This window comes from Odocoileus virginianus, chromosome 24, assembly GCF_023699985.2.
Source record: "Odocoileus virginianus isolate 20LAN1187 ecotype Illinois chromosome 24, Ovbor_1.2, whole genome shotgun sequence".
NCBI classification, from domain to species: Eukaryota; Metazoa; Chordata; class Mammalia; order Artiodactyla; family Cervidae; genus Odocoileus; species Odocoileus virginianus.
In genome coordinates, this window is record NC_069697.1 from 23,861,012 (window position 1) to 23,999,589 (window position 138,578).

Consider the following 138,578-nt stretch of genomic DNA (forward strand, 5'->3'; position numbering starts at 1 on the left):
CATGAGAGATCCACACTAGAGGTGAGGATTGGTCTTAGACAAGATTACCACACCATCTACCAGGGAAAAATAAGTTTGTGTGCTCTAATTCTAGTTCATGAAAGAAGTCAATAGAATGGTAGGATTGAAGGTAACTTGGGAAGTGAGGGCCCAATGGTTTCTGAGAAGAGCTGCCCTCCCTCTGGCTTTTCATTCTAATCCTTCCCACCTGGCCTGCGGCATTGTCCCCAAATCAGCCCCACCTAGAAAGCAAACTACCACGGGGATGCTGACAAAGCCCTGCTCAAACTGGGCTATCCCTTGACACCCCCAGAGGAGGGCTTGGAGGTCTGGGGGCACAACCCATCAGACCTCCTGCTGCTCAGTCAGCTCAAAGACAGCAGGAGATCAGGAGGGAGACGGGGAGGTTGTTGGGGGTGGGGGGCGGCGGCTGGTGGTGGAACTCAATCAGAAAATTAACCCTGCAACAAAGCCCTGGAAACTGGGGGATGGGGGTGAAATGCCTGGGTCTGGACCTGAAAAGCAAGTCAGTTGGCTCAGGGCCCAGTCCAAGTGTTCAGGAGACACAAGCACTCCTGCCATACACGCACACTGTCTGCACCATCAGATGTTTTTGCTCAGAAATAGTTTATCACCCATTGCTTATTCTGACCTGACCCATGTAAATATAAACACTAAAACCCACATCTTCAGTGGCTGTGTCCTTTGATAGCCATTGGCCAGGACAAAGCAGCAGCAGCATCATATCCTGTTAAAAGAATGGAAAGGAAGGGGACTTAAATCCATCAACTGTTTCATATGAGAGCAGTGAGGCAAGGGTCCTGGTTTTCTGTGCTGATTCCCTTTTCCAGACTTGAAGTTATTCAACAAACTAAAGGTACCAAACACAACTTTCAAAAAGTCTCCACTTTTGCTGCCTTCCCCAGCCATGCCAGAGGTACTTTGATAAAGCTAGTGACTTCTGGAGCATTTCCAGGAAGAAAATTGAAAGAGATCGCTTCTAATCACTCCACCTGTGCTCAAGAGGATCAGAAGAGAATAAAAACGAAAAGGTGTGCAAGGTAAGTGTATAGGGAATAATCACAGAATTTGAATTCAGGGCTGGAGTTTGCATTCACACTCACTGTACAGCCTAATCAAAAGGGCATATCTGTAAAGTGTAGGGAGTTGGGTAGGATCACACAGGAGAACATGGGAGTAATGCAGAGGATGCCCACAAACTTCTAGTCCCAGTACAATTGAGATTGACCTCGAAATACAACTTTGTTAGAACTAGAGGACAAAAGCCGAGGACTCCTAAGAGCTGGGTAAGGGACAGAGGGAAGGGGCTAGAATATTCTCAGCATCACTTATTCCCTTCACATCATAGAGAGGGAGGACCCAGAAACTAAAGAGGGTGGTGGGGAGGGAGGAAAAAGACAGCAGGGAAGGGTGAGACCCTTTTTGGCTGATTGGCTAGTGAAGGCCATGTGACCCTGCTTTGCACATTTCTGATTGGTTGCTTGACCTCTTCTAGGGTTAAAGACCTAGAAACAAAATTAAAAGCTTTCCAGGTTAGCTGGGGCACCTGATGGACTGCCTATCCCCTACTCCAGAGAAACCTCAGATTCCCGTGTGGGGGAGGGGTGGGAGAACCAAAAATTTCAAGACCTGTTGTACTACTACTTCCATTTGTATTAGTCCTACAAAACAAAAGAAGAAGGAAAAAAAAAAACCGCTGTGGCAAATTATTTGAGAGGAAGGATGATCTATTAAGGGGTGATATTTACATGGAACTTTTGAGCCTAAGAAACAGGAAAAGAGGACGAGGAAGCTATAGAAACCCTGCAAGAGATGCTATGTAAGTCTGTAAAACAGAAACACCCTCACCCCACTACACAGAGCTGACAGAAGTAGGACTGAGATCTGGCCAGGAGTGGGGGAAGGTGGCCAGTCTTGCCTGGGTGTGGAACTTTGGCCCTGCTTATGAAGACCATTAGATTTGTTCCCTGGGGTACTAGGGAGGCCAGAGGGAGGGGAAGAGTCAAGTTATAGACCAAGGGAAACTCCCATCTCCCTGCTGCTTGGATGGAAAATTTCCAGAAACTCTCCAAATTGGACTAGTGGGAAGGAGGAGAAGGGAGGAGGGCCCATAAAGAACAGGAAAGTTAATTCTCCACTGGGCCACTGGAAAGAGTCCGTTGGAGTCCTACCACTTTCCCGGAACTTAAAGGTGTGGGAGGCTGGTGGGGCAGGTGGGTTGTGAGGGACTGAGGACCCAGAAGGAAGGCTTCTGGACTTCTCCACCAGGATGCCTGTGCTCCCCACACAGGCGACAGTCCCCTGGAGCAGGGGATGGGGCTCCAGCTCTGACGCCCAGTGCCCAGTGTCTTTGGGTCTCTGTCCTCCTTCACCCTGCCAGAGTCTCCCTTGGTTCTCTGCCTCTGCTTGATGGCCTGCTTCTGCCTCAGTCTGTTGGGCGGCAGGGGCTCAGTAACAGTATCCTCTTCCAGTCACCCAACCGCATCTCTCCACACCGCAAGGCACCCAGAGTCGGTAGCCCCCAAGGCAGTCAGTCCCTCTGGGCAGCTCACTCCCTCTCCCCATCCTCTCCCCTCCCCTTTCCCAGGACTTAGACGCTACACTCGAAAGGCTGCCTTTCGGCCCTGCTTCGGAATCCCTGGCCCCTTCAGAGAACCTGAGTTCCTAGGTTATCAGGTAGGGTACACACTCACAGGTGTGGAGGACACGTGCCTCCATGTCCGAAGACACCTCTAGGAAGGAACATTCCTAGAAACTTGAAGGGAGCCCAAGCCTGAGACTGGCCCCAGGGTGCCAAACTCTTATTGGGTCCTGAAGGCTCCATCCCCCAGAGGCCACTCTCTCCTCAGAGCTGGGGGACTTCCCTGGCCAGGCTTAGTAAAAATGTTGCCTCCACTCCCACACCCATTTATACTCAGCAGGAGCCTCCTGGCCTCCCGGGCCTAGTTTTACCTCAGGCCAGTGCTGGGGACACCAGGAAAGATCTCAACAGCTAGAGGGAGAGGGAGGCATGAAACCATACTGGCCCCAGACCAGCTAAGACCCCTAGACTGTGGAGACTGGGATAGCTGCCCATTTAGGCCTGGTGGTGAAGAAAGAAAGAATGTTTGGGGACCCTCTGGGCTCCATCCTCTACCTTTAAAATACTTCTGCCGGTTCAGGTCGCAGGCTCAGTAGTCTCAAACTCTCCTTCCCTGCCCCCCTCCCCAGCTGCCCGCCCTGCCTGGACTCTGGGCCACTGGCCAAGGCTGAACTGGCCCCTCCCCAGGACAAGGGCCCCAGAGGCCCTTTGCGCTTGCGCCTAGAGTTTACACAGTCCTACAAACACCAAACATCCCTGTGTCTGCCGCTGTCTTTTTCCCCAGTTGAGAAGGGAAAGGGGGTCAGGGAGACCTAGTGAAGCTCTAAAGAATCCAAGTCTCTCTTTACCCCAGTTAACTTGCATTTGGAGGAACTAAGGGGCTGGGAGTGGGGAGGGCTGGTCTGAGGAGACAAACTCCCCCATCCTTCTACCTCCCAGCGGCTTCTCCCCTTTCTCTCCCACCATGGCCTGGGGAGGCCTTCTTCCCCTCCCCTTAATGAGTGGGAACTGCCTCCTATCGGGAGCGGGGTGGGGGGGGGGGGCATTAAGTAAATGGGAGAAAGGGTCAGAGAGAGAGAAAATTAACTTACAGCGTTCGCCTGGGATTCATTTGCGAAGATGTAACCTCTCTCACCATCATCCCCAGCGCCGTAATCCCCTCTAACTGCCAGGCCCTCTGTCCTAGCATTAAACCTCACCAGCAGCTGCGTGGCTGGACAGTTAAGATTATATATGATGTAAATATATTGTGGGTTTGTCAGCTCTCCCTACACCATAAAACTTGGTTTAATGACATCACGTGGTCCCCCAAGAGCCACTCACGGGCTTGCCTTCAGGCCATTCACATAAATAACCTCCAAAAGTTTCAAACTCCTAAATTCACATAGAAGCCGTGCGTATTTCTCTAATGCTCAGTTACACTAAAAAGCCCTTTTGCTGCTCCTTTGCCCCACCCCCACACCCCCCTTCCAGGGTGGGGAGGGGGGGAGGGGTGGATCCTTAGTTATTTATTTATTTACTTACTTATTTCCATAAGGACCTGTCGCCTTCAAGGTCGTGTTGATGTTTTTCTTCCTCTTATTTTTTTTTTCCTCCTCTATCCTCTAATTGCTCAGAGTGGGCCGTGTACCCCTCTTCCCACTCCCCCGGGAAGGTAAGTCATGTTTCTTCCCCTTCTTTCTCCCTGCCAGAGGGGGTGGGTTCCAGGGTAGAGTGGAGAAGCAGGCTCCGTGGTCTCTGGTCAGACCCAGAAGCCCCTCCACTAACTCCCCCAGAGCAATGCCAAACCCTGGTACTTGAAGATTGTTCTAGGAGGCTGGCTGGTGGGGGAACCTCTCTAGACTCCAACGCAGAGGCCTCTGCTCACTGTGAAAGCTGGGGTCTGGGCCGCACCCACTCCCAGTGCAGGGGAGTAGATTTGTGGCCTCTGTCTAGGTTATGGTCGCTGATGCCGCTGAAGCAGAGGCTGGGGCCTGAGCGCAGGCCTGCAGACTGTGACAGAGGGCGGAAAACTGGCTGGCACGGCGCTGTCTACCCAAGTCCTCCAGCTCCTCCAGGGAAAGAGGCCCAGATCCTGCTCAGCGGGTCTGTCACACTGCCTCCACCCCTGGTTTTCCCCCTGGGGTGGTGCATCCCTCCCCCACCATGCCACCAACGGGGAGGAAACACACAGCCTCGCCCCTGGCAGTCAGAGAGGCTGGGGTGGGTGCTGGTGGGTGCCACGGCCTCTTTCTTAGTTAACTGTTACCCACTGGAGACGCCAGTGCTTCTCCATGCTTCACTGCTCGCCCAATAGTTTTACTCAGCATGGAGAAAAAATTAAAATAACTCCCTGAAGAAAATCACACATTTTATTTGAGAGGAAGGGGGCTTGAGAGAGATGAGTTGGTGCTAGGCTGGGCTGACTGCTGTGAGCTAGTGGAAGAGAGATGTTAGGGTGCCCTAACCTGGTCTGAATGCTCTGAGAAGACGAAGGGTGTAGCCAGGTGTGCAAGAAACTTGTGTAAGACACCCTATGTGTTAGGCATGGAGTGAGGCAAGGCTCTTGGATCTTTCAAAAAAAAAAAAAGACAAACTGGCAGCTTAGGCAGTAGGATGCAGAAAAGTCCGTCCTTATAATAAATCCAAGGAGCATCAGCATTAATAATCATAAATATTCCCCTTCCCCCTCCCCAGATCCTCTCTGCTCCCTCTCCCTCTTGGCTGCTGGAACAGCCTCTGAGCCCACCTCCCGAACTGGCCCCCGCCCCCCAGTGTGGGGGGTCTAGGCTTGGCTCCAGGAAATTACCCCGTCGTGGGAGGCAGGAGAGGAAATGCTGTAAAGTTTTATGGACCCTTCCCACATTTGTTTCTCCTGTAAAGTACTTCTTTCCTTCATCCCATCCCAGGAGCCTAGAGCAGAGCAGTTCTGGGCCTAGGCCAGCCTCAGGCACCACCTGAATTATCTACGTTTCCCCCCTTCTCTTTAGCTCCCCCTCCCCCTCCACACAAAATCTCTGAGACTGAGATAAATGATGGCGGGCCAACAGACGCGACTCAGGCACTGGTCTACGCAGCTCCTTTCCCAGCTAATTGTCTGCATAGCCCTAGGCTCTAGGAGGTGGGGAAGACAATCTGAACATTTCCGGCCAGGCAAGTACAAACTGCAGGTTGCCCCACCGCTTCCCCTCACCCACCCAAAGCTCACACACTTCCTCCTTCAGTGCCCCTCTACCAAGCAGTACCAACTCTTTCTGAGCATCGTTTGGGGGACCAAATAGGCCCCTAGACTGAGAGCTCAACCCTTCCTCTATGTCCAGTGAGGCCCCTCAGGGACCACCTAGCCTTGAGAGAGCTCTTCACAGGCTCAGGAGGGCCTGAGTCTGAGCGCCTCGGAGCCATGGATGCCTGGTCCCTGAAGACTAGCTCTGGCATGCAATGCGTGCAGCTGCCAGTCTAGAGGCCTCAGATTCACCCAGTCAAGGTGGGAGTGGGTACGGAGGCCTGAATGCTTGGGACAACCACAGCATAGGAAAAGGCAGTAGAGACAGTTTGGGTGCCCTCCCCTTCCCCAAGAGGTTCTTCTTGGAGCCAGGGTTAGGAAAGGAGCTCCGTTTCACCTGCCTCTACTCAATGCTCCTAGACTCTCCTAAAATTCTTTTGAAGGAGCCGCTTGAAGGCTGTGGGCCTCCCCCAACACCCCACAGCCCATTTAGACACTTTTCCCAATACATGCCCCCCAAACAGAGAGGAGCCGCTGTATCTTTCGTCCTGTTCTCTCTTTGTCTTTATTTGATATGACAAAATATAGTTTCAGGAAAGATGTGGAGTTAATAAATAGTTGGACAATAGCGATGGGCAGAAGGACACTGAAAGTCGTGGCAAGGACTACTGGGCAGCCAGAAGCCTCTAGGACCTTTATGGGGTCTAGTAGCAGGGAACCCCAATAGTTGAGCTAGCTAGCGGTCTGAGGCCGGGGGCCTGAGAGGGCATGCAGAGAGCGCAGGCTGGACAGGTTTCCGGGTTTTGGGGTTGGGGGGGGTGCAGGTTTAGAGAGCTTAGGGCAACCGAGGGGGCCCTAGGCAGACAGTCATCTCCCCCTCTCATATGCAGATCATTTAAAAAATGAGCATCGAGTTGAGTGGCTACAAAGAAGCACCCCGAGATGGTGCCGTGGTTTGCCAAGTACAACCATGCTCTCACCAAGCCGGCAGCCTGCCTGGCCCGCCTAAGCCGGAACAAAGGAGAGGGCGAGGCCGCAGGGTCCGGGCGTGGGGCCTGCCGCGGCGGCAGGGCCCACCTGAACCCCGGCGGCCTTCGCTGGGGCAGGAATTCTGAGATGCGGCCCAAGTCAGGTTCGCTCAGCACCAACTCCTGTGCCACAACCGTCTAGGGGTCCCCTGCGGAACTTGCCCCGGACCTCGGTGCTGAGCAGAACGGAAGGGAGTCCGGTCGGTGCGGGTAGCCCCGCGGGGAACCTGGGGTCGGTGGGGATGCGCAATGCCAAGGGAAAGAGCTTTTGCCTGGGGTGGGGAACCGGCGCTCCAGCCCCCGTTCTGGCCCCCAAGACATCTACAGAGGAAAAACCGACAGGGAAAGGCGCGGGACCGAAGCGGGCTCGGGGTGCTCTCGGCGGGCCTCCCCGGTGCCTCTAGAGAGCCTCTTTGCTTTTCATTTTGGAATCTTTCTTCCACTTCATCCTGCGGTTCTGGAACCAGATCTTGATCTGTCTCTCGTTGAGACACAAGTTGTTGGCGATCTCTATGCGCCTGCGGCGAGTGAGGTAGCGGTTAAAGTGGAATTCTTTTTCTAGTTCCAGAGTCTGGTAGCGCGTGTAACTGGTTCGGGACCGCTTGCCGTCCGTCTCTGGAATATAAACCCCCCCAAGCCAGGAAGGGGTGAATAGCGTGCAGCACCCCAGCGTCCCCATCCCAGCCCCAGGCCCCCACCCGCGGCCAGAGGGAGAAGACGCGAGCGGGGCCGGACAGGCCCGGCGGGCCGCAGGCGGGCCCGGCCCAGCCCAGCCTGGCCCCGGGAGAGGAGCCTCCGCCCAGGCAGGAAACTTTCCGCCGCAGCCTTCACTCAGCAGCCGGAGGGGCTGGGGGTGGGGGGGAGAGGGAGACCCAGGCTCGGACCGAACAATAAGCACCCTCGAGATCCGAGCACCGGGGACCCCCCTCCCGCCCCTCCCGAGTCGCTGGAATCCTCCGGAGCCTCAAGCGGCGGCCGAGCCGACTCCGCAGGGGAGGGAGGAGGGACCGCGGGGGGATCCCCGCTCTGGAGCCCCGCGCTCCTCACCCTTCAGATCCCTCTATTTTTTTAACTCCCTCCCTCTCCCCCAAAAATTGAATATTGCCTTTTATACACGTTTTGTTCCTATGATCCAATTATGTCGTCGTAAATTTGGGCGCACACAGCCTCTAAGCCTTTTAGTGGACAGTTTTACGAGCCATTGATGCCTGGATCGTAAAATTTATGGCCGCAGGTTTTTTTTCTTTATTTGCCCCGCATGGCCTATAAAACCCAGGCGGACCCGAGCGCGCAAAATGAAGTCCTAAAGTTTACCGTGGCTCATGTGCAGTTTGGTCATCCACGGGTAAATCTGTGGCGCGGCCGGTGGCTGGCTCAGTCCGGCAGGCTGCCCTGTCTGCGCCTGCTCCTCTTTGATCTCCCCACTGCTCTTAGCTCGCTCCTCCAGCGCTGGGCGAGCCGCCTTCTGACTGTACATCCCGGGGTTCAGAGGAGCCGCTTCATCTCTGCCCAGAGCGTGTCCCGGAGCGGCTGCGGCGCTGCAGGCGGGGCGGTCGGGGTGAGCCCGGGGGTTGGCAGCCATGTCTACCCCGTGGAGAGAGTTGGAAGGCGCAGGCGGTGGGAAAGTGATGCTTAAGTCCAATCCGCCGTAGCAGTACCTGGATGCCTGCACCTCTGAGGCCGATCCATAGTTCCCACAAGTTTGCATGTTATAGGCAGGGATATTGGGGCTCTGCTTATAGAATGAATTGGCTACGTAGGAGCTCATGGCGGGGAGGGCCCAAAAAAAATTTCTGCACCCTTTTTGATTAAGGGTGATTTGTGACTCTTTGAAGTTGAGGGGTTTTTTGTTCTCCAAAGTGCACAATTTATAGGTGGAGATATCTCTTTCTTTATCCTATGCGCTCTTCCCAAATAAGGGAGCCTTAAATAGAGTCACGTGACTCAAGCGGCCACTCATAAATTTGGCTTGATGACCTCCGGGAGGTTAGTGATGGAAGCCGGCGAAACGCATCTTGATATGTTGGCAAAGCCCAACCAAGGGGGAGAGGGAGTGAGAGAGAGAAAAAGAGAAGGGGGAGAAAAAAAAATGGTTCTTGGAATTGGGGGGTAGCCGGGACAACAAGCCCACAGCGACACCTGGTGCTTACTTGGAGGAATTGCATCCTGGCTCGCTGGCTGGCCTTCAGGCCTCTCTGGATTTTCTACCCTGTAGAGGAGAAGCTGGGTGTTCATGCAATAAACTCCTGAAATGGCCTTTTAAATTGTATTTAATTTTAACGGGAGATAAGGCTTCATCAGGATGCGCAGAGCGTTTTTTGGTAACAGATAGTCCCATCCTCCACAACCCCAGGGAGTTTCAATGTTCAAAAATGGCTGAGAAGGGGATTGAAGTAGGAGAGCCCCAACCCAGGTTGGAGGTGCCTTATCTCAGGTTCTCTAAATCAAGGGTCCAGGTGCCTTTCCTTTGAGGCCCCGGAGCCCTGATACCACTGAGGAGGTGCCTATCAGACTGAGAAAGTGAACCCAGCCTCTGAAGAGGTAGACAGGATGCCCATGAGGAGTGGTCCTGGGTGGACAGAGCTAGACAGAGGGCTCTTAGGATTAAGATTGTTGGGGACTTTGGGGTGAGCCTGGAGGTAAGGAAACAGGGGAAGATAGGTAGTCCTCCTCATCATGCCAGGGACTCCAGAGTGACATCAAGGCAATTTTCAGTTGTGTGTGTGGGTGGGTGAGTGGCTAGCTGCATAGGTAAAGAATCAGACACAATGAACTGGAGGACTGCTGTGCATCCCTGTGTATGACCCTCGTGTGGTACCCATGCCAAGTATTTTGGATGGAAAATATATGTTCATTGAGGGCATGGAGAAGCAAAATCCAAGCTTCCACAAATATTATACGAGCAGGGCAAAGGAAGAGGCCTGTTTTGTGCCCTTTGGGGAAAAGGCCTCTGAACTAGGCTTTCCAGGGACCTGGGTTCAGAAGGTCCAAGGGAAAGCAATTTCTGAGCTATCTGGAGGTCTCCCAGAGGACCTGGCTGGGGCAGGGGGGTGGGGGTGGGCAGGGCAGGCGCCTGGGCTACCTTCACAGCCTGACACCAGGGCCTCGGCAGCCATCGGCCCCTTTCCGAGCCCCCTCCCCTAGCCCCAAGTCTTATTCTTTCCTGCCTGCCTCTCCCCAGGAAATCTCCGCCCCTGCCAGGAGAAGCCCCCCTTCGGCCCCCCCGCTGGTGGAGGCGCTGGAGGGGGCGCTGGCGGGGATCTGGAAGGTCTGGAAAACTCTGGCGGATTTTTTTCCCTCCGGGAGACCCCCTCAATACCTCACCCCCAACATCCACTCAGGTTTCTCTGGCTGGGCTTTGGAAAGACGGCCTGAGCTGGGGAAAGGCTAGGGTCTGGCTGCGCTCCTCACTGGCCTAGTTTGAGGGGAGAAGAAACAGTAAGGAAAAGACTGGGGCTGGAGAAGTAAGAAGGAATTTGGTCCCGGCCACGTCAGGAGTCCCAGAGCAGGCGAGAGCTCAGTTTCCAGGCTTTCTTTTCCGAGATGTCCTTGAATCGCTCAGACCCTGCCGAAGGACTCAGATCCCGGCGGTCTTCTTTTTCCCCTCGGCTCTCCGCCTCCGCCACGTTTCGCAAGAATCCTGGCGCGGGCCGGGGGCTGCCTTGCTGGCTCCGGCGCCTCCCTCCCTACTCCGGGGAGTGGGCGGGGGCGACTGGGGCCTGGATGATGCGGCCTTTCTGGGCTTTGGGGGTCCGGGGTTCAGAAGCCGAGGACCCCAAACTACCAAAGGCAGGAAGAAAGGCCTGTGTGGGGCCGGAGACCAATGCGGCCAACCCGGGGTCCCACTCTACCCCCAACCAAACCCATGCGGCCTTTTTTTTTTTTTTTTTTTTTTTGCGGTTTGAGTGCGTTGCTCTGCGTGGGGAGCCCGGAGAGGCCTCCCAGCCCCCAGTGCGATCCCCGGGAGAACCGCAAGGCCGGGATCGGCGCTGGGCCGGGCCAGGCGCGTGCAGGGGGCCGGGGGCTCGCAGGCGGCGGGCAGACGCGGGAGCGCTCAGAGCCTGCTCCAACTTTCAGCCTGAGGCCGGCGGGCGAGCGAAGTAACAGAAATCCCGATATAAACTTTTAAAAATAATATCAGTTTTATTAAATATTCGAGAACGGATCCAGAGGTCGGATTTATACAGGAGGGTAACACGAGGGAATTTTTTTAATTTATTTTTTTTCTCCTACTGGCTAAACAAACGTCGTTCACTTTCTTTTTGTAATTTTCCCTCTTTTTTTTTTCCCCCTTTTAAAGATGGGATTGGAACACGGACGGTGCTAAACATAAATATAAATACAGAGACCACAAATACAGCTAAAAATATTCACACAGAAACGGTCACAGTTTGTAATATGCCATAATGACCCCCAGGATTCTTTAAATACAATTCGCCTGGGCTGGGCATTTGCTGGGGCAGAGGGGCCGGGCGGGGGCTGCGGGGAGGCCCTGGGGGCTGCTGTGGGGCCCCCGACGCGCCCTCCTCGGGCCTCCCGCCCTCCCCGGCTGCCAGGCCGGGCCCTGAGGCCCGGGAGCAGAGGCCCCCGGGGCCCGGGAGCCGGCTCTCTGCGCGGGGGCGGGGATGGGGGGGCGCCGAGAGGGTGGGAGGCCAAGTCCTCGTTTGGAGGGAGATCTGTGGAGTCTAATGCGAGGTTCAGGGACGAGCCCCAAGGCCTGGGCGGGGGAAGGGGCCTGCAGACGAGCCGAGAACGAGCTAGCGAGGGAGCGAAGAGGAGGAGGCGCCTGGTGAAAAGAGTTTGTGCGGTGAGGGAGGGGGGCGTCCAGAGTTGACTTTTCAGGTCCATATTTGACTCCCTAATTTTGTCTCAGGGAGTCCAAACACATCAATTGTGCCAGTGATAAATATAGAGTGTGTGATTAGGAGGGTATTGAGGGGAGCGAGGGAGCAGGAGAAAGGGGTGGCAGGGACAGTCCTGGTCACTCTTTCTGCTTCTCCTCTTCTGTCTCTTCCCGCTTTTCCTCTTTTCCGCCCAGGCTGTCGGCCGCGGCCCCTCCGCCGCCCCCTGAGAGCGTGGACGTGAGATTAGACTCTTTTTTCCACTTCATCCGGCGGTTCTGGAACCAGATTTTGATCTGTCGCTCGGTCAGGCAGAGCGCGTTGGCGATCTCGATGCGCCGGCGCCGCGTTAGGTAGCGGTTGAAGTGAAATTCCTTCTCCAGTTCCAGCGTCTGGTACCTCGAGTAGATCTGGCGACCGCGCCTCCGGTCCGCTCCATAGCCGACCCCTAGAGATCCGGGCACAAAATACGCTACAAACAATCAGCAAGGCATCCTCTGCAGATGATCTAGCCTAGCACAGCCCTGACCCTCCCAACTTGGCCAGCACTCACGGGCCCCCTCCGGCTCCAGCCTTCTCCCCTCTGCTATCCCCACCCCCACTGGGGGTACAGCCAGGATCCTAACCTCATTCAGTCCCCCCCCCCCCCGTTGGTAGGTGTGTCCCAAAGAAAGGTGTGTGGGGGGTGGGGGGACAGAACCAAGCAGGAAGCTGTAACCTAAAAGCTGATTTTTAAGAAAAATCTCAAAACACTGGGGATGAGGCCCCATTTCTCAAGGTCTGGGCTCCCCCATCTCCCCAAGCGCCCTAGCTCCTGGGAAACTTCTCCCCACTTCTCTGTCCCATTCTCTCCCCCTCCCTTCTCCTCAGTCTGACTCGACTTTGGGGGGCTCCCCCACCCCCTCCCCTCATCCCCTGCCCTGTTCCTGCCCCCTCAACTCGCCTTGGAGCCCTCCAATCCGTCAGGGGCCGAGGGGGCCAGGCCCCTGCAAGCAAGCAGGAGGCGAGCAGAGGGGGCAGAAGAGGGGGCCCTGTCTCGGCGTCGGCGAGGAGACGAGCGTGATTGTTTTTATGGGGCCATAAAAAACTCTCTCCGCCCGTTCTTCTAGGGAAGCCGGTCATAAAGCCAGTTCAGTTTATTTAATTTATATCTCGGAGCTGTAAAACTCACCACTGTGCGAATTCATTCGCTGCATCCAGGGGTAAATCTGGATACTGGCTTTCTGGTCCTGGGGCGCAGTCCTGCCCTGCTCAGAACTAAAATCCTGAGCGATTGAGGTCTGTGTGTTATGTCCTAAGGTGTTTTGTCTGCAGTTTGAGAGCATGTCTTTCTCCTGGTAAAAGGAATTAGATCCATAGTCATACGGCCCTCGGCTGGAACTGAACACGACATTCTCCTGTGGCGAATAAAAGGGAGTCGAGTAGATCCGGTTCTGAGCCACGGCCGCTCCATAGGTCGAGAAATGCCTCACTGGATCATAGGCGGTGGAATTGAGGGCGACGTTGGGGAGGACGTCCTGGCCCCCGGCGAGGTGGCAGGATAAGGAAGGGTTAGTGAAGTAGGAATTCATCCCTTTGCCTTTACCTGGTCGGGCTATGATTTCTTTAATATTTATTTCTGTCTCCAGTTTGTACTCGGAACTAGATGGTTATAGGGACGGCTCCAATCCAGGACAGACAAAATGACAAAGTCAGCTGACCCCCTCCTAGCCAATCGCAAGCCAGATGTCAAGAAGGGGGAAAAAAATCGCTTCTGCTTCTGTTGATTCCCTAGTTGAGACTAAGTGTGTGCTTTGAAAGTAAGACTTGGATTTCTTTTAAAAATATATATGTAAGGGAACTGATTTGAAGGTGAAGGAAGGGTGAATGTCCGCGAGCAGGGCCTTGGGGCCGAGAAAAGGAGAGTTGCACTCCCAGAAAATCTCTCAGCTCCAGCTAACTTTGCTGTACTGTGGCCACAGGAGAAATCTCTATTTTCAATCTGATTTCAGCTTTTATATCTGCCCTCTTCTAAAATTACACTTTGATTTCTCCATAGGAGGAACGCCTTCCCAGTTCAGGGGGTTCCCCAGAAATCTTACAGGAAATCCTGGTTTGATACTCCAAGGAGAGAGTTCCCATCTTTAAACCAGTCTATTTTTACCCAAATAATTTTTTTTAAAAATCAAAAATGGAAAGAAATTGCAAAAGACACGGTGCTTAGAGGAAGGAGAGTGTGTCTGAGAGTTGGCGGTGGCGGGGGGAGGGCATGTGGGGAGCCCCTAAATCTAAAGAGGGAAGGCTGAGACTTCAGGGTGCAGTGGCAGAGCTGAGGTGTGCAAAGGAGCCATGCATCTGCTTCCTCTTCCTCCTAGCCCCCCTCTACCACCTCCTCCTCCTCAGGAACCCCTTTTTGGGGAAACTCTTGCAGCATTTTTGCCTAAAAGGGAAAATTTATTTTAAAATATCATAGGAAAGGAAGAGAAAGAAGTAAGAGGTGGGAGAGAGAGAGAAAAAGGAAGAAGAAAGAACTCTGAGAGTCTTTCTAGACACATCAACTCCTGTTTATGTTGGTGAGAATTTATGATTTGGAGCCAGCCAGGGCCGTTGGGGTAATTCACATAGCATCCAGCCAAAGAGAGAAGGCTGGTGGGGCTCTGATGGACACAGAGACACAGAGCGTCTTGCAGCCTCAAGCCCCTGCCCAGGGCAGAAGCCCCTGCCCTCCTCGGACACTGTCCTGCCAAGGGAAGTGCCCCTGGACCTGAGCTCTGGGGCTTGGAGATTCCAGCCAAGGTTTCCTTGGGGCGCTCTCTCCCAAGGGCCAGCCACACCTGGTGGGGCCAGGCCTCTCAGCAGCTCCCTACCCCCATTTTCTTCCCACCTGGGGGCTGAGAAAAAGGAAGAGAAGGTTAGGAAAAGGCAGCTGAGTCCGAGGCTTCTGAGGAGCCGCAGTGGGCGAACGGAAACAGCGGAAGGTGTGCAGATGGGCTTTTTCCTCCTGATTAATCCAAACTTCTTTTGATATTGTAACATAGGCCGAAAATGCTCTGAGTTGACAAAGAGGGGGGTGGTGGGGCAAGCGAAGGGAGCAGAGGAAGCTCATATTTTCCCCTCACCATTTTGGGGAGGGGGAGAACTGGCTATAACAAGAACCCGGATGTCGCCGGATTTTATGATCTTTTCCTTCTGTGTAACAAAGCGGAGTAATCAATGGGTAGCAATAAAGCCATAAACGGGACTACACTGGGAAAAAAACTCGTTTATTCATCTTCTGTAACGTTAAGGTTTCCCTGGAGTGTCGCTAGGGGGGAAAAATAAAGTTTCGAACCCAAAAGCAGACAGTGTGTAGGAGCTGATGGAGACAACATGTTAGTTAATACATGAACCTTGTTACGGGATGGAAGCGTCTTCCTGCGAGACAATTTGTGTTGCCTTTTAAAAATACAGCCCCGTCCATCAGAGAGGAGAGAAACGTGTTGGTGTTTAGAAGGGCAGGGGGAAGGCCCCTATAATTATAAAGGCTCCCTCTCTTGGACCATACTTTCCTCTCCCCAAGGAAATGAAGGTGAAGTGTAGAGGAGGATTCTTAAATTAAGAAAGAAATTTTGAGATGAGTTGCCTCATTTTGGGGTGTCATGGCAGGTACACAAACAGACACCAGCAAGAGCTGCTTTTCGCTCTAGAATCCAGCTGTCCTTGAATTCATGGCATGCCTAGGCAGGGGTTTCCAACAGCTGGCTGGGGCTCCAGGCCCCCTGGAGGGCAAGAGGGAGAGGGAAAGAGAAGTGGGGAGGGGGTGGAAGGCCGAGGGGGATGAACTAAGGAACAAGTCAGTGCCCCCCTGGACACCAGTAGCCGCTCTCAAGAGTTCTCAGTCTCAATTCTGCCCTAAGGATAGCAGTGTAACACGTAGAACAGGCCGGAAGAGAGAGTAAATTCCCTCCCCGCCCCCCCTTCAGAGAGAGATTGCTAGAGGGATAAATCATGTCAGTGATATTTCCTTCAAGATATTAAATTGTTGCAATGTACAACAAATTGAATGATGGAAGATAGGATGTCTTAATGAGGTTTCGCTTTCAATGAGTGTTGATTTTCTATGTATTTTTAAATCTCTTTTATGGGTGGGTGGGTGGGTGGGGGAAGGAAGGACCTTGGAAGAAAGAAGAGGCTTCTGGGGAAGCATGTGCTGCAGCTCCCCAGCAAGGATGCCTGGGTTTGTTTCCTTGAGCCCCTTCTAGACCAAGTGTGGAGAGGAAAAGGGTGCCCAAGTTAGGGAGAGTCCCCTTTGGGGCCTAAAGGCAGTGGGCGCGGGGGTGGGCGCCCTGAGGAGCAGAATGTAAGTCTCAGCCCCGGAAAGTTAAGTGTTTTATTACGTCCCTAAACAGAGGGCAGAGACTGAAAGGTCTCGCCAATTTATAATGAACAGGAACCAGCTGCTGGGGGGGAAAGGCAGAAATGCTGGAAGAGGGGAGAAGGGGAAGCAGAAATACAAATAAATTCTGCCACTGCTTAAAGACTTTCAGCAAAATTAGTTTCTAACACACTTTTCCCCCATCACCTTTCGTTCCTCAGGAAAGAAGCCTTCTTCCTTCAGTTAGATCTTTAATTATGCAGCTGAAATTTGCTGGAAGGATTCGCTCTAAGGGGGGAGAGCAAGTCAGATGAGCCGAATCTTCCCTCCATTGGATTATATTTTCCTTTTCTCATTTCATGTTAATTTTATTTTTTTGGCAAAAGAACGACTGTCTATGGTGGGAAAGCTGGGACTTGGGTTTTTCTAAATATATTTATATTTTCCTGTTAAATTTGTCTGAAAACAATTATGGAAACTCATCAGCAGAAGCAAGAACAGATGTTTTATTAAAACTGCAGTTGAGCTCTTGTAAATATGCACAAGTCCTGGGAAGGAGGGGGGAGAACTAGTTCTTTGTTTCTATAAAACAAGCCTAGAGAAATCAGAGAACACCCCCTCATCAGGCCCGTAGGTCTCCGACTTGCTCTGCCCCTTCGGCCTCTGGAGGGGGGTTGGCGGCAAGAACGGATTTTCACTTTCGGAGCTGGAATCAGTGGATCAAAAACAGAATTCAAAAAATACAGAAAAGAAATAAAGGGGGAAAGTTGCCGCTCCCTGTCCCAGCAACCAAAACACATGCTTTTCATGAACACTAATTATAGGAGAGAACTCATTGTAGGCACCCTGAGCCTAAACGGGGGGCAGTCATTGGTCAGGAGTCCCCAAGGGTTGCATTCGAGGCTGGACACTGGAGGGTTTCCCAGGGCAAGTGTTAAGGCTCCTATTCCAGCCTTATCCTGCTCCAGACTGGGGGCTGGGGGCCTGTGTAGCTCTGAATTGGGGAGAGGGTGACTGGGACTGGCCTCTGGCCCTGGAGGGGTTCATGGGTGGGCCTCACCTTGCCTGCCTTTGCTTTCCACTGTGCTCTGGGAAATGTATTAATTTCTTGGGGAAGGGTATGTGAGGTGAGAGGCATGAGATCTGGAATTTTTTGGGGGGGCCGGTCTTCTCCAGAGGTCCTGCTTAATTTGTGTTCTGCCAGTCCTCTCTCTCTCCCCAGATCCCCCAACTCTGCCCCGCTGTCTGTGACTCACCCAGCCTCACACACAGATACATACACACTCCATTCCTGGCTGCCGGCGCCACCAACTGCAGCCCGGCGCCTCCGAGGGCTGCTCAGGGACGCGGGCACTGGAGCCGCAGGACTCAGCACTCGGCCTGAGCGCCTGGCTGCCTGGAAGCCCCTAGAGCTGCCCGGCCCACCCCCTGGATCCTTGACTTCCAGGGTGGGAGAGGAGCGGTTGCCCCACTGGCCCCTTTTGTGCCACTGGGCGAGGGCTGAAATCCCTCTTGCAGAGAAAGCTGAGTTTCAATAATTGTTCAGCTCACCTCACAATAGCACTGTTTGGTTAAGGCTTTGCTGTTCTAGAATGACTGCTCAGTTGGCCCGACTGGCTTATGATAGGATTTTTTTTATTTAAAAATTAAAAAAATAAATCCTACTCCAAACGCCTAGTGTTTTGTGTAAGAGATCCTTTGATCTCCACAGAATGCAGAGTAAAAGGCTTGCAAAGAGAGTTTCCTAGTCCGTCAGAGAACCTGAACGCAAGGAAATGGGTCTGCTTGGGGACACCCCAGCATAGCTGACCCAAGGAGCCCCCAACTTCTCAAAGATCCAGTGGGGAAACTGTCTGAGCTCATACCTCTCCATACACACGTTGCACTGCAAAAAAGCATGCTCTTTCTCCTTTCAAAGTTGAGGCATGGAGACACTTGGAGAAAAGTGAAATTTGACACACCCAGCCCGGAAATGGATCCCATTTGGGGGTGCTGATATTCTGGGGACAGGGCCCAGGCTGGCCAGCTGAATGGAGCTGGGGGGCAGCAGGGAGGCGGGACGGAAGAAAAGGCCAGATGGGGCATGTCAAGCTCCTGAGAACTGCCCCAAACACCTCAGAGGCCTGCGCTTTTGAGCTGAGAGGTTGAGAGGCTGCCCAAGCTGCTTTTGCTTTATTTGCAATTAAACAGAGAAGAAAGGTACCTGGAGGGGCTTGGCTAACTCACATCATATTTTCTCTTCTCCCTCTCTCTTTCCAGATTTCTGCCTGACCTTTCTTTGCCACCACTCCACTTAATGCTGCTACCATCAGCAGACACAAACTCCCACACCGGCATTTGTTTGGCTTCTTTGGCTGAAGGTTAAAAAGTACAGTAGGTCTTCAACATCTCTGTCCCACTGCACTCAGCCCTGAGCCCCTTTGGGCCCCCTCTGGAAGAAATCATTTCTGGCTTTGGGGGCCTGGCCCCCAAGCCTCCCACCTCTATCCCAAGCAGCTATCAACTGAGGAGGGGGCATACAGAGAGCCTTCAGACATAGTGTCTCATCCCCATTGGGAATGGGGAGGGAATTCAGACTCTGAGTGACATTTCAGGGAGGGAGAGCAAGTAGTCCTACTTGGCCCAGGAGGGAAAATTAAAATCCAGAACACTCAGAATATTTTTGGCCCCCAGAATGAGAACAAAGGATCCCCAATTTTCTGGCTTCTCTTATATCCCTCCATGCAGAGTACTGCTTGGATCCATTTTGGAAGTTTTGAGAATTGTAAAATTCAAGAACAAGAACGTGGCATTTATGACGTCACAGTGAGTTGTCATGAGGAAATTGTAAATGTCATAAAAGTTACTACATACAGCAGGAGTTTTGTGTGTGGGTTCCCTGCCTCTCCTCACTTCCTCTCCCCCCACCTGTCCCCTTCTTCCCCTGGTCTAAGTTCTCCCACTTGAAAATAAAATGTCATTATGTTCTGGAACAATAAGCCAACAAGAAACACTGTCCTCATTTCCCTATAAATAATTTTATCCTTTATTGTTTGCAGATCTGAAAGAACCATTTAATCTGCGCTGGTGAAAAGAGGGAGAGAGATGGGGAGGGGGGAATTAATTTCAGAAACGAGAATATTACTTACTTCGATGATACTCTTTCAGATTTGATAGCCAGGAGCAAAATTAGAGGCGAACAGCGGCCTCTCCGACTCTACACCTGGCGAGATTGGAGATTTATAGGATCTTTAGTGAAGGGGCAATTTAATTTTGTAGGATTTGCTTAAATTCACTGCTATTTTGGGGGGCTGAGAAGGGAGGGTGATAGGGAGAGCGACATGCTTTATCTAGCTTTATGAATCCGCCAACATTAGCCTGATTTAAAACCCAACAACCTGTGTCTCAGGGAAAACTCCTGCAGAAAGGAGTGGGGTGAGGGGGATTCGGCTTTCTCAATGAGTGTGGCCCCCTTAACTGAGCAGTTGCCAGGGGAAAGGAAAAAAAGCTGGAGGCCAGGGGAGGGCTGCTCTGTCTCTCCACCACCAGGACACCCGGAGGTTTATGGTGTCCCCATAATTCCCCCGACCCTATAAACAGCTGCCCTATTTCAGGACGATTTCTGCTTCCTCCCCTCGGAAAGGGAGAGTGAGGGAGGCGGGAATGGCGAGAGCGGGGTGCCGGAAAGGGGAGGGAGTTCAGGATAGCGCCGCACTTTGTTCTCCTGGGTGAGTTTGCTGTTTGGCGGGTTTCTGACGCAGGGTGGCAGCAGACAAAACAAGTAAACAACTCACAGACACAATAAACAGGGGCGGCTGCAGCGCCGTGGCAGAGGCCGTGGGCTGTGGTGAGGGGCACACTTTGGGGGTAATGTCACCCTGGCACTCAGGGCCGCCAAGGCCTAAAAGCTCAAGGCTGCCCTTGGTGCGAGAGAAGATGGGAAAGAGCTGCACGCCTCGCACCCGCAGCAAGTCTGGACAGGAGATTCTGGGGAGGAACCTGATCACCTAGGAGTGGAGTTAAACCCCCGCCAGCTCCTCTCCCATCCTTTCTTTCTTGGGGGTTTTAATGGACATTTATACCCCAGCCTCTGTCTTCCCTTGGGCCCAGAAGGGAGAAAGAAGGCTGGTTAATTCTCAGCCCTGGCCCACACTCAGTACTCTAGGCCATATGCGGTCAGACCAAGCTTCAGCTATCTCTCCGTCTTAGGTAGTAGAGGATTAATATAAAGTCCCGCCAGTAACCAGATCTAGGTTTCTGGCGAACTCTGAAATCCCCTAGTCCGCTCCACAGATGACACAGGCAAAGCTGAGACCCTGTGAGCAGCCAGAGCGAGCAGGAGTGGGGAGACAGGCATTCACCGCACCCCCATCCGCCTGGCTGGCTTTCTCCAGCGGCCTCTTCAGGCACCTTAGTCCGTCCACAGCCGCCCCAGATCACTGCCCAGAGGCCACCTTATTAACCACTCCAATCTTCTCTGCGGCCTCAGCAAGGCTTCAAACACCAGGGCCCAGTGACTGCTCAAAACTGCTCACAGGCATACCTCACCCACCAAAGTTCCCACCGAACTCACTTTCAGCACAACTGGGTTCGCCTGCTCAAACAATCCTGAGTTGGGGAAGTCTGCAGGGAGGAAGCAGAAGGAAGCCAATCTTTCCCCAGCCCAGCTGCTTGGACAGCGAAGGCAATAAGGTCTGAGAAAACCTTTGTGGCATCTCTCGGTTACTGATACCCGCATACTCCGATTCCAGCATGAACACATTTTCAGCAGAGCACGCACAGAGTGGACCCAGTGCCTCCTTGAGCCCAAGCCCATCTAGTGAGGGCTAACAAAATTTCGCACGCACATAAAATGGTGTTTGAGCGAATATAGGCATGGTAATACACAATTAACCACTGAGGAAACATGAGTCTGTATATATTCGTGCAGAAGTCTGCGCCCGTACATTTGAGCCTCTATCTAATAAACGTATAAAGCTACCAAGCCTGGTTTCGGAACACAACAGCCAACCCAACAAGGCCGCCTTCTCCAAACAAGGTCGCATTCTCCGTGGGGATCACAACTGTCAGACCAGGGAGAGAAAGGGTTTGCTCTGCCCATTTCTCCTTAGTTAGGAGCTGGCGCATAAAATACAGCCCGTGGCAGGACTGACAAAGCCCCGTAAGGGACAGGCCCAAGGTACCCAAAGAGTGGACTCAGTGGAGACTGTTGGGGGCCCTGGGCTCAAAGGAGTGTCACTAGACCCTGACCCATGGATTCAGGGCTTCTGCCCAGCCTTAGCTCTGGGTGTGCAGAGTCCTTGAGCCCGATTCTATTTTCAGCTGCTCTGGCTATTATTAGATAATCACAGCAGTGTCCTCCTGCTCTTAGGACCTTGTCCACAGGGAATTTGGCCTGCAAGGAGGCTGAGGGTTGCCACGGGTGGCCCCTTTTGTGCTTCTGTTTGAGTGCCATCGAGGGAGAGACAGAAAGAAAGGAAAATCGAAAGTAAGGAGGGAAGGAAGGGGCTGGCGTTTGGGGCTGGGTTTTCCCCCTGGCCAGACTAGAAAATGGAAAACTAGGGCCGGTCACTGCTGCTAGACTGTCTCTGCATCCCACTGGGTCCTGAGGAGAGTCTAGGGGTGAAATGAGTGGGGGCCTGCAGGACCCTAGCCAAGAAGGGACAAAAAATCAATGTATAAAAATAATACATAAGGACATTTCAGGATGGTGCTGCTAACCCGACAACCACCAACCATACCACTGTGAAATCTCACCAACCACTTTCGTTTGGTTAGATCCCTGTAGGCCGATGGTGATACCCCAGCCTAGCCCAGGCCCACCCCTCCAAAGGGAGGGGGGCCCCCTCTAGTATTCCAGGTGAATCCCCACTGGCCCGAGTGGCCTTCTCCGGAAACTGTTGTCCTGGGGTGGGGGGTGAACAAAGACTTGTCCCCCTCCCCCAGTCAGTGCGGCCATCTGCTGCGGCGGGGGCAGACAAAATACAGCGAAAGAGAAATAGAGGCCTCACCGATCGGCGGTTCTCAGAATACGCCAGGAGAAAAGCTCCCATTTTCAGGCCTCCGGGGCCCCTCCACTGGCCCACGGTACTCCCCTCGCCCTTTGCAGGTCGCACGGACTCGGGGTCTGAGCGGCCGGGCCTGGCTCCCCGGGGCGTCAGCCCCAGGGCCGCGCCGGGGCGGCGAGAGAGCGCGCGGCAGCCGGAGCGGGCGGCGGGCTGGGCCCATTTGGGGAGAGCCAAGCGCTTTTCTCGATCGTAAACAAGGAACGCGAAATTAGCCCCTCGGCAGACGCCTCTGCCGACACACACAAGTCCTATTGGTGGGGGGGGGGGGGGGGAAAGGGGGAGAGAAAATGCCATTTCTTCCCCCGGGAGAATACCTCCCAGGCCTTTATGTCGGCTGCGAAAGGGGAATTTTGGGGGGGAAGGAGAGGAAGGGAAGGGGATTGTGGGGGGAGGGGAGGGAAGATTCACAGTCAACTCGGGCCCAAGGGGTTTGATTTGAATGCAGTCGAACTATATTTTTAAAAATTTGATAAAACAGGTTATCTCCCCCCCAGCCCCCAGGCAACCAGTCTGGGTTTAAACAGGAAATCGAGGAGCGCTCCCCTCCCCCACTCGGGCTTGGCGCAGAAGCCCAGTCGCGCGTTTGGGAGAGGATGGGGGGTGCTCTTGGCTCGGGCTGAAGGGGACTCTGGCCCCCAGACTCTCGGATCTCTCCAGAAATATGCACCCTCCCCTCCCCCAGCTCTAGGGTGTGTCTGCCTTGGGTGTGTAAGCGAGTATGTGTGCGTTGCCCTTTATAAACAGAAGCTCACACATATAGGGGCCGCCTCGGACCCAGGCCAGGGAGCAGGGCGGGGTCATATATCAAGCTGCAACACATTCAGGGCCACGTACATTTGGAAGAAATTAAGCCACTGTGTTATGAAACCATATGTGTTGGGTTAAGACTATACAACACGCCATTAGCACCAATTATTAGGAAGATCCCCAGCGCCCAGGACCCTCCGGGCCGCCCAATTCTGAGTCCCGACCCCTTAAACCAGCCGTGCCCCAGCCGTGCCTTGAGACCTCACTACCTTTGCTCATTCAGGAGGCCCTGCCGGCGAGGCCTGGTCCCTGTCCCCACCCATTCTAGGGCCTCTCCAATTCCCACCTCCGCCCAAGACAGGGCAGATCACAGCCCAGAGCAGCCAGGCGACGCGGGTGAAGCAGTCCAGTTGGTATCCTGGATGGGGTAGCCGCGGGTGGGGGTGGAGAACGCCGGGCCGGGGGGAGGAGGAGGGAGAGAAGGCAGATTGGCCCCCACTCTCCAAGCACAAGATGGCTTTTGAGGACCGAGTCCCCACCCCCACCCATCCACCCGCAGTGCAGAGCACCTCCCATCTTTCCAACCGCTCGAGTGGGGGTGGAAGCAGGGGGTGGGCAGACGCTCTCCCCTCAGCTGACGCGCACCAGCCACCAGCCTCCCCCCTAATTGCCAATTAACAGGCCCCGCCGCCCGCCTAGCTGCGCTCTCTTCCTGCTCCGCGGCCGGGCCCTGGGCCCGCACTGCGCATGTGTGAGCCCTAGCGGTCGCGCTCTCCGGGAGGGAGGGGGCTGCGGAGCAGGGAGGGGGCGCTGGAAAGTTTGTTTGGGGGTTGGGGGGCTGACTCTGCTCGGAGGGCATTGGTTACAGCTTACAGGTTCTCTCTTCTGCCCTGGATTTTGAGCTCCCGAGCCCCCTCTGTCCCAGTCCCGTTAGCCAAGAGGCCGCAGATCTATAACAGGTAAGGACAAGGTCCGCGCACTAGACCCCGGCCTTGAGCCCCACGCAGTCCTCTGGCCCCCCCGACCCCCAACTTCAGCGTACAGTGACATGAGGACAACATACTTCCCCCCACTACCATATTCCAGTTTAACCCAATTTCTCCACCCCGCCCCCCCACTTTTCCTCCCCATAATTGCCACGCGCCCACCCTCTCGCCCCCTCTCCTCTCTAACCAAGACAAGCCGCTGCTGTCCTTATCTTGAAACCGCCACCCAGCTACGGACCATTAGTTACATATTTGAACCAATAAGGAAGCACTTACCGGGCGTTGCTGTCACTCTCCCTCTCCCTCTCTCTCTCTGCCTCTCTCTCCCACTCTCTCTTTCTCGTCTTTCCTCATTCTGTGCCGCTGCCGAGCCTGTCTCAGCTCCACGTATATATATATATGTGTGTGTATATATATATATATATACACACTTTACAGAAATTTCAAAATAAAAAAGAATAGTCCCAATAATTAAAAAAGCCAAATAAAATTAAGGAGAGATGCAAGAAGGGGGCAGGAGGGAGAGCTTAGGAGAGGGGAGGGGCCGAGGCATCTGCAGCGCCCTATCTCAACTCCTGCTCCCGCATTCCTCCTGCCCCTTGGGGGGCTAGAGGGTCGGGAAGGGAGAGAGGGGTGCCCTCTACTCCAGCCTCTCCACCCCCCCGCCCCCTCCCCAGGTGCTCCCAGCTTCCGGCAACTCCAGCTGGGAGGAAAAAAATTAAATGAGGGGAGAAAATAATTATTAATCAGATTAATAAAAAAAAATACTAGTAATGAAGGGAGCGCCCAGCGCAGGTTTCCCTGGCAATGGTTAGGCTCTTACAGGGAGGACTGTTCTGCGGAGCGCTCCGAACGGACAAACCACAATAAAAAGTTCACGTTCATGGATGGAATCCACATGACTTCTTGTGGCCAATCCAACTTGTGAGTCGATCGTAAACTTTTATTACTCAGCTGTAAATTTTCTGCAAACAACCGGGAATGCGATGCATTTGTGTAGCGTGTGCAAATGGGCGCCGCGGTCGCCATGTTTACCCAATTCTCTCGGAGAGGGAGCATCCCCCGACCCCCACCCCACCCCCACCCACCGCCCACTCCCCACGGGCCGGGTTGCTCCTGGCTAGCGCAGAAGGGCGAAGGGGGGACGTGACAGGAGACAAGGAAGGATTCTGGCGCTGAGTCGGCTACCTCCCTCTGCCATGCCGAATTTTACATATTTTCCTTAATAAATGGGGTATTAAGGTTGGCTCTGAGGGAACCAAAGCTTTGCAAAGATTTGTGTCATTGGGGCAGTGACTGCCGGCCCTGCGGCGTGAAGGGACTGAGAAGGGATGCTAAGCCTACCCCGGTCATTTTTTTCTAGGAAGAGAACAACATCCTTCCCACTGGGGCGTAGGGGAAGCCCCCCACTCCACCCCAGATGGAAACAGGAGGGGCAGGCCGCTGGAAGCCTCATAACCAAGACTGACCTGGCCGTGGTCTGAAGAGCGAGAGGGTTTAGACCTGCCCTGGGCAGGCCTGCGGAGGCAGCTTGCGGGGGTGGGGGGGGGGCGGGGGGGGGGACGAGAATGGAGAGCAGCGTGCAGAACTCCCAAAGTGCCCCTCACCCCTACGTTCTTTTCTCCGAGAAAGTGACATTCATTCCCCCCCTCCACCAAGGACCATCCTTACTGTCAGATCTCCTCAATTCCTAGGTTCAGATGGCAGCTTCCTCCTAATCTTTTTAGAATTAAATATAAAATTAAGGCCTATGATCGATCTTAGTTCCCAGTTCTTTTTCCTTTGGGTGCATGGTCCTAGGAAGCCTTTTTCTGTCTGGTCAGGTGGCCCAAACCCATCTGCCTTTTTCAGAAAAATCCCAGTGTCTGGGCAGCTAGGACACACCTTGCAGGCCCTGAAAAAAGAATCTATTCTTCCCTTAAATTCCACCTTCCATGCTAAACGCCAGAGCACGGGAGACTCCAGACCCCTGATTTTGGCAATGAATCCGATGTGAGGGAGCCCAGAATAAATTCCTCCGTAGAGACTATTTGCCAACCAGTCACCACCCAGCCACTCTCCCCAACCAGCTGGAGATTTGAAGGCCCAAAGCTCTTCTCTTGGTTCCCTAGTCGTGTTGGCATGGGGACTGCCACGGCTGGGTGCCCCACCCCAACCAACAGGGGGTCCCCTCATCCCCTCCCCAAACTTCCTCCACAGTAAGTGAAGCACTTCTCTCAGCCGGATGCAGGGACCTCGTTTCTTTTACAAACCCACCCATAAATTTTATAACAGGTAGTTAAAAATTACGACAAGGAAGCTCTGGCCCAGCTTTTCACAATGGGCCTCGGGGAGAATGGGACAGCTCTGCGGGCAGTTCACCGGAAATTTTACTTCTAGTCTGTGGCACAACCTGTCTTAGGGTTCGCTTGAACTGGCACGGGGTGACTTTCTCCAGCACACAGCTGCTGGGGCATCTTATTTGGGGAAGCTGAGGCTGGGGAGGCCAATCCACTCTCCCATCCTAGGGTCCCCCAAGGAGCCTTTTAGGGCACTTATTACCTCCCTCATCCTCCCCAATGCCCCAGATCCCCTACAGGCCGCAATTCCCTTGGCCTCTACAACGAAGTGGGGAGGGAGAGACAATGCCGAGTTTGTTTTTTTTTTTAATCCTGAGAAACGAATTTGCCCCCCAACTTAATAGCTGCATTATCCTGTCTCTACGGTTGAGATTAGAATAATAAATTCAAGGCGAAATGAGCGAGATGCTTCAACTCAGCATTTTGAAAGCCACTATTTTTCACAAATCACAAATAGCTTTCGGAAGCCACTTTGATTGGCTAATAAAAAAGTAAAGAATGGGAGAAAGTCCTAGCTGCTGCAGCCGAATGGTCCCCATTCCGGTAATGGGACGGCGGGAGTATTTGGGAGGACGCGTTTCTAAAGAGAGCGCATCCCCGCTCGCAATTAAGTTCTCCCATAAAACGGGTTTTGCCTCCTTTTCTCTCCAAACGAGAAAATAGAGGCGGTGGGCACCACGGGTGGGTGGGGGGGAGCGGGTGCTGTAAGAGAGGGCGGCTGGAGCTCTCTGGGTTTGGCCCACCCGTTGCTTCGCATCTCAAGCGATGCTGGGCGCCAGACGCACCCCGCCCTCCGACGCCGGTCTTGGGGCCACGGGCATTGCTGCGCACGGCCGGGGTTGAATGGGGCATTGGGTGTGGGGAAAATTCGGTGAGGTTCTTCGAAGCCATTTAGTGTAGGATCAACCGACTCGGCTACTGGGCCAGCGATTCTTTTAATTAATAGCAAGCATAATTACACATTTCAAAATGAAACGACCCTCGCCGGCCCTCGGAGTCTGGACGCCGGTGGGAAGGCCTGAGGTCGGAGCGAAATGCTCTCTATTCGGGCCTCCCCGGCGGGCAGCTGGTGTTTCCCCGCAGCAAACGGGGTTACCTGGCTGGCCCCACGACTGGCAGCTGGGACCCCAGGTTCCGAAAGATTTCCCCCAGAGCTGTTCAAAGCTGTTCCCGACTGCCCGCAGCCTGCGCTTCCAATGGGTAGCCTCGCTCGGGCCGCAGGAGTCCCCTATTAACGACGCCTGATCCAATCCTGTATTCAAGATCACTTTGCGTGGGAGCCAGGGACTCAGACGTGGGTGAAATTACACAAAACTAGAGTCGACCTGGGTGTAAGTCTGGGAAAATCATTGAACGGGAGAATAGAGACTGAGAGAGTGAAGGGAGTAAGAGAGAGAGAGGTCTGGCCTCAAAAACATTTCAGTCTTTGGGGGTCTGGGTTTTTAAGACCAGAAGATCCCTTCCCCTCCCCTCATCCCATCAGACGATGGCTGAATCAGACGGCTTGAATCTCTGGAATTTGGTATTATTTGACCAGAATCTTACTGGCATAAAGAGATTTCTCTGTCTAGGACTCTCCAGGGAGGACCGAAAGACCTCTTGCCCCCTGAGTCCCTTAGCCTTCAACCCTTTATTTTGGGGAGTGGGGAGTCCGTGAAGACTGTCCTTACCCGGCAGTGGCTGGAGTGAGGGACTGTCCACTCAGCGGGTCCACCCCCACCCAAGCCAATGACCTAAATTATAAGGGCAGGGCAGGCTGCCCAATTGCCAAGGTGAAGCTGAGAGGGCTTGAAACAGCCAGAACAGAGGCTGGAGTAAGTGCAAGCGGGCTGGGTGACAGTGATGGCTCTGTGCTTGCTGAATTTGAATTTCAGACTGTGGACTCAGGCTGCTTGCCTTATCAGTCCCTCCACCTTTCCCTTCTCTCCTCTACCCTAGGCTTAAGCTCCCTTATCCCCCACTCTCAGGCTTCTTCCACCCAAGTCCTCTAGACTGCCTTGAGCCTCACATCCTTCCCACCCTGTTTGCTGCTAGTGCTGGGTGCTGAGTACTAGGGTTGACCATGAGAGGCATATGAGATCAGAAGGAATCACATTGCCTCATCCTTAGCCCCAGCCCCTGGTTGAAAAAGGCCTAGTTGCTGGAGGGGCATGGGGGCGGGGGCCAGATTTTTTATCTGGGCTCAGCCCAGGGCCAGGAGGAAGAAGATGGATGAGTGGAGGAGAAGCTGCTTTCTTCCCATTGGGACCCTGGCATCTACCAACCCACTTTGTTTGGAGCCAGTGTTCTCCCAAGGGCATTCTGCTCTTCTTCCTTCTCCTCCTGCTCACCTCCCCACTTTCACCTGCCCTCCCAGCCCAGCCAGCCCTCTCAGGTCCTCCACTTCTCTCCATGTGAGTGCTCCCCAAACCCAAGTCAGATCAGTGGAGGAAACCTTTAGTAGAATATTGCAAAAGGGTAAGGAGGGGAGGGGTAGAAAACAGGGGTACGATGGGGAAAAATCGAGTCAGTCATTACAGCTTCAAATATTTTTTTCTCCATTTTTTTAATTATGACTCACGTATACAATACAAAGTACTTGGACCAGAAACAGAGCTGCTGCCGGGACACAAAATCTACATTCATAGCTGGACATAAAGACGAATGACCAAAAATTATTATAGATATATTTTTAACGTTGTTTTTCTTTCGAGCACATTGCATAAACAGAGAATTCAAGACAGTTAACTATACATTCAGTGCAATTTAGTTCTACTCTACTGGGGTTAGAAGCACAATAAAAGCGCACAGGACCGGCGGGCTAGGCAGTCTCAGTTGTTGGGTTTTTCTTAGTGAAATAAGCAGCAACAAACGACAACAAAACCGCATTACAAATACTCTCAAAGCAGGATTTCTTCCTATAGGTAGTGATAAAATACGTTGGAGGTTTCTTTCTTTTTTTTTATTTTAAATTTTTTCTCTTTTTTTCTCCTGTATTAGGATTTTTTTTAATTTCTCTTTTTTATTTTTTCAAGATTATTGCAGGTTCCCTTTAGGTAGTATGTTAAAGATTTACTATGATTATTATCAGTATTATTATTATTTTCATGATTATGGCGATTTCTGAGCGCTTATACCAGTGCAGCTCAGAGGAAGCTGGGCCCAACAACAGGAATTAGACAGCTGAAGGGGAGGAAGGCATGGGCCCGAGTGACCATGGGATGGCTAGGTAGGATCTGAGCGGCAACTGCAGGCGCCTTTCTACCCCGTGAAAGGGGAGGGGGGAGGGGGAGACCCCATCTCCCTCAGGTTTCCATCAGGTTCCTAGAGAAAGTTAAGGGGGGTCTAAGGGGTCCCCACCTCCCTTGGGGTCCCCAGGGAGGGAGAGGGGATATTCCTTGCTATCATTTTTTAAATGTCTTTGAACATCTTCCCTTTCTTTCCCTTCCTTCCTTCACTTTTTCTGTCCTTTGGGAAAAAAAAGTCGATCTAAGACACTAATCCTAGCATGAAAACAAAGCCACGAGTCTTCTTCCGCATTTTGAGGGGGCTCCCCTCTAAAATAAATACCAGAGAAGCAGGGAGGTGGCAGTGTGGCAAGAAGGGGCCGGGAGAAGGGGAAAGGGGGCCAGGTCTCAGACCTTAAAATCCAGGCAAGACTAGGAAGGGTGGGGGTAGGGAGAAGTGTGTGTGTTGGGGCAACGACTGAGACAGAGACTCGGAACTTTTCGCTGTGTCTCAGTCTCCCCCCTCCAGCCCCCAAACAAATAAAGATGGGGGGGAAGTCCAAAGGTAATAAAACCAGAGCTGCAAGTATCTGACAGGTAGTTAGAGTTGTGAGTGTCATTCTATTCTCTATAAAAGCAAATGACAGTCGTAAACTTCTCAATTTATCTGCTACCATAAAATGAAACTTCAAGGGAGTTGCTAAAGGAGGGGGGGGGAATGTCTCTCTTTTTTGCTCAGTCCTTGTTTTCTTCCTTTTCCTCCTCTTCTTTCTCCTCTTCCTCGTTTCCTTCCTCCTCCACCTTCTCCTCATCTCGGGCTCCGGGTAGTTTATCCTTGTTGTTCTCCTTTTTCCACTTCATCCTTCGGTTCTGGAACCAGATCTTCACTTGTCTCTCGGTCAGTCCCAGGGCATGAGAGACTTCAATCCGACGCTTTCGTGTCAAATAAGGATTAAAGAGAAACTCCTTTTCTAGTTCCAAGGTCTGATACCGGCTGTAAGTTTGCCTTCCGCTGCGCCGCCCCGGAGCTGGACAGAACAGAAGCCCAGTCTGGTTATGTTTGGGTAGGGGCTTGGCTTTCCCCTGTCACTCTTCCTCCCCTGAAATTCCCCCCTCTGGTTTCCCCAGTTCTCCTCCCTCTGGCGGAAAAGGCAGAGCAGGCAGGGGCAGGAAAGTTTGGGGGGTTTGTTTTGGTTTAGCTTCACCTTGGGAGGTAGGGTGGGGGTGGGGGCAGGGACTAGGATCTGTCTGGAAAGTGGGGGCTGGAAGAGGCCAAGGGAGTGCTGCAGAGTGCCCCCAGGCCTGCAGTTCCAGGAAACTGGCCCTTGCAGCTTTGTTTACAAGTGCAGAGGGGCATTGGGTGAGCAGGGCTGGGGACACAGTCTGTTTCCAAAAGGAAGGCAAAAGGGCTGGGGGTGAAGAAGTGGGGCTCTGCTCACTGCCCCTCTTCGGATCTCTGTGCCTCATGCCTTGCAAGGAGGAAAAATAATTGATCTCCTGGAATGTATCACTGCTTGGCCTGATTGCTAACTGGAGATCAGCAAATAAATCACGGGCCATCCTCGCTGGAACTTGTCGCTTTCTAGCTTCCCCTTTTACTTCGAAATTGGGCGATGAGGGGCCACCCTTGGAGGGGCTCATGACCTGAGCTGCCCTGAGGGTCTCAGGAAGACATCACAAGCCTTTAATGGGGGGTAGCTTGGCAAGGGTCTTCTGGACCTTAGAGCCCTCTAATGTACATGGCCTCCCTCCTTTTCAGGACTCTTTTTTCCCCCTCCTCTCTGACTCCCTCTCTTCTCTCCAACTGAAGGAAGTAGAGCAAAGTTGGGGTAGTGGCCCTAAGGCTAGTTCTCTGAGAGGAGGTGGTGGGTACCCCACAGAAGCAGATCACCTGTTTTTGGGGTCCTGCCACCCCCTAACCCAGCCAGGGGAGGGAAGCAGGGGTCTTCATCCCAAGACAGCCTGGCCACTGTCCTGGACTGGGGCTCTCTGCCTTATGGAGAAACTGGCTTGCTCCAAAGGCTGATAACCTCAGGGTCCCCCGCTCCTTCCCAGCCACCTCCCCAACTTTGACTAGAGATGGTGAGAGAAAGAGACAGGCAGAGAAAGGAGGAGAGAGAAAGATAGACAGACTGACAGAGGTGGAGAAAACGTTTTTGTAACCCTTTGCACCCAGATACCACCTTTCCCCCCACTTTTACCCCAATCTCCCAAATCTCCCAGACAAGCCCGGTGCCCCACCCCCAGCTGAGCCTCCCAACCTCCAGAAACCCACTCAGGCCCGGGGGTGGGGCCCGAGAGAGCCCCAAGCCAGGAGGGAAAGCGAGGGCAGACAAAAAGGAGGCGAGGGAGGGGGGAAGACCCCGGAGCGCGGGAGACCAAGGGGGAAAGAGAAAAGGCTTCTCACCGTGGGGTCTCATCCATGGAAACATGAGGCTGGGAGACGAGTTTTGATTTAAGTGGCCTTGTCCTTCGCTACTGTTAGTGTTGGCGGAGGATTTACAGTCGGGATATTGCACCACGCTCGCCTCTTGCTGAGCCCCATAAAGGGACTGTCTGGGGAGCGCCTCGTAGCCATAGAATTTGGAGGCGTCTCCGTGGCAGCTCAGCGAGCACGGGTTCTGCTGGTAGCCCGAGTTGGAGATGCCCGAGGTGCCGTGGTGGAAGAAGTCTTGGACGTGGTGCGAGGCGTGCTGGAAGCCGGGCGCCGAGCCGCCGGGCCCGTACACCAGCGCATGGCTCCGGCCCACGCTCTGCGGGAAGCGGCAGTCGTAATAGGCCGGCTCCAGGGACTCGCCGCCTTTGTACTTGGAGAACAGGGGGTTGACGAAGTAGGAGCTCATGCTGGGCACATGAAAACCCGCCGCCCCCTCCCCTCTGGCTCCCGACTCCCCCGCCCGGGACCCCCGAAACTGCCCTCCCCCCGGGAGCGATCCCCAGACCGGCCGGCTCCCCGGGGCGGCGGGCCGGGCTGGGCAGGTGGGGGGCGCCTGGGTGCCGGCGGCCGGCGGGGCGGCGCAGCTCCCGGGCTGGGCGCGGGCGGCGGCGGGCAAGCGGGCGGCGGCGGCGGCGGCGGCGGCGGCGGCTCTCTTCACTGTCGGTAGGTAGAGCTCGCGCTCCCGCACTTAGCTCTTTCCTTTAACAGCCCAGGCGAATTCCTCAGACTCCCGGCGGTGGCGGCGCTTACACGCGATTCGCGTTCATCAATCCACGACATGAAGACAGGCGAGAGGGAGAGAGAGAGAGGGAGAGAGAGAGGGAGAGAGAGAGAGAGAGAGAGAGAGAGAGAGAGAGAGAGAGAAGGAAGGGAGGGATGGCGGGCGGGGGGTAGAGGGGTTCAGGGCTGGGGGGACCTGGAAGAAGGGGAGGGGAGGAAGGGGGAGGGATGGGGGTGTGGTATGTGGGGGGTGGTGGTGAGCCAGCCCCAGCTAATGGCTAGGGCCAGCTTTTCCAAGGTGCGCATTCAGATTTGAAGGTGCCTCTCCTCCCTTCTCTTTTCCTTCCTCTCAGAGAGGTACCTGAGCCAGCAGGTCAACTCAGGTTACCTCAACAGGTATAAGACCCCCGAGGGGACTGAATGCCAACAAGAGAGCAGTCCCCTAACAACCAAAAATGGGCTCCCCAGGGGGTCCTTAAGTCTGGGGACTTTGAGGAGGAAAAGCACATCTTATCCCCAGACGCTTCAGCCATCAGAACCTTCTTGCCCCGATCCAGCTGCCCTGTCCCCCCCAGATTCTTAAGATCCCTTGTCAGCTGGCTGTGGGTAGTGGAGAGGGCCAGAGGGGAGGGCACTCCACATACCCAGTCAGGGCTGCACTGCCCCTTCAGACACCAGCTCATGCCTCAGGCAGGAAGCCCGGGCAATGGCCACGAGCTTGCTGGAGGCTCTGAGAGCAAAGCCGCTGGTAGGAACAGAAGGAGAGGGCAGCTGTGGTTCTCTGGCTTCTGGCTGGGCTGATTCAGGAGGTTGCTTCTTAGGAGACCCCTTGTATCTGGGTTGGAGGAGTCTAAAGCAGGCCTCTTACTTGTCCCCACATACCCTAACCCCATAGGAAATGCCAGTTTGGCCTGGAGGGGCCTCCTGGCTTCACCGCATCTCCCCCACCCCAACTTCCTCAGGCAAGCTGCCCAGGCCAGGATGTGGATGGGAACTGTCAACAGACACTCTTTAAATATTTATCCACACTTCTCTGGGGGGTTTCCCCCATCCCCAAGACTGGGTAAATTCAAGTTAATGCTAATGGATAAAAGACCCTTATCCCATCAGCACCCTTCTCTGGCCATAAACATGTACAGTTACATGGGCTGAACACAGAGAGAAAAGGGAGAAAGAGAGCTGTGGACACGTGTGCTCTGTGCAGGTGAATGAAGAAGAAGAATGATTTTTCTGGTCCTCCCCCTCCACAGTATGTGAGGGCAATGCGGGGCCATACTCAGGATCCACGCATACTGTATGTGCTCCCTTCCACCACGAACAACATCAAATGCACACCCACTCGACTATCAGAAAGCACCCCTGACACTTCACAGAGGCTGTGCACACTTGTGCACACCCAGGCATATATGAAAATAAGACCTGATAAACACACATGCATCTTTCGCTCTTTGCATCATAAAAAAAAAATTGCTACCTATTTTCCTTCCACATCCTGGGGTTTCAGGGTTGGATGAGGAAGGAGGCAGTTAGAAAATCAGATCTTTTTCTTCGCTATCCATCCGGAGCCCAGCTCTAGGGATGAAGGAAGAAATGAAAGCGCAGGGGAGGACGATGCAGAGAGAATGAGTCTCCTCGTTTTGTATCTAAATAATTGCTAGGGAAATAGTCACTCTCAGCCACATTCCCAAAGGAGAACCACTGGGGCCCCAGCAAGAAGAGGTCAGGATACCTTGAATTTGGAAGAATCCACCCCCATCTGAGTAAGGTGAGGACTGCTCCAACTGAGACACCACACCCATAGCTCTGACCCTGGAGCCGCACGAGGGGAGGGTCAGAGGGCCGTGCCAGGGCTGCAGGGCAGTGGGGGACATGACAAAGATTTCCTCCACTACCAGAGCACGCTGCAGCCTTGGTTCAGGCTCTGCCTTCTCTGAGCCTGCTCTGCGGGTACTAAGCTGACAGACTCTGGACTCCCAGCTTCTAGGTCACTAGGGACTGTCATAAATACTTTCCCCCTTTCCCTTCTGGAAAGCAGAGGCTGGACGGGCCGTATCCGCTCTGGGGCCTGAGCCTTATCTTTTAGGGGGTGGAGGGATATCTCAACGTTTTATGGTCCAGCGAAAACCCTGCCACAGAGCTATCCTTCCGGGCCTTTGTGTCTTGGAATGCAACTGTCCAGAGTGCGCAGATGCCTGCACCGCCTGCTTTGAGAGCCCACCAGTCCCCAAACCCCCGGCTGGACTTGATTTCCCCTTTCGAGGGTCCCTCGCCTTTTCTCTCTTTAGTTCATTTGATTGTTTTTTACATGTATCTGGTTGATTTCGCTCCTGGAGCCTGGAAATAAAGGAACTGCAAGCAGCCATCCTTGCTGGGGCGTCTCCGTCCCTCGCCCCGAGGCCTGCACCGCCCTCCTAGGTATCGTGGATTTATGTTCGTTTGTCCGGGTCATTCTGCCTTTTCGTGTTAATTACGCGCTGCCTGCTTCGTGCTTATCTCCTCCGCAAAGCGATTATTTTCAACGCCCGCCCTTCTGAGCCTCCCGAGTCTGTTGGCAGAGCGAGGGCCCATCTCCTGCCGCCACTCGCGATTTATTTACACCTCGCAGGTGAGAGGATTGATTTGCTCAGAGCCAGAGGGGCCGGGCTGGGCCGGGGCGGCCGGCCTTCTAGTCGCTGCTCCTCGGGGCCGGGCCTCAAATGTCAGTGCGGCCAGGCCGGCTGGGGGGGCACCGCCGCCGCCTCTAACATTGAGCAACAGCGCCACCTCGCGTCCACTTGCTCCAGTGCAGTTCGGCCGGGGAAAAGCCAGCAGCTAAGAGCAAGCAGGTCCCCAGGCTTGACCCAAAGGTGGGAGGTGGGAGGAAGGAGTTATCAAATGAAAGCGCCCGAGAGGGGTTCCCGGAAGGGATTCCCCCCACCCCCCCAAGGAGCAATGTTCTTTTGTTTTCTAAATCCTCGAAATAAACCTTGTCCAAGGTTTTATACAATTTTCTCTTTTTGTCACCCTCCCTTCCCGGATTGAGACACTGTGCAAAAGGAACTGCCGCGATTTCCCCCGCAACCAGGCGCATTTCTGGCCTCGGAACACCGCGCACACAGACGCACGCACCGAAGCTCCCGCAACCGCCTTCCCGTGGCGCGCACCCTAAAATCCTCGCTCCTCTTACCCTGCCGCCGGCTCCATACCGCCTATTCCGCCGCCGCCTGCAGGACGTTGGGGTGGGACTCTGACTTCTCTCGGGTCTTTGCCCCCTGGTTTGTGGCCCATCCCTCTCTCACGCGCGCTCTCTCTCCACCTCTCCCTCCCAGCCAGTGAGGTCCTGTTCTCCGTGGGCCATAGACAAAACATTCCTATAATCCGATTTCAAAGGAAAGAGTGTCCACCTTATTTAAACCATAAAACAATTAAGCCCAGACGTCTAGCCAGCTCCGCGCTGCTGTTTTGTTCGGCCCCATTCAGAATCCAGCGCAGGGAGACAAACAGCGCCATAAAAGTGGCATTTCGGGGCCTCGGAAATGTACCTACCCTCTGCCTTCCCAAGTGGAACAACTTTTAGGGTTTTGTGATTCTGACAAAGGAGAAGAGGAGAGGTGGGAGGGGAGGATTAGGGCAGGGGGGCGTTTGCAAGCCCCTCTTTCGTCCCCAGCTTTCGTTTCTTTCCCCAGATGTGTGTCGTGTTGTTGTGGTTTGAGTTCACAAATGACAATAAATAAAAATTGAATCCAATCCTGACCTGCAGGCTGGAGGCTGAGCTGGTACTGAACCGTGGGCTGGACCGCGTGGGGCTGCTCTGGATCCCACGCTCTGGTCAGGGCCCTCCTTCCTGCCCAGAGCCAGACCGGCTCGGGCGGGCCGCAGGAAGCAGGCCGCGCTGACGGACGGACGAGGGGAGGCGACAGGGCCTTGGAGCAGGGGCGGGGTGAAGGCCCGGAAACACCGCCGAGCTCGGGCCGGGAGAGAAGCTTGAGTCCCCGCAGTCAGGACCGAGGGAGATGGGTGGGTGCCTTGTCCTCCGCGCGGGGCGTAACTGAGGCCAGGGTCCCAGAGGAGGAGCGAGGTAGCCAGAAAACTACAGGCAAAGCACCTTTCAAAAGGACCAAGAAAACAATCGCTTCTGGAATTGGGAGGTCTCTTCTTAAGCGGGAAAGAGGCGGGGTGCTTCCGCGACTGGGAAAACCAAACCGCGACTTCTGATTGTCTCCCTCAAAATATTATCAAAAAGAAAACGTTCACCTCTTTCCCACCTTCCTCCAGCCCCTGAAACTGGACTATTTAATAGGAGGAGCGGGTAGGAGATTCAAATGATGGGAAGGGGCTGGTCCTTAAAAGTGCCTCACCAATCCTGTAAGGTGATGCCATGGGGGGAGCTTAGGAATTGGGGTCCCCAATTATTTTCTTTTACGGTGGTATTCCCCAAGTATTCATAGCAACACCCTGCACCCTAGCCAGAATGGGCAGCCTGAGATATTAAAGGGCTATATTTCAAGCAGTCTGAGTTTAATAGTTTCCAGATTGGGGGATTTCCGAGAAAGGGGGCGCTGGGCCGAAGCATACCCGGCAGCTTGAGTCTGCTTCTGATTAGCAGATGAAAACTGCTGGTTTTGGGGAAGGCGCTCCCTTGGGGTGCTAGGCAGTCGACCATCCCCACTGGGCTGTTGTTACACACACATATCCCCCAATCTTTGCCCCTGGGGTCCCATAGCCACCAGAGAACACCCCACTTCTGGCTAACCCCTGGCCAGCTTCCTTTGGCCCTAGCCTCGGGATCTCCTAGAAATACTGCAATTGCTCAGCATAACCACTGTCACCCCCAGATCAACATTCAAACTTCACCCCCAGATCAACATTCAAATTAAGCACCAGAGAGAGGTTGAATAGACTAGAGAGAACTAGGAGATGGAGAGAGGAACTGAGAATACACTGAGAAATAGAAACTAAATCTAATCTTGATTGCATTGGTTTTGCCATCTTTCTTCTCTCTCCCTCCTTTCCTTCCTTTTCTTTCTTCCCTCTCTACTCTCTCTCTTTGCTCTCTCTCTGCATCTTCTTTCACTCTCAATGCCCAATGCCTGTCCAGTTCCCTGAGGCCTGCAAGGGCCTTCCTCTTCATTCTTCACCGCACACCCTCTTTAGCAGCCTCCCCCCCACCAAGACACCCCTCAAAGCACCGATGCAGCCAGGCAAGAATCCAGCCCCGGCCTGCACCCAGCACGCAACCTTCATCTTTACCTATCTCTTCCCTCCGATCTCATGTACTCATAAATTATTACAATTAATTACAGCCAAGGAAAACCATTCATGCCGTACCCCCACCCCCAGGGACTCCATCGAGCTACCAGGAGACTCACAGGCAGCCAGCCAGGGCAGGCACAAGCTGCACCCGGGCCTCAGCAGCCTCCACCGCACCCCGGGAGCCTCTTAGCCCCATCACACCCTGCCTGGAGAGAAGTGGCAGGCACTTGCCCTTCTGAAGTAGAGGGAGCCCCTTGCCTGGCTCCCACCTCCCCTAAAGGATCTAAGCACTTGCCTCCTCCACTTCAGAAGCCTGGGAGCGACAAGGAGGAGAAATAATGAGAACTGGATGCAGTTGGGTTTCTGGTTTTTTAAGTGACTTCGATATATTAACACAGAGCTGTTCTACCATAACAAACAGAAGCACGTTACAGGACCGACTCTGAGGATGAGAGGAGACACTGCTATGTACATGCCAGAGGCGCCGGCCTGCGCTGCTGGACCCAGCCTGCGGCATGGTCCCCGGCCCTCGCCTTTTATCTCCTGGGCTGGGAAGCACACTTGTGTATGTTGTGTGTGTGCGTGTGTGTGTTTTTGTACAAAATCTGCACACAGAGCACCCCAGGCCTGGGGAACGATGGCCCGGACCAAATACAATACATGAAAAAAAAATAGAAATATAGCAATTCAAGTACTGGCTTCTCTGAAGAAAGGAGAAAAAAAATCACATTTGTGTGTGTCATTTATTTCAGTTGCGCTGGGAGAAGAGAACGCGGTTTCTCTCCCCGCCTCCTCCTCCTCCTCGCTGGGTAGAACTAACTCTAAAACACCAATTTCTCAACACTGAACCCTCCCAAATCGCAAGAGTTTTCCTTTTCCCCTTCCCTTTTTTTTTTTTTTCCTTTTTAAGCCGATCGGCTTTTCTCTATCTTGCTCTTTCCTTTTTCCTTTCAGTGCTGTCTCCCGCCTGGGCTGGGGCATTTTGTGGGTTTTTTTGTTTTGTTTTTTCCCTTGGCTGTGCGAGGCAGCAGGCTGGGGCAGGGTTTAGGATTGCTCCTTGTCGGTTTTCTCTTTATTCATCTTTTTCATCTTCATCCTCCGATTCTGAAACCAGATTTTGACCTGCCGCTCGGTGAGGTTGAGAACCCGGGCCACCTCGTACCGACGGTCCCTGGTTAAATACATATTGAAGAGAAACTCCTTCTCCAGTTCCAGCGTCTGGTACTTGGTGTAGGGGCAGCGCTTCTTCCTCGTGGAACGGGCGTGAATCCAGTTGGCCACGGGGTTGCCTGGAGGGCCAAACACAGGCAGGGGTCAGTGGAGCCCCTTTCCAGCCCAGGACCCCTGCCACCCCATCCCCAGGCTCAGCCAGGCTCCCCAAACCCAAGAATTGAACCTGAATTTGGACACGTTTTGCTTTAGGAATTCCCCCCTTACTGCTTTTGCGATCTCCCCCCTCCCTATCTTTCCCCTCCTTGGTTTCCAGCACCTAAAACTATAGGAAATCGAAGCTATCAAAGCCTCTACATTCTGGTCCTCCTCAGCTTCAAGAGTAGTAATTCGAGAATATCCTCATAAAAAGTCCAAATTCCCAACTGTTTCATAGGCCCATAAACGCTTCTCTCTCTTGTTTTTTATTTTTATAGCGAGGTCTCTCTCCTCCCCACTTCCCTCCTCCTCTGCCCCCTCCCACCCTCCCAGCCCACGACCAAGTCCTGAAATTTCAGCAGTTCTGTTTCCTGACCCTGAGAGTCCCCAAGCCTCTCACTACCCTCTCCAGCGCCCCATCTCCGCTCTCTCGGAATTCAACCCTGCTGAGGCGAATTCTCAGGGTGATGCTTGGATGGGAAAAGACTTTCTCCTCTCCCCAGGGAGCTGCTGCTCTTGGGGACAGGCTCCCCTATATCTTAGCTTCCCTCTTTGGCTTCCAGTGCCCCCTCCTCTTGCCAGCCCCAGGACAGGCTCTGCAGGAGCCAAGCCTCCAATTTCAGGTTTATGGGAGTAGCTGAGGGCAAGGAGGGAAGCCTTCAGAGGAGTATAATTAGGCCCTAGCCCCTGATGGGGCTGCAGGATTTCCTGCAGCCCCCTCCTAGGTCTCCCCCAGACATTTCCTCACACCCAGGGGCTGCACCCCCTCCTCCTGCTGTTTCCCCTTCTATCCTCTTTCTGGCCCTGCAGCTCTCACCTGTCCCCCCCCCCAAAAAAAAACTACCCTTGTCTTTCTCTGCAATACTCAGAAGGCTCCCCTTTCCCTGATTGGAGTGTGAGTGTGTGTGTGTGTGTGTGTGTGCGCGCGTGTGTGCAATTCTCTAATCTGGGGAGATGCTTCTCCCCACTCCTCATCCCTGACCCCCATTCCCACCCCTCTCTCCTGCAGACCCTCAGAAGAGGGCTCTCAAGTTTAAAGAGACTGGGGCCCTTCTTCTCTCCCTCAACTCTGGAAGTCTTGATCCCTCCAAGTTCCCAGGCTGGGAAAGCCCTCAGACCTCTCATCCAGGGTTCCTGGGGGAGAAGCCCATGGACCTTCTGTTTTACAAATCTCTAGTGGGGTGAGGACCCACACTGCCTGGGAGGTATGGGTGGCTTTTCTCCTTGGGGTTATTTCCTCTCTATCCCCAGTGTCCTCCTCATCTCTCCCCCATCTCATCCCAAACCATAAAATGAACCTCGCCCCCACCCTATCCCCTGGCCCTGTCTGCATTTCTTCGAAAGTAGTGACTGAGCCAAAAAGCCTGGGCTGGGGGTGTGGGGGCGGGGGTCTCATCAAAGCCAGCTCCTGAGAGAGGAGCCCCCCTCAGCCTTCTCCCAACCTTGCTCCCTGGGCCCCCTTCTCAGACCTTCCTGCCCCTGAAAGCTCCCCAAGGTAATTCGCTTTTATTGAGTCCTCGCCCTCACCCCTCTCCCGCGCTCCCTGCGCCGCTCCGAGGGGCTGTAATCCGCTCCCCCCGCCTGGCCTCCCCTCCCCTCCCGCGCGGGTTGTAAAGGAAAATTGCTCCCAACTTACTGGGGTCCAGGTCGGCCTTCTCCTCTTTGTGCTTGCTGCCGGCGAGGGCGTCCGCCTCGGGCGAGGGCAGGGTCTGCGGGGCGCGGTCGCGCAGCTCCCCGGGCGAGCCGTACATGTAGTCCGGGTAGCTGCGGCCGTCGCCCGGGCCGCAGTCGGCGCGGCGCCCGGGGTAGGCGTCCGGCTTGAGGGCGTAGTGACGGCCCCCGGCCGGGAAGCTGGGGAAGGAGACGGCGCCGGACAGCGGCTCGAGCCAAGTCCGCATGTAGCGCGTGTCGGCGCCGAGGTGGGGCTGGGGGCCGTACGGGTGGTAGACCACGGACGACTGCGAGGGCACAGGCGCCCACGACGTGCTGAACACTGCCGGCTTGGGCGCGAAGCTACAGGACGGAAAATCGCTACAGTCCGGCACCAAACCGCTGGGTCTGGCGGCGGCGGGGTGAGCCCCTGTGGCCGGAAACCTGGACGCTAGGAGGTCTTCATTGTCGTGAGAGATGAGCGAGTCCACGTAATAGTTACTGATGGGCCCCGTCGCCGACATCGTAACAGGGTTTTACATACATAAGATTATTGTATGAACTGTATATGTACTTTTTATCTGCTCACAGAACAATCAAGGCAGGTAATTATTTTTCCAGCCTTTTCCCCGCAGCTCATTGGCTCCCCGGCCCCCACGTGATCGTATTTACCCAAAAATACGGCGCGGATCAATGCGCAGGGGCTTTTTTTCCTGGCTTTTTTTTTTTCCCTTCTCCCACCCCCTTCTCTCTGCTGATCCCCGCGACCTGCGTTTTCCTGGGGGTCCGCAACTCTGGACCCAAGGACCCGCCGCCCCCTCAGGACAACTCGCATCTCAGCACAGAAGCCCCTGCCCGTGTCCACCCATAAGCAGATGGCCTCCGCCCCCACCCCCGGGAGGATTTCTTAATGGGGTGCCAGTGCCTGTCCCCGAAGCCAGGGTTCCCGGACCCTCGGGGCTGAGCTGGGCGCTGGAACCCCGCAGGGGCGGAGAGGCCCGAGGTAGGTGGAGGAACTATTTCTTGACGTAATCCGTCTCTGTCGGTCCCGACGCTCCCGCAGTCTCTGCGCGAGCCGAGATCAGCGATTGTCAGTTCGGAACGTGGCTTTTAAAAATGCGTTTTTAAATAGTGTGTATGTATGTATTTCTTTCTGGAGCAGCAGCAGCGAGGGAGGGAGAGTGGGAGGGGACTGGGGAAGCTGGGATGGAGGGAGGGAAGGAGGGAAAGGGGAGCGTCCTTCTGCCACTGGCCAACTCAGCCCCCCAAATCTGGGGTAGGAGAAGCTTGGGGAAGGTGGCCCAAGGGTGGGAGGGGTAGGACCTTGGGACCTGATACACCTCTGTCACCAGAAGTCCTCTCTTTCCTTTGGCACAGATAGGCAACCGTCTTTATTTTAAATTTATTGTCTGTATCTTTATCTTTCTTTGCTAGCCTGAAGAAGTAGAGGAGAGATCTACACAACTTCAGTGGGGTGTCCCCGTCCCGTCTTCCTGTTCGCCCTCTTTTGCCCCCAACTCCATCTCTGAGACATCCTATCCTCCCCCCCAAAAAAGAAGTCACCCCGGGGCTCTGTCTGCAGAGAGCCAGGGTGAGAGCGGGCAAGGCGAGAGAGCGACCTCGGTCGTGGGCAAGTAGCTTGTTTTTACGTCCTTCAATAAAATTTTTATGAGGATCATTTGATTGTTCATAAATGTGTCTTTCATTAAATAAAATTGTAGGCTGTTTTTGGAACGAAAAAAAGCTATGAAGGAATGGGAGAAAGCAATTTCTTTGGAGTCAGACAGGAATTCTGGAGGGGGCAGTGTGATGGTAAGGAAGATCACACAACTTGGATTCCTCCCCCCCTCAGTAAGTTGGTTGCTACCCTCCTCCTTGAATTTGGGGTTCATTGCCCAGCCCTCTGCTTGCCATCAGACTGTCCCATGGTGGCTTAGCAAAGGTGGGCAAAGGCAAGCAGGAAATTCTCAGTGTGGGTGCTAGAGAGGGGCAGGGAAGTTGGTGGGGGTGGGGGAGAAGAGCAGGTGATATCCCCAGAGACACAGGCGTCCTAGGCAGGGCAGAGTGAATTTGAAGGAGGGGTGCAATTTCAGGGTCAGCAGGGAATAGTCCAGTTTGCGCCAAGAGAAACAGGCAGGAGCTGAGGCTAAGACACAGGCTCTGAGGCAGCAGGGAAGGACAAGGTTTCTCAGACTAGAGATGCCTGCTCTTCTTTCCCATTCCTGTCCTCAGGAGGGGACCAAACACCAGGGATGGGAGGGGGGGGGGTGAAGGCTGCTTTTTTCCTGCATCTCTGTCAACCTGTCTCCTCTAGGGAGGAGAAGGGCTAGAGAGAGGTGTTCCAGAGACTGTAGTGTGTGTGTTTGGGAAGGGGGGGTGAGGAAAGTTGAGGGGGAAGGGTCTGTCTGCAGCCTGCAGCACCGACCCCAGCCTGCCAGGCCCCCACCCCAGTCCCTGCTCCTCCCCTTCTCGGGTTCTCTCCTTTTCGGTCTAGCGGGGCTGGGATTTCGACGCATGGGGGGGACGTGAGAAGTACCCGGCTGGGGAGAGGCGACCCGGGGCCTCAGCCCCTTCACCCTCAGCTCTGATTATCTTCTCCTCCCCCCGACTGGACTGGTTTTGGAAAAGCCAAATTACAGCAAGAAACAGAATATCTCTTTGGCCTTGATGGAGTTGGGTTAGCTGTCAATCAAAAATTCTCCCTCACTAGTTCAAGGAAAAGACTGGAGGTTACCGTCCTCCTGCCTAGGCTTCCTCCAAATCCCCAGCGCCATCAGCACCTCCCCCCAGCCCTGGCGGCGGGGGACCCTGCCTGGTTCTTGGGTGGCTGCTGGCAATGCCGAGCAGAGCCGCGGAGCGTTCAGAGGGCCCAGGGCCAGACTGTGACCAAGAGGACGTCAGGGGACAGAGCCTGAGAGAGACTGAGCCCGAGACAGCCTGAGACAGCAAGACTGAAGCACGGCGCCAGGTCCCCAGAGAGGAAGGGAGGAAGGAAGAAGGGAAGAAAAGAAGAAAACGGATTAGAATAAAAGAAAGGGAAGACAGACAGAAAAGAGGGGAGGCAGGATGAAAAGAGAGGGAAGAGAAGGCATGCAGAGAGAGTCGGAGGAAGGGCGGCGACAGGCAGGCAGGACGGGGCAGGGCGCGGGCTGGCCGAGCAGCCGTGGCATTGTGCAGCCCGCTGGCTGGCCGGGCCTTTGCCGCGGGACCGGCTCTGGGCGCAGCGGCCACTTCTGTCCGGACACAAAGGAGGAAGAGGCCTCCTCTCCTGCCCCTCCCGGGCGACCTGCTGGGGTGGGGACACCAGGCCTCCAGGATATAGAACCCTATCTCGGCCCAGGCAGCTACGCAAGCAGCTGGGAGCTGAGCCACGCTCTCATCAAGGAGCAAAGAAGACAGGACGAAGGAGGTTTCAAGCCCGCCGGCTCCTCCTTTTCGTCTTCGCCAGGGGACAGGGCCCATCTGCCCCTACCTCAGTCTTCCTAGAAGGAAGCTGCCCCCAAAGCCCCTCTCCTATGGGCTTCTACTATTTGGGAAAGCCCCCCAGACACAGTGGCTGTAAACAGATGCCCCTTTCTCTCCTACCCAGCTTGGCCACCGCCTTCTTTTCCACTCTTGAGCAGCCTGCCCACCCTGCCTGCCCACCCGGCAGAGGCAGCAGTAGTGGGGCAGCCAGGATCACCAGGCCCACGCTCTCTGCTGCCACCAAATTCCCTGTGAAACTGAGGGGGGTTGTCGCCTTCTTTTCAGAGCGTGAACTCAGGCCCTCCCCACTCAGGCATAGACACAACTCTGGATCTGCAAGCAGGCCTCACCCACAGCCCCCTCCCCACCAACACCCCATTTTGCCTGGGCCTTGCTAAGAGAGGCAGCCTGGGGGAGGGGGGCTGGAAGAGGCTGAGAATCCCTGAGTTCACCAGGCCACGAGGCCGAGGTCCCTCGGGTTCCTCAACTACATGTGGACGGTACCCCATCCTCTGCATTTGGAGGTGGGGTGGCAGGTCAGGGCTCTGAAGCAGACCTTAGGGCTCTCCCCAAATCCAGACCTGGAGGTGTCAGGGCACCAAGGATGTGGGAGCACCAAGAAGGAGGGGCTTGTCTTCCCACGGTTCAGTTATGCCTGCTGAATCTCCTGCCAGGTTCCCAGACTCCCTCTCACCCCCACCACTCCCTTCAATTTTCCTCATCACCGATGGGGAGCCCGAGGGACTGGAGGCCACTGGGAGTCCCTGTTGGGAGATGGGAGGACTCCAGCTTTAGCTAGCAGCTGTGCATTCACTGTGGTTCTTAGAGCTCTCTTCTGACCCCAAAAGACGGCACTGGGCAGAGGAGAGCCCCCTCAGGGGGAGGAGCACCCTGACTACATCACCTCAGACCTGGACAGCTGGGATCACAATCAAGCTAGCACCACCGTGGGCAGGACAGACAGACAGAAAGACAGGTTAGACTGATCCCCTCCCCTGGCCCTGCACCTCCTCCCTTTTAGTGATTTAAATCCCCTCCGGTTCAATCCACACCGTCAAGTTCGGATTATATTTAAAACAGGCTTTCCCCGGTCCCCCAGCGGGTCATTCCCGCAGCCGCAGGCAGGGCGCCCGCTCCCGGCTCGGCAGCACCCGCCTGCGCGGAGGAGGCCCTGCGTGCTCCATTTGCTTTCGTTTTCCTTCTCCCCCTGAAATGGGCTCAGTTCACCTCTCTGCTGCCCTCTCCTCCTCCCCGCCCCCTCCTTGGTTCCCCACTCCTTTCCCCCCTTTTCTCTCCTGATCCCTCTTTGTTGGGAAAAACACACCCACACACACAACTCCTCCTAGCTCAGGCCTGCGCTGGAAGCAGAAACTGAATTCTCCCGGCCCGCCGCGAGGAGACCAGCGTCCTGCCCCCACCCCAGGTGGGTATCCGGGATCCCTACACACCAGGAGTCCAGCCGCTAAGCCCAGCAGGAGTGAAACCCCCAGGGCCTGTGAACATGGCCCTCTCAACGCCACGGCCTGCATTCCCTCCGGCCCCCTGCCCTGCGCCCCGCAGCAAACGGGGCTATTTCCGCTCCCCCAACCCGATCTGGTTTCCCAGCCTGGGGAGTGGCTGGAGGAGGAGCGGCCCCAGAGCTAGGGGTGCTCTCCGCCTGGAGCCCCCCGTGGTCCTGGGTGCCTGGTTACCTGATCTTTGTGATGTACGTGTGATGTATGTCGCAAGGAAATTTGCAGTGACTTTGGAGCCCAGACTGAGGAAGCGGAGGTGGCGAAAGGAGAGACAATACGGTCCGAAGTACAATTAAGGAGCCAGAGCCGCTAGTCTCTTCCCCCGCCCTCCCTGCCAGACTAGGAGCTGTCTGGCCTCAAACCTCAGGGCAACCCGCGAACCTGGAGCCGGAAACTCAGACCAAGGCGGAGGGAACCAGAGGTTCTGGCGTCCAGAAAGCAGGAGGAAAGCGCCCTCCAACTTGGGGGCCCAGCCACCAGCCCCACTGAGTCGCCGAGAATCCAATGAATGAAAGTGCACATTCCGACGAATTTTTCCCGATTTTTTTTTTTTCAGCCTTTGGCTGGACAGCCTAGGGTTTAGGACGTCTCAGACGGACAGACAGACAGACAGGCAAACCGCATCTCCGGAGGCAGGCAGACTCACAACATGAGTGTGAGTCTGAAATCAAATACAGGTTCAACATTCCCCAGGCCTCTCTGCCAGGCCGGGCGGGCGCCGATCTCCCTACCTTCTCTCCCCTCCAGGGCGTCCGGCAGAGACCCGGAAGACTCGGTCCCTCTGGCTTGATCCAATCCCGCCTCGGGAAGCGCCTTCGTTACCTGCTCCTCGGCTCCCCACGGCCACAGATGCAGGGCAGCCGCCTCCGCCGGGGGAGGGAAGCCCCGGCCACCGCAGCCGCCGTTGCCCGCCCTCCTTCCCTCCCTCCCTCTTCCTCGCCCTCCCTCCCTCTCTCCCTCCCTCGCGCGCCGCCGCTCGCGGGGCCCTCCCGCGGGCAACCTGTTCTGGACCAAATCCAGGTATCTCCGAAAGAGACAAAAAAGAAAGGACCTCTGATGTAGAAAAGAAAGAAAGACCCTGAACTGCATTTATTTTTCACGCTCTGACCATTGGTCGGCCTCAGTTCAGGCGTCCTGGGCCCGGCCCTGCGGCTGCAGAGGTGTGCAGGCCTGCTGCCTCGCCCACGCCGGCCGCCGCGCCCCGCGCGCTGCGCGCTCCACACTCTGGGCCGCCGCCCCCCGGCAGCCCAAACACCAAGCAGACCTCAAGGTCCTTCCTACAGACTCAACATCCGGTTGCCCGCCTCGCCGCTGGCCTCTCCGCCTGGGAGCCCGCTCCGCTCCATCTGCGGCCAAAGTCCTCACACAATCCACCTTGTCCGTGCTCTCGGGGCCCGGCCGGACACCCTTCCGAGCCAAGGCGCCCGCTGACCACCCTCGGGCCGCGGCCCTGCCCGGGACTGCACACCTCCTCCCCTGCACGGGACCCACACAAAGCCCAGTGTCCCAACGCCCCCACCCGCAGCCCCCTCTCCCCGGCCCCGCTGCCCTTCACCTGTTCTCAAGAAGGGCCGCATCTCCGAGCCAGCCGAGGCAGGGCGGTGGGCCGGGCGGAGGGTGCCCGGGAGCCGAGGTCCCAGGGAGGCCACAGATGATCCGCCGCCTAAGCCGGAGCTCCCGCAGCCGGCGAGAGATCTCAGAGACCAAGGCTCTCCTTGGCGAGCTCTTGCCTTTTCCTCCTTCTCCCGCAAGTCTTAAACACTTACACGCGGAGAGTTCAGCTCTATAAATCCTGCTCCTCTTTCCCATATCATAATTAAAAAAAACCAGTAGGGGAGGTTTTAACTTTTATTGCGATTTCTGGAGTTGGGCTGCAGAGCATATATTAAGTTTACGCTTATGCGCTCTCGGCGGGGAGGGTCCTTTAAGAAATAAAAATCCATCTTAATATCCACAGACGAGAGAGATAATTTTTTCCCTCCTCTTCACGCTGTTTCTTTTGAAGACTCCCCTCCAGCGAAGCGAATAAATAATCACCATCGCCTTAGCCATGATCCACGGCCCCAGGGCCCCGCAGTGGACACTGGCCACCAGACTGGCCCTCACCTTGGCCCTGTGAGAATGCACCCCACTCCCCAGGATATTGGGGGGGGACACCCAGACCCATGGCTCTGTGGCCACCCCCCTATAAGCCCACCAGCTCTGAAATGGAAATTGGGGCTGAGAGACCCAAAGCGCAGAAGTCGTTCATTGGTAAATTTCGGCCCATCAGGGACTCTGTCTCAAAGCCAGGCACTCCTGAGCACCCCGCCCCTGCCTGGGACTCCCTTCACTCCAGCTGGCCCCGGGCTTCTGACAGCCTGCAAACTCAGAGACTGCCAAGGGCTCCCAAACTGGGGAAGACCTTGCCTGCCTCGCACCAGCTGGCCTTCCTCTCTGAAAACCTCCCCATTTCCCTGGGAGCCATAGGACGATTTGAGCACTTCCTTCCAAGGGAAGAGATTTTTTTTTTCCCCCTTACAAAGGGTTGAGGGGGCAGACAGAAAGACAGACTGACAGTTTCAGCTGGGGAGAAGGGAGGCTCTATTATTATTCTCTCCTCTAGTCTCCATGGGATCTCTTTGTATAAGAGAGAGAGAAAAATACATGAGTATGCACAAAAATATATACAGGGGATCTGGGAGAGCCTGGAGGAGGCAGAGAGATAGAAACAGAGACCCACACACATGCAAGGTTCCATATATCCCCCCAGCAGACAACTGCGTGAATAAACTTTATGGATATACTGTGTTACAGGGACATGACTTGTTTCCTTGTCTGAAAGTTTCTAATGTTTTAATAATCATAACAATTCCAAAGTAAGAGAACCAAGAACCTGTCGTTGCCTTTTGACTTTCTCTTTCCCAGTCTGAGAGCAGGGGTGTACCTCCCATTTTCCGTGACCCTCCCCATTTTTCTCTGCAGGCAGAGAAACCTCTTTGGAGAGCCCTCTCTAGCAACCAGGACCAGAACTGAGGAACCAGAGAAGGGCAAGGAGGGGAAGACGCTTTGTAAAGTTGCACATTGCTCACATGCCCCTTTACTCCATGTCCTCCCCTCCTCCCCCTGGCATCAGCCAACAACCTCTCCAACAATATGATAATGGTGGGCGCTGGCAGCCTCCGTTCACCCAGACCTTTCCACACAGTGCAAAGACAAGCAGCTGCCTGACAGGCACAGACACAACAGACCAAGGCCTACGGGCAACAGACAGCTAGAAAGAGACCAGAGCCAGATTCTTGCCCTGATGTTTCCCAGTAGGGTGTGTGTGGGGGGTTTCTACTTGGACTTGATGACTTTCTTCTAGCCTACTAACACCCTAAATATGCCCTTCTCCTGGGGATGGGGCTATCCAAGAGGAAGAGAAGGTGGCTGAGCTGGCGCTCAGAGTTCCCCAGCTCCTGGGACCCCCCACGCACCCCACTTTCCTAAGAAGAAGCTCCAGCCCCAGTCGACTGGAGGCAGATTTTTTTTTTTCCTTAGGGGTGGCAAGTGGGAAAAGCTAACCCTTCAAAGACTCCTTTCTATTTCTGTGGTCTTCTCTCTTCCAACCATCCTGCCCCACCCTGCTACCCAGCTGAGCTAGCCCGCCAGGCCACCTCTTACTCAAATTCCTGAATTTCCTTGGAATTGGTTAGACCTCCTTTGTCTGTCTCCATCAGCTGGGCCCAGGAAACAATAGCTGCAGGAAAAACTCCTCTCCCTCAAGCATGGGGATTGGGACAGGCTGAGGAGTGGACGGGATAAACTGGGGTTCTCCAGACTTGTCGTGTGGCCCCACTCACAGCTTGCCCTCCTCAGTCTGTACCCATTTTGCCCTGTCTAGGAGGGGGCCTGGGGAGCAGTCCCACTGGGGAGGGTAGGAGCGGGATAGGTGGGTTGGGGCCCTCGACGATAACCGACTGATGTAACTCAGGCAGTTTCTTGTTGCCGAGTTCAAAACTCAATCCCAACAACATGAAACTACCTAAGCCACAGATCAGCTGAGCAAGCAGGGCGGGAGATTCAGCTTTGCATCTATCGGGAGGAGAAGGGAAGGGGGTTGGGGAAGGAAGAAATTCAGCCCCGTCCCCCTTTCCGCCCCCACAACCTCCCTAAGGACTAGAGGGTAGACTTTGGGTGGCTGGGTGGGTAAGGGGTCTGACTGCCTCATCAGCTTCTGGACTAAGCAAATCGCTCAGGGACTCTGGTGAAATGGGACCTCAAGACGCCAAACCCCCGCCCCGCCCCCAGCACCGCAGTGGGGCGATCCCCCTGCCTCTGGCCCTGGCCCTGGGGGAAGCTGGAGTGTCCTTCCACTCTCGAGCTGGGTCCCCTGTCTTGCCCTCTGGCTCTCCTGTGCTCTCCCCCTAGGTTTCCTCTGATCCTCTCCGTCTCTCAGCTGAACTCTGGCTTCCCTTCATCCGTGTGTGGCCGAACCACTCCAAAGCCTCTTCCAATCAGGCCACTTGCCTGGCAAAGCCCCACAGCCAGAGCGAGTGGGGACCGAGAGCCTGGCTAAGGCTCACATCTAAACCAGCAGAAAGCAGGAAAACCTAAGCTTCAAGCTCCAACCCTCGCCAGCCCATCCTCCTTCTGCCTCCCCCCAGCAGACAACCAGACTGAGCTACATCAAGAACCCTGTGTCGAGTTCCAGGCGACCCAGAGTGACCGAGGAAAGAAAGAAGCCAAAAACCACCAATTTACCCCTTTAACCGCCGAACCCCAAGGCAATGGGTCAGGGAGGGGGAGCTTGTGGCCACTGCCCTCCGCTTCGAGCCGCCACAGGGCAAGCCTGGGCTCCCAGCAAGCAAAGATGTCCAGAACACCTTCCACCCTGCTCTGCCCAACGCGCACTGGGCACCTGGGGACGCCGGTAGTCCCCACTCCGCCGCCAAGAGAAGAACAAGAAACCGCTTCTCTTACCTTGTCGCTGCCTCCTCCTCCTGCCACTGCCCGCGCTTCTGCTGCTGCTGTCGAGAAGGGGGGGGCTCAGCTCCTCATCCCCCTCCGGCGGTTAAGTTTATTCCTCTCCTTGGATAGGTGGGGGGCTCCTGGGGTTCCCCCCAGCAGCGGTGGGGTGCGCCTGGCCCAGCACCCCAGGCAATGGGATCCGTCTGCTCCTCAAGATTGCAGTTTGCTTCTGCCTCTTTCCCTCCTCCAGTCACCTTTAAATGCATCTTTTACTGCAGCACCACATTATATTTGCAGATCATAAAATCCACCTCTCGCGCGCACCAAGACCGTCCTGACATTACTGTTTTATGACCTTGACTTATTGTGGTCACCTGGATAATATTTAAATCAACGTTATGGTCTCTCACTTACATTAAACCCGCCAAGAGACGTTCTAGAAAGGCTCTAGGAGATGAGTCGAACACAAAACACACACATCCACACACTCAGCCTCTTTGGGGGGAGGGTGTCGCTAAAAAAATAACAAAAAAACACTAAAAAACAAAAAAACCACCCATTTGAGGATTACGATTCTGGAAATTTATTAGGATTTTTTTTTTCTCCATTAAGGAAGCTACATGCAAAAGATACAACATACAGAATATCTTTAAATAACACAACTCCCAGACAGGGACAGGGTAATATTTGGGGGAGGGGCATTCTGTCTTTGCTTCTCTATGTTCTATTTTTAATTTAAAAATTGTTTTTTGTTCCTCTGAATGGAATTTCTGAGATGGCAGTGGATGGAGGATGTAGGGGTGCTGGGAGGATGGGAGACGAGCAGAAAGCAGTACAAATACGAGACTTCAAGCAGATTCTCAGAGCGACTGGGAGGTAAAGACACAGAGAGGGTTTGGCAGAGGCGCTGGACGCTACGACAAACACACAAACACTAGCTGAACTTTCCAAAACGTCTATTATTCTAAGGAGGAAATGCAGCAAGGAAGAAGCGATTCTGATTCTGTCTGTGCTCTGCGAGATTACAGACCTTCTCTGGTTGATTTTTTTCCCCTATGATCGGGTGGATTCGACCTTAACTTTGCCTGGAGAACAGGATGCTATGTGTGAGTGCGTGCATGAGTGAGGGGTTGACACACACACCAGCCACACTCCCACCCTCATCTATGTGGGCACACCACACCCCACACCCCAGCACCCCATTTCTCATGCTTTAGGTGGACGCATCTTCGGAGCACGCACCATAGGTCCCTTGGAAGGAGAGTCTGAGGTCTTTGCCTTTTTTGCAGGCGTGTTGCATTTATACTCAGGGAGGAAAAAAAAATATACCACCAGGCACAAAGGGAGGAGGGGCGGGGAAAGGAAGGTGGGGGGGAGAGAAAGGAGGGGGAGGGGAGGCCCCCCGAGCTCAGGTGAAATTAAAATTGGAGGTCAGTTCCCGGATCCGATTCTCTCGGTTCATTTTCTTGAGTTTCATTCTGCGATTTTGAAACCAGATTTTGACTTGTCTGTCTGTAAGGTTAATGGTCTTGCTAATCTCCAGGCGGCGCTCTCGCGTCAAATACATATTGAACAGAAATTCTTTCTCCAATTCCAGCGTCTGGTGTTTAGTATAGGGGCACCTCTTCTTCCTTCCGCTCTTTGCTGTCAGCCAATTTCCTGTGGTGTTTTCTGCCTTTATCTCCTCTGTTAAAAATAACATTATTTACATAAGTATCCCTCGAAGAGGCAAACCCTGGCAGCACTGCAGCCTTAGCCAGCTTGCTGTGGGGGCGGCTGAGGGAGCCAGGAGAGCTGCTCTCGCCCCACAGGCCTGGCTGGTGGGGTCCTCTTGGGTTCAGGGCTTTTAGAATTTCTCTGGGGTCTCAACTTACAGGGAAGAAAGACAGAAGGTACTTGCCTCCAACATGTCTATTAAATTTTAATCACCCCAGTCCACCTTGACTTAGCAGGTTCTGAGTACTCCGGCTCTCCCTCAGCTTGTTGACCCTGGTGGGCTCTCTAAGCCCCACCAGACCCTCCCTCCTCTCTGTTCCCTTCCAGCTCTGGGAAAAAAAACCCCAACCAGAAGGAAAGGTGTTTTCCAGGCCTCAGACTGGGTAACAGAGGCCACCCCGCTGCTGCCCCGAGCAATTCCCAGAGAGCTTTGGCCCCTTTCAACTCAGTGCAGGGAGGCTGCCCCAGTCTCCGCAGCCAGAGGCCAATGCAGCCGTCTCTGCACCCAGAGTCAGACCCCCGGCCCTGACTCCCACCCAAGTGCCACAGAGAGGCTCTGCCCCCACTGGATCTCCCATCGCCAGCTCTTCCTCTCCTGGCTGTTCTCCCCAGGAGTACCTGAGGCAGGGAGCTTGTGCAGGCAGCAGAGGTCAGGGGCAGCAGCTCTGGGGCATGCTGAGGGGTCCTCAGACAACTGCCCTGGCCAGAGACCTAAGGTCAAGGGAGAGAGATCCTGAAGAAATGCAGCCTCCTGGAAATCTCCTGCCTCGTCTATGCAGATATGCATGCGTGCATGTACATGCGCATTTCTGCAGAGGCACACATTCCTCCCCATATGCACACACACAGGGATATGCACATGTGTGTCTATTTATATAAGGAGATACTCTAAATATACTGTGTATTTCCCTTTCCCTCATGGATAGCTTCTCCCCCTGGCACACATTCTCCCTGAAATGAACCTCAAGCAGCAGAAGGGACCTTGGCTATCTTTTCCAGGGAGAAAACCCAGAGTCCAGAGATCCGAGAGGGACACCCAGCAAAGGACTCTACTGATGGCTCTGTGCTCTATCCCCCTCTATGCCTAATGAAACTGCTAGGTTCCTGGATCTTATCTTGATGGGGAGTGGGGTGGGGGCTCTAGGGGAACCAGGAGGCACTAGAAAAATGCAAACTTGAGGCTCTAGTTTAAAACACTTGAATGTCCTTAATTTTGCTCCCACCTCTGCACCTGCAGCCTCCTGCCAAATTGGTCAAAGGCTCTCCACATATAACTCTGTGCCATTGATTTTTTAATTTGGGGTTTAGGGGAAGGGGAGAAATTACAAGTGGGGAAGTCTGGCCCAAAGCCGGCTTGCCTCTGGCCTGGTGGAGGTACCAAAATGGGGGGATGGAGGCAAGAAGGGCACAGGCAGAAGGCAGAGAGGGATTAGTTGGGGCTGGAGGGTTTAGATGGTGTGGGGATGGCAGGAGAGAAAGGAGAATCTATCGGGCTTGGGGGCAAGTTGAGCTAGGAGGTGGGCTTGTTAACCTTGACTTTGCTTTTGGAAGGGCTAGGCTGCAGCTTTTCCTACCTTAACTCTGCACCCCAACCAAGCCCACAGTGTGGGGAGATGGTATAAAATTAAACTTCTGTGCTGCACACGTGCCAGCACCAAGGCTTGGTGGGTGTGTGTGCGTCTCTCCCCCTCACCTTCAGGAACACACCCGTGCCCATCTTCTGGCCAGGGTCTCCATGGGCTGATTTGCCAAGGCCCACCTTTGATTTGCAGAGGAGACCCAAGAGGGCGAGGCTCTGTCCTCACCCTACGAAAGAGTGCGTGTGCATGTATGAGAGGGCATGCGTGAGTGTGTGTGAGTATGACACAGGTCGTCGCCAGGCATGCGTGTGCACCGCATCCATATACAAAGCGCCACAAGACCCAGGCCACCCTCAGTCTGCTCAGTTCTCACTATTTCATCTGCCTCTGCATCCAAAGAGCCCTTCTTACACACAGCCTCCAGGAGCCAGTGCCGTGGGGAGCAGGTGATCCACCCCCACCTCGTCTGCCAGTTGGGCCCTTTCTGATGCTTTTTGCTCCAACTTTTCATGGAAAACCCCCTCAGCCTCCCTCCACTGCTCCCGTTTCCTTTACATTTTCTCCAGGTGTCAGAGAAAGGTCCTGAAGGCCCCCAGCTCCTTCAGCAGAAATGCATCTTGAACTCTGAGCTTGAACTCTGCCTAGGCTTTCCCTCGCCAACCAAAATCACAATGAAATCCAACTAATGCCACACTCCCTTGCAGGAGAAAACCGCTTACCATGCACACAGAAATTTCCCAACCACTCATTTGTAGGCTGCTTTTGGAAACCAATGGGAAAACTACATTTTTATACATGCAACTAGAAAAAAAGGCAAAGAAGAAAATTTTCAAAGGGAAGACAAAAAACTTAACATTCCAAATGCCCTGTTCCAACGCCATAGGCGGCCTAGGCGTCTGGGGGAGGGAGGGACACAGCGGGCAGCCCTTCACCTCCACCTCTTCCGGCCCCAGCTCTGCTGCCCGAGGCCCCCGGCCGAGCTAAAAACCGCAGGAGCCCAAACCACACGCAGGAATCAGACCCACAAACAACAACTCGCGCTTCGCAGGAAACATTTTCAACTGGGAAAACGCAGTAAAGCGAAATCCCCCTTCTCCCAAGCTTCCCTTAGTCCCTGGCCCAAGATCGCCATTTTAAGCTTTTTTGCAAGCTTCTGACCTGAGGGCGGGGGGACATCAGTCCCCCAGGACAACAACGTAGAGCAAGCAAACCAAAGGCAGCACACACCCAGGCGCGGCCACCCGCCCTGGGCAGCACTAGGCGCCCGCAGGCTGCCCGCGGTGTGCACCACCCCGGTCTCGGCGCCCAGCGCCGCTGCCGGCCTTGCACCTCCACTTCGCCGCTTACCTTCCCTAGCCAAGTGACGCGCCACCAGCCTGGCGCTCAGCAGACACGAGTCGCAAGCTGGGGTCGCATTCCCAAGACAGTCCAGGGCCTCCTCGGCCCAACCCTCTCCCTGCCCTCGCTCGGGGCCACGAAGACCCAGTGCCCGAGCGTCCCAGCCGGACCACGGCCCGGGCGGCCTTACCTTTTGCTTCGTTATCGGAGGTGTCTGGGCTGGAGTCGGCGGGTTTGGCCCGATCCTTTTCGCTCTCCAAGGGGCTGCCTTTTGGGCCTGCCAGGTTCTGCTCGGTCTTGATCTCACTGGGACTCGGGGTCTGGCTGTCGGACTTGGGGGTCTCAGGGAAACTCACTTTACCCCCGAGCTGGGGAGACTCCAGATGTTCGGCGCGCGGGTTGAGACTGGCCCGCTGCTCGAAAGGGGCTTCGAAGTCGTTGGCCCCGGCACAGTGGGGCGGCTTGTCCAGCGCGGAGTAGCTCGGGCTGGCGCGATAGAAGCTGGGCACGGGCACCTCGTGCTCCCCGAGGCAGGACTCCTGCAGAGGGTGGGAGTAGAGAGCTGCCTCGGGGCCACTTTTCGCCCGCTTCTCTGCGCTGTACATGCAGCAGACATTCTCCTCCTTGACACTAGGTGGGTAGGAGCAGGAGGACAGCGGCCTGCCAACAGGTTGTTCCAGGCGGTAGGCGGCTTTGGGGTCGCCCCAGGAGTCCAGCTGCGAGAGGTAGGACGGGTAGGTGTTGAGGGCGAGGTTGGGGCTGCTGCCCTCGTCCCTCTTGGAGAGCGAGGGCGCGAGCCCGCAGCCCCTCATCACCCCGCAGTTGAAGTCACTCCCAGATTGCATATACATGCCTGCGCTCCGGCTATAGCGCTCTCCTCCGCCCGGCGCAGCCAAGGGCTCCGCGTACGAGTTCGGAGTTACATTGCGAGGGCATGTCATTTTCAGAGAGAGGGGTTTTTAAGGAGCAATACTACAGCGGAGGAGCTGACATCTTTTTTTTTTCCCCATCCGGGAGGGGGGGCGGTTGAAGGGGCGGGAGGGAAAAGAAGCGGAGGGGGGGGAAATATCAGCTCCATAATTATCCGCGCATTCGGGCCTCACCATGTGACGGCTAGACCAATGGGATTTGAAAATGGCCTTGATGATTCAGACGGCCGTGACGTCAGCGGGGTCAAGTTGTCGGCAGGCGGAGTGCGGAGCGTGGAGTAACAGCGCCACCTAGCAGCCGCCTCGGGGTAGGGGCGCCGGAGCCCTTCCCCGCGAACAAAGGAAGGGCCCCCGGGGCGACGGGGGCAGGAGGAGGTAGAGGTGGGTGCGGGGGTTCTAGGGAGAATGGGGTTTGCTCACCCGGGAACCAGCCTGTAACTCCTGGGGAGAGGGGGGCGGGAGAAGGTGGGGGGAAATGCGGGAAAGAGTGAGGGAGCGAGGCAACTCGGGGCTCAAAACAGTCAAATTCAAATTAAAAGGTCAAGACACGATTCAGGTACTTCTTCCCCGCTCCTCACCGCCTCTTTTCCTCGTCTTGGCCCCCGCCCCCACTTCTTCCCTTGGGGTGGGAGTGGGGTGAGGTTTGGGGGAGGGCTCCTGTGGGCAGAAAAAGGGAGAGAAAAAGTTAAGGACTCCCGAACAGAACTAAAGTTTCTCCTCTCCTGCGTCCTCCTTCGTCGGGCTCCTTCCTTGGGGCTGGGAGTTCAGCTCGGGACCGCCTGTCACGGAAGTTGGTTGAGTCGCCAGTTCCCTGCGGGGATTGACGGGGAGTCTCCAGTGTCCGGGGCAGGCCAGGGAGGGGTCAAGACGGCTTTAGGGCTGCGTGGTCGAGGGAGGTTCCGAAGGGCTTTAGGGGTCGCGGGAGGCAGAAGCCGGCAACCCAAAGCGCCGGCTCCCCGACCAGGGAGTGCGGCCTGGGCCTGGCTGGGTGGGCGGCTCCGGGGCTATCAACTCTGAGGCTGGAAGGCTTTGGCCTTGGAGCCGGTTCGGCTGCTTTGCTTCGAGCCCCGGCGGCCCTCGCTTTCCAGTTGACCTTGCCCCCCATGAAAACAGGGAATATTCCCAGAGAGAGGGAACCCTCGGGGCCGCCTCGAGCGGCTAGGGGGGAGTCACGTATCAACCAGGAAACCGGGACAACAGAGGTGACGAAACCCGACCTAGAGAAGTGCCCTTTACGGAGCCAAGGAGCTGGGGGCATTTTTTAACAGAGCGGAATCAGACTATTTTTGTGGTGGTGATTTTATATTTTTTATTTTTTTGTAATAAGGGGAAGCGAGAAATATGAGACAAGGTATGTTTCAAATAGTTCTTTACGTTTCTTCATCGCCTTTCTCCCAAAGCGAACTAAACTCTCTACCCCTTCCTCAGGAAACGGAATCTGGAGAATATTTTGTCTTTCCGGTGGCCCCACATTTCCCCCGGTGCTGAGCCTCGGGTTTCCATTTTCCAAAGGACTGGAGCCGGGCCGGGAAAGGGACCTGAGCCCCGGGCGCCCTGGTGTGGAGTGAGGAGACTGGATCGCTTCTAGGGAGGCCCAAGCCGGCGGCTGCTAGAAGACGACTTCGGAAAGAAATCTGCCGATTTCTTGCATCCAGAGGGACAGAGAGAAGGCTCAGGGGTTCCTGAACCCCAGGAAAAACTGGAAGAAAATGTTTGTAATGTGTGACTTGCTGGCCCGGCCAGCCAAGGGAGATTTGAAATGCTTTCGTGTTTTCATTTGCTGGGGTCGCAGTGGGCTCGGCACAGGGGGTTGGCCCGGGCAAGGTTAGCCTGTTTAGGCCCCAGATGAGACTTGGCCGGCCGGGGCGGCAGTCAATCCAGGGAGCCATTTGTCCCACCGCCCACCCCGCGGGAAACGCGGAGACTTTATGGCCACTCTGTTTGTATTATCTGCATAAGTCTTTCCCCACCAGTTTGATCGAAACTGTTCGCTTTTACGAGGACCCAACGAAAATTCCCCGTCATATTTATCAGCCGAGGATAAAAATTTAGTATGGGAACTGATATTTCCTCATTTATGGGGCGATGAAATTAAAGACCAAAGCAATTGAGAATTATATGGCTTTGGGGGGTTCCCTCCCCCTCTTTCACATCTCCTTTATTTTCCTGCCTGGTGTGCCTGTCCCTGGAGTTTGATGTCCCAGTCCCTTGCCCTTGCTCCCCATTTTGGGGTCTGCTGGGCCCTGTCCCCCACACCAGGGGCCGCTTGACCACCTCAGCTTTTCCTGGTCTTTCTCTCAGTGTTGGAAGCTGGGGGCCGGGACATCGTTCCCTGAGCCTCTCTGCCCAGGCCAGGCTGGTATCCGCTGGGGTTGTGGAAGGTTTCCAAGAGCCTTGACGGGGAAGGGTCTGAGCCTAGCCTGGAAGGGGGCGAGGGAGGCGGCAGAATGCGGGAGACGAACTCCAGATAACCTCTCAAAAACATCAAGCTCCATGGCTTAACCTGGGGAACCAGCTGGAGGAAAGCAGACTCACTGGGCCTTGCGACCTGTCTCCCAGACCAACCTGACCCCGGTCCCAAACCCACTCCTTACCTCAGCCCAGGGTGGGGACAGAGTCGCTTTCAAATACCGCCCCCCCCCCAGGGAGAAGGAACTTCCCGCCTCCACTCCCACCTCCTCACAAGAACGAATAGTGTTTAAAGTTGAAATAATTAGAAGTATGATGAACACGGCCCATTAATGAAAAAACAAATCAAATTCATCAGCCTAAGTGGGACCCCCGGTGGGACAAATGTTTGCCTTTAATTACGCAGGATAAACGCAAACCCAGAGCTGTTAAACAAGTACCCGAAGCCGCAGACTTGAATAACTTCTTGGGTTTTTGCAGACTTGGGTTTCTGCCCCAATGGAGGCGAAAAGAAGGAAGATGCAAGGGTGAGAACGGGGAGAGGGGAGCGATTGTGTGGGTCCGGGTGTGGGTCCTAGCCCTGCCCCCTTGGGTTCCGTCTTTCCCGAGGCCACGAGCAAAGGCCGTTTCAGTCCTATTGTCCGGGCCTGGCGTTCAAAGGCACTCAGGCTGCCGCGGCCACCCCGCCTGCCACCGCTGCCAGGCGCCCATCAGCCCAGCCCCACGGGGCCTAGAGCCTCAGGCCTGCACCCCTAGGGAACTTGATTGGGGTCCAGAAGAAGTCTGTGTTGCTAAAATCACTGTTAAGCCATTTACCCAACTTTCCGGGAAAGTGCCGCGTCTATACTTGACTCGGACTGCCCTCTTCTTGCCTCAACTTGGAGATGCAAAAATTCAGGGGCTTCAGGTCACAGTGAGGGGGCTCAGGCTGCACCTATATTTTGACAACCCCCCACCCCGAGAGCCCTGGCCCCTTGCGCCCTTCTTCTGGTACCCAGACCCTGGAAAGGGCACCAGGGATGAGAGCTGGGCCTCCTGCCGCCAGTGGGACTGTGACCGAGGGAGAGGTGGAGGGTGCTCCTCACAGGTTCCAGGGTGGTCGGCGGGTTCCGGAGGACAGGCTGAGGGCTGGGGCGCTAGGGGTCCCCACATGGAAACAGAAGAAGGAAAAGGTAGTGCTCAACGGACAGAAAGGAACCTCGGCTGCTTTGCCGGCTCTAGCCTTCAAAATGCCCCCGAGGCACCCTGATTCCTCCAAGGAAAATTAGCGGAGTTTCCTCACCAGGTTAAGGAAGTCATCTAGGAAATTCCAAGGGTGAAGTGAAACAAAAATAAAATGTCTCTCCATTTAGGATCAAATAATAAAATAATTATACAGTGTGTGTGTGTTGAAATCTCTTCAAGCGAAATGAAAAGCAAAATCACACTAGTGGTGAAAACTGCAGAGTTTTTTTCCCTCTTGTTTTGGAGGCCCAAAAAGATCAATCTCTTTTCAAAACTTAAGGAAAGATTTGCTCTCTTCCTTAACACCGGGCTCTGACCCGGCTGAACTGGGAGCAGAGAAGTCTCAGGCAAAAGATAGAATGCTTAGAAACTCCCCAGACCCCCCACCCCACCCCGCAAACGGATTTTCAAATAGGTACAAGAGGCAAGTGGGAGACCGAGGACGCTTGGAGGGGCCTCTGATCCACTCCGATCTCCTCGCCACGCCGGCAGCCCAGCCATCAGAGACGCTCTCACATCTGGACATTGTACATGTTTGCACCCAGATGCTATGGAGGTTACCGCCTAGACACGTGTCTGACTAGGCGCTTAATTGTATGTACAGGGCCACAAATAGTCACTTTTACCAAAAAATGTACTCCCTGAGATTCCCGCATCCTGAAGTCTGATAGCCAGCACAACTGCTTTCTTGTCCCGCTGAAGCCAGTTAGTTATTTAACTTTGCCTCCTGAATTGAAACCAGACAGCAAACACATCCAAGAGAAGCTTTAGGAGGAGGACGGATGGGAGGATGTCTGGGGAGGGGGCAGACTTGCTCCCCACTTTATGGTGTGCTCCCAAGTTACCCAGTAGGTTGGGTTTCCAGCCCGAGTGAGGTCTGCGGTCGGCCCGGCTTACTCCAGAGAGAATCTCGCTCCTCCCTTACCGGCTAAATTCCTTTTTGAAGATCTTTGTTTTCCATCTTCCTCCCCATCCCTTCCTTTCTTTCCCCATCTTCTTCCTTTCTCGTTATTTGCTTCTTTCTCTTTTTCTCTGGGACCCATTTGTTTCCTTCTCTTTTTCGGATTCTTTCTCTTTTTAAATTAATTGTCTTCCTTATTTCTCTCTTCCTCCTTTATTATACAATTTATTCTTTACTCTTCTTTCCTCCTCAAAGCTTTCCTTTCCTTTGACTTTCTCCCCCAGCTCTTACTTTTCCCTGTTGCGCCAGGCGCCCCGAGAGGGGGCGAACACCAGGCTCTGTAGCATCCCTCCCCAGCCCCGCTGCTCAAGCTTGGAGTTGACCTTCCCCCGCCTCCAGCCTTAACTCGGCTCCTCACAAGGCGAAGTGTAGGGCTGTCAGCGGCTGGTAGCCAGGCCTCAGCAGTCGCCATTAGAAGGAAAAGCAGGGGCTGGGGCGCGTCCTGGCCGACTCCGATGGCTCCCTGAAGTGCCCAGCTCCAGGGCTTAGGTATCCTCAAGTCCATCACCCCAAAGGAGCCTCATCCGCCAGGCCTGTCTTTGGAGAAGTTGCTCCGTCTTTGTCGTGACTTCCAGAGCTGAACATTAAAATAGCCCTTGTTTCAGTCAACTTGAAGTCCCGAGGCTGGAGTTAGGGGAAATGAAGGAGTGGGGTTCCGTCAGTCCCAGGTGGGGGGCAGATCCAAGGAGTCACGAGCAGGCTTAGCAGCCCAAGGCCACGTCTCTACACAGGCACCTTTGTTCTGCACGCTCCTGGACTGCAGCCCACTGGCTTTCCTCTTCTCTCGGTCCTACAATCGCTGCAACCTCTGGGCAGGCAGTTCTTGTCGTTTTGAATTCTGTCTTTCATCAAACCCTTTGTGAACTTTGCAGGAGGCAGGGATGCGGGTGTATGTGTGCAGAGACTCTGCCAACTTGGAGGTCTGAGTCAAGGTTATGGGTCTCCACTTTGTGCAGTGGGTTGAGGGTGCGCAGGGTTTGTGTGTGTGTGTGTGTGTGTGTGTGTGTGTGAGAGAGAGAGAGAGAGAGAGAGAGAGAGAGAGAGAGGGAGAGAGAGAGATGCCTACAGAACAAGAGGATGTGATGGAAAAGATCTGGTTCAGTTGACATCATCCAAACTTTGGGGGTCTGTCAGTGTGTGTCTCAACAGCAGAGTGGCTGAGACTTTCCCAGCAGCCCCCAAAGCTAAGAGGGGTCTCAGGAATGAGTAACCCCTACCTTTAAGCCTTGTTTTGCCTTAGAGATGCAGCTCCAAACATCCCCCCCACACCCACACACACACTGGACTCCAGAACCTCTCTCTCCCCACCTTCCCAGAGATCCTGAGACTTCATTCCATGGCAAGACCAAAACTTTATTTTTTTTTTTTAAAGGGAGGAGGAATCTTGTAAAACTTTTATGCCAAACAAAGTTATAAAAACTTCCCGGGCGTTGCCTTTTCCAAAGGTTTATATGAATAATAAAGAGTGCAGTCGCGTGCACACAGTTCTGGCGGGCTCTGAGCTGGGAGCCTTCAGCAAACAGCATTATCCAGCCCTGGGGCACCAGGAAACCCCAGGGGCTGCCCCCTTGAGGGAATATTTGCTCAGAAAGGAATTGCCCTGTTGATTCCGGAGAGGGGCGGGGAGGGGGAAGGGGTGGTGCCCTTGACTCCCTTGAAGTTCAAAGTTCTTTTTTGCCCTGGTGAGCAAAAACCCCCTCTGCCTTCAACCCACTCGAGAAATCAGCCTCCGGTAGTTTCTCCTCCTCTGGCTGAGGAAGGGTTCCGGGTAACCTCAACTCTGTCCACCGTTCAGACACCTGGTCTGTAACCTCCTTGCTTGTCCAAAGCAGAGCTCCCCAGCCACCCCATCTGGGACACCTAGAACCTGTGGGTTTTCTCTCAAAGGTGCTTGGTGGGGCTTTGTGAACCTTCTTTCAAGTCTCCCTTGCATCACCATCCCCCAGCAACCCCAGGTCTGAGCGACAAAGAACCCAAATCCAAGACTGGCCCCAATACACTTTTCTTTTCAAGTCCCCCAGGTTCCCCCTGCACCCCCAAAGCCCATAGTGGGAGGGGGAGGGGCCCAGAGTGCTCTCTCAGCCCACACCACTTAATACCCTTGTAAACTCCCACGTGCGCTATAAACTTGGATTTTTACAACCAACATTCCTCCTTAGCTCCAGGAAACTTTGAACTCGGCCTCGGGTTTATTTACTGGGGTGGGGGGAGGGGATTGGGGGTGCTGGGAGCTGAGAAAAGCAGGAGGAGAAGAGGGGGGAAATGCAGGCAAGGGGGTAATGGAATGGGGGTCTGGGGTGTGTTGGGGGAGCTGAGCCTATCCACGGCGGGTTTGTTTACTATTTAGGGCGGAAGCGTTTTCTAACACAGGCCAGACTGGGTCGTTAAGGGCGAAATGAAACTGGGTTTAGAGGCACGGGGGGGCGCTTTATGGCGGCGTCTAGACGAGGCTCTTTTGTTCCCAGGCAGCGCCGCGGCTGGAGGGGATTACCCGAAGAGGTTGAGCCCAGAGTGCCCCTGACCGGCAAGGGGGGTTGGACATCCCAGGGGCCCGAAGGTGGGTTTGTTTGGGGGACAGAGACCTCTTTTTTCCCCTAATTTTTAGAGGGTCACTAAGGACTGGCAGGTTCCTGGGCTTGAATCCTAGAAGCTTTTGTTTTTCTTTCACTATGTCACTCTGTGCCTTTCTTCAGAAATCCTTCTAGAGCCAGGGACCTTTTCTGAGCTTCACAATACAGGGAAAGTGGTAGCTTTGGATTTTTAATATTTTTCTCCAAAATCAGGAGCCATTTGGAGATTAGTATTTTGCTTTATAAACAGGTTCCTTCTATAGCTTTACCGTTATCTCCTTCCTATTTTATTGGAAACACAGCCGGCAGGTCAATAGCCCTTGTTATCACTGGTGGACAAACACCATACCTAGAGAAATCTCTCATATTTCCGTGCACACGCGTGAACACGTGCAAACGCACACACACACACACACAGGCTCCTCAGCTGCATTGCTGCTGACATTCACTAAACACCGCGAGTGGTCACACAGCTTGGAGGACACAAGCTCTAGATGTGCATGGGGTCAATTTTACTCCATACTACAGGCAAAAACGTACACATAACATTCCTTTTCATGTGCACCCATAGGCATCCCAACTTAAATATTAGTGTGCAAGCACATGAAAGGATTGTGGGGCTGCATATAAACCGCAGTTTGCCAATTTCATCTCAAGACCTACATTTACAAATTAGAGATTCAGATACCTCTGTCATCAAAAATGACAGAACCTAGATGCAATAGTCAGTCCATAGTCGTGGTGCTTTTTCTTTCATTCAACAGAATTGTTATTGACAAAAAACATTTTCTTTGAATTACAGAACAGTTCCAAAGAGAAGGGAAAGATGAGAAAATTGCTTCCAAATCTCAGCTCCCAAAGAACGAATTTGGAACAGAGACCACCAGAGTGCCCTCACTGAACGCGCTGAAAGGACTAGGCTTATCTTTATACAGAAAAAACATGCAGCAAATATAGATGGGTGTGGCGACCGTCTCACAGGTTACCTCCTTCCCCAGAGCCCCACCCCAAGCCAACCCCTTACAAAACAAATCTCTGGGGCTTTCTGCTTTGGGAAACCAAGGTATAAACATCAGGGTGGCCAGCCCCAGCCTAGGGTCTTGTTGTGTCTGGAGGAACTGGCCATTTGTGCTTGAGGGGAAGGGGCCCAGCCCCACCTTCCCACCCTCAGAGACCGGCGCAGGGAGGAAAGGGGGGGCTGGTTCCCCCCCCTCCCTCCCTCAAAACTGTATATAAAAATTCCAATACAGTCTTCTCATGGTGCGGGGGGTGGGGGAGAGAAAAAGGAAAACCGAAAACCCTACCCTCGACCCTACACATTTAACTGCGACAGACGGAGACATCTGGCAGGAGGGCGGTGGAGCCAAGAAAATTCCTATAAATTTAAATTCGATGATGGTTACAATTAACTCCACAACAAACGTGTGCTTAAACGGAAAGCGTTGCTGGGCATTTGGACGAAGCTCGAGCAGCACGTGAGAAAGGACAGCTTTGAGACTCACTGTGGAAAGTCCTCAGCCTGAGAACTGGAGGAGGCTACCGCCACATTCCTGCCCCTACCCGTGGAAAGGAGGGTGCAGGCCCGCTAGCTCTGGCCTACTTCACCTTCACACGCTCTGCCCGCCTGCCTCCTCCTCTGCCTGGAGAGCATTGAGGGTTTTAAGAGAAGAGGGGCTAATAAAAGGGTCAAATAAAATCATAATATTGAGCAGAATGAAATATCTTTATTTGCCACCAAAAAAAAAAAAAAGTCACAGCAATCCCTCTGGGACAGGGAGCGAGCTGGATGGGGATTGCACATTTACACACACTCACGCACATGGAGATGGGTGATTCCAATCTCATTCCAGGCCAGTCCTCCCCACACTCCCTCAGGGTGGAAAGAAATGCTTGTGAAATTTATTTACAAAAAATTCAGGCCCCAGCATAGGGGAGGCGCCCAATCCCATCTCCCTAGTGCCTCTTCCACCCTAATCTTTTTTATTTGTTCCTTAACAAACAAAAAAAAAAGGAGGTAACAAATGCATAGACTATAGCTATAAATTCATGGAGTGGGGCGCGGCTAGGAAAAAGGTTAGGAAACCTCAATGCACCACTTAAGAAATTTCGAAAGAGGGCTCTACACCTTCAAGGGGAGAACGGCTAGGCTCGGGCGGGGCCTGGGTGTAGACGGAGGTAGGACACGAGTTTGCACACCTAACACCAGGTCAAAGGAACAAAAATTTCACAGCAAGGCGGGGTCACATTTAGCTGCCCCCTACCAATGGAGCCAGGTGGGGTAGGGACCGGGAGCCCGGGAAGTCTCCCCTCGCAGGCCCGGTGTCCTAGCAGATCTTGTCACTTGGGCAAGGGAAGGCTTTTAGTTCAAGGATTGTTCGGTTCAGGCGCCCACGACTCTCGCCCCTCCCCCACCCAATCCGAGCAGCAAGACATGGTCGCGAGGTGTGTTTTCTTTTAAATAAAGTCTTGGCCTCGGCGCCAACGGTGTCCACTCGCCGTGGGTCAGACACTTTCCTTCACCCCCCATTCCAGGCCCTGTCCCTGTCCCACATGGAGTCAGACCAAGGTGAAGAAGTTGTCCAGAAAGACGTGCGGGAAACGGCAGTGGGGGCCAGCCCTGGCCACAGTCCAGTTTTCCACCCGCGGAAAGTAGGCGAGTTAGAAAATAAAAAATAAAAATAAAATAAAATAATTTCCCCCTTTCCCCCCTCCCCTCAAAAGGGCCCAGTCTGCGGTTACAGCAGAGGATTTCCCGAGAAATACTGCAGCCGGTCTCTGCTTAGTTTTTTTTCTTTCATCCTTCTGTTCTGAAACCAAATTTTCACTTGTCGGTCCGTCAGGTTCAGCATCCGAGACAGCTGCAGCCGCTTCTCTTTGTTGATATACACGTTGAAGAAAAACTCTCGCTCCAGTTCCCGGATCTGGAATTTCGAATAAGGGCAGCGCTTCTTGCGGGTGCGGGGGGCGTCTGGAGGGGAGGGGAGGGGGCAAGTGCGAGGAGAGGGGGAGAGAGACACGTGAGACCGGGGCGACCCCAGCCCCCCGGAGCGCTCGGCGGGCCCCTCTGCCGGCCCCAAGGCCGGGCAGCCCTCCCGCCAGGCCGGCCGGCTCTCCTCCCGAGGGCGCGGCGCCGGGCCGAGCCGCGACCCCCTGCCTGGGCGGCAAGCGCGTCCCGCGTCCCGGGCCACCGCGGGGGCCCGTGCCCCCTCCCCTCCGGCGAGGGCCTTGGCTGTGGCGGGGTCTGCGGGAGATGCGCGCCAGCCGCGGCTAAGTGCGTCCCCAAGGCCCCCTGCCCGCTCAGCCGCGCTCCTCAGCCCTCCGGGTGGCTTTGAAAACCCACCCCGACGCCCCCACCCCCAGAAATGTGGGGGGACCGCGGAGAACAGGCGCAAAGAAGTGCGATCCGGCGAGAGTCACTGGGAGGCGGGGAGGAAGCAAGCGAGCAGGCACCAGAGACACCGGAGAGCCGCTTCCGGGGGCCCTGGCGCCCCGGGACGCCCGGCGGGCCGCGCCTTTCCCGCGGCCGGGCCAGGCCGGCGTAGAGGCCGCGGGCCGCAGGGAAACGCCAAGCCCCAGGCCTGGAGCAGAGGGGAGCCCTGAGCCCGCCTCGCCCCCACCCCTTGTCGCCGCTGACCCTCGGGTCGCTCCGGGCCCTGCTCAGGGACCCGCCAACACAGAGTTTGAACATTTCAAAAAATAGTTTTTTTAAAAGAAGCAGAGCGGCCCTGGCGGGACTTCCCGGGCTCCGGCTGTGCTCCATTGCCTCTCTCCTCCACCACTCCCCCTCTCGGAGTTTCTCCCTGTCTTTCCCCTGCCCTCCCCTTTCTCCCCCTCCACCCCTCCCCTCCCTCCCACCCCCAACCCCGGCCGCCGGGCTCCCCATCCTTCCTTAAATGCTCCTCTAAGTTCACGATCAAAGTTAATATTGCCCGCGATGGTGGCGCTTTTAAAAATTTCACAGACCGAAGGAGATAACGGAGAGGGGGGTTCACCCGGCTTTTCCAAAGAGCCCTTTTCCCTCCCTCCCCACCCCTTCTCCATCGTAAAAAGTCGAGTCGTTGGGAGAGAGGGCTTTGTAGGTTATAATAAAATCCTTTGAATGCTTATAAAACTCCACATAAAATTGGACTGACCCAAAACACGAGGCCGTCCCCGCTCCCCTCGCCTCCCCCCTACCCTCGCTCGCCCTCCCTCCCTAGCTCCCTCCCTCCTGCCCGCCTGTTTCCCGGCCGCTGCTACCTACTGGGGGCGGCTCCCTTGGCCGGCTCCTTGGCCGCCGAGTGGGCTGAACCGGACGAGCTGGGATTCGTGTTCTCCTCCTCGGCCTCGGCCTCGGCCCCCGCCTCAGCCCGGGACGCCAGTCCCGAGGCCGGGGGCGCCTCAGGCTCCCCTTTGGCCTCACCCTTGCCCGGGCAGGGGGGCTCGGCGGGCGGGTCGCCGCCGCCGCAGTAGGCGTTGTCGAAGAAGCGGTCAAAGGCTTGGGGCAGGACGCTGTTCTTGTTGACTGAGGAGTAGAAGCCGGCGGGGGCGGCGTGCGGGGCGCTGGGGTGGTGGTGGCCGCCGTAGGAGCCTTCGTTTTTCATGAGGATCTCGGTGACGGTGGAGGGAGGCAGGCACTCCCGGTGCATGAGCTCGTCGGCCGCCGCATAGCAGGAGGAGTAGCTGTTCCGGGGGTGCCACTTGCCGGAGGGCTCCAGGCCGTAGGAGACCTCTCGGACCGGGGGCACTTGGGCCGGGTAGGGATAGGAGATCTGACGAGAGGGGGCCTGGGGCAGGAAGGAGGAGACCGTGGAGAACTCGGGCACGTAGTAAGTGCAACTGGGCAGATAGAGGTTGGAGGCGCAGCTCCCTCGCTCGCCGAAATCGGCGCCCCTCTCCTTGCGCGACGGCGAGCAGAAGTTGCCCAGGTTGACCGAGTTAAACATCGTTCTCTTCTGCCGGCTCCAGATGGAGGTTTTGGACCAGGTCTAGCGAGGGGGGAAAATTTGGGAAGGCGAGATGACGCGTTATCCGTCTTAGTCTCTCTCCCCGAGCACGTGATCCAAAGTAGATATTGTCATATATCAGTTCGGAGCACTTCGCAGTCGTAGGAGGGGTTCTCTCTTAGGTAAGATGGGGACGTTCAGGCGATTGGTTTGCAAACACCGCAGAAACATTATGAAAATCAATTGCAGATTTGTATTCGTTTTGCTCTTGACACTCCCCTCCTCTCCATTCCACAGAGCCAGCAAAGGAGGAGAGAGAGAGGGTTGGGGTGGGGTGGGCGGTGGGATGGGCGGGGGCGGTGGCTAGGAGGGGGTAATTGTATTTTTTTCTAGCTGCTGCTCTTTTTTTTCCCCAGGATTGGGAGAAGGAGGAGGGTTCTGGTGTATGGGGGGTCTTGCCTTCTCCCTGTGATCAGCCCAAGACAGGGGTGGGGATGAGGACCTCTTTCTCCGCTGCCTGATTCCTCCGGAGACGTGAATCTTTCCCCCCAACTCTCAGGGACTCTTACCCCACCAACCCGAAGAGAGTCAGTGCCTGTTTACAAGAGTTTGAAGAAGTCGATTCTTTTCCTAGCCAGGGCTGGGTATCCAGACTCGCTTTCCCCTTTGGAGGGACTCCCTGGAAGAGTATCTGAAGTTTCCCAAAGGTGAGGCGGCCCAGCAACCAGCCAGTGTCCCAACTTTGTCTGGCTTGCTGTGCTGCCGGCGGCTAGGGACTCAGATTAGTCATAAACAGTGGTAAGCAGTCAGCCAGCCGCCCAGCCGGTGCCTGGCGAAGTCTGGGAAAAACCTTCTCTAATGTTGTGTTAAATATTTAGTATGAGAGAGTGGCCCTGGGTGAATATTTCATGCCTGCCTTTATTGTCAATCAATGTGCAGAAAGCTGCATCCACTGTGGCTTTTTAAATTTCAACCCCCAAGAAAAAGATTGCAGTGAGAGTCCTGCGTCTTCTCTGTTGGGGCCCCTTTGGGTTGGGTGCTCAGTCTCAGCTTCTGCGCAGTAAAGAAGCCCAGTGTTGGGTCTAGGTAGGATATGATGGGAGGTCTGGGTTTAGGGGTGATATCCTTGAATGATTCGGGTGGACAGTATAGACCTCTGGGACAGACCAGCAGGGCAGTGGATGGGAACTGAGGACCCTGGCCAGTTGCGCAGGGCCAAGGGCCACTCCCTAGTGGAAACCCCCAGCCCCACTCCCCCCTCCCCAGGGGTTGCAGCCAGACCTTGCTGGGTGCCTCTTTCCTGTTTCTCAGCCCTGCCCTGCCCTCCTGCACATCTGCCAGCCTCCTAGATGGCTGTGACCCAAGGGGTGGACTCAGTGGTTCTGCCCTCCCTTGCCTGCCTCCCTTCCCTCTGGGCACCACGGGACACATCTGGGTAGTTGAAATCGGTTTATTGACGGGTTCTGGACTGGGTACCAGAGCAACCGTGCATCCAAAGAGGAGCCAGCAGAGCATGATCCATTCCGTTCAGGTCTGAGGGTCGGAGGAGGGAGGAACTGAAGCCCCCAAGGACTTAGTCCATGCACTCTTAGGAAAAGCCAGAAATGGCCCAAACCCTCTTTTAACCCCTAACTCATGGTTAAACTTGGTTTCCACTTTAAAAAATAGTATTTGTATTTGATTTTTCTTGATGAACTTGACAAGGTACAGAGGCCCCAATACCAGACTAGGAAGATACAAAAAAAAAAAAAAAATTATACCCTGACTCCAAATACAACCCCCCCAAAGTCATTCTTTCCCAACCCTCCTGCCCCCTCAAATCTACTTTAGTGCAACACTTGGGTTGGGACAGCCTTGACCATGGGTCCCGTTCTTGGGGTGGCTCTGGTATACCCAAGGGTAGGCCTCTGGTTTCCCTTTACCCATTCTTGGCTGGGCACTGCTTCCCAAGCCCTCCTTTAGTTCTGGCCGGATCTTAACTAAGGGCAGAGAGGAGCTAGACTGGAGTTTTGCTAAAGAGTAAGCTGCAAGAAAAAAAAAAAATCTGTTGCTTTTCCTCTTTCCTCTACCCCTTTTTATAGGGTGAACTGGGGCCTGCGTTTTTAATTATAATGATGGGGAACTATGGGCTATGGCTTTTATGGGGTTCGTGCTCTCCTCATTAAACTCGAATTTATTGGAGGCAAAATGCTCCCCAAACAGTGATAGGAACTGGCAAGAAGGAGGTGAGAGGTACCCCTATTCCTTGCAGAGGTGTGGATGACGGCTCCGAGTCTCAGCCCCGGCTTTCCCCACTTCCCCCCAGGGCCATGCTTCCTCCCCCATCCTGGCCTCCAGGGTACTGTGGGGCCCAAGCCCCCAAGGCACCGCCAGAGCCGACAGTGGGGAGGGGGTGCACTTCCTGTGAGGAGACAGCTGTGGGCCTGAGCACTTGAATTTGACCACCAAAGTTTATTCCAGGGCCACCATAAAAGTGAGCCAGGCGGCTGCAAGGAGCTGCTGGCGGCTCGATTTCCTTGAAACAAAAAGAAAGGCAAGAAAGAATGTCAAAGGAGTAGATGTTCAGGAAACTGTGAGGTCTCCCAACAGAGGCTTCTGAACATTAATATTCGTCTCCCTAAAAGTAAGGCACTAAGTTCAAAAAAATGTTTTTTCTAGTTTTTGGTCTGACTTTTAATTTTTCAACAGCATAGAAAAAGTCCCAACAACAGGAGGTTGCTACGGGGGTCAAGAAGAGAAGGCCCTGGTGGCTGAAGTCAGGAAGATATTGGTGAGCAAAAGTGCCCAAGGCATGGCCTCCCTGCTCAGTCCTAAGTCCAGGCCACCCTGAAGCACAGGCTTAGCCACCTGCCCTGGCCTGCATCCCTGGGCATCAGTGCTTTCCCTGAAGTGAGACCCCAGATCACTTCCCAAGAGCCCTGGGCAGCCCCACTCCTCAGAGTGGAGGTGGCTGGCTTTCCCCTCATCTCATGGGTGCCTGTAGCCTCTCCTACTGGAGACCCAGGTTTCACCTGAAATCCTCCTCAGCGGGGCCATCCTGCCAGCCCCACTGAGGCTCTGGGTGGCCTCAGTCAGCACCGTCTGCCTGAATGGCAGCTAGCGGGCAGCTGCGGTCCGGGTAGCTGCCCCGGTACTCTGGCCAGGGCTGCAACAGATACTAGCACCCTTCCCTTCCACACGCAGACACCAGAAGTGGCTTCAGAAGGGGGCAGTATCTTCGGATCCCAGCTTAGCACCCCCCTACCCAGTACTGGGCCCCCTTGCAGCTTGTCCACCTCCTGCGGAGGCTCAGGAGAGAGTGGATTGTGGTGGGGGGAAGGGCCCCACCCCCACAGATCAAGAACTGGGAGGAAACCTCAGGTTAGAGCAAGGGGACCCTTAGGGCTCTCAAGTCTGTAAGATCAGTCTCTGTGGAGTCAATACAAAGATGAGCAATCAGCACAGGGACTCCCTCCGCGGGTCTGAGGCTGCCGGCAACGGTTGCATCCTTTTGGGCACATCTCTCTCCATTAGAGCAAAGCCACTGATTTTAATAATCCTTCTAGTGTGATTGCGGATTTTCAGGCCAGCGGTTTATCTTGCACCCCGGGACACCTTACACCTCCAGCCGGGGAACTAGAAAGGAAAGGGACTGCTAGTTCCCAATCCTCATCTCTTCTCAGCCCAAGCCCAAGGTCCTAACGCAGGTCACCTAAGAGGACGGGCTGCTCCGAGGTTCCTCTGGCCTCTGGAGAGGATGAGGGGAGGGAAAAGGGCAGCCCCTCAGCCCCCGCAGCCCCACCCTCTTTCCTCCGCGGAGGGATTGTCCTGGGAGGCTAGCAACGCGACCCCATTTCTCCCCATAAAAGTCCCATTTTACGAGCCAGTTTCACTGGCCCCTTCACCAAATGCTCTAAAATGAAGGAAATGTCTTAAAAACAGTCTGGAAACGGAGTCACAACCACTGGACCTTGGTCTCCAAATTCAGCTGCAGCAGCACACACACACAAAATGCCTTTTCTGAGCAGGATTGCCCTGCCGGGCCACCCCGCCACCAGGATCTCCGACCTCGCGGTGGAGCGGAGGCCGGGTTGGCCGGAGCCGCCATTCCCCGGTTTTAGCGCCTACTTAGGCTCGGACCCAGTCCGCGCAGATCAAAGTGAGCTCGCGGCATTTTTATGAGATCAACTTCAGTGGCTCTTTACTTGTAATCAGACGCCTGGGTCGAAAATGCAAAAGGGTACAACCCATCAATCCAAAAAGGAAAGGGAGAGAGAGAGAAGGCGTGGGGTGAAAAAATTCAGGTGACACATAGCAAGAAGATTTGGGTCACCCGCAAAATAGACCCTTTGCCTGCAGCAAGAATGGTTTGAGGGTCTGTCCCAGCCTCCAGGCCCTGCTATTTCTCCCTGATTTCAGGAGCCAGGAAGCCTGACTCATCTGTGTTCTGAAGCCTGATCCAAAAGCTTCCACACTGTGGACCTGCCATGTGTGGCTGTTTGCATTCCCTTGACCGAGCGGGGAAGTCGCCTTCTGCTCCAGCTTCAAAGTATCTTCCATTTTGCTGCTCCCCTTTCAGCAGTCTCCGGTCTCCGTGGTTCTCCAGTCACTACAGCCAGAAGTTGAGTTACAGGAAGATTCGCCAGAGATTTATCGCCTGGCCCCAAACTTGGAACGCCTTGTTGTCATAAACAGCCATCTATTGTCTAGACTTTTATCTCCGGGTATGGATCATGCATTATTGAGGCTCAGGAGACTCCGGCCTGACTATGTTGGGTGTCTGTGCAGCACCCCCCCCCCCAATAGGGGCTCCTGGTGGGAAGGTTTAGCAGGGGACGCAAATGTGCATCTGCCTTGGGATCTGGGCAGGTTCACCTGAGTGTCCCAGGGTGGGAGCTGGAAATATGGAAGGACTGCCTGTGCCTGGGAACATTCTGGTACATGTACTTGTGTGTTGGGTGAGAATTTGTCACGGTACGCTTTGTTTCTGGGGCATTTTAAGTGTTCCTGTCTGCGATTTTGCGGGTTTTATTAACCTGCATCCGCTTGGCCTGTTTATGTCTCTTCGAAGCAGATCATCTGGTGTTTTTCAATTTTGGGCCCATTGTGTGTGTGTGTGTGTGTGTGTGTGTGTGTGTGTGTGTGTGTTTAGCTTCTCTGAGAAAAAGGGTTTGGGTAATACCTTTCCAGTCCCTTTCATTCAGACTCCTGCACCCACCCTAAATCACATCTCAACCTCTGCCTTCTTTCCACAGCATCTGGCCCTGGTCCACTCACTGCCCTAGTCTCCCCAGTGGCTACCAATTTTCTGTTCCAGGCACAAAATGCATTTTTGCAGGATAAGGTCTGGCTATCTCTGTCTTTCCCACATTAGGGAAAAGTCCAAGCTCCTAATAAACTTCCTCCCTTCTTAGGGCTCCCTTTCCCAGGGCTGAGGGAAACCTCAGAAAAGGGCTTCCCCAGTCCATTCTGACCTTTAAAAGTACTCTCCACAGAATTCTAGAGAGTGCCAGAGAGGGCCTGCCGCTCCCTCCCTGGGGCTTCCTGGCTTCAAACGTCCTTACCCTGGCCACCCCCTCAGCCCCCAGAGCCCAGGCAGTAGGAGGTCTACCCAGATTAAGTGTCCATAAGAGAGACACTTATCACCTTAGAGCTCAGGGTCAGAGGCTGTTTTTGAAAGCCAGGCTCCTTTAACACCAGCAGAAATAATCAAATCCTCCCCCTTTGTTTTTCATTATCAGAACGCAGGGTGGGAGGGCTGCCGGCGCGAAGGCCTGGGAGCTCCCTGACCACCCTCACTGCTCCTGGCTGCTCCCACCTGGGCCCCAGGCCCCACTTCAGGTTCCGAGAACCCTTGGGTGCCCTCAACCAGGTAGGTCAAGTGGGAGGGGGCTGATTTTTCAGTTAAGAAGGGTGTAGGTGACAACCAGAAGGGGTTTGTGGGGCATCAGGTTTAACCAGAAGCCCGCCATCAGGGCCTCCCTCCCTTGCTATTAGAATTCCCATGTAATAAGCAATGATTAGGCCTAAAAAGGGCAAGGTGGGCGCAGAGCAGGCGAAAACAGGAAAAGTCCTAGAGAGAGGTGAGTCCTTCACGGACACCTCCACGCCATATTCTCTCCCCCCGCCCCGCCCCCCGCCCTAGTGTTGTACCCTGGAGGGACCCGGCCAAGGATTCCACTTCAGGCTCTTCTCTCTGGCCGCCTTTCTCCCCTGAGCCCGCCCGCTGCCCGCTGCCTGGGCCGCCGCGGCGGCTCCGGAACTCGCTTCCCCTCCGGCCCGCCGGCTGCGGCGCCGCCTCACTCCGCCTGTCTCTCCCTGACTCCTTCCATCCCTGCCTTCACACCCCGCCGTCCCCACCTCTCACACCAACAGACATCTAATGCCCTTGTCTCTCTGTACCCAAGGCCCAGGCTGAGCCGGCTCAGCGCTCGCGGATCGCCGCCGCGCCACCGGGTCCTTGCGCTTCGCTCCCCGTCCCCCGCTGCAGCCTCCTTCTTTGCTATTTGCTGGGTTCAACCGCTTCTCTCTCTCACTTTCCCGTTTCTCCCCCACCCCTTTCAGCCTCTGGATGTGAGAAATAAATAAATCCAAGTCCTCTGCTTCATCAGCCCTCCCCACTCTTGCTGCCTCACTTCCCCTCCTCCTTACCGAGTGTACCGCCTTGTTTTCGAAGGAAATCTGAACAGTCAGACATCTAAGCTGTAAATGAACTTTTTTTTCTTTGTGACGGCTAATTTTCTCTCCAGTTCTTAGGTCCCATTCCACTTCGCGGTAGAATGAAAGGGATTTAGAAGTCTGCAGTATTGGGAAGAGGGAGTGGAGAGACGGAGCCCAGAGTTACAGACGGTGGCGAGAGATACAGAAGAAGGAGAGATACCGAGAGAAAAAGAGGCACTGGGGTGGGGAGAGGGAGGGAGGGAGGGACGGAGGGAGGGGGAGGGGGCCCAGCTGGCGGGAGCGGAGCCAGAGAGAAAAGGAGAGAAAAGTTTCCCGGAGTCTTCATTAGTTGACTTCTGTGTCCACTGCTTCCCCCAGTCGGCCGAGCTCACCCCCAATAAAGGAAGGAGGGGGGTATTTTTTTTTTTTTTTAAGGCCCCTAAGACTCCAGTGTTTACAAGACCAGAAATGCCACGGCCACGTCCTGGCAGAAAGAAAGGCTGAAATGGAGGACCGACGCCTTCCTTATAAGGTACGATGCTAACTTGACCTTCACTTTGTCATGGCGCCCCCCGCCCACCCAGACCGCTGCAGGCAGCCAGGCAGAGCCCAGGCGACCCTGGCCTCTGCCTCCCTGCTTTCTTTCTCTGTCAAATGTCTCTTTTCTTTTCCCCTTCACTTCCTCCTTCCCCCTTCTCTCCCTTTCTTCCCCTTTTCCTACCCTTTCTTTTTTACTTTCTTCCTCCCCTCCCCCCCCCCCCCCCCCCCGTTCTTCTTCCTCCTCTTTTCCTTTCACTCGTTCTTTTGATTCTTGCCTTCTGGTTTCATGGCGTCCCTTGATTCTCTTGCTGGCCTCTCTAATGCAGTTTCTTTCTCTCTTCTTTCCTGATCTTTTGAATCTCAGGAACAGGAAATAATATTTTCAATATTCTCCCATCCCCACCCCAACTGACCTCCATGGTCCTCGCCTGGCTTCTGCCCCCATCCAGGTATCCCTGAGGAAGAGGGTCCAGGAAAGAAGGCAACTTTGGGATCACAGGGGCTTCATTCTGGGCCCAGTGCCCATTTGAGTATGGCAATCAACTTGGTTTTGGTAAGACTCTGTCTTCCTTTCACTGGCCTCACCTGCCAGGTCTCTGTGACCCTAGGGGTCTTTAACTAAGGATGAAGCTCTGGTTGGGGGGGGGTGGTATGGGGAGAGCAGAGACCACTGCTCTTGAGACTTAAGGAAAGGTTTAAGGAGTAAATTGCTGTTTGCCTTTCTCTGAGTTTTCAGCCTGTAAAATCCTAGCTATTTCACTTAAGGCATTTGGGGAGGGAATTTAGAGAAATAGGGATTTGGATATTCCCACATACATGAAGAAAGAAAAGAGATTATTCAGGCCTCTCTGCTTTGCCTCTTGTTGCCTCCCAAGCTCCAACAAAGCCTCCAACATTAACTCTAATCATATCTTGTGTGGCTATAAAATAAATGATATTATGGACACCCCTATAATTATCTATTATTCGCTTACTTGTGATAATTACAATACTGGATGAGGCAGATCTATGCAGACAAAGTAAAGCCAAGGAAATATGCTGAAAAATGAAAGTGAGACTCTGTCCATTCTTGAGTATGTTTCAGAATCTGTAAGCCTGCCAAGGACCTTAGTGGTTTAGGAGTAGCCATCTTGTAGGGGATGGGTTATATTGGGAGACCCTACCATCTCTTTTTCCCCTTACACCCCCCTCTCCTCCTCCTCTGCACAGACACCAGAGAGGATCAGACCATCAAAAGGAAATGCTTTCCCTCTCCCCCTACAATTATCCGGATAATTGCATGAATCCTTCCTTGAATACTGCTGGGTAGTCAGGTTGAGATTTCAGCAGGAAGTGCAAGGGAAGGGATTCCAAATGGGGGAAGCTAAGAGAGCCTGCTTTCTTACATTCCTAGACTTTATAGTTCTGTCTAGTGTTACATTGTTTCTTCAGGCAAAGATCTTTGTTTGCCTTCAGTCATATTTCTCCCTTCCCTCTCCCTTTCTCCCTCTCTCTCTCTCCACCCCCCCCCCCTTTGGTCCCTTTAAAGGAGATTCAGATCACTCTGCTCTTAGTAGGTAACTATAAAAGTAAAATTAATTCCGCCCTGCCTTCTAGTATCAATATCTCTCTGTTCAGTATCCACACTGGTGAGAATAAACAGAATTAAGTGCTGCAACCCAAACCAGGAATTATATCCAAGGGTTTTTTTTGGGGGGGAGGGGTATGTTTTATTGTTGTTTGTTTTTTGTTTTCCTTTGGGCTTATCTAGGGGTGTTTACTCTGCTGAGAGATAAGTAGGGGTATCTGTATTATTTTTACAAGCTCACTGGGGCCTGAGCCAGTATCAACTTGGTAGAAAAAGCAAGCTTGAAGCCAGAGAGCAAGCCAAAGGATGGAAGAAAGTGCCAGACGGAGATGAAAAAGGACCACGCAGAGAAATGCGGGGAAAGGAGAAAGCGGCAGATTCCTGAACAAACGTGGTGGAAGGCAAGACAGGCACTCATGGACAGAGGTTTATGTATCTTTATTTTTTTTTTAATTTTTAAAAATTTGAGTCTTGATTTTAAAAAGGGGAAACTCAAGAAGGGGGGAGGGGAGAGGGAGTTATTCAAGTCACAGCATTTCAACCCTAGAAGGGAAAATCACCGGATACACCAGATCCTCGGTGATCCTCGGTTTCGGATCACCTCTTTGATCCTCGGTCCTACATCGCTCTGGCTTCTACATTGTTCTGGCTCTGGACCTGCTGCTGCCCCACAGACCCTTGGGCTGGGCCCTCGAAATCCCCTCTCACGGCCACCAGGGCTTCCTTGCTCTTCTTATCATCTCCATCTTTATGACGAGGCTTGTTAACAAGACCAGCGAGCTGGCCGCGTACATCTATCTCTGCAGCTCATGCTCAACCAAGCAGCGGCGGGTGTGGGGACTGGTGAGGCACTAATTAATTGATTCCTTTGGACAGTAAAATACGGCCGCATCTACACAGAACCCATCGACTCATAAACAGTATCTCTGTCGGGTGTGAGTGTATTGTCTCTCAAAGAATTTTTCCACAGGCATGTGTCAGATAGTCCCGGATTTTTAGCTACTAAAGAAGGACCCAAGTGGACCTAATTTTTAGGGGGCCAAATCAGAGTTTGCTCAGCCCCCAAAATGCTTTAAGTTATTACTGCCTCTGGAAAAGCATTGGGAATGGGTTTTGTTGAGAAAAACTTGACTTATGGGATAAATTTTCCCAGTTGCTTGAGATTGAAGTTGGAAATGAGTCCAGGAGCTGGGCAGGCCAGTCTTCTTCCTGGTTGGCCTGGTGGAATGGAGCTGTGTTATGGAATTAGAGAGGAGCATAGAAGACAAGGTCCAGTCTTTACTTAATACTGCTTCCTAGACTTGAATTTTGAAAGTAAATTTTAAAAAATTTAAACAATCCTCACTCTTCAAGGAGCCCTTGTATGCTCAGCACACACTCAGAACCTGCCTGTTACATGCCTTTCCTGGCTACAGCACTGCCCTAACTGGCAACCCAGAGTAACTGGATATTTATAGTAGGTCCAGAAGAACAAATCCTAAGATAGAAGGGGTAAAGTAATTAGAAAATGCCAATTCCATGCAGGTATGATATGTGCAGTTAGACCCTGCTGCAAACAGGACTTAGGGCTCAAAATATAGACCCTGACCTCAGACAAGAGAGGCAACAGTTAAACAGAGACGGGAGACCACTGATACAAATAATCCATGTAAATATAGAGGGTGTTTTGAAAAGACAGAAATAATAGAAAGTACAGAAGGATAGAAAAGAGCTTCTGCTGATGGAGAATGTCATTGCTAATGCGTGGGCTTTCTTCTGATACTGTTTTTAAGATTGGCAGAGAAATGTGTACTATAAATATACAATACTATGTGAACCCAAAGTATGTACTTCAATGTATTTGGTGCACATACACCATATATGGAAATGTAATTCACAGAATATATTTTTCAGGTACTGAGTTGGTATGCATTTTGTGTATATATAATAACAAGATACATTTTCCACAAAGTTTTAAAATGTGGATATATTAATAATAAGATATAATACTATTAATATCTAATATAATTATTATTATCTGGATGCATTGTCCATGTGTTGATTTTATATGACTTTTAGAGTGTATATACCCATGTATTTAAATAGGTGCAGGATTGGACTGTCCCTGTGCAAGTGTACTGTTTATACATGTAAATGAATTTTTATATATGATGGATATACATGCTATATGTAATCTTTTTTTCAGGAGGGTGCTTTCCCATACAATAGATGCGTGCCTACGTTTGTATATTTTCTAAAGAAATATATTTTCCATTCCCAGAATGTACATGTAATATAGACCTCTGTGCATTTTAGACTGTTTCAATATGTCGGTTATGTGGGCAGTGTCCAGACATACATTTTGTGGAACGTCTTTTCCCTGCTCCGAATGTGGACTATCTTTCACAGGGAGCTTTTTTAGCAAGAACTACCAGTGAGTTCCATCCGCACAGACCGGTTCTTGAAGTTCCCCACTCCAGATCATGAAAATTGACAAACCAAAGGCTTGTCACAAAGCTACTCACGCTCAGAGAGGAGAAGTCACCCCCAGGCAACAGTCTGGGTCGCACTGGCTAAAGGGTCTCTGCGTGTGATCTCTTCTAAGCCTCCGGTGCCAGGCTCCTGCGGGCGGCACAGGCTTTATTTAGGAGCCTGAGGCAGAGCCGCCGGAGGTGAGGAGCCCGGCAAGAGGGCTGGCCGCCGCTGTGCGGACGCAGCGTGCCCAGCAGAGGGAGGCCATTTGGGAGAAAGGCCTGGTTCCCGCAGCCTGGCAAAGTCTGGGACTCAGGCTGCTCTTTGAAGTCACCCACAAACCCACGGAGCGTCTCCCCGGGCTGGGGCTCGGGGCTGATCAGCTGGGCGGGTCCAGGTCTTGGCGGTCTCCGCGGCTCCGGCCAGCAGGGGTCATCCCGTCATTCGCGGGGGCCGGCGGCCCTCGGGCGGCGACTGGCGCTGTTGGTTGGGCTGGCAGCTACGTGGGGCGGCGGGGCCGGGGCTGGGAGGCGCGCCGTGTTTCCTCTCCTTGGGATCCCGGGCGCCCCGGATCCGAGGTCGGGCCAGGCGCTCGGGGAACTGGACCGAGGTTCCAGAGCCCTGTCCGCCGGGCCGAGGCACGGAGCGCTCCGGATGCGGGGCGGGGAGCGAGCGGTCAGGCGCCCGTGTGGGCCACCAGCGGCCGGCGGGTCTTTGTCTTGGAGCCTGGAGTGGCGATCGCTAGCTCGGCGCCGGGCTGACGTGGTGCGGGGTGTTCGGTGGGGGCGGGCCGGGGACGCACGCTTCCCCGCGGAAAATCGGCAGCTCCTTCTAGACGGAGGCAGACACCATAGGGCGGCCGGTCGGGCCAAACACTTGGCTTATGCGCGGCGTTGGGGTCCTTGGCCGCAGCCAACCTCGCGCTTAATTACGCTGGAACCTTCGGCGCCTCCATGTCCCCACCGCGCAGAGAGGATTGGGGGCTCCGGTATGCGTTTCCCACACGGGTCGGGGGCCTACAATCCTCTCCTACTTTCCGGGTGATGGCGGGGAGGATGGGGGAAGCTCTGGCCGGTCCGGAACCCTAGGTCCCTGGGGTTTGCTTTGTTCAGATGGGGCCGGCGGTCCCTGCTTGGCTCTGGGTCTGAGCTATCGATCGCGCCGGGTTTCTGGCTGTATTAGCATCCGCAGAACCCGGGCTGCCGGGCCCATCTCCCGTCAGTTAGATAGTGGCTTAAAATACCCTACCTGCGTCTACGCAGCGCAGAGTGGGGTAGAACTGGGTGATAATCAGGGCCAAATACACAACTCATTTGAATGGTATAAGCACACATACACAACAGTGAAATTATTTTTTACCTGAATTATCCAGATAACTCTCCCCTTTTCTTGTCCCTCAAGACCCAATTACAGACACAGGATGCTTTGTCTTAAATCAGTGGAGTGAGTTGTAGTTTGAGGGCTTAAACCAGACAAACAAGTGCAAAATAGATGCAGTCTTTGCCCACATACAGAGCTCAACTGCACCCTGGGTTATTTAGGTTGGGGCTCCAAGCATGACCTTCTGTTTGTCCAGGAGAGCCAAGGACTTGTTATTTAGCCATTGGGAAGAGGTTATAGTGTTTTTTTCCTTCCCTGACAGCTTCCCCAGTTATTGAGTCTCAGCCTGCATAGACAACACCCAACAAGGAAACTTTTCTCTCCGATCTGCACTGTCTCTGGGAATAAATCAAAGGAATAATTTGAAGATCAGTTATTCCTGACCTTCCTTCTTTCCTGTTTAGCAAGAAATGCTTTCTCTGTTAACTTCCTGTATAGATATGACTTAAGAAGAGGGGATTTAGGACCCTCTCCCCCCACCTTCATTTAGACCTAAGGGCAGCAGTCCAGTCCCTCCCCCCACCCAGCTCAAGGCTTCCCGAAGCTACCCAGCCCCCAGCCTCCCCTGAACTCTGTGGGCCCTTTATATGAGTACCCCCAAAGTTTGGGATCTTCTTCCTGCCTGAACCCCTCAGATGCACACTCAGCAGGGGATTGGGGTGAGGGAGGATAGGATTTGGTCTCAATCTGGTAATTTTTCTAGTTGCAGGAGTAAGAAAAGGAGGAGAGAAAGAGAAAGAAAGATTTCAGGGTAGGAGGCCTGGCTCAGGAGGCTGAGCTGGGGGGGGGGGGGGGGGGGGGGCTCCTGCCATTCTGGAGCAGGCCCAGGAGGGTGGAGGAGGAGTGTGGAGAAGACTCGTGATTGGAGCCTGGCTGTGAGAAAGGGAAACTCGGGGACCAGAGGCTCATGGGTGGTGGAGGCAAAGGGAGGGTGTCCCATCCATAAGGAAGGAGTGAGGCAGAGGTGCCGAGGACTCGTGGGCCCAGCTGGGACTAGACTCTGGCCCAGACTGGAGCCCCCCTCTAGCATGACCTGGATGGGACTGCAGCTGACAGAGGTGGAGCCTCTATCACCAGCTTCAAGCAGTCTTTAGTACCCTGTCCAGTCATCTGACAGTGCACCAGATGTGCTCTCACAGTGAATGCACGGAGCTAGAACCATACAGCTCAAGTGTGGACCCACCAGCCCCTGCCCTATACCCCATGGCACTCGCACCATCCCATCTCCTACCCTGGCTTCACTTCTTGGAGTTCCTGCAGCTCAGACTTTGTTTCTTTGGTCCCACAGGTAGTGTCAGCCTCCTCCAGACTATCCACATGATTTGTACAACCCCGTGATCCTCAGATATCCCTCTCCTCCCCATTCATCTACCATCCCTCAATTTTCTTTCTGCTAATAATTGCTTGGGACTGGAGATGGCAGCTCATCAACAGATCTTGGTTGCTCATATATGCTTGTCCATGCAACCGCTCATCCTTTATTAATGTAGGTTTATTATTTTTATTATTCATCTGAGCTGGAGAAAATAAAGCGGGTGAACAGCTAGAAGGTTGGGGAGCCCATTCTTTCTGGGCAGAGGAGACCATGTGTAGAGAGCCAGTTTAAATTTTTTTCTCTCAAAAAATCACATCATCATACCATCATGTTTTAATTATTATTAATATGATGAAGCAACTCTGTACAAGGACAATATAAAGGGAAAACGTGCTAGAGACAGACATCCGCATAGGAGGGCACACTACAGAGAGCTGGGGAAGGAGGGAGAAAGGGCATCTATCCACAGGGTCACTCTACTAGCAACAGACACAGACCAGGACACAGAGTAACAGAGACGCTCACAGAAGTCAAGTTTAAAGCAACAGGAAGACAATATTGCATATCTTTGTTCCCCCACCCCTGTTGGAGTGTTCTGGTCTCTTCTCTATTAAGCTGTAAGAGTCAGGCTGGAGTGGTGGAGCTCAAACCCAGCACCCCAGAGCCCAAGAGGTCACAGGAGGGGCTGAATGAAGGAGTAGATGGGTGACCTGGCAAAGAGGGGAGTGCCTCACACCCAGGTCCAGCCCACAGGGGAGTGTGCAGACAGCTGGAAGCCTAGTGATTTCTGCAAACTTGTACACAGGTTAATGTTGGTGGGGAAGTATGTCAGGTGCCCAGTGGGGGGTGGAGGTATGTGATTGTACAGGCTACTCTGCAGGGCTGAATTTGGAGCTATGAGTCTGCCTGCTTGCAAATACAGTCAGGAGAATGGTGTAGGCCCAATGGTATACTGGGCCACTGTGCCTGTTTGTCCATGCCTCTGTACAATCTTGTGCAGGGCCTTGAAGCTGGTGGGAGAGTGGGGGGCCCTGTGGATTGCCTTTCCAGGATGTGGAAGGAGAGACTCTCCCCAGGTGGGAAGAACTCCAAGCAAGCAGGCCAGTTTCACACCGTCCAGGCTGGGTTTAACTCTCATCATTTCCCCCCACCCCACCCCGCTTCTCATTCTCTGCCTCCTGGCAAGGCTGGGTCAGCAGATGGGAGGTTGAGGGACTCTCACCAAGAGGAATAAAAATGAGTGCAAGAAGGCAGGCCGGCTCCCTCACTGCTTCTCTTTCCGAAGCCAGCCTGGCATCTACCTAGATGGGGGTGGGGCCGCGGCAGAAGGGGGCTATGAATAAAAGGCTCTTGGGGGTGAAGCCACTCTCTGGACTACAGTGGGTTTTGGGGATGTGCCCTTCCCTCTCCTCTGGTCCTCCTAACCCGCGGCTCCTCAGCCTGGGGGCGGAGGCACCGGATCCTCAGACAAAAGGCGGACGTTGGGGAGCTGGTGGAGTGAGGGGTGGGTAAAAAGAGAAAGGAGTTGGGTGGGGGGCTGCAGCGCCCACCTCCTTCATTGTCACCAGCTTGGGAAATCGGGGGGGGGGGCGGGGAGGGCCTCTGCAGCCAGTAGCCCCTTTTAGGGGCGGATTCTCCTCCCGCCTCGTAAATTATCCTGGTCCAGCCTCCGGCCGTGACCATGAACGCCAGCGGGAAGAGAGAATCTGCCGCGGCTGCCAGAACTCTCTCAGCCATTCAATGCTGCGCTTCGCAGCTCTTTTTACAGCCTCCCCTGTTTCCCAGAAAACCAGGTGGGGGTCCCTGGGGTGGCTACTGAACCTGAGACTGCGTCTGTTCAGCTCTCAATTCCCCTCTTGGGGCTTCTGGTCCGCAGCCGCCTGGATGGCAGCGAGAGTGGATGGCAGCACACCTGTGAGCCAATGGGCGCAGGAGCTCAGCGGGCTGAGGACCAGGAGGATGGCTGGCTCGCTCGGGTAGCCTAAAGGAGACCTACGGCTGATGATCACCCCGTCCACAGCCGGGCTGGGCAAAATGCTCATGCCTTCTCATGCCTTCACCTGCTCTGCGTCCAGGCCTGGAAGACCCAGACCCCACCGGACTTGGGCACTGCTGACCATTCTGTTCTCTCAAACCACACTTCCTCCTACATTCCCCCACTTCCTCCTGCCCTCCCAGAGCCACCCTGACCCCATCCCCAATCTCTGCTGATTACTCCACTCTCGCTCCCTCCTCTCGGCCAGTCCTAACCCAACAACTGCAAGCTCTGAGAGCATTGGTCCCACTTTCCCCACCCTGGCCTACTCCTGCAGGCAGACTGACCAAAGACCATGGAAGGAAAATGGTGGGAGGGGACACCTTAGTCACCTTTCCTCCAGATCTTCAGCCAGAGGCCCAAAGCCCCTGTCCCTGGGGTCAAACTAGCCCCTCCCCAGGGCCTCAGCCTTCCCTTCCCCTACCCCCTACCTGCAGCTGTGGGCTTCTTCTCTCCCTGGTTGGGTTCTTTCCTTGTCTCTGGGACTTGGCAGGGCCTGCTGGGGGTGTGTGGGAGGGAACCACGAACAAAACAGACAAGAGGACGTCCAGGGAGGACCTGCAAGAGACGCCTGGTGTTCTAAGCGGGGACTGTGTCCCAGGCAGCGCCCCCTCTTGCTGTCCGCCAGAGACAGGCTCAGTCTGGGGCTGGCACCCGTGTCTTGGCCCCCTAAAAGAAGGAGAGAGCTTGCTCCCTCAAGAGAAGTCTTTTCTTTTTCATTCTGCGGTTCTGAAACCAGATCTTGACCTGCTGGTCACTAAGATTCAAGCGGTCTGAGAGTTCCCTCCGGCGCTGCCGTGTGATGAACTCGTTCACGAGAAACTCGCCCTCCAGCTCCGCCAACTGCAACTTCGAATAAGGCTTGCGCTTCTTCCGAGAACGGCTGTGGATCGGGTACCAGGGCGCTCCTGGGTGGAGACGAACCAGCAGGGTTGACCAGAGGACCAAGAGATGACAAGCCCAGTACCCTCGGTCCTTCCCAAGCCCCTTTCACCTTGGCCTAACAACCCACGCCAGGCTCTTCCTCTCCTGTTTTGCAAAGACTCCCATCCCTAGCAAGTCCTCCGCCTTCATCAATCTCTTCTTCCCCTTTCACTCTTTTCTCCTGGCCTCCCCAACCCTACTTCTCAGCGCCGCATCCCAGAGCCTTCTAGATTCCTATCCTCTCACTTCTCCTCAAACCTCTTCTCCAGGATATCCTGGCCCCTTCCTCTCACATCCTCCAGGATGGGGTCCCTGATCAGTTAGAACAGACATGAGCTAGTGACAAGAGTAAACCATATCCACTGGCCTTTCTTTTAAAAAAAAAAAAAAATGTAGGGAATGGGGGGCCTGTGGGAAGGTGGAAAGAGAGGCCCTGGGCAAGCAGGGATCATGCTCTGGGTCCCCAGCCCCCAGGCCTGGAAAAGTCTGTCAGAATCCCCTGTCTCCGGAGCTTCCAGCCCCCTCCGGCTGCAAGCCAAGCAAAAAGGGAATCTCTGTAGTTCTTTTATGGGGATATTTACATGTTTAAAGGGCTCCCCTCCCCAACTTTTTTTTTTTTTTTAAAGAAGCGCTTTCTCACCACACAGTCTGTCACCCTAGGAGGCCCTAGCTCAGTCCTACACTGCACGCCCGAGTGAGACGTCCCGTCCGGAGTGGGCCGGGGTCCTTACCGCTGGCCGCGAGCCCGCCGCCGGGGTTTAAAGGCGATACCAAGCTTCCGGGGTCGCCCGCGCCGGCGCCCTTGTTGCCCTCGTTGAGCAGGGACGAACTGGAGTCGGATTCCAGCGACTGGCACGAGGGCGGGTCGTGCGGGGGTCCCGCGCCGCCGTCGCCACCGCCGCCGCCCGCCGCGTAGTCGTACTTGAAACCGAGCGCTGGCGGCCCCGACGGCTCCAGCGGCAGCAGCGCTGCCCCGGGCCCGACTCCTGGGCCGGGATCGCGCCCGCGCTCCTCTCGCTTCAGGCCCCCGCCGCCCTCGGCGCACGGCTCGCGGTAGTAACCCTTGCTGTCCTCCACGCGCGCCAGCTCGCACGTGCGGCCGAAAGGCGGGTTGAGAGACACCGGGCTGCCGAGGTAGGGCTGCGGGTAGCCATTGCACGGCTCCGCCGACGGCCAGGGCAGCGAGCACACGTTGTCGCGGCGCGGGTAGGACAGCGAAGGCAGCCCGGGCAGCTGCGCCCCGGACGCGCGGAAGTTGGGAAAGTAGAAGGTGTCTCCCGTGTGGATGTTCACCAGCGGCCCCACAAACCCGGGATTCAGGAGATTATGCTCGCCCATTTCCGCGGGGCCCGACCGACAGCTTCTACTTTATTGCTATCTGACATTAAACATAGTTAAACCTGCACCGGCCACCCATTGGCCGTCCGGCTCACGTGGGCGCCGCCGGCAGGGGGATGGGTGGGGACAGAGAATCCCCCCACCCTGCACCAACTCCAAGTTCCCCCTTCCCCAGTAGAGGGGGGTGAGAGTGAACGAACCGCGGGGGCAGATTTATTCGCTGGCTTCTGGTTTTTAAAAAGATCATATAAAACCTAACGCAGAGATCGAGGTAATCGCCCGACACGGGGCAAGAGGAAAAAAGCCACACCAAAAATACCTGCACATACACGCTTCTGAACCCTGCACAAGCCCCCCACCCCACCCAGATGTATTATCTTCTGGCCAGCAGCTGGCCAGAGTACAGCCTGTCCCTCTTTAATTAGTTCCTTTATTAACTAAAACCGTTGGAATTTACAATATATCCCCAATAAATTACTATTAGATATTGTGTCATATAAAGTTTACTGGCTGTTTAAGGAGACGGATGAGCCCTTTGGCTCGGGTTTATTTACAGTAGAGGCAGAGTGGGGGTAGACAGGTTTTCCTGCCGCCGTCGCTGCCAGCTTCTTTTCCTCGGCTCTTTCTCCTCAGGAATTTGGGGAGACACGTGGGGTCCTCTCCTCCAGGAGGCGCGCAGGGAGGAATACTAATGCCAGGTCTTCCTCACTCTCCACCTGGGAGCCACCCAGCCTCACATCTTCAGTCACTGTTAGAGGAAGAATGTCAGAAGAGAGACGGAAAAAGCAGAATAAGGACGCTCCCAGCTCAATGAGGACTTCCCCACCTGCTCTTGAAAAGCTGGGGGCTGAACTACTCTTCCCCATGACTTCTGTGGGTCAGAGGGGCTTCTGGAGGGGGTCCTCTTGGAGTCTTTGCAGCAAGAGACTCTGGGCTCCCAGCAGGGCTTGGCCAGCCGGAGAGGCCCCTGATTCCCACTGTGGAGGAAATACACCCCAGAACGAGCCCAGGCTACTTCTGGGATCACAGATAACAGTGCCCAGCCCAGAAGGTGTGCTGGGAGTGACTGAAGGAACGCCAGAGAATTATCTTCTTGGGATTTAAAATTATATGTATGGTGTTAACCCCAGCAGCTCTTTTTGCAGAAGGCTGAGAACCTAATGCAGACCATTGGCAAAATTAATGGACATCTGGAAGCCACAATCTAACTTCAACCAAGTCCACAGACACACAGTCAAGCAGATTAAAATGAAAAGGGAAACAAACCTTCCCTTTGAAAGTAGGTGTATTCTATTGGGGTCTAATAGAATATTCAGATTTCTGTGCTATTATTTGGGGTTCTTTTGAGCCAAAGCTCAAAGCACCTCTTTAAGTAATACCAGGTGGGATCAATAGTTCAGCAAAAGTCTAAACATGAGAATACACCAGATTTAGAGAAAACTAGAGAGATGACAGAATATGGGAGAAAGAAACCCACGTGGGTGAAAGTTAAATATCTGAGAATGAGTGGAAGCCACAAAAGCAGACCTAAGCAGAAGATTCTCATCTCCCTCTTTTTCTCTCTTCTGCAGGACACGGCAGAGAGAATGCAGATTCTTTGAATTCCAGAGCTTCTCGAGCGATTTCATATCCCAAACCATAGCTGCACACTCCAACAGAAATGTGTCCGCGCGGGCGTTTCCCTGCCCGGCACAGCTCTCAGCTCTTAGCTCAGTACCCTCCGCTCTCGCCCCGCTTCCTCATCCCCGCCCCGGCCAGCTAGACGGCCTGGCCAGGTCCCTCCTGCCCCCAGGAGCCCGTCCCACGCCGGGCCCACTTGCCAGAACCGAGGTCAGGCAGTGAGATGTCAGCCCCGCGCAGTCACCTCCAGTCGAACCGCGACAGTCAGGGAGGCGAGAAGCGAGCAGAATTGAACTGGCCTTTTTGTGCCTAGTTGATTAAGGGGCTGTGCTACTGCACAGAGGAGCATCCCTCAGCTGCGAATTCCACGTCACAGCATCTCCTTATCTTATTTGTACCCTCTTTTCAAGATGCATTAATAAGCGTTACTGAATATTTAATTAAATTTGTTTGGGGGTTATTTTGGGTCATAAAGAAAAACAGGGTGTGACTTTAATATTGTTGCTCTTTTCAATCAGAACATTGCGCCGGCGGCGAGGACTCCAGGCCTCCAGGCCTCGCGCTCGGCCGCTATTGTTGGTGTGGGGGACGCCGATCTGAGCTTTGCGGGATAATCACTAGTCCTTGTGGGGTGGAGGCTTCTCCCCATTCCCTTTTCCCTTCCCAGATAACTCCAGTCTCCTAGAAGGGGGGTGCAAGGAGAAAGGTCTTAGGCTCTCCCCATCCCTCCCTAACTCGAAAATCTCAAGCCCGGAGCTCTGCTCGCGGTGCTCCGGGCCAGGCAGCTGAGCACGCAGAGCAGCGGCCACAGGGCGGCAGATGAAACGCCGCGGAAATGAGGATGGAGTGAGGACTTCCTTCTTCCAGACAAGCGGTTTCTCCCAGTCCGATTTAGTCCCATTAAAAAAAAAAAAAGCCACCACTTCCCCCCAGGTTTCGGACCCTGGCACTTGCACACACACAAACCCCCTTCCTTCCGTGCAGCCGACCCTGTCTCCTCTAGGCAAGAGCTGCCGAGGACCATCAGCAAAATTCACATCCCCGGTTCCCTACTCCTCGAGGATCAGTAGGATTATTACAGGGTTGTAAGGACCCCGGCAAAGACCCAAGCAATCTAGGCGCCCAGCCTCCTCGTGGAAGCCTCGGTTCTGTGCGCCTTTAAGGCTCCCCGTTGCACACGCCGCTCAGACGCCCATTCCTTAACCCCGCTGGGATTAAAAGCCCTCAGAGACCGCTCCAAGCCTGGGTCCCCGGGGCCGGCGGGAGGCTCGGGTGCGAAGCTAAATCCAGCCTCGGGGAAAGCTGCTTGCCAGGAGCCGACCCGGACTTGGTGAGAATAATTCACAGGACAGCCCAAGGCGCTGGGCAACCGTTTCTAGCCGGGTTTAATCCGCCGGCCCTTGCCAGCCCACAAGAAAAGCTATAATGGCCAGAGCCAGGCTCCGGACGCGCGGAGCGATTTGTGCGCCCACTCTAGCACACATTCATAAAATCACAAGAAGAGGTGGGCTGCCTGTTGGCAGCTGGACCACAGGTTCCTGCTGCAGCTGGCCTGGCTCAACCATCCCCCCACCCTTCATTAACTCAGGGGTTAATTAAAACTGAAGACCAGGATGTGGTCCAAGGACTTCCTTGAAGACCCCCGGCAGCCCTGTGCTTCCTCGCATCCACCAGCGGGATGCCCAGCGGCTTCTCTCGACCTGGCTCTGTCTAAGCCTCTGTTCCTCCGGCATCTTCGCCGGCTCTGCGCGGTTCCTCGAGTCCCCGCCACCGCCGAACCGGGCGAAAGGAGTTATTACAAAATCTCTGACAGCTCTGGTGGCAGAGGCAGAACGGCTGCGGGTAGCTTAGGCCACCGCGGAGTGACTGTGAGCTGCCTGCCGTGGTCCGGCTCCCCTGCCGAGGTCGGGATTATTCCGTGCGGTGCTGCCTTCTCCCTAGTCAGTCGAGGCCAAGGCGGCCCAGTTCAAGGTCACTGCCTAGTTTGCACAAAGCGGTTCTGCCGCGTATGCAAATGAGGCAGGGCCTTGGCTCCCGAAGGGAGGTAAGCAGGAGCTGGGCTGGCCCAGAGAGGGGAAATGAGAAGCGGCGGGTGGGGAAAGTCTACACTCCAGCCCGACCCCTCAGCTCTCTTTAGGTCGTCCTTGTGGGGCATCTTGGGCTTGGGGCAAGATACTGTCGGGTTCAGACAAGACTGGTGGGTGGAGGTAAGGGGCTCAGACTCCTCTTTCTTCTGCTTCACTAGCTCAGCCAGCGTCAGAGCCCCCTGTCTCCCAGGTCCCCTTATACGACTCAAGGAGAAGACTGGAAGGTCCCTTCCCCTGTGCTGTCTTCCAGGGCTCTGCACCCTGGAGGAGCAGGGTGTGAGAGGAACCTTGGATGAGGGGGCCCATTCAGGCTTTCAGGCTCACACAAACGGCCCAAGGTCAGCAGCGCCCTTACCTCCTCCAAGTCTTCTGTGGCTCCCCAGGGCCCCCCTCCCACCACAAGATCCCAGCCTGATTGCCACCCAGGAAATGGGGAAGGGGTGGGGAGGGGTCCCGGGGGGAACATCTGGGAGACCATCTCTCCACTCCTTGCCTGAACCTTCTTCCCTCATTTTCACTGTCCTTTCAGCGATCGAATAGTTAACTAGTTTCGTGGCTCTGACATTTTCTCCCTCCACCAGCAGAGGATCTCCTCCGCCTAGTGAATTACTGAGTGTCAGGAAAGGTGTGTGGACCAAGTTTAAAAAAAAAAAAGCACCCTCTCAACACCACACCTGCAGCCGCCGGCGACGTAAGGGGAGCCCAGGGCCAGGGTCTCCGTGGACCCCGAAGCTCAGCATGGGGTGAGGACTACCTAGAGTGCCCTCTGTCACACAACCAGCTGCTCCCTCTGACCATGGCCTCTGGCCAGCCCTGTTCAGGGGAAGGGCAGAGATCTGCTTGGGGTCTGCTCTGCCCAGTTACCCAAATGCTTCCCAAACCAAGCCTCCAGTTCCAGGCGGGGGCGGAGATGGTGCTGGGCACAGGCGGATTGCGTGGGGGCAACCGGCCTGAGAGGCCAGTGGGGGTAGGAGGATGCGCTGCTAACCCCGAGGCTGGCTGGGTTGGAAGAACGGGAACGGGGGTCCACTTACCTTTGGAGACTGAAGAGGTTCAGAAGGGTGCGGGACAGGGGATCTCAGCCTCCAGGAAAGCTCTGGATACCCCTCCCCAAGGCGGCCCTCAAGCCCAGACGAGGTATCTGAGGAGGGCGGGGCGGAGGAGGCGGAGGCTTCGGCCAGCGGTAGGCGCGCGGGAGCCGAGTTGCAGAGCGTCTCTGGAGAGGCCGCCTTTTATGGGTGTTATTAGTGCCCCTGTCTAGACTGCAGACGACACCTCTGTGTGTAAACAGAGGCGGCGGGCTCTGGCGGGAAGGGGGATGGAGCGTCGAGGGGGCAAGCGGCCCTCTCCTCCTCTGGCCACAGGAAGATCAAGGCCTTTTCCACCCTCCCCCCTTCCCAGTGCTCCCTGCGATGTCAAGGTCAGAAAGACCTAGTCACGGTCAAGGCTAAAAGAAGAAGAGCCTGGTTGGTTGCGAAAAGGCTATGGCCCCCTCCTCCTCCTCCCAGAAGCCCCCGGCTCCCCAGGGCCCCTCCATCTTCCACTAGCGCAGGTCTGGATACACATCTGCCTGATCCAGGGCTTGGAGTTCTTTGAGGACCGGGCTTCTGACACCATCCAAGTCAGACTCAAGTAGATCTTAGTGTGGGGGGGGGGGTCTCTTCAAAACAGAACAGAGGGGGCTGCTACAGGGTTCCCAGCTTCAATCCTCGGAGAGATGGAGAGTGTCCCAGGGGCTGTCCCCACCTACACCCACACAGCCCTGCTGACCAGCCGCCTGTGGAAAAACACCTGGTCTGGAGACAGTCATGGAGGAGTCTCCCAAGGACTGCTGGCCTTGCATCCTCAGGTGGGTTCCTGGCTGCGAGACTGACTACTGGCCAAAAGGCCGGTTGTGCTGGCCCTAGATCTGAAGACTAAGATGTGGGTGGGGAAGGGGTTTTCTCCCCCAAATCAGGAAAAGTTCTAACTGAACCCTCCCTGGCAGCCTGGTAGAGTGGCCTCCAGAATGAACGAGAGTCCTGTGAGGCTCTGGCTCTCCCAGGTCCCCCAGCCCTGGCCACAGAGTCACAGGGAGCAGGTGATGCCACTGGGTTGTGAGAAAGATAGCAGGAACCTCAGCCCAGAGAAGAGGAAACTGCAATGCTCACAGTCCTTTGGACTTTTCTGTCCCCTTACACCTTCATACTTATTGCATTCTCACTCTCACACAGACACTGGGAGACTGGCCTTGGAAAGAAAAGCTTTTATAAATCTGAATGAAGAAAACACACACTCTACACCTTGAGATGAGTGCTGGCTGACAGCATTGCTACGCATGCACACAGAGAGGCAGTAAAAGCTGAGGAAATTCTGCACTAATCAGAGGCTGCATACACACACACACAAAGATGCACACAGGCACACACACAGGCATGTGCATGCGTGTGTGCGCACGCGCGCGCACACACACACACACACACACACACACACACATCCTTTCATAGGAAGATCTCACAGAGTTCCCCAGTGAGAATACCAACTCTTGGAGGAAGGACAGGTAAGGAACCAACACAATCAGGGAACAAATACTTTTTTTTCCCAACTCTGGGGAATGTGTCTCCCCAGAATACACACTCACACAATACCTGTCTCACACAGGAGTTTCCATTCTCAGACCTGCTTACTTTTATGGGAGAGGCATCCCCAAACTGCTCCAAGGCTTAGTTGATCCAGTGAATGGGTGGCATCTTAAACACCCTGGCATACTGGGGCTCATGGGGACTCAGAAGTACCACAGTGCCTGCCTGGGTCACTGGTGTCCCAGTGAGCCTGCACCAGCTTTCCCTCTCTTTTCCATCGCCCCCTTCTGGGGCCTTAGGGCAGGTCCCTCCGTGTGGGAAGCCTCGTTCAGTTGACTTCATGTGGGTTTGTGCGCAGAAGTGGAAGGCTGCCTCGGAGAACTTTAGAATTCTCTTTCCCTACTGAGCCTCCAAGTCTCCACTGTGTCTACAGCTGTGTCATGGGACTTCCCAGTGCACTCCCAGGTCAAGAGTGGTGTGAGTTCATTAAGGAAGCCCCGAGGTCTCTTGTCTACTCACTTCCTTTTTCTGATGAAACACACACATTTAGTGTTCAATTCTTTACATCTCAGGGAAGACTGAGGGGTTTTGGAGAGAGGTTAGAGTGGTGAGTGGGGAGAGAAAGGGGAGATGGAATTAAGAATGAACCTTATTCCTAGGAGATTCATCTATCTGCAACTCCTAATCTGTACTGCTCAGCCTGGGATTCTTTGGTTAGTTAATCCAGGTTTGAGATGGAGAGAACAGGATCGGCAGCCACATCAGTAGCAGAGGCTCCACAGAGGGTGAATTCTTAGTCTCTTAGTCTCTCAGATTCAGTGTGTGTGTTGTGTGTGCACATGTGTGTATCACAACCCCCAGCAAACATTTAAATAAAACTTGAAGACCTTCAGCCATCAGGCAAAGAGAAATTGGAGCACTCTGAATTCCAATCCAATGCCTCCAGTCTTTCTATATCTCAGGAGAGGAAAAATATCATATCATAAAAGTTGTTGCAGTAAAGATTTAATCTGAGATAACATTGTTTTAGGCTATATTGCTTTTTTAAAATCTCTTAACCTGACAACTTAATGATCTCATTAACTCAGCTGGATAGGAAGATAGGCGCAGATGGACAGGACAGTGAAAACAAATTAGTGGCAGAGTCTACACAGCTCCTGATTGCCTGGAAGACTGAGGTTCCCAAGAAAGCTGGAGAATAGAAGCAAGGTTGGCTTAGCAAACTTGGGGCCCACAGCGTCCTTGGGGCCTGACCTCTTGCGCAGATCACAGATCAGTGGGGAAGAAAAGAGAGCAGCTTGGGAATGCTGAGCTTGCAGCCGCCCCCCACCAGTGTTGGCTAAGGGGACCACTTCCTAGTTCCAGCTCTGAACTGTTGGGAAGGATTTGGGACACTGGGGCACTAGGGCCTCAAAAACCTAAGATTAGAGCCCAATTGCTGCCACCACCACTGAAGCATCCAGCTCCCAGATGGGATGGCTATTTTCTCAGCCCCGGGATCCAGGATCCAGATCTGAGCCCTGACTATTAACTGAAGTGAACTCACTCACCTGCTGCCAGGCCTTTTAAGTCACTGATCACATCCTTCTCTCTGGAACCTACTCATTTGTTTGGGGCATCAGGATGGTAAAGAGTTCTCTCCTGTCTAGACACTATCAACAATTTGAATGACTAACTTTAAAAACTTTAGTAAAGCAAAATATGAGTTTGGGATATACCTAGCCCGGTGTGATGTCAGTACTCTTGCCCTGGCCAACTCTGGCTGCATCAGGGCAACAGAGCCTCCCCCAAAGAGCCAGTGGATAGGAGTTTCAGAAGTAATCCAAGCAATAAAATTAAGGCAAAAAAAAAAAAGATTTTATTTTAAAAACGGGTTTGTGGGTTCTTTTTTCTTTTTGCATTCAGTACATTGTCGTTTAGACACCACAATACTATATACAGATACACAACATTTAAAAAAAAAAACCTATTTCTGATGAACATTTCAAAAGAACACTGTTTTGTAATTCGCCAGTGGGAAAGGAGAAGGTGAGCCCCCACACCTCCCCAGCACCGAGCTGGCCTTTGAGGAGGGAAATGTCAGTCCTGTCTACATTAGCTGGCTAATTGCGATTATTTTGGCCTCCTGGAAGAAAACGGCTTTCTTCTGGACAATGAGTAAAAGTGAAAGTGTGAGGCCTTCTGAGCTATTGCCTTGATGGAGAAGTGATTGGAGAGGGACTGGAGAGGGATTCTGCTGGGGGACCCACTCTCCATCCCCTTGGAAGAGAAGTTTGTCCTTTCCTTACAAAAAAAATTCTGCTCCTGTGCCTGGCCTAATCTCAGCCTCACCATAGAGAGACAGAGAGATAGAGAAGACATATTTAGCAGCGTGGCGGGAGTTTCTGTCTTCCCTGGATTTTCAGATGGGACCCAGAAGCAGAACAGAGGAGGCTATGGGGGCATCAGTGGCTCCAGAGAAACTCAGTTCCTTGCTTGAAGTGGGAGAGGGGATAGGTGGCTCCTCAGCCAATTCCAGCTTTTGTTGAAACAGACAGGAAAAAAGAAAACCTAAGCGCTGTCTGTACTCCAATCACGATGCCAGATCCCTAATGCTTATGATTAATATTAATGAGACTTTTAAAATATGCACAGAAATTCTTAACTGGGATATCCTGCCTGACTAAGGAGTGCCAAGGGGCTGGGAGCAGGAGGAGGGACTGAAAGGAAAGTAGGAGCTCCCCAGGTCCTGCACCCCGGTGGCACCCTCAGTGGGGTTGCCTGTCTACCTGCCGGGGCAAAGGATGAAGCAAGAAAGGGATCATTCAGGGTTCCCCAACTCGGCTTTGTCTGGAATGATCTTCCCTGCCACTCTGCTTTCTGGCAAGGGGAGAAGGGTGAAGGCCAGAGGGAGTGGAGGCCAGCTGCCTTTCTCCCACAGCCCACTCAAACCCACCTCCAAAGCTGTTGAGGCCAGGTAGGTCCCATCTGCATAGGGGTGGGGGTTGAGGATGGGGTGGGGAGTAGAAGGCAGCAGAGCCCACCATCTAATATTTTCTGCCTCCCTGTGCTCCTCTTTCTGGTTAACATTAAATATTGGTCTGCACCCGGGAGAAGGGTCCTTCTGGTGAGTTCATATATGGTACAAATCAGCGACATAAATAGATGGGGCGGGGCCGGTGGGCAGTCAGGTGGAGTGAAGGTGAGGTGTTTTCGATTTGCTGACCACCTTCTTCTCTTTGACCCGACGGTTCTGGAACCAGATGGTGACCTGGCGCTCCGAGAGGTTTGTGGTAGCCGAAATGCGCCGGCGCTTCTCTTTGGTGATGAACTTGCTGGCCGCGTACTCCTTCTCTAGCTCCTTCAGCTGCACCTTGGTGTAGGGCACGCGTTTCTTGCGCCCGCGTCTGTAGCTGTTGACCTCGGGCTGTAGGGGGACCACGTCTGGGGGGAGAAAGAAGGCAGGCAGCAGGAAGTGAGTTGCGCGCTGGACCCAGCAAACGGCTATAGAGTCTCAAGGCGCAGGGACTCACAGGCGGGCATATTGTCCCCAAATCCTTTGCATCTCTGCTATTACCAAGGCCACGGCTGAAGTGAGGACACTGGGGTATTGCCTCTGGCGTGAGCTTTATTTTTTTTTTGGTGCGAACTTTAAAGGAGGGGGTGCCAAAAGCTCAGAAATCAAGATAAATAATATTTTATATATTATACTTATATGATTATCAAAAATTTCATGATGAACAAAATATTAAAACTTTAAATGAATGCAGGACCAGTACTACTGATTTTTCTTTTTGCCTCAGCCTCCAATCTGGTTCTGCACAGCATTCCTTATCAGAATCCTTGTCCCCGTAGAGGGGTCCCTCCAAATTCCATCCTGGTCTGCTAGCCTGCAGGACTGCAACTATTCAGGAAAATTCCTCTTTCCTAGCAGTTAGATCACTTGGGAATCGGTCAGTTTATACTCTGCCCAAATATTAGAGGAAGGTGTCCTTTTGTATGCATGAGGGAGAGCTTGGCGGGCAGGGAGACTGTTTCAGTGGGCACAGACCATCAAGTGGGGCCTCTTGCCTTTGGTCATTGGCTCTGCACTGGGAATCTGAGGCCGGCACCAACAGCTAGAGAGAAAAGTGTCCAGGTGAAGCTAGACTGCCTGGGAGCCAATCTCTCAAGGAGTCCAATATTGTAAGCCACTTAGTAACATCCCAGGTGGGAAGCCCTAGCACTGAGATGTAAGAAATCCGGTCCCTAGAAGTAGAGGGTCCACACCCCAGGGTATGCCCACCATAGGAGACACACCAAGAGAGCCCCTCTTGGGTTAAGACCAGCGGTTCACATAAATCTTCTACAAAAAGAAATCAGTGCCCCTCCCTTGCCCTCCCTCAAATTTCCACTCACCAAGACACAGCAATTCTGATCTGGTTCCCCATCCTCATCTTTCCGCCAAGGCTGAAGGAAACTCTCCAACCCATGCAGGAACCCTAATCCTAAACTCCAAATACCTTGCCATACCACTACTAGTTCAATTTCTTTCTGCTCTATGAGAATGTCACAGGAACTAAAGTGCATCACTTACAGCCCCTCTTCCACTCCAACAACACAAAAGTCCTAGCAACACTTTCAAGGAAACTAAGGAACTAGGGAGATAAGCTGAATAACTCACCCCTCAACTTTAAAAAATGTAATTGGCTGACTTCTTCCTGCAGGATCTAATGAGTAGGGCTGAATATTTAAGGTTTCCTCTTCATTCTTACTGCCCTTTGGAAGTGCAGACACAGTCTAGAATAAGGGCACAGAGCTCTTTCTGCAATGCCTGTTCTCAACTCCCCTTCATGAATCACCTTCCTTATCCCCTTTCTCATTGGGTCTGCTCTCTTTCAGAGACCTTTGTCTACACAGGACAGGAAAGAAGAGGTCACCCAGGCAGGGGGAAATAAAGTTCATGGAAAGAATATGGGAGAGAGGGGATTCCAATGGCCTGGTCACACTGTCTCCAGGATGACAATGTCTATGGAAAATTGTTGGACCTGTCACTTTTCTCTGCCTATGTAGGAACAGGCTAAATTTTTTTAAAATCTGAAAAACAAAACAACTTCACTTTAGCAAAGCAGATCCTTTACATTAAAAATGACTTTTTTTTTTTTTGCACAAGATGTTTTTTAAAAAAAAAATCTCTCAGTTCTCAAATATGTTTTGCTCTTACAGACATAACTATGATTTGAGAAACTGATGAATCTGGAACAAGAGTAAAACACAGAAAGTAAGTAATGATAATATGAGATTATTATTATTATTTTTCAATCCTTGGAACATCTTTTTAAGGCTTATTTTATTAAACCCATTTTACAAGATAAGGAATCTGAGACTCAGAATAGGTAAAGAAGCTCAAGTGGCAGAGCCGGGTTTTAAAACCAGATTTTTGGGTTCAACATAATGACATAGTGAGTTCTAAAATGGAAACAGACCACCTGGTACAATTTAGCTTTAAAAATACCTCCTTTCCCCTGGAGAACAAATGGGATAGAAGTGCGTTTGTGTTCCTGAGTTTACCAGATAATTGTCCCTGATCTGTTAAACATCACTTTCTGAAAAAGCTCACAATTATCTACATGATTTGGGCTCTCCTAAACCCCAACTATAAATTTCCCATGAGGCTGAATCAACAAACCCTAAAAGAATCAGTTTTTGAAAAGCAGATAACTGGTCTAAATTGGTTATTTTTCTCTATAGAATGCCAAGGGTTGATCTGGCCAAGCTTTCCCTGGATCAGACCAAACTGCCAGTTATTTTGGGCAGCTGGGGAAATACCTTCAGCCTTGCCTTCTCAAAGAAGCCCCCTTTCATTGTCTTTTGTCTTGTCTGGAAAGGAAGTGGGATCTATAGATATGGAGACATCTGGAAATTTAGGCCCTGAGTTGTGTCTATGCTACCTCAAGTAAGTAGAGGACTTGGTGACTAATTTTACAATCAAGCTTTCCATAGTCTCCCTTCAGCGCATACACAGGCATGCAGGCACACACACGCACACATGCACACACATCCCACTTCATACCTGGGAACCCAACAGACACTTTTGAGGAGCAAATAAAAAATCAGATCATTGCTTAGCCACAGCTCTCTCTTGGGGTCCTGTGTACATGTTTCTACCACCCACTAGATCTTGCCCACCCTCTCCCACAACAGGCTCTGGGCTCCGAAGAGGACCTAGTTCTGCTAGAAATCCTAGCTACTCTTCTCAATCAAAATCCAATGGCTTATCAACAGAGATTTTCAGTATGACCCAAAGAGCCCATTATTTCTATCTCTCTATTATTCTCTCCCCCTCATCCTATCTGTCTCTGTCTCTCCCTGTCTCCCCACCACACCCACCTTCTCTCTTGGAATCTCTGTCAAAATTAAAAATTGTCTACCCTCACTATAGGAAGGAAAAAAAGAGCAATGAAGCAAGGGTCTATATAATTGGGTGAAGGAAGAAGCCACAACTCATCTTGGCCCTAATTATCTGGATCTTTCTGAACAATTGCCTTCATCTCCCACACCAGCCCAGACTGCCATGGATGAGGTTTCTCAGAGCCAGAGGCACTGAAGAGAGACAGTAGTGTTTATGCTGAGATGCTGCCGAACAAACCACAATTGCATAGACAGAGTTATCTGGAAATCTCACTACTTCTAAAAGAGCTCTGTGTGGGTAGAAAGATGGAGGATGTCTGAAGATAATTTCTTATTCATCTGCCTTTTGCCTGTACCTCTGCACTGAGATACACCAGCCTGTTTCTATTTCCACACTGGGAGTGTGTGAGCACATAGCTGTTGAGGCATATTTGGTTTTATACATGTTTTCATGCCATAATTTTCAATTGTGTTAAATCTCAGTTGGGTTGTATGATTTTTTTATGTTAAAGATATTTTTCCCTAGGAGGCTGTGATAAAAAAGTGCTTACTTTTAGCAGGTTTTCTTTTCTGGGAATCTTTAAGATGTTTATTTTTGCTGATATATTTCTGAGCTCCTTTCCAATCTCTCATTCACTCCACATGCAGACACAGCAATGCCAGAGCAGCTCCTTCTCATCCCCTCTTCACACTAAACCAACTGCCCATTGCTCTGCCCACAGAGGGGCTGGTGGGCATCAGCCCCTCTGCCCTTCAGCCCCTTAGCATGGTCCGTTGGCTACCAGCTACCCATGCTCCAGGAATTCCTGCTAAATCCCCACCTCCCAAGGAGCTTCCCATCTGGGTGAGATGGGAAATTAAAGGGTCATATCTCCACAACACATTATTGTACACCTACATGTGAGGTGCTTATCTTCTAGAAAAGTGTTATTATATGTTTCATATTAGGTCGTTAATGACAGAAATCATATTATATAAAAATATAGTCAGTGCAGAGTAGGTAATGCATACATCATCCTTAAATCTTCTGGCAGTCAGAAATTGGGTGTCTAGTGTGGGTCCCACCTTGATCAGTTGTATTATACTAAGTCATCTTAGAATATTTACAAAAATATTATTTGCTATACTTCGTAACATCATCCAGTATTTTTTTTTTAACTGTCTGCTCTTTCCCCAATCCCGGATGCAGAGGAATTTCAGGCCCACCCTAAGGAGGTCTTCAGGTCTATACGTCCCAGTGAAAATGTCCCTTGGTCCCCAGGGAGAGCCAGGAAGGGGCCTGCTGGGTAGTAGGAGGAAACATATATGGCTGTTCTGGGCCCCCAGGACCCCTGCAAGCATCAGAATGGAGCCAGTCAACCCTCTCCCACTGAGCTCTGCTTATATATAATTAGAGCAGCCTCAAGATCTGGATTCGTTGAATCCTGATTTCTCAGCACTGCGCTGAATCCAAAGCTCCTGATGTGATTTTGAGAACCCTGGAACTGGTCTTTTCCTCTGGGGAGTGGGGGGCGGGTGTTGCGGGATCCTCTCCTATTCAGAGATAGTCTCAATTGGAGAGGGAACACGCCACCAGTGAGTTCCAATCCCCCACCGAATACATAGCCAGACAATACCGAGGGGTTCCCAGCCTGGGCCTGAACCTCAGATTCCTCCAAAACAAGCCTTCCCCCGAAACCTCATCCTCACTCCTCTCTTCCTGTGTCTAAGGCATGAGTAACTCTCTACCCGACGTTTGGCGGAGTTGGTAGTGCGCATACACACACAGGATATGAGCCCTACAGACAGGCAAAGAATTTTATATCCCAGGAGAGGGATGCAAACACCCTTTTTTTCCACACTTTCTCCAGAGATTTCAGTTCCCTTGCTCCTTCAGCAATCAGGAAATTAGTGGTCAAATTCTTAAAACAAATCAAGAAAAAAAAAAGAGAAAAATTTTAAAAACGAAAAATCTACATTTCTGTAGACCCCGGCAAATTAGACCCGTATTTTAAAAACAGCAACAGCAACAAAATACCTTCTAATGCCTAAATGTTCTTGGAAATTCAGGCCAAGAAAATGCTTGCGGGTTCTTATTTTTTCCTCCAATTGATTCGGTGACTTGAGCGTTTTTGTTCTAATGGGTTTAGATTCCAAGGCACCCAAGGCCCACCTCACCCCCCATTTCAGGCCGGAAGCGCATTTAGGGGGCCAAGAGCCGCGCGTGAGACTGGAGCCCTGCGGAGGGGGAGGAGGCGAGCTCCCGACTGGAGCGGAGCCGGCGGCCCGGCGCTCGGGCGCCTGTGATTGCTTCACTCTCCGCCGGGCAGCTCCGGGGAACGTGTCGGAGCAGATTTCTTCCCCAGCGCATTCCTCAGCGCAGCTCGCCCGGCCGGCTCCATCTGCAGCCCAGCAAAGCCGGCGCGCCGGGGCCAGATGGCGGGGGTGGCTGGGGCGCGGAGCCCCGGGGCAGACGGGGCTGGGAGGGGTCCCTGGCGGCGGCCGCGTTCGGGACCCTTCCTTACCTGGAAAGGGAGACTTCCAGAGGTGGGCGGACGGCGACTGTTCCTTTGAGCAGTACACCTGACTGTCCCAGCCGTTGGAGAGAGCCCAGTGCTGGTAGCCTTCGACGGGTATGAGCGCGTCGTGACGCGGCTCTGGGTGTCCGCTGATCCCAGGCACCACCGACACGTCCAGGTAGCCGGGCATCGCCTGGTAGGAGCTGGCGAAGCTGGGATAGAAGGCGAACTCCTTGGCCCTGGAGGACAGGTCGTCACCGGGAAGGGCGCCCGACGGCTCGGGGTACTTATCGCCCGGGTGATAGGCGCAAGGCTTTTGCTGCAGGTTCACGTTGTGCGACAGGCGGCAGCCGTAGTAGCTGCCACCGAACGGGTAGCCATAGCCCAGGGTGGCGCTGGACGAGGTGGGGGGCGCCGGCGGCGGGGCGCACTGGCGCGCCGCCTCCGGGGCCGGGATGTCCGTGTAGACGGCGCCCTGAGGGGCGCCCAGGGGAGCCGGCGGGCGGCCCAGCACGGGGTGCGGAAGCAGATCGCGGCAGTGGCTGGCGGGGCAGCTGTTGCCCAGCCCGTCCATGCTCGGGGCTTTGCCGGGACTCGCTCCGCTGCAGCCGCCCCCCGCTCCGCCCGCGCCGCCGCCTCCCCCGCCGCTGCCGCCGCCGCTGCCGCTCTCCGCCGCGCTGTCCTCATAGACGTACATAAGGCTCTCCGGCCAGCGCGGATGCAGGAGCAGCGAAGTCGTCATGACATGATCTGCTCGAGCTTTTTAAAAACTCCACTTGCCAGAGGCTGCGAGCTAGGGAGACACCTCGCTCCCTTTTCCCCTCCCCCATCCCTCCTCCCTTCCCTCCCCACCCCTCCCCTCCTCCTCCTGGTGCTTCCACCGCCCTCCCCACCTTCCCTCTACGCATGCGGGTACACTTCATTAAGAAATCACCGGCTCCAGCCAGCCTCCCCTCGGCCACCCTCCCGCGCTCACTTGACGCCGGCAGTGCACGTGACCTCCTGGCTTGGTCTCCTGGGGTTCCCACCCCTAGAGGCGGGGCGGGGCGAAAGGGGAGATGTCTCTGCTGATTGGCTCTCTTGGGGGGGCAAAGAGGAGGGAGCTGGGAGATTTAAAGGGACAGGGTACCGCCCCCTGACAGGCTCGGGGGAGGGAGAGTAAGGAGGGTGAGGCTGAATTTGGCCGACTCAAAGGGGTCTTGGAGAGACCAGACCGTTCCTGGGCGCTTCCTCCTAGGCTGAGGAGGCTCGTACGGGGAAGACTGATTCCAACCCGCAAAGGTCTCTGACTGAATAGGGGCTTGGAGCTAAGGGTGGAGGAGACCCCGTATTTTTTTTTTCTTAATAAATAAAAAAATCTAGAAAGCAAGCGGAAGCGCACCGGCAAGGAGTAGAGAGCCCCGGGTCTGGCCTTGCCTAACTACCCGGGAACTCCGGCTGGCACCCGACGCCGACGCCCAGCAGCGAGACTTTGATGTCGGGATTGGGTTTCCATTTCCGACTTTCAGACACTTTCTCCAGAGCTCTAATTGCCTGACGGGGACCCTCTCTAGTCTCGTTGCCCGCAGGTCTTCCTCCAGCGGAGCAGAGAACTGGGAGAATGTAATAACTCCCAGACACAAACATCATCACACCGAGGGCAGGATGCTCTCAATGAAAATTTGAGATTTGAGAATAAAAGAGAGAAATGGAGGCATTTCAATACACAGTAGAGTTTAAAAGTCCCGGAGTGAGATTTTTCAAAGGAAAGGGGGAGGAGGAGCAGGGATTCGGTCTAGGAAAGCTGAAAAGCCCTGGATGCGAACCAGAGCACGCGCTCTCGGATCCATATACAAAAGGAACATGGCATGAGCCAGGGTAGGCAGCGCTGCCCCTTTGGAGGAACGTTTCCCAGGCGCTACTCTGGGAAACCCCAGGAGGCCCGACCCCAGCCCCGCGGATCCATCGCCGCCCTCGGCCATAAGCTGAGCGGCCAGGCAGAGTGGCTCAACGCAATTCCCAGTCGGATAACCCCAACTTTAGCTCCCAGAGCATTCTTGGGGTCACTCCCTTTTAATGGGAAGTGTTTCAATGCTTTGAAATTACCTAATCTTTCAAGAAAAAGTAAACACCAATTTAACAATTTTCTAAAAAAAAAAAAAGCCACCCTTTTCTCTCCTCCCAATTTCCCGACTTGTCGAATTTCTGTGCTCAGTTTGGATACCCCTTTCCAGAGAGCATCTCGGTGGGATTGAGCCATCTTCCCTTTCAACACAGGGCCTCCCTGAGGAGAAATGGTAATAAACAGAAAAAAAGGGGAGAGGGGCTGCGGCATCTCCGTTTTCCCTGTCGCTACTAAACATTTTCAGTGCTGGGTGCTTCTGTCCAGACAGCACACAGGCCTTGCTGAGGCACTATCATTCGGCTAAGCCTAACCCACTGGATCCCTCCAACTCAAGGAGAGCAAGTGGCCAGGTCTGTACTGAGATCTGGCCCACGGGCCAGCTGCCTCCCTTCTCCCTGCAGGGGCAAGGTAGTGTTTGACGATGGAGAGTGCCCTGGAGTGGGTGAGTTAGAGTAAGAGCTGTAATCCTTATCTGTGTGATCTTCATTCGGACCGGCCACCTCAGAATTCCAGAAAGAAGGCGTCAGGCTGGGCTAGCTACAGTAGGAAGAAAAATATATCAGGAATCTTGGAAACATCAGCGGGCTAGCTTGAGTGCTCGTTGAGGGCAATGATGGTGGAGGGAAGAGAGATGGGTGGAGGGAAGAGAGATGGGTGGAGGGGAAGGTGGGTCTTGCTGGGAGTCATTTCTTGGCTAGGAAACTGGCTTTTCTGTCTAGGGGTCCCCAAGGTCAAGATAAAAGGAGGAGAGCAAACACGGCCTGGCTAGTCTAGACTGGGTCCTGTGACCTTGGCCCCCGAGTCTGCCTGCTGTCGAGCTGGTGGGGGTGGGTGGGTGGAGAAGTCCGCCAGTTTACCACAGGCAAGTGTTGGGGTGGTGCAGAGGCCCTGGCTTCACCTCCTCTGAAGTGCGGGGTCCGGAGCCCCGCAAAGAACCGCTGGGTGAGGTGGACCTGGCTATGGGGGGCAGCCGGGAGAAACAAAGGGCCTGAAATGGCCACCCCATTCCTGGGACTCCCTCCAGGGTCTGGGGAATGGTCTAGCCCAACGCGTCTTCACCCTGCCAGAACCCAAAGATGAGTCCCTCCAGCCTTTGGGAATAAGGGGCAGAATAGCAGAAAGGCTCTGGGTGCCAGCAGCCCAGCAATAAATAAAATTAATAGTATGTTCTTTTCCAGGTTTATATAAGGGCATTAACTATTCCTATTGCAATGAGATATAGATTTAATTAACCCAGCAAATTTACAATTCCATTTATTAGGGGCGCTGTACGGCCAAAATTTAGCGACCAGTGGAAAGAGAGGGAAAAGTCCCCTTCCTTCAAGGAAGACCAGCCGAAGATGTAGGCCCCCAAGAGACTAGAGAGAGTGGGAAGGCAGCAGGGGAAAGTTCAGGACTCAGGGCGTTGAAAGCGCTGGAGAAGCGTCCGCAGGCTCTGAATGATCCCTCGCCCTTTTTCCCTCGGTTCCCCAAGAGCTTCCGTACCGAAACTGCCGCCTCCAAGAGTGGGGCGCCCCGGGAGTGGGGAGCGAGGCCTCGAGGAGAGAGCCTGGGGCGGGAGGCTCAAAGTAAAGCCTTGTTGGTTAACTGACTTTAAGCCTGGGGTAGCTTCTCCCTCCTCCCCCGGGGGGAGGGGAAATGTGGATCTCACTGAGACGCAAAAGCAAATTAAACACTCCAGGAGAATATGCACTACTGGAAACGTCGTAATTACATCTCAGAGGCGATGAGGCGATCCCGCCCTAGAAAGCCAGGCACTGAAATCCACGGCCCGGGCACTCACTCGCCCCCCACCACACGGCCACACCTCGCTCCTACCGGGGCTTCGCGGAGGGATGATGGAGCTGGACTGCGGTTGACAGGAAGTCTAGAGGAATGAATAGGAATATGACCCTTCGGTGTCTAACTGTGATATTGGTGTGTGGAGAAAAGGACGGAGCGTTTCATCGTATCAAAGGAAAATGGAAAACAGTTCCTCTAGCCCCGTACAGAAGCCCCGGGCTGCGCTCTCCTCTTTTTTCAGAGGGACATTTGTGATGGTGAGGCCACGGGAGCCTCTCTTCCCTCAGCGTCCTCTATGGACTGGGTTCACTGTTAACCTAAACTCTGAAATTCTTGTTTTCAGAGGCTCCAATATATAAAAGCTATTCGATGTGCCTTCTTACTGGACGCGCGCGCGCGTGTGTGTGTGTGTTTGTGTGTGTGCGCTTGCATCCGCGCACATGCCTGGCCTGTGGGTATGGGGTTGTGGACAGGCTCCGTGCACTGTTTCAGCACATGTTCTTGTGGATAAAGCCCAAATATATCCATGAAGATATCTGGCTCGAATCCTCTCTGTGCAAATAAAGATCTCTGCTGGTCTATTTCTTTCTCTGGATACACAGTTTATATGCTCATCCTGCTCTCTACTTAGACATCGCCAGGAGAATACCAGGAAAATGAGGAAGCAGATGTCTGTGTCTTTCTCAAGGTGAGGGGTGAAATTCCTGGCCTGCTGTGTTAGAGACCAAGTCGGAGGGGTAAGTTAGCAGCATTTGGAGCAGGAACTCTCAAGCTTGCCGCACACTGCAGGCTGGGTGTAGCTAGAATACCAGGTTAGGGAGAAGGGAATGAGAGAAATGAGGTTGGTGTGCCCCATATTCAGTGCCCCGATCGCTTTCTCTGGAAATCAAGCATCAATTGATTTCCCTTCATTTCCCTGCCCCCATGCCCCCTTTCCTCTGTTTCCTCTATTTTCTCCAGAAAAAAAAGAAAGAAAGTGGGGGGGGGGTTTGAAGCTCTGAAGCTCCTGCCCCCCCTTTTTATGGGAGAAATTCCAGTTTAAAAAAAAGAGGAGGGAGTGGGTTGAGGCTGCAAGAGAACAAAGAGCCTTACCACCATGGGGTCTGGATTCTTGCCCAGACTTGGGGCCCTGGTGGGCGGGCACAGAGTTTGGGGGGCCCTTTCAGGTTCAGGATACAAGCTGCAGGCAGGATGGAAGAGGAGGTTTGTGGAGGACAGAGGACATAGGACTTGAGCTATCTAGGAAAGAAAGGGATTTGGGGGATGGAGAGGCCACAAACAGGAAGGGGTGGGAGTTGGGGGGTGGTGTGGGAGAGACTTCCACACATTCAGAGGAAATTCCCAGTGGTTCACAAAGGATGATACTGGTGGGGAAGGAAAGAAAAGTGACTGATTCTGTGACTCCCTGGCCCTGCCCATTTCCCTCCTTGCCTCCTTTCCCCCCACCTCCCTGGCTCTAGCACGAAGATGCAGATGCCACTCCCAGGCTCCTAGATTCCTTTGGAATGGTCTCCACTTTCTCTCTCCACCCTCACAACCTGAATTCAGAGGAGATCCACCCAGGCCTTTTCTCTAGTCTGAGACTCACCTCCTGGACAGCAGCTGCCATCCTGGCATCTTCCACCTTTATTGTTCTCCCTTCTTGGGCCCCTTGATTGAGGGAAGATGGGACCAGGATGGGTCGAAGCACTGCTTTGCTCCTAATTTGCTTACTGCTCTCAAACCCAAACTTGCTTTCCTCCAGGCCCTATTCACTTCCCTCTCTTAGACTTCAGGGAAATCTACCCTCTTTGTCAATTTAGGGTTGCAGTGCTGGCTGTGAGTTTGGGAAGTCACGTTAAACATTCCTCTCTGGTTCTGCAGGGATCCACAGGAAGGTGGGGGATTAGGCTGCCATCTCCAGTCTTCTCCTGGATTCTCCTCCAGCTTGCCCTCAATCACAGACCCTGCCTCATGTGCTCTGTGTTTGAGTGGGGGAATCAGGTAGCCACTTCCCTGGGGAAGTCTCAGGAAGCCTCCTCCAGTGGGCTCCAGGATTCCTACCTTGGCCCTGTTTCTTCTACTGCTTCCCATCCTGGCCCTCTCAGCCCTGCCAGGCTCCTTACAGAAACCCTTTCCAACCCTCCTCAACCTCTCCTTCCCCAGCCACCCCTTTTCTAATCTTCATTCTTCCTATTCTCTTTTTCTTTTTCAGCAGCATCTCTGCCAGTCACTTGCCCTCCTGCCACCCCACATGGACAGAAGTTCTGGGAATAAACAGAGTTAAGAAAATTAACAAAGTATCTCTCCCTCTTCTTACTGCCCAGAGTCCCTACCCCTACTCCATCCCTGCAGTGGGAGAGGGCCCTCTGTCCCCCTTCTCTCCCCCCAAACACCTCCTCCTTTTTGGAAACCCTTTAAAAACAGACAAATAAAATCTCTCTTGGTTTTAGGGCCTGTCTGAGAGGGAAGTCCAAGTTCATTTTCAAGTTAGACAAGGGAGCTGAGGGGGGTTGGGGAAGAGGTGGAGGAGTGTTTGCTAGGGGCTGGATTTGACTTCCTTGCAGAGATCTAACAACAGGCCCTTTTGGTCAGAAAGCCAACAAACCAAATGCTTGAAAAGGTATTTATCACTTGATAATTTCTTCCATCTTTTAAAGTTTAAATTTGGGGCTCCTAGAAAGGAGACAGACCATCTCTTCTCATCTCTTCCTTTCTTTCCCTTCCCCCTCGCCTTTTTGTGTGTTTCTTTAAGATTTCAGATTACTTTAAAAGAAGATAATGGAAAATAACATTTTTCTGAGAAAGGATTGTAGACCTCAATACAGCATTCTTCTGGATCAAAGTGGACTGTTTTTCCTGTCCCAAATAAGGAATAAATATAAAAGGCATAGCTGAAGGGCTGAACATTTCTTCTCTAACTAGGTGAAAGTCTGCCCTCAATTCCATCATGATGCTGATACCTGGAATTTGGTGGCTCCTAAGAGGTAGATAGAGATGGTAAGAGGTTGTATGTATATTTCATTATGAGGAAGGGGGGAAGTTATACTTTAAATGGATTACAGCCTAGTTCTCCCTATGACCAGATACCCTCAGAAGTGACATCAGAAGGTGCATTCTGATGTTTTCTCAATTTGAAAATAATGGAGCTGGACGCCAGAAATTAAAGAACTTTCAGAAGATCCCTCACCAAAAGAAAGAAAATGCAGTTTTCCTACCTCCAAAAAAGAGGGAAATGAAAACCCAAGACTCAACTAAAGGGGGATGAACACCTCTTTGCTAAAATAGCTGATCTTGCTTGAGAAATATGGAGCAAAAAGGCAGGAGGAAGATTCAGTAGGTACTTGGGACAAGATTTCTGCTGGTGGCAATTAATTCCACCTTCCTAAAAAGATATAATCTGGTGAACTATTAGTGACTGGAAGGAAACTGTCCCTATGATATCTGTAAGGAGGGAACTGCTCGATTTTCTCTCCCTCACTGTCTCCTCCTTCTAACCCCAGTTTCTCCTTCTCTAGAGTGTATTGAGAAGAATTTTCTGTCTTAGTTATGGTCTTGTACATGCACGCAGTAAAGTCAATGAAATCTAAAGAACTAGAAAGGAGGATTCAGATATCTATTTTTCTCTGTTCTGAAGGATTACCACACTCACTTGCATAGACAGAGGAAATTTAACTTAGATAAGAAAAAGTATATTTCAAGGTATAGAGAACACCTCAGACTTCTTGCGCTTGATGGTCTTCAGCATTTCTGGGGAGCAGGACTAGAGGGTCCTGGTTTTTGAACACTACTGGATAGTACACAGGCTGGGGAACATGCACGATGGCTGGGCATTGTGCTACCATGGAGACAGGTTGATCATGACAGAGGTGCTGGTGGGGGTAGGCTGAGAATGGTGAAAGGAAGGATTTGAGCTTGGGGAGACCCCGAGAGGATCCTCTGACTCCAGCAGTGGTGGTCTTCTCTCCTTCAGCTGAGCCACTATAAGCAAATGGATGGGAGAAAAAACCATCCTTATGTCTGCAGAGATGCTATTTCTGAGGAAATAAGGAAACCTTGTGCAACTCTCCTACTCTGAGGACTTAGGACAACCTTTTTCTGCTAGAATCTGCATTTGTGATTTGAAGCACTAGTAATTCTTTTCAGTGCTTGGTTTATTAATGAACTTCTCTCCAAAGAGGTAATATAGATATATTTCTCTCGTCTATTATAGACCTATCATCATGAAACAAATAAATATGTAATATATGCTTTGTTAGATGTTAAGAGAACTTTAGATAAATATTAACATAAGATATGTCAGATACCCACCTCCATCTAATTAGGTACTCTTTGTAAAAAATAGTTTTCCTTGAATATGAAACATAATCACATTTAAATTTTTAAAAATTTTAAGCCAAGCCTTTAATTGTCTTTATGCCAGCGCTGAGATGTGTGTGGGGAATTTGGTAGACCTGTGGCATGGTGGGTAAAAACACACATTGACATAGACACATGGGTTTGATAATCCACCTTCACCAGTGTTATCTCTGATGCAGTTAGCTATTTTTAAGCAGAGATGGTATTCAGGCATGTATGTAAGGCAGAAATGCTTTTTGTTAACAATTTTGCTAAAAACCTTCTATTTAAGAGAGAATAAAGACACCATGTCTGACGATATCCAGGATGAACTTTGCAGTATATAATTCTCGGGCTCATTTCACCCCAGACATCACTTAGTGGAATTACGTGCCTGCCAGAAACCAAATTGCCATCTAGCCAAACTTGGCAGAGTCCCGGGCGTTGGCACTGTTCTTTCAGAGCATTTTTTCCCTCTGCACAGATTTTTAGGAGATTCGGGTCACTTCTGGAGCCTGGATGGCTAGTCCCCTCAGTAAGAGCAATCACTGCCGCCTGGCTCCGCTGGGAACGCGGCACCAGCATCTAATTCCTTTCTCTTTGTGGATTGCTCCCAAGACTTCGAGAGCTCTTCCGTTAATTTTAACAGGCTGATTTTGTTTGTGTTTTTCACATGTAATAATTATTTAGTATTTGATCTCACTAACTCCGACTAAACTGAAGCTTGGCGAAAGCCGCTTCACCCCGGAGCATCAATGGCCGAGCCTTGAGGACAGCGGGACGAGCGCCCGCGCCGGCGAGCTCCCGCTCCACTCCCCGTGGCGCCAGCGCAGAACCAGGGGATAGTCACAGTCACAGTTCACACCCGTAATCCTGACTGATGCACTTGGGTGCACTCCGTGGGCACTGATGGCCGAGCACAGCGGTGAGTACATTTCTCTGTGGGGCAGAGAGGGCTCTAATGAGATCCCGGAGAGCTCTGGGCGTGTGGGGAGGCGCGGGTCCGCGCGGGTGCCTGGAATTCAAGGGCGCGCTGCTGCGAACAGATCTGATGGTTCTGGAAGTTGGTCCCTGCGCCTCCAGGGGTTCCTGTGCTTATTTGAAGGGACGCATCTTAACTGTGGATTTTTTGTTGATTAGCACCACTGCCATGTCCAAGAATCAGCCAGCTTTCCTTTGCTTTTTTCCTGTCTGTCTGCCTGCTCCTGTGGAAAGGGTACCTCTTAAAAAGGGAAAGAAACCCCTCCCCTTATTCTCTATGCCTTGTGTCCAGTCTTGGGATAAGAAAGTGGTCTTCTAAAAAACCATACACTTACAAAGATTTCTCCCAAATAGTTGAGAGAACCCCTGGTTTAAAAAAAAGAAAAGTGGGGATAAGTGGGTGGGTGGATGGGTGGGTGGAAAGGCTGGAGGCCAGAGAAGCCGGTAAGAACAGACTTCTGCAAAGCTTCCTAAATGTTAATTGGCCTTAGGGTAAAGAAGAAAGCAAATTATTCAGATGTTAGGGATCTTGGTATTAAATTCTGGATTGCTATGTGTTTGTTGCCATTTGCTTATCTACATGTTTGTCACCATTTGCTTATATAATATGTATGAAGTGGCACAGTCATGAATGATCCATGTAGGAACTCATGATGACAATATCCCCTTCAAATGGATATGTTTCAGTTGTATTTCTAAACCTAGTGCATATATACTATAGGCCTACAAGTTTCTGATACTAAGTTTTTTCTTTAGAATACTTTGTACTTCAAATGGCAGGGGCAGGCTCATAAGCAGTGGCAAATTTCTCTTTTCAAACACTGCCAGTAAGAAGAGCAGGCTCACTACCTTTTAAAGTTTAGCCTCCTCATTCTTGGGGGAAAAATTGTTTCCCAAATGTATTTGTCCTAGGAAGAAGAAAGTCCAGTCCTATCCCTTCTTCCCTCAAAATGACTGCTTCATTAGTCCCTGGGTTCTGGCTGTCTGGATGCAAACAGAAGAGTGCTTCTTGCAAGGCCCAGAGACTTCCCTCCCGTCTGCATGCTGGCCTCTCAAGGCTCACTCCTTAGGCTCTGAACCGGGCAGGAAGCTGGGCAGGAATCTCTCAGATGTTTTGCCCAGTTTGGAATATGGATCTGAATCTACCAGTTCAAGTGGATTGATGCCCCAAATTCACTCTGTGATTGCATTCAGCCTAAGGGTTTTGTGGAGGGGACTGGCCCTACCCAGCTGTGGTCAACCTGGAAAAAAACCCTGGAGGTCCAAGAAATATGTTTTCCATTGACATAAGGAGAAAACCCATGTTTTCTCTCCCTCTTGCTCGCTTTCCCTTTCATATATATATCATATATGCGTTCTGACAAATGTGTCTAGTTCTATGCCTTTCATCGCAGCAGAAGCCATATCCTTAGAGGAACCGGTGCCCTGGAAAGGCAGATTTTGTCTTTTTAAGCCAGGAAAAATGCACAAAGGACCCGTTCCACCATTGTGGAGCACACTGCACTGGTCTCTATTAGATTTTCCTTTTTTTTTTTTTTTCTTTCTCTTTTTCCTCTCTATCCAGGAGAGTCTCCACAAGCAATCAGAATTCTCCTCTTCCTAAATTAGACAAATAATCAATCCAAAGGTGACAGGAAGAGTTGTGAGAATGTTTTCAGGATTTCATGGTGATGATGCTTTCTAGTACTGCCCTCCCGCCTCACCGCCCACGGATAACATTGCGTCTATGACCCGCCCCACACGGTGAACCTGGAGAATGCGGGCCATGCTATTTGAACAGGAAACATACCTGTGAAATTTCAAAATCTGCCTTGATGACAAGGTAGCTTCAGTTTCGAGAATCTAAAACTGTGGGGGAGAGTCCCCCATCTCAAGGCCGAAAAGGCACCTTTTCCTGCCCTGGGTGGGGAGAGGGGACAGACTAATGGGGGAGGGTCTAAAGCGGAAAAGCCGGTGGGGACATAATTTCGCTCCAGACCTTTATTTAAACTTCAGTCGAATTATTTAATTTTTTTTCTCTCCCAGGGCCTTTCAAATTGCTCGCGAATCTTGTCTTCCTATCTAATTCCCCAGCAGCTTCCTCATCTTCCCTGGTGAACTGATGAAATCAGGCGGAGAGAACGGCCGCAGCTGAGCAGGAGAATCCTTCCCCTTCTCGCCCTGCGGCCTCCTGTGCTGAGCCCCGCCTTCCCGGCGGTGACTTCGAGGGGTGCGGGCTGTGATGCCCTGGGATTTTTCGTCGTCCCTCCCCCATGGGGATCTGGGATCCAGCGATCCCGACGCCTGCTTCCATGGAACCTCCTGAGTCTTTGGGCAGCTGCAGTCGCGCGCCCCTCTCGAAGGAGCCCCGGACGGTTTGCACAATTCCAGACAGACGTACCACGCTCCCAGCCTGGGACCTGCAGACCCTTCTCTTCTCAGCCTGAACCAAACGAAATCTGCACGAGTCACAACCTCAGTTCCCAGACCAGGTGACGTCTACCCATTCTCATCTTTGTTTTTTTTTTTTTTTTTTAGGAGAACAGATTTGAAGAAAAGAAAAAAAAAAAAGAAAGAAAGAAACGTGTTAAACATTCCTAGCGGACCTTGTGTGTGTGGGCGCTGCACTAGGGCCAGGCATCGGCCCAGCGCCTCCCGCCCTTCCCAGAAGCAGACTTCGCAGCACCTCCACTGCAGGGGACCGAATCACTTAACGGCATTCGCCCTTCCAGGATTGGTCGCTCCCCAAAACCGTTTTTCCAGAAGTTCGCCTCCTTGTCCAGGCAGTATGCAGGCTTTGGCCGCTGCGAGCGGGTACTCATCTCCCGCCTCCGCAGGGTGCAGCACCGGGAACCCCAGATCCTTCAAGCCTTCGGACCCGGCTTTCTCCTGGACGAGCGGTTAGGTGTGGCCCAAGTGAACTCAGGGATGACTGACCCCCGACGCCTCTAAAGACCTCACTTTGCAGCTTTGGAACTCCCAGAACCGACGTTTTGCTCCATCACGGCGTTGCGGGGACCCGGAGTAAATTCAACCCTTAAGTGTCTACACTAACGAATTCTTTCCTCCCTAAGTCCGTTTCATTTTACTCAGAAAGCCTCCTTTGCTCTTTGCTTTGGGATTTGACAGACGCCCCATCTCCCTCAGTGTGTTTTTCCTGCGTGACTTCCAGATTATTTCAAGAAACCCAGCGGGAAAGGGTACTTAACATAAAACTCCAGTGAAACTAGGGGAACAGGAAAACATTCTCTTCACACATACATGAATAAGGTAATGAGTGTCTCTGCAGAATGGAACATCTAGGGAAGAACGGAGATGCCCTTTTATTTCCAATAGCGAGCCAGAGGCCTGAAATTTAGATAACAGAGAGGATCAAGTTGCTGGAAACTTTGCCTTAGGTGATAAATCCAGTGAAGAAGCTGTTTGCTTCCATCAGGAGCTAGACGCCAAGAGAGGCAAGTGTTTTGGTTTTTGTTTGTTTCTTTGTTTTTAATTGTAAATATTTAAACTCTACTTGAGATGACCTCGATCTCTGCCAGATGTGTCTTCTGATCCTACCAGAATGAAGCATTAAAAAAAAAAAGACAACGTAAATCCAGTTTTGGAATTACCCTTGTGTGAAGTATGATTTTGTTTAGGGTTGAAAGACCAGGCAGTTTTTCTGCTTTCATTGGATTTTTATGGCCTCTGTGTCCAGGGTTGAGTTTTATTGGATTCTTTTCAATAACAAAAAGTTTTTTAGGGTTGTGTTCCCTTTCACACTTCCTAAGACCTAGGGGTTTTAGGCACATCTTCATTACACAAGAGGCCGGAAGTTCCATGGTAGAAGAAACCAGTCTCTTGTGAGTGGAAGGTCTGGGTAAGCAAGCTGCAGGACCCTGTCCATCTTCATGGCCACATGATTACTGTATCCTCTGTTCTTTCACAGGAGTCCTCTCTTTTCCTCCCCATCTTTTCTCTCCCCTATTCACCAACACATACCATCTGGGAAAAAAGATCTCTTTGGAGAGTGATGCTTTTCCTTTTGAAGAAAGAAGTATTCTTACAAAGGTGCTGTAGAACCATTGGTTCTTCTTGACAATTTTCCAGATTGGTCTCTAAAGCAATTATCTCCCCCAAATCTGGTAGCTCTTCACAGCTGGACTACATTTCCCAGCTTTCTTTGCAGTTTGATGTGGCCATGTGACTAAGTTTTTGTTAATGGAATGCCATTTTTTAGCCAAAGCTTTTAATAAGTGCATGTGACCCCATCCCCTCCCCCAATACTTTCTGTCCCCTTCTTCTGTTTGATGCTAATCTTGAGGCCCTAGGGAACAGTGGAGAGTCTCATAGGAAGAGCCTGGATCATTGAATCACATGTGGAGAACTGCCCACTGACAGGTATCAGTTGCCTAGGACTTTACCCAAGGGAGAAATAACCCATTGTGTTTGATCCACTGTACATTTTGGATTTTATTATTGACTAACATACTCTTTAAAGACAAAATTGTCCCTTATAAATGTCAATGAGTGTTAGGTCACCTTTATTGGGATTAAAACTCCAAGAGGCTCCAAGATTCTTCTGCCTCTTCTTAGGTGACAGTCTGATAACAACTTCAAGTCATATATACAGTTTCAAATCTGTATTTAGAATATCCAATCTGGTGTATCTTCAAGGCCCTGAGTTTGATTTAATGTGAGGTCTTCTCCTCTCCCCAATTCAGGATTGCTTCAGTCTAGATGCCTGTAGAGGGAAGGAGGGGGTAGTTTTGACTTATTACTTAGCATTGGGTTTTTCCCTCCCCCTATCCTCAGCTGCTATTTCAGATCAACTAGTGGTTTGAGAGGTGGAGACAGTGGGGGCTCGGTTTGAATGATGTCTAGTGACTTTGAGTTTAGATAAACTAACTAGATCAGGGCTGCTGTAGTGGTGAAATGCACCAAATGAAGCAAAACTTTGGCCATTAATTACTCAATTGGATATATAGACAAGAGAGTGGAGGTCTAGACAATTCATGATTTTTAAGTAGATTTTCTGAGTTATTAGTTTGATGTATTTCCAAATTTGAGTAAAGAATCACCATTCATTCACTAGGTTGTGTAGAAATGGCCCCCACCAGTCTCCTGCAAAAGTGGCTGGTATGGAAGCATTTCTTCAAAGGTAACGAGAATACATTGTTTTGAATTAGTTCGCCCAAACTTCTCCCATCATCTTGCCTAGATTGTAGACTAGGCTCACTCTCAGAGAATGAATTCCTGTTGTTTTTTTTTCTTTGCCCTTTCCAATACTAGGAACTGGACCCTTTCCTCTCTGCAGTTCTGTTTTGCATTCTACTTCTTTTATGGAAATCACAGCAGTTGTCTAATAGTTAAAATGCCTGCCAGACTCTCTGGCATTTTTGATACACTGGCATCCCTCTTTATAGCCAGTGCCAAGCCATTCAGGTGGGGTTACCAGGTGGGGAGAAAGCCTGTCCAGCAACAGCATGACAAGTGCAGAAGTGTTAATGATACAGTTTACTTTATCTGTGGATCCTGCTTGACTGTAAGTTTTTAGGGCTGTCTACATGCTGATACAGAAAAACAGCGGTGGTACCTGTGAAATGTGTAGGATTCAGTAGCAGGGTCAGGGGCTGCTGTCCCTTGGCAGACGTCAACAACATGACCCTGGCCAAGACTTTAGAATGAAAACATCAGGAAAGTGAACCCCCAATGCTCCATCACCAGAGGACTGGCTGGGAGCTGTCAGGTTGAAATACTCATCTGTTTGGGAAGGCAAAGAATAGGAGCAAGGCCTCCGGCACTCCTCTCCTCCTCGAAAATGCCTCTCAAGCAACAGAACCAATGCCAAACACATCAAATTAATTAAGAAAAGAAATAGGAGAGGTATCAAGACTGAGCTTCTACCCTAGCCAGTCTGTCAATCAACACCCCTATGGGGAGCAAGGCGCTGTCCACACTGGGGGCAGGGACACCACAAGGGGTGAGGCTGGTTTCCTGCACAGCGGGAGACTCATCCAGTCTGTGTGGGGAGGTGGAACATGGGCTCAGGACCCGGCAAAAGAAGATGAGAAGCCTGAGAGACAGAAGAGGTGACAGAGACATCCATGCAAAGGGAAGAGGAGGAGCGGGAGCTGAAGAGAGGCTGGAGGAATCTGCCAGAGAGGAATCCTCAAGGAGGGGAGGTCGCTCAGAGCTGAGATGGGGCTGAGGGCAGATGTGGGGAAAGGCTTGTGCCCCAGTTTGGGCAATGGTTTGTGCAATTTAGAGACTGGAGACTGTGTTGGTGCACAAAGGGCAGGAGTCTGGTTGAGCAGAAATTCTGCAACAGGAAGTTATGGGAGAAGAGGCTAGGAAGCTGTTGGATTATAAAGCTGGCAGGAAAAGATGGGCCAAACTTGAATTTCTAGGTAAAGGTGTTTGTGGCCGTAATGCTGACAAGGGAGGAAGATTTTGCTCTGGCTACCTTTCAGAAAGAAGCAAAATACAAGCAAAGGAGGGCAATGCAGTCATCTTTGGTCAGCAACAGGGTAAACAGAAAAAGCATGCTGCTTCCCCAGTTCCAGCCTGAAGTAGCAATAATATCTTCTAGCTACTGCAGGAGCATCCAGGGAAGAGCTAAGGAATGTGTGGTAGCATGTGACTGTCTATATGTCTCCGTGAGTGTGTTTAAGGCTGCAGGTGCATGTCTTTATATGTTCTGATTTTGTTTCTTCTGGAACCCTTTAGAAAAGTATGCAGAAGAAGGAACAACAAATATAGTAGTGCAATAGATTAGTAGGTATACTGCTGAAAGAGCTTGAGAAATACATATCCCATGGAAGAAGGTGTAGTATCGACCACTTCATACACACACACACGCTGAATAACATTCATATATATATATATTTATATGTATATCTAATATATATATCTGTATTAGAAAAGCACATATACGAAGACACCACCATTTCAGATCTGTACAGAGACACAAGTGCTATTAACTGCTATCCATTTCACATACTATAGGAAAAATTAAGAGAATAGTAGACTTTAAATTGTATTTAAATCATCTTATCTATTTTTTTTTTGTCTATAAGAAAGAATATCAGCTAACCAACTACTTCAAGCAGCCTAGTGCCTAATTTTTTCTGAAAGAACTACAAAAAATTAGTCTAATATCTAACTGCCACTAGCATGTGTGCTATAGAGGAAAGCACACTGAATCCTGTACAAATAAAAATATATGAATTATTAGTCCATACCTATCACCTAATAGCAGACTGTCCTTTGGTAAGCTACTTTCTCTCTCACTCTGTTTCTTCATCCATTAAGTGTGAAAGTTGTTTATAAAATCTAAGCTTCCTCTTATCTATAGTCAGAAAACACATATATCACATATGCAGTGTTATCCAAGTGGCCAGAAAGTTTGGTGAAAAAGAAGATCAGAAGATGACCATAGTTGTCCACAAAATGCCCAAATAATTTTTTAGTTCTGTTTTCTAATGACAAAATTTCAATTTTTTTGATATTGTGAGGGGTTAATGACTGAAATTTTCATATTTGAACCCCTGCATTGGTGTCACACAATGAACCTGAGAATGAATAGGTCTATAGTCACTTGTTCTACCCAAATGTTGGAGATTGACTACAGTTACACAATTAAGTCAATGAAAAAATCAGTATGTTGGTCATTTGGCACTATGTGGTCAAAACTTTTTTTTTTTTTTTTTTAAACATTTTAAGCAGATTCAGTGTCTGTGTTATGGATGTGTGCTCATTTCCTCCAGAATTGGTGCTCAGGCCCTCTTCTTTCTGGATCTCTATCTACCTTCATCCTGGTTAATACCGAACACAAAGATTTTGCTCTGGTCTCCCAGAGCAGCCACATTCTGAAAACCTATTAACATACTTTAAAGATCCACATAGTTTTGCATGTTGAACATACAGACCAGCAAATAATAGCACACTTTTTTTGAAGGCTCCTATTAGAGCCCTGGCACTTGCCATAATATTCCATTGCAAAAAAAAAAAAAAAGAAAAGTCTGCAGCTTGTAAACTTCATCCTGAATGTCAGTAGGTAGCTGATCCCATAACACAATAGTCTGAGATAACCTGTATCACAAAGCTAAGCCTGGCTGTGATTACTTAGCATTTATATAGCACTTTATCTAGGTTCTGTATGTCAGCATCATTAATGGGAGATAACTCACCAGGAGTAATAGCTAAGAAAAAAATTCATGACCAAAAAGGAAGAGAGAAGGGAAAGCTTAAAGGATCTGAGTGATTCCATAGGGGCTTGCCGTTGCGGTTACTGGGTAATGAGGAGAGGGCAGAGATGCTATTTTAAAGAGGACAAGGAAAGCTCTTTTGTCTCTCCCCTGTGAATAGGAATGACTGACGGTGCAGAAGGAGAGAATGAGTTCAGATAAGGGAGAAAACCCTTCCAGGGAGACTCACTAAGCCTGAGCTTGACTAAAAGAATTTATAGTTTGTCTTCTATAGTACCTTAGATCCTAGGGAAATTATCATCTAGCAAAGATTGTGAATAATGGTTGGAGGGTGGTTCTGCCTGGAGGCAAGGGGATGGACAATATGCTCTTTTAAGGTGGCTTTCAAGCCCATAATTCTATTTTTTAAATAATTTTATTTATTTTAATTTATTTGGCCGCATCAGGTCGTAGTTGCAGACTCTGTTGTGTCATGCAGCATCTTTCGCTGCGGTTTGCAGGCCCTCTATTTGCAGCACACTGGCCTAGCTGCCCGAGGCAGGTGGGATCTTAGTTCCCCCAACAGGGATCAAACCTGTGTCCCTGCATTGCAAGGCAGATTCTTAACCACTGGACCACCAGGGAAGTCTCCAGAAGTCTAGTTTTTAAAATAGAACATTCAAAAAATTCATCAACGTTCCACTGTGGTTTGTTTTTTTGTTCTAAAAAAAAAATTTTTGTAATTGTAGTTGATTTGCAATGTTGTGTTAGTTTCTGGTGTACAGCAAAGTTATGCAGTTATATATATATATTTTTAATATTCTTTCATTTATGGTTTATCACAGGATATTGAATATAATTCCTGTGCTATGTAGTAGGATAGTAGGATGTTGTTGTTTATTTATTTTATATGTAGTTGTTTGTATCTGCTAATCTTAAACTCCTGTTTTATCTTCCTTCACCCACTTTCTCCTTTGGCAGCCATAAATTTGTTTCCTATGTCAGTGAGTCTGTTTCTGTTTTGTAACAAATTCATTTGTGTCATATTTCAGATTCCATATATAAGTGATATCATACGGCATTTCTGTTTCTCTTTCTGACTTAGTTCACTTTGGGTGATCATCTCTAGGTCCATTCATGTTGCTGCAGATAGCATTATTTCAATCTTTTTTGTGGTTGAATAGTGTTCTGTTGTGTATACATCTTTATCCATTCACTTGTTGGTGGAGAGTTAGGTTAGTTCCATGTCTTTGCTCTTGTAAATAGTATTGCTATCAACACTGAGGTGAATGTATCTTTTTGAATTAGCTTTTTCTCCAGATATATGCCCAGGAGTGGGATTGCTGGATCCTAAGGCAACTCTATTTTTAGTTTTTTAAGGAACCTCTATCCTGTTTTCCATATTGGCTGCACCAATCTACCTTCCCACCAACAGTGCAGGAGAGCTCCCTTTGCTCCACACTCTCTCCAGCATTTATTTTTTAAATTTTATTTATTTTATTTATTTTTGGCTGTGCAAGGTCTTTGTTGCTGTGTGTGGGCTTTCTCTAGTTGTAGCGAGCAGAGGCTACTCGCTAGTTGCAGTGCGAGGGTTTCTCATTGTGGCGGCTTCTCTTGTTGCGAGCACAAACTCTAGAGGGTTCAGGCTTCAGGAGTTGGGGCTATCAGGTTCTAGAGCATGGGCTCAATAGCTGTGGCGCTCAGGCTTAGTTGTCCTACTGCATGTGGAATCTTCCTGGGCCAGGGGTCAAACTCATGTCCCCTGCATTGGCAGGTGGATTCTTAACCACTGGACCACAAGGGAAGTCCCAGGATTGATTATTTGTAGACTTCTTAATGATAACCATTCTGACCAGTGTGAGGTGGTACCATATTGTAGCTTTGATTTGCATTTCTCTAACAATTAACAATGTTGAGCATCTTTTCGTATGCCTAACTGGCCATTTGTATGTCTTCTTTGGAGAAATGTCTGTTTAGGTTCTTTTGCCCCTTTTTTGATTGCGTTGTTTGGTGTTTTTTGGTTTTTGTTTTTTCATTGACTTGTATTAACTGTTGGCATATTTTGAAAATTAAGCTCTTTTGGTTTCATCATTTGCAAATATTTTCCCCAAGTCCATAGGCTGTCTTTTCATTTTGTAGATAGTTTCCTTTGCTGTGCAAAAGTTTATAAGTTTGATTACTTTTTGTTTCTTTTTGTTTTTATTTCCATCATTTTGGGAGAATTAGCTTAAGAAAACATTGCTATGATTTATGTCAGAGAACGTTTTGCCTGTGTTCTCTTCTAGAAATTTTATTGAGCATGCGGGCTCAGTAGTTGTGATGCAAGGGCTTAGTTGCTCCGAGGCATGTGGAATCTTCCCCAACTAGGGATTAAACCGGTGTCCCTTGCTTTGGCAGGCAGATTCTTATCCACTGAGTCAACGAGGAAGTTCAAGACCTCAGGTTTAAACTTGGTTCTACCATTTGTTATCTGTGTAAGCTTTGGGAAATGATTTAATCTCCTTGAGACTTAATTTTCTCATTTGTTAAATGGAAATTTTGTAGAACATATTAGTGAGATGGGCTTTTCTTTCCAGCCATTATAACAAGTAAAAATACTTTACTATAAACCACTTAGAAATACTGGATAAAATGTAAAATAAAAAATATATATATATAGCTGAACTAGTTAGAAAGAAAATTCTCTTAAGGGACCAAAAATAAGAAGAGAACTGAAAATTTGAACCATAAATGTGAGAACTGATCCTGACGCTTCCTTTACAGTGTATTTAGGAGTGATTGCTGATCCTGGTAATCAGAGGATTGGTTTTGTTTGTTTGTTTTGCTCTTAAAGTTAAACACCAATCAAAATGTTAATTTTTAAATATTATAAATACAGGAATATAAATAAATATTATAAATACAGGAGCAAATACAAACTTTAGATTTATTTAGGTTTACTTATTTCTTCCAATTTGATATGTTTAATTAGATTAAGTAATTTGTATTCCATTTCTCCAGTCAATACCCACTATTGTTATATTATTTTTTTTTTAGGATTTTAATGGTCATATTAAAATAGGAATCAAAATTTGACCCAAATAAAAAGCAAGAGTAGAAAAAATATCTGCTCCCTGAAAAAAATTATAAAACAACTAAACTCCAACTAATATATCTGCTCCTTAGTAAAGGGAAAGAACAAAGAAGTTTATCTTGTTCTGGGTTCTGGACTGGAAAAGAATTGCAACATATCAAAACACATTCTCCTATGATATATATTTATGTGTGTGTGTGTGTGTGTGTATATATTTTTGCCTCCCTTCATGCCAGTTTGGGATTCAAATTTTTATTAGTGGTGCACGGCATAGGAATTCTTTAGCTGAGAAATATAACAACATTGAACAAATTCTGGAGGCCATGTGGGGCACTCTTGGGAAATGCCCTTGAGATCACAGAGGATGCCATTATGTACAAATGCATGGCATTTAAAAAGCATTCAGAATATATGGACCCCGAATGTGAAGAAGTTTTAGAACTGCTTTAATTCATTTATTTCCCTTATATATATTTTTTCTTTTTTTGCTGCAGCTTGTGGGATCTTAGTTCTCCAACCAAAGATGGAACCCAGGCCTTTGGGAATGAAAGCGTGGAGTCCTAATCACTGGACCGTCAGGGAATTTCCTATTTTTTTCTAATGAATACACTGGTAATAAACTATAAAACCTTTGTCGGAAGTCTGAACTAGTTCTTTAAATAGATAGCAAAAATTTCTGTGTCGATAAAGTATTTGTCTTAGTTTAATTGCAGTAATGGCTTTCTTAATTCATTAAAATAATGGTGCTTCTTATCTTTGATATCATCTTAGATTATGTGATGTACAAGAGTCATTGTATGAGTCAGGATTCAGGACTGAAGAAAAAAATCTCCCTGGAGATTTTAAACAGGAAGAAATCAAGGAACTAAGTCCTTACAAATTACTGAATGGGCTAGGGGAACGGAAGCCTCAGTCAATTCATTGTCTTTATCACACCTCCTTTCACAAAGATAAATGCATCACTGAAGGTAGAGAAAGGTGGTCCCTACTCTGCTCTGCCTTCCGAATCTCTCATGCATACATCTTTTGGATGGAATCTAATTTGTATGCAGAACCTGGGAAATGTAGGTAGATACTTATTTGTTTTGCTTTCTAGGTTCTCTTTTATGAAAAGATAAGGGAATGAGAAGGGATTTTCAGCTCCCCCAGACCATATCCATGAGGGTAGCTAAGTATAAAAACCAAATGGATAGAATTTTGCAATTAATTTCATTAATTGCAAGTTAAATTATTAGCTATAAATTAAAGCCACAGTAAGATACTATTAGATATTCAGATTGGCTCAAATAAAAAATTCTTCTTATAATACCAAGTATTGGTGAGGTTGCTGAGCAATGGAGTGCTTATATATTGCTGACAGGAGTATAATTTAGTACATCTTGAAGAACAGTTTGGCATTATCTGATAAGTTTGAAGGTATGCATATCTTAGGACTCAGCAATTCTATTTAAGTATATAACCTACCAAAATGCACATCTATATGTACCAGTATACGTGAACCATAATGTTCATAGCAGCATTGCTCATAACAGCCCCAATTGAAAACAACGAGATGTTCATAGCAGTAGAATAGTTAAATATTTGTTAATAGTTATAGTTAAATAGTTATATATAATTATATATATAATATAAATATATATAATATAAATAGTTATAATAGTTAAATATTAGACAGTGGAATAGTACATAAACATACACACAAAAATGAATGAGCCACAGATAAACACAATAAAGTAGGTAGATATTTAATGTATAATATTGGTCCAAAGACAAGGACAGAAAATTTTACATACAGTATTTATTTTATAATGTTTGAAAACAAATGAAACTAACCTATATTGTTTAGGAATACATATTTAGGTGGTAGAACTTTTTTTTTTAATACAAGACAGAGATTACCATGAAAATCAGGATTGTGGTTACCTCTAGTGGAGAGGAAGACAGTGTGATTGGGAAGATGTAGATTTGGCAACATTCTATTTCTTGCTCTGTTATTGTAACTATAATAATTAATTCAACAATACTTTTTGTGTGTTCACTTCTATGTATGTGCTGCACTTCAATTTTTTTAAGTTTAGAAAAGAAACTAAATGGGTAAATAAAAAGAAATCTAGGTATAAGTAAAAAGAGAATTATAGAGCTAGAGGAGAGATCTGAGGAAATTGTTCAGAAGGTAATGCAGGAGATAAAGAGTTAGAATATATTAGAGACTAGAGGTGAGTTGGAGAATGAGAAGGTAACATATAGTAGTTCTGGAGAAGAGAATAAAGAGAATGGGAGGAGGCCACATTTTATCAAAGAGAATATGGCTGAGAATTTTCCAGAATTAATTGAAGACATGAGTCCTCAGATTTAGATTGCAGAAATTTTCAGCAGGATTGATTAAACTAAATCCATACTCATATACCTTGCTGTGAATGTTCTATTCAATTCCAACTACAGTGAGAAAAGTTTAAAAAGCAAACAGAGAGAAAGACACATTATCTTCAAAATAACAACAATTTTATTCACGGCAGACTTTCTGAAAGAGACTAGATAACAAGAGAAAATGTATTCAAAGTTCTAAAGTTTTAAATTTTTTTCAGCATGAATTCTTTAGTCAGCTATACTATCATTCAAGAGTAAGCATGAAATAGATAAATTTCCAGACAAACACAGCAGGTTTCTTAACACAAATAGACCTCCCACTAAAGACATTTTCTTTAGGGAATTTCCTAAAGAAAATTTCAACCCAGAAGGAGGAAGTGAGATAAAAATAAGAATTCTGAGAATAGTTTTGATGAGCAAAAACACTGAAAAACATGTGGTATATCTAAACAAGCATTGACTAGGCAAACAATATTAATAGTGACTAATTTGGGGATATAAAAATAAGGGGTATTATAATATTGGACAGCAATAACATATAAAATGAGAGAGATATGATCAGAATTAAAGTTCCAAGTTTCTTGCATTATTTGGGAAGACAATAGGGATATTGCTTAGGCCAAATAAGATTACTTTTTAAAAATTAGAATAATCATGAAAAGAATAGAAATAGAATATACAACTTTCAAATTAGTAAAGGAGAAAAGGGAAATTTTCCAAAACTTTCATCAACTTCATAGAAAGCAGCAAGAGAGACACTGAAAAAATATAAGCACAAAATAATCTGGTACATATAAAACAAAAGTTATCAGTAAGCTCATCAAATATAAATGGACTAACATTAACAGTTAACAGCTTGAGATTGTCAGACTGGATTTTAAAATTTAGTTATGTGCTGTTATATGTCATAATGACATAGAATGTTTGAGATTAAAAGAACAGAAAAAATACCAAATAAGCTGATATTACTATATTAAGATGGGACAAAATCAGCTTTAAGATATATAGAAAAGTGGTTACTGTGGGCTTCAGGGAGAGGATAATAGGAAGCTATTGGTTAACAGGTACAAATTTTCAGTTTGTGATGGATGATGAAAAAGTTCTAGAGATGGAGAGTGGTGATAATTGCACAAAAATGTGAATGTACTTAATGCCATCAAACTGTATGCTTAAAAATGGTTAACATGGTAAATCTTATGGTGTGTATATCTTACCACAATAAAAAACTTAGACCTTAAGATTTTAAAAATGTAATCACTATATAATCATGAAAGCAACAGTTTACCAGGAAAATATAGCATTTACTTTTATGTGCTCACTTAAATACATGAAACAAAGCTATAATAAGAAATTTATAAATTTACCATAATAGTTGGAGATTTAAAAATTATAACTCTCTAGTAATTGGCACACTGGTAGATAAAAATTAGTAAAGACATAGGAGATTTGAATAACACAAATCTTTATATAACAATTAGGAAATACACATTTGTTTTAAAAATATACCGAACCCTTTCAAAAACTGACCACATACTGGACTACAAAACAGATCTCAACAAATATAAAGAACTGGTGTTACACACAGCACAGGGAACTCTACTCAATGCTCTGTGGTGACCTAAATGGGAAGGCAATTCAAAAAAGGAAATATATGTACACGCAGAGCTGATTCACTTTTCTGTATAGCAGAAACTAACACAACATTGTAAAGCAAGTATACTCCAATTTAAAAAAAAGAATGTGTTACGCTGACCATTGTTCTCTGCATGTAAGCAATTAATTTAGATAGCAGTAACAAAAAAAGATTAAATTCCCATATAGTTGGGAATTCATGAAAAAATTTGAAGTAAAACTAATAACGGAAATTGGATAATATTTAGACTGAATAATAAAGAAAACATACATTCAAAATATGTAAGATATAGCTAACATAGTATTGCTGCTGCTGCTGCGGCTAAGTCACTTCAGTCGTGTCTGACTCTGTGTGACCCCATAGGCGGCAGCCCACCAGGCTCTGCTGTCTCTGGGATTCTCCAGGCAAGAACACTGGAGTGGGTAACATAGCATTAGAAGAGCCTTTATAGTCTCAATACATTAGAAAAGAAGAAAAAGAAACAAAAAGCTAAGTTCCAACTCAAGAAATTACCAAATTAAAAAAAAAAGTCACAAAACCTCCCCTATAGTTGAAGCAGATGGAAAGAAATAATAATTGTAAAAGTAGAAATTAGAAAACAAGGATACAATCAACAACAAAACTACAGATTGGTAAATGCTCACTCACCAAAGGGTTCTAAGACGTCTCAGTAATGAGGTGGATGGGATCACCTGGGTCTTTAAATGTCAGTCATTCTCTATCAAACTGCTCAGGAGATAGAGAGAGAACTCTTAATATAGTAGCTATTGGCACAAGTTGGAAATTATGCAACGAAACAGATTTTTCTCTCACCGGAGTGGATCTGGCTACCATATACCTCCTGAGGATAATCTGCCAACAGCACAGACCAATAATGAACCATATGATACTGTATCTGAGGGAACCAGCTAAGACAGGCTGATTATAGTGGATCCCTTCCATCAGGGAGAGGCTGTGTTTTGCCTCACTTGAACAGACAATTTTTCTGGCTCCAGATTTGCCCATAATGCTTCTGTCAGCCCCCTCATCCATGAACTTATTAAGTGCTTTCTTCACCATTATGATAACCCATACTGTATCTCTCCCATCCAAAGTACACACAAAAAGAAGTGAAGCAGTGGGTTCAGGCTCATAGGATTCAGTAGTCTTAACATGTACTCTATCATCCATAGATAGTGGACTTTATGAAATGATAGAAGGGTCTAATGAAGATTCTACTACAGAGCCAGCTGGGAGATGATACTTTGTGAGTTTGGGGTGCTGTCTTGTAAGATTGACTGAGAAAACCATAGTTGGAGATATTATTCCTACAGCCAAAATGCATGGGTCTAAGTACTAAGAAGTATATGTAGGGTTGAATTCTCTCAAGTATGTGCATGCGTGGTTGGTGACTTCAGTCATGTCTGACTCTTTGCAACCCTAAGGACTGCAGTCCACCAGGCTCCTCTTCCCATGGGGTTTGCCAGGCAAGAATACGAGAGTGGATTGCCATGTCCTCCTCCAGAGGATCTTCCTGACCCAGGGATCAAACTCACGTTTCCGTCTTTACCACTGAGCCAGCAGAGAAGCCCCGATTTCTCTCACTGATACACATACTGACCAACTTCAACATTTTTCTTGCTCTCATCCCTCTAAACTTGGATTCTGGTTTAGAGGTATTAATTCCTAGGAAACTTTTTTTTTTAATTAGGAAACGTTTATATCCTTTATGCCACTGAATCAACAGGCAAAGGAGTTCTTGTACCAGCTGGGGTGAAACAAAGTGGTTGCTTTGCGATGAGGGCAGGGGATCCTCTGGGGTGCCTCACAGTAGCTCCATGATTAGGGTAGAGCTGATTGAAGATTGGTGCACCCCCAAAGCAGGCAGAACCCCTAAAGGCTAGCTCCTTCAGGAATGAAGGTTTGGGCCTCTCCACCAGGAACCAAACCAGGTAGGTGCTGATTGGAGACAAAACCAACATGGAATGGGTAGTTGATTAAGAAAGTTATAAGTAGCAGCTACAACCTTGTTCTAGAAGCTTTGGGCCATATATGGGTGGTGCTGGCTGTTATGATGATGGGAGCAGCAGCTTCCTGGCCTCTTGATTACAACCACAGAGGTATGTTCTTCAACTAACAAGTTTAGTGGCACCTTCTGACTCCTGTTCTTTCAGTCTTTCCAACAATTTTGTGAGCATCGAACTTCTTTACATCATTGTGGTAAATTCCTTTCTGCTTCGAATACCTGGAGTTATTTCTGTCCTTACATTAAGCTCTGACTAAAGGAGAAGGGGGCAGCAGAGGATGAGATGGTTAGATAGCATCACCTACTCAATGGACATGAATTTTAGCAAACTCTGAGAGATAGTGAAGGGCAGAGGAGACTGGCATGCTGCAGTCCCTGGGGTTGTGCAAAGAGTCGGACATGACTGAGTGACTGAACAACATCAGGTAAGCGTGGTATTTGCATAGGGATGATCACATTGACTAATTTAAAAGACTAGACCCCACTAACAGACCTCTGCTATTTAAATCTGGTGTCTGATATTTCAAACCAGTAGAAAAAATGCTGGACTATGTAACTAATGCCACTGGGGACAGTGGGCTTCCCTCAGGGGGGACATTAAATCCTTTTCTCTCACTAAATAAAAAATTAATTCCAACTGGATTAAAGAAGGAAAGGTGAAAAGCAAAAGTATAACACCATTAGAGGAAAATACAAGAAAAATTATTATGCTAATAAATTTACATCTCTAGCTTATTGCTGTTGTTTAGTCACTAAGTTGTGTCCAACTCTTTTGTGACTCCAAAGACTGTAGCCTGCCAGGCTCCTCTGTCCATGGGATTTCCCAGGCAAGAATACTGGAGTCGGATTGCCATTTCCTTCTACAGGGGATCTTCTCCACCCAGGGATCGAATCTGTGTTACCTGCATTGGCAGGCAGACTCTACCACTGAGCAACCAGGGAAGCCCAAGGAATGCTATACAACAGTTAAATAAATAAATGAACACTTCTTGTAGCCACACAGATAAATACCAAAAACAATATTGAACAACATAAAGCTATCTAAAGGATAAGTATTGTATGATACCACTTATAAAAATTAAGAAACATATAAAACAATACTGTATATAGCTTATGTTACATACATATGAAATAAAAGTTTTTGAAAACTTCCATGGTAATGATAAGCACCAAATTCAGGATGGAGGATACTTCTGAGAAAGAAGAACACTAATATAATAGGGGAAGATTATCCATGGGTTTTCCTTTTATTTATAATTTATTTCTAAGCTGAAAAGTTGGCACATAGTGTTAATTTTCTTATACAGCTTTTGTATGACTGAAATATTTAATAATAGGGTCCAGAACTCCCCTCCCAAAAAATATGAAAGTGATGATGACTTTTATGACATGTTAGATTTAACTGAGTATGTAAGAAGACACCACTGTTGGAATCTAGTGTTTGATCACAGTTCTGGACCTGTGGTAGAAAATTACTCAGTAGCCACCCAGACTGTAATGGATGAAGTGAGTGGCAGGTGTGCGGGATTTTTGTTCCAGAAACTTGGAAAACTTGCAGCAACTGTAGTAGGTGGTGGCTTTCTTCTCCTTCAGATTGCCAGCCACAGTGGCTGTGCAGATCAACTGGAAGGGAGTTGAAAAAGACGTAAACAAAGCAAAAGGATAGATGAAGAAATGAGCAAATAAGGCGGCACCTTAAATCAACAACAGAAGAAGCAACAGAACTTGTCAAACAGAACCTTGTGATATCCGGTGGATTTATGGCAGGTTTTTTGCTAGGTCTTGAATCTTGAGGATATGAATGTTTTGTCATGGTGGGGTCACCTCTGAGAAGTGTTGGTGACAAGATGATCTCAACATTTTCAATGACACATTTTCCAGGATGACAAGAAATAACTAGCTGGGCAATACCAAACCCACAGCTTAGCATTTTGCCATCTGAAATTTGGCAGACTAGTATCTACTATGGAGAAGGGAATGGCAACACACTCCAGTATTCTTGCCTAGAGAATACATGGACAGACAAGCCTGGTGGGTTGTAGTTCATGGGGTCACAAAGAGTTGGACATGACTTTGTAAAACAACCAATAGAGTATGTGTATAAAAGTATTCCTGAGCAAAACAAGGCTTTTTTAAAAAATTGCAGTTGCTTAAAATTTGCCTATAAACACCACCACCAGATGTAGATATATATATATAGAGAAAAAAATCTGTTGGATATACTCCCCAGTGAAATATTATCCTTATTTTATTTAAATAAGATGTTCTCCATTGTGCTTTTTAGTATAGTGCTGATAATTAAAATAATTTGTATTATAGCTTCAACAGTAGGGTTGACTTTTTTAAAGATATATTTGCAATAAACTGAAGAACTATAATGCCCCTTTGTGGAAGGATTTATAAATAATAGAATTATTAAAGGTAATAAGCAATTTTTTTTAAAAAAAGAGATAAGGACTAGGGTATAAAAATAGTCACTATTTATATAGAGTCTGGTTTGAGTGCTGTTCTAAGTGCTTTATATGTGATAGCTCATTTAAATCTCAAAGCAAGCTTTTTTCCTTTCTTTCTTTTTGGCTATGTCCCACAGTTTGCAGGAACTCAGTTCCTGAACCAGGGATTGAACCCAGGCCACAACAGAGAAAGCCTAGAGTCCTAACCACTAGCCACCAGAAAACCCCCTCAAAACAAGCCTTTGAAGTACTATTATCTTTAGTCTAGGGATGAGGAAATGAAGACACAGAGAAGTTAAATAACTTATTTAAGACTAGATGGTGGAACTGATCTGGGAGAAGAAAAGCAATTTGGCTCTGATTTTTAACCACTACACCAAATCGCCTCCTAGTCCTATTAAACACACAAGAGGTTCTTAATATTCAGTTGAAATCTATGAGATTATGGCTTTTGTAGACCAAAATGGCCAAATATATCAGCAATTACATATGGTTCAAGTAATAAATGGCTAAGAAATACAAATACAACTAAAATGATTGTAAGACAAGGCTCAGTGATGACTCTGTCATTGCTTTTAAATGTATGGAGGACTTCTGCATGCTTGTCCTAGATATTGTTACCACTGAAGCACGAATGCTAGACATCCCATCCTGACCATTAACTCTGAAATCAAGTGAAGAAAGGAAGGTCATAATAGTATAGGTGGTGTGAGAGCCAACCACAGCAGGGTTGCAGGGGGGAATTGACAGAGTTGCCTTGTCAACAGCTTGAGTCTTCCTTCCCGTTTGCTTTCTCAGCTTGTCTCAGAAGCTGCTCCACAACAACCAGGACTTTGCCACAGTTTGGCTCCAAGGTCCTTACCTGCAGGCCTCTGAGTGAGCTTTTAAAAAACCCAGACAGGGCATCAGGACCATCTCCTTAGAGCGTGAAAGAGCATGAGATCAAAGATCTCTCTCCCCAGCTCCTGGCTGCATCCTGACTCCCAGGAATTTGGAAAAAGAAAGAAAGAAACAGGAGACAGATAGACATTACCCCAGGTTCAACCTGTCTGGTCTTTGTTGTCACAGTCCTAATTTTTCATCTGACGTTTCCAAGACTCGTCTTTTGTGTCTATTCAACAGCATTGCCTCCTCCCCAGTCTCTGCTTCTAGTGAATCAAAATTTAACTCCATCTACATAGTCAAAATAGTCTGTGTGAGTCACTGCTTTCCTCATGTCCTTCAAGAACAATCATTTACTGAATTCAATTCAGAATATGTAGTGCAGATTTCTGCAACTCCTCATCACCTTTATAGTTGCTCCTCTTAACCATGCAAACCTGAACAAAACCCATGTCAGTGGTTGGATCTAGCCTGGAGCCTGTGTGGAAACACAAGAATGGACAGGACAGTATCTGAAAAGTGTAGTGAAATTATGTTGCACGGTATTGCACATCTGCTCTTTCTATGGGCATAAGTGTCTGAGTCTGCACATGGAGAGGGTCCATGTACAAGTGCACAAATGTAAAGAAAGGTGTCTGAAGGCGGTGTGAGCATTTTCTAGAACTCGATGCTCGAAGCTTCACTCCATAAACCTCTTTTACTGGCAGGACTCTGAAAGCCAAGGGCTGTGTAATAATTTACATTGCATTGTCCTTCCTCTCTTGCTCCCCTTCACTTGCCTAAGATGAAAAACTAAAGATTGATGGTGATGTCCCTTTGGAGGAGCCAGGAGTGTCATTCATCCTGTCTCTGTCAGTCTACCCCTCTAGAGCTTTTCACCCACTCCTTCTATTTTGCTTTAGGAGCTCTAGAGGCCAGTCTTTCTGTCTGTATCCTCTTCTTCCCCAAACCTTGTCCGCTGACTCCTTCTGAAATGTTCTCCCCATTGGGGCAGCCACCTTGGGTCAAGTTGAAGGAGAAGGACTTTTCAGCTAATCCAATCATGAGACACCTTCCCTCCCTGGCCCTCTGCTCAAATGAAAGTCCTCTACAGGGATCCAAATAGCTCCAGAGGTTTCCTCCTTTTTCCACTCAAAGCTGTTTCAGTCCAACTTTTAAAGGTCCCAGGGAAGATAAATCCACATTTCTGTTGTTCCTCAGGAAGAGTATTTCTAACTCTCAAAGCTTTACCTTTCATCCTTTCCACTGTGGTTTTGACCATATTCTCTTTAGATTGTTTTATTTTCACTAGATAGAAAGTTCCAGGTGAAGGATAAGGGGTAAGGATGCCAGCAGAGACGGAGACACCTGGATAGGGTGGTACACACTATTTTCAGTTTGTGCCTTGCAGCTCATTAGTAATATATTTAGGCTCACTGAGAATGGGAGAATTATTTTGTCTGTCGCTTGACTCTTAGCCTCTCCTCTCCAGTTGAATTATCTCTCTAGTATTCATCAACCCCCAAGCAACCACCACCACTACCAAGCACAGTGAAATAGACTCCATTGCTTCAATAAGCCATCATAGATAAGAAACCCTTCCTGTGGTTAGATCAACTCTCTCTGAAGCAGCATCAGCTCTAATTCTGTGTAGATGGACCACCTTTGGCATCTGCCTTCTATGTAAAGAAAAAGTACCTCTTTTGATGGATTCCTATTCTATTTTCACACTTCTTCAAAAATCAATTCCACAAAACATGTCTCTATGACTTCAGGGTAAAGAAAGGTTTCTTAAATTAAGATGTAAATAGAGTAAACCATAATAGAAGAGATGGGTAAATTTGACTACATTAAAAATGTGTTTTCTTTAAAGGCTTCCATCAAAAAAGTGACAAGCCATGAACTAGGAGATATTTGCTATTCAATAACTTACAAAGAATTTGTGCATAGAATATATAATTGATAAAAAATCATTTTTTATTGTGGGCAAAAGACATGAGTAGGTCATTCACTTAAGTGGAAATCCAAATAGTCAATTAACATCTGAAAAGATGTTCAAACTCTATAGTAATCAATAAAATGCAAATTAAAATTACCCATAGATTGGCAAAATTTAAAAAGCATGACAATACCAAATGGTGAGGATAAGGAGCAAAATTCTTATATACTGCTGGATAGAGTATAATTGGCACAATCACTTTGGAACAATTTAGTTTTATCTTCTAAAGTTGAAGATACATATCAGCCAGCAACTCTATTCATTATGTGTGTGTGTGTGTGAGGTCAAAAACATAGATAAAAAAATTTACCATCTTAACCTTAGGTGTGCAGTACAGTAGTGTTAACTATATGCACAAAGCACATCTCTAGAACTTTTTCATCTTGCAAAACTGAAACTCTACATACTGAACAATTCTTTCCCACTTCTCCCAGTCCCTGGCAACCACTATTCTACTTCCTGTTGCTAAGAGTTTGACTATTTTAGATATTTCATAAAAGTGGAATCAGGAAAAAAAAAAAGTGGAATCAGGCAGTATTTTTCTCTTTGTTATTGAATTATTTCACTGAACATGGTATCTACAAAGTTCATCCATTCTGTAGCATAAGCAAATGCTTCCTTCTTTTTTTTTCCAGAGAAGGAAGGATTTATTACTTGCAGCAAGTAAGGAGAACACCTGCTTTCCCAAAGCAGAGTCTCTCCTTCTTTTTATAAAGACTAAGTCATGTTCCATTGTGTTTACATTCTACAGTTCCTTTATCCATTCATCTGTCGACAAACAACTGGATTATTTCTATTTCTTGGTTGTTATGAATAATGCTGCAAGGAACATGGATGTGCAAATATCTTTATGAGATCTTATTTTCAATTCTTTTGGATGAATACCCAGAAGTGGTGTTGCTAGATCATGATAGTTCTATTTTTAATTTTTGGAGGAACCTCCATATCATTTTATATTTACATTTAGTGGCTGAACATTCCTACCAACAGGGCCCAAGTGTTCCAGTTCTCCACATCCTCACCAGCACTTTTTTCCTATTGTTTGCTGTCATTTGACAGTGGCTTTCCTAATAGGTATCAGGTGATTATAGTTTTGATTTGCATTTCCCTAAGGAGTCAAGGCTATATATTGTCACCCTGCTTGTTTAACTTATATGCAGAATACATCATGAGAAACGCTGGGCTGGAAGAAGCACAAGCTGGAATCAAGATTGCCGGGAGAAATATCAATCACCTCAGATATGCAGATGACACCACCCTTATGGCAGAAAGTGAAGAGGAACTAAAAAACCTCTTGATGAAAGTGAAAGAGGAGAGTAAAAAAGTTGGCTTAAAGCTCAACATTCAGAAAACTAAGATCATGGCATCTGGTCCCATCACTTCATGCAAATAGATGGAGAAACAGTGGAAACAGTGTCAGACTTTATTTTGGGGGGCTCCAAAATCACTGCAGATGGTGATTACAGCCATAAAATTAAAAGACGCTCACTCCTTGGAAGGAAAGTTATGACCAACCTAGATAGCATATTAAAAAGCAGAGACATTACCTTGCCAACAAACGTCTGTCTGGTCAAGGCTATGGTTTTTCCAGTGGTCATGTATGGATGTGGGAGGTGGACTGTGAAGAAAGCTGAGCACCGAAAAATTTCTGCTTTTGGACTGTGGTGTTGGAGAAGGCTCTTGAGAGTCCCTTGGACTGCAAGGAGATTCAACCAGTCCATCCTGAAGATCAGTCCTGGGTGTTTATTGGAAGGACTGATGCTGAAGCTGAAACTCCAGTACTTTGGCCACCTCATGTGAAGAGTTGACTCATTGGAAAAGGCCCTGATACTGGGAGGGACTGGGGGCAGGAGGAGAAGGGGACAACAGAGGATGAGATGGCTGGATGGCATTACCGACTCAATGGACATGAGTTTGAGTGAACTCCAGGAATTGGTGATGGACAGGGAGGCCTGGCGTGCTGCGAGATTCATGGGGTCGCAAAGAGTTGGACACGACTGAGTAACTGAACTGAACTGAATGATTGTAATGCTTAAAATATTTCCATATGATTTTTGGTTATATGTAAATCTTCTTTGAAGAAATATCTATTAAAGCCCTCTCCCCATTTTCTAATTAGATTTTTTTATTGTCGAGTTGTTAGCTTCTTATATGTTTTATATATTAATCCTTTATCAGATATATCTTTTGCAAATATTTTCTCCCATTCTATAGGTTGCCTTTTCAATCTATTTATTGTTTCCTTTGCTGCACAGTAGTTTTTAAGTTTGATGTGGTCCCATTTGTCTCTGTTTGCTTTTGTTGCATGTGCTTTTGGTGTCATATCCAGAAAACCATTGCCAGATCCAGTATCATAAAGCTTTCCTCTATATTTTCTTCCAGGAGTTTTATAGTTTCAGATCTCATATGCAGGTATTTAATTAAGTTCCAGTTAATTTTGCTATCTGCTGTAAAGTAAGGGTCCAATTTTATTCTTTTGCACATGGATATCCAGCTATTGTAATACCATTGATATAATATAATTATATATATAATATAATATATAAAAATATAATATAATATATATAATATAATATAATAATGTTGAAGACATTATTCTTTCCACATTGTGTGGCCTTGGTACCTTTTTCAAAGATTATGGCTATATATATATTTGAGGGTTTGTTACCAGGTTCTGTGTTCTATTCATCGGTTATATGTCTGTCTTTATGCCAAAACCATACTGTTTGGATCACAGTAGTTCCTTCTTCTTCTTCTTCTTTAACAAATGAACTTTTATTTAATTATTGGCCATGCTGGATCTTCATTTTGGTGCTTCTCTAGCTGTGGTGTATAGGCTTAGTTGCCCCACCAGCATATGGGATGTTAGTTCCCTGACTAGGGATTGAATCTACATCTCCTGCACTGGAAGGTGAATTCTTAACCACTGGAACACCAAGGAAGTCCCTGCAACTTTTTAAAATGTTTTGAAATCAGACACTGTGAGGCTTCAATTTTTGTTTTTCTTTTTCAAAATTGTTTTGGTTATTCAGGGTTTTTTTGAGATTGCATATGAATTTTAAGTTTCTTTTCCTATTTTTGCAAAAAAGGCCATTGGGATTTTGATAGAGATTGCATTGAATCTGTAGATCACTTTGGGTAGCATGGACTTTTCAACAATATTAGGTCTTTTAATCTATGAACATGGGACAGCTTCTGATTTATTTATGTCTTCTTTAATTTCTTTCAGCATTGTTTTAGAGTCTGCAAGTCTTTAGTTTCTTGATTAGGTTTCTTGTTTTGCATTTTATTGATGAGACAGTCACTCAGGTGTAACCACAGGAGGAGATAGAGGATATGCTCAGGAAAAATGAAGTTTATTATATTCATCCATGCTAGAAACAGGAGGCACCCCACGTGGGACCACAAGGGAAAACACCAGGGTGATCAGGAGGCAGAAGACAGGAGTGAGAGGAAAGTTTAAGCTGTAGAATTTCTTGGGATTTCCATAGAAAAGGCAAGGCTGGCAAAGGTAAACAATTTAGTGTTGGTTAGTTTGAGTAATTTTGATGGACTTTGGGCTATAAAGATGGTCTCTTGTTGCCTGGTATCTAGTCCTAGAATGTTAAGGCGAAGGAATATTGCCTCTGGGGGTGTACTAGCTAGAGAGAGAAGCATGACTGCTGGTTAGTTTACATACCAAAGGCATGCTTCCAGCTAGGTTTTTTTTTTTACTTTCTCTAAAAATTGGCTAGCCCAGGATGGGCAGTCTCAACCCATCCAGAAATGTCTTTTAAGATGTCAAAACATCATAATATACAGGGGGGAATATTAATATATATAAATGATACATTTATTTATATACATTAAATATATACACATAATACATTTATTCCTAAGTGATTTATTATTTTTGATGTTATTATAAGTGGGATTGGGCTTCCCAGGTGGCTCAGTGGTAAAGAATCTGCCTGCAATGCAGGAGACACGGGTTCGATACCTGGGTCAGGAAGATCTCCTGAAGAAGGAAATGGCAACCCACTCCAGTCTTCTTGCCTGGCAAGTCCCATGGACAGAGGAGCCTGGAGGGCTACTTCCATGAGATCACAAAAGAGTCAGATACAACTTAGCAGCTAAACAACAACAACAAATGGGATTATTTCCTTAGGATTGTTCATTGTTAGTTTATCAAAATGCAACTGATTTTTGTGTCTTGATTTTGTATCCTGCAACTTTGCTGAATCTGTTTATTAAGTCCATGGGCAGCTGTTTTATTTATTTAAGACTTTATACAGAGATATTTTTAAACTAATTTTATTTATTTATTTTTGGCCGTGCTGAGTCTCTGTTGCTGTGTGGGCTTTTGTCTAGTTGTGGAGACCAGGGGCTACTTTCTAGTTACAGTACACAGGCTTCTCATTGCGGTGGCTTCTCTTGTTGTGGAGCACTGGCTCGGGGGTGCTCAGGCTTCAGCAGTTGTGGCACACAGGCTCAGAAGTAGTGGCTCCTGGGCTCTAGAACACAGGGTCTACAGGGTCAGTAGTTGTGGGCACAGGCTTTATTGTTCTGCAGCATGTGGGATCTTCCTGGATCAGGGATCAAACCCATGTCTCCTGCATTGGCCAGCTGACTCTTTGCCACTCAGCCACCAGGGAAACCCTATTTAGGATTATATTTGATATACACACTTTTCTATATGTATGATGTATCTGAAAATTATAAAAATGCTCACTCATTCAACAACTATTTGTCAAATACCTACTATGTTCCAGTCCCTTTTCCTAGGGTTGAGACGTAGGAGTGAAAAAAAAAAAAAAAACAGAAAGAAAAAAAAAAAAGATTTCAGAATTAGAAGGTAAAAACAGCAAACATTTAAAATAAATCTTCCAGCCAGGAAAACTGTAAGTAGATCTGTGCCAAATTCTGTCAAGTATGACTCACAAATATTAGAGCAGGAAAGAGCACCCAAATCTGCTATCCCCGAATGAGGCAGTGTTTATGACTCTCAATGATTTGCTCTGGGCACGAGGTACAGTGGTGTGGATAATCTAAGGAAAGGATTATATACTCACCTAGATCAACATTATAGGGAGGAGGTAGAGGTAGAGTTAATCCTAAATAGTAACTCATCTAAAACATCAGCTAATCCAAATAATAAAAAAAGAGCAAATATCATTTGCATTTGTCTTTGGGGTGTATTATCCTGCAGTTATAGCATACCTACGCAATGCACTTTCTCTTGCACATTTTAA

General features: G+C 50.7%; 8 protein-coding genes, 1 long non-coding RNA gene and 1 pseudogene across 10 annotated transcripts; 2 read left to right on the plus strand and 8 right to left on the minus strand.

Moving 5' to 3' along the window:
• Nucleotides 1–6,345: 6,345 nt before the first annotated feature.
• HOXC5 (homeobox C5) lies at nt 6,346–8,754 on the minus strand. The gene is made up of 2 exons (XM_020895003.2): nt 8,147–8,754; nt 6,346–7,447 (listed from the first exon to the last, which is right to left on the minus strand). Exons 1-2 carry the CDS (start codon nt 8,598–8,600, stop codon nt 7,233–7,235), a joined length of 669 nt encoding a protein of 222 aa, XP_020750662.1. The 5' UTR covers nt 8,601–8,754; the 3' UTR covers nt 6,346–7,232.
• Nucleotides 8,755–10,950: 2,196 nt separating this feature from the next.
• On the minus strand, nt 10,951–22,111 carry HOXC6 (homeobox C6). 2 transcript variants are annotated; one of them, XM_020895118.2, is made up of 3 exons: nt 21,997–22,111; nt 12,845–13,190; nt 10,951–12,121 (listed from the first exon to the last, which is right to left on the minus strand). In XM_020895118.2, exons 1-3 carry the CDS (start codon nt 22,036–22,038, stop codon nt 11,814–11,816), a joined length of 696 nt encoding a protein of 231 aa, XP_020750777.1. In that variant the 5' UTR covers nt 22,039–22,111; the 3' UTR covers nt 10,951–11,813. The 2 variants fall into 2 exon arrangements, with proteins under 2 accessions (XP_020750777.1, XP_020750776.1); XM_020895117.2 differs by lacking the exon at nt 21,997–22,111 and having other exon boundaries at nt 12,845–15,689.
• Nucleotides 22,112–28,651: 6,540 nt separating this feature from the next.
• HOXC8 (homeobox C8) lies at nt 28,652–32,195 on the minus strand. Its single transcript, XM_020895002.2, has 2 exons — nt 31,739–32,195; nt 28,652–30,359 (listed from the first exon to the last, which is right to left on the minus strand). Exons 1-2 carry the CDS (start codon nt 32,172–32,174, stop codon nt 30,067–30,069), a joined length of 729 nt encoding a protein of 242 aa, XP_020750661.1. The 5' UTR covers nt 32,175–32,195; the 3' UTR covers nt 28,652–30,066.
• A 6,249-nt stretch (nt 32,196–38,444) lies between these two features.
• On the minus strand, nt 38,445–41,588 carry HOXC9 (homeobox C9). Its single transcript, XM_020895000.2, has 2 exons — nt 40,725–41,588; nt 38,445–39,009 (listed from the first exon to the last, which is right to left on the minus strand). The coding sequence occupies exons 1-2, from the start codon at nt 41,260–41,262 to the stop codon at nt 38,765–38,767; spliced, it is 783 nt and encodes a 260-aa protein (XP_020750659.1). The 5' UTR covers nt 41,263–41,588; the 3' UTR covers nt 38,445–38,764.
• LOC139030916 (uncharacterized) lies at nt 41,356–42,416 on the plus strand. The gene is made up of 2 exons (XR_011483357.1): nt 41,356–41,741; nt 42,173–42,416. It is a non-coding gene; the product is annotated as an uncharacterized lncRNA (long non-coding RNA).
• Nucleotides 42,417–51,216: 8,800 nt separating this feature from the next.
• Nucleotides 51,217–56,281, minus strand: HOXC10 (homeobox C10). The gene is made up of 2 exons (XM_020894999.2): nt 55,474–56,281; nt 51,217–52,335 (listed from the first exon to the last, which is right to left on the minus strand). Exons 1-2 carry the CDS (start codon nt 56,222–56,224, stop codon nt 52,058–52,060), a joined length of 1,029 nt encoding a protein of 342 aa, XP_020750658.1. The 5' UTR covers nt 56,225–56,281; the 3' UTR covers nt 51,217–52,057.
• Nucleotides 56,282–65,854: 9,573 nt separating this feature from the next.
• Nucleotides 65,855–68,301, minus strand: HOXC11 (homeobox C11). The gene is made up of 2 exons (XM_020894998.2): nt 67,620–68,301; nt 65,855–66,344 (listed from the first exon to the last, which is right to left on the minus strand). Exons 1-2 carry the CDS (start codon nt 68,299–68,301, stop codon nt 66,112–66,114), a joined length of 915 nt encoding a protein of 304 aa, XP_020750657.1. The 3' UTR covers nt 65,855–66,111.
• Nucleotides 68,302–84,897: 16,596 nt separating this feature from the next.
• On the minus strand, nt 84,898–86,490 carry HOXC12 (homeobox C12). Its single transcript, XM_020894997.2, has 2 exons — nt 85,884–86,490; nt 84,898–85,136 (listed from the first exon to the last, which is right to left on the minus strand). The coding sequence occupies exons 1-2, from the start codon at nt 86,488–86,490 to the stop codon at nt 84,898–84,900; spliced, it is 846 nt and encodes a 281-aa protein (XP_020750656.1).
• Nucleotides 86,491–94,599: 8,109 nt separating this feature from the next.
• HOXC13 (homeobox C13) lies at nt 94,600–102,367 on the minus strand. Its single transcript, XM_020894996.2, has 2 exons — nt 101,632–102,367; nt 94,600–96,181 (listed from the first exon to the last, which is right to left on the minus strand). Exons 1-2 carry the CDS (start codon nt 102,365–102,367, stop codon nt 95,925–95,927), a joined length of 993 nt encoding a protein of 330 aa, XP_020750655.1. The 3' UTR covers nt 94,600–95,924.
• A 26,981-nt stretch (nt 102,368–129,348) lies between these two features.
• Nucleotides 129,349–129,827, plus strand: LOC110138183 (FUN14 domain-containing protein 1-like; annotated as a pseudogene).
• The last annotated feature ends 8,751 nt before the right edge of the window (nt 129,828–138,578 follow it).

What these genes read in the sequence shown, in the direction of transcription:
- HOXC10 (XM_020894999.2), bottom strand. Translation starts at nt 56,224, where the DNA reads ATGACATGCCCTCGCAATGTAACTCCGAACTCGTACGCGGAGCCCTTG. An exon ending in CTCCGATAACGAAGCAAAAG is followed by an intron (nt 52,336 to 55,473) that starts GTAAGGCCGCCC and finishes TATTTTTAACAG; the next exon opens with AGGAGATAAAGGCAGAAAAC.
- HOXC12 (XM_020894997.2), bottom strand. Translation starts at nt 86,490, where the DNA reads ATGGGCGAGCATAATCTCCTGAATCCCGGGTTTGTGGGGCCGCTGGTG. An exon ending in CGGCGGGCTCGCGGCCAGCG is followed by an intron (nt 85,137 to 85,883) that starts GTAAGGACCCCG and finishes GTCTCCACCCAG; the next exon opens with GAGCGCCCTGGTACCCGATC.
- HOXC8 (XM_020895002.2), bottom strand. Translation starts at nt 32,174, where the DNA reads ATGAGCTCCTACTTCGTCAACCCCCTGTTCTCCAAGTACAAAGGCGGC. An exon ending in TCCATGGATGAGACCCCACG is followed by an intron (nt 30,360 to 31,738) that starts GTGAGAAGCCTT and finishes TGTTCTGTCCAG; the next exon opens with CTCCGGGGCGGCGCAGCGGA.
- HOXC5 (XM_020895003.2), bottom strand. Translation starts at nt 8,600, where the DNA reads ATGAGCTCCTACGTAGCCAATTCATTCTATAAGCAGAGCCCCAATATC. An exon ending in CAAACTGCACATGAGCCACG is followed by an intron (nt 7,448 to 8,146) that starts GTAAACTTTAGG and finishes TTTATATTCCAG; the next exon opens with AGACGGACGGCAAGCGGTCC.
- HOXC9 (XM_020895000.2), bottom strand. Translation starts at nt 41,262, where the DNA reads ATGTCGGCGACGGGGCCCATCAGTAACTATTACGTGGACTCGCTCATC. An exon ending in GAAGGCCGACCTGGACCCCA is followed by an intron (nt 39,010 to 40,724) that starts GTAAGTTGGGAG and finishes TTGGCCCTCCAG; the next exon opens with GCAACCCCGTGGCCAACTGG.
- HOXC13 (XM_020894996.2), bottom strand. Translation starts at nt 102,367, where the DNA reads ATGACGACTTCGCTGCTCCTGCATCCGCGCTGGCCGGAGAGCCTTATG. An exon ending in CTGGAAGTCTCCCTTTCCAG is followed by an intron (nt 96,182 to 101,631) that starts GTAAGGAAGGGT and finishes TTCTCCCCCCAG; the next exon opens with ACGTGGTCCCCCTACAGCCC.
- HOXC6 (XM_020895117.2), bottom strand. Translation starts at nt 13,244, where the DNA reads ATGAATTCCTACTTCACTAACCCTTCCTTATCCTGCCACCTCGCCGGG. An exon ending in GCGAATGAATTCGCACAGTG is followed by an intron (nt 12,122 to 12,844) that starts GTGAGTTTTACA and finishes CCGGATCTCTAG; the next exon opens with GGGTCGGCTATGGAGCGGAC.
- HOXC11 (XM_020894998.2), bottom strand. Translation starts at nt 68,301, where the DNA reads ATGTTTAACTCGGTCAACCTGGGCAACTTCTGCTCGCCGTCGCGCAAG. An exon ending in GGCCAAGGGAGCCGCCCCCA is followed by an intron (nt 66,345 to 67,619) that starts GTAGGTAGCAGC and finishes CCTCCCCTCCAG; the next exon opens with ACGCCCCCCGCACCCGCAAG.